This window comes from Cibotium barometz, chromosome 10 (assembly GCF_041138505.1).
Source record: "Cibotium barometz isolate CiBa-2024 chromosome 10, ASM4113850v1, whole genome shotgun sequence".
NCBI classification, from domain to species: Eukaryota; Viridiplantae; Streptophyta; class Polypodiopsida; order Cyatheales; family Cibotiaceae; genus Cibotium; species Cibotium barometz.
This window is the reverse complement of record NC_141055.1, coordinates 53,940,444-54,084,622: the sequence shown is the minus strand read 5'-3', so window position 1 is coordinate 54,084,622 and position 144,179 is coordinate 53,940,444. Positions and strand designations below refer to the sequence as shown.

The window sequence follows — 144,179 nt, the reverse complement described above, 5'->3', positions numbered from 1 at the left end:
CTATACATTTGCAGTTGTTGCCAACAGTGATGTGTGGTGCCATCATCAAAGGTGCAACTGCAGCAAGCTATGATCCCCCAAATGGTGAAAATCCTTTTACAAACAGTGCTCTTCTCAATCCATGCGGTGTGCAAGGAGGTAGCTCGATTTTTGGTGCTAAAATCAAGGGATAATTTCCTCCTTTCTTTCCTTGAGAAGAGGAAATCTAGTTTTAAATTCAAATCAAAGTTTTCTATTTTTTAACCTTAATGGTTTCAACTCTTAAAACCTAACCTTTGGCATATTTTCATTACCTTTGTGGGAGAGTGAAATTACACATGCATTCTTTGTAAAAGCATAATGTACATGCTCTAGAGATATAAAGAGCACATTGCATTCTTTGGATTTCTCAGTGAAAAGGGGGAAAAGGTTCATAGAGTGTGTCTTCCATCTTGAGTGTGCACACACATGATGTGTGATAATTACTAGATTCATTAAAACCAAAACCAAATCCCAAGTGTAGTAGTTAAAACAAAGCATTCAGTCCAAGCAAATGTCCAAGGTTAAATCAAAGACAAGTTACCTAGAGTGGTCAGAGTTCATGTACACACACCTTCATTTATTTGTTGTTTGAAGGAGTACTTGAGTAGAGTGCGTCTGTGTGAAAGACAAGCTCCTTTGTAAAGTACTAGAGCTATAAAGGACTTCTCTACTTGTGTAATTTGGGAACACTATGTGTGTGTGTAAGTTTGAGTACCATGTCAAATGTGGCAGGAAAAATGTTTGATAAAATAGACAAATTTGATGGATCCAAGTACCATACTTGGTGCATCAAAATGCACCTATATCTTATAGAGAAAGGCATGTTGTGGTCAATGGCATTGAAAAAAGGCCAAATAAAGATCTAGATCTTATTACCAAATGGACCAATGTAGACTCCAAGGCTTTATCCCTCATCATTTGTGGGCTAGGTGATAGCCAAATTCATCAGGTGAGCTCAGCAAATACTTCTAATGAAGCATGGCTTAGTCTCAAATCCATTTTTGGTCAAACCAATGTAGATGTGCTAGGTTCTTCTTAAGGAATAAACTTTACAGGATGGAAAAAGATGACAAAACTAGTGTTGCTTCTCATGTCAATGATATTAGATGTATGATTGTTCACCTGAGTGGTGTAGGTTTTACCATTGATGAAGAGAAGGTCATCTATGTGTTGGTCTATAGCATGCCTCCTTTGTTACAAGCAGTGTGTTTTAGTGATAGCAAATCAAACAAATCGTACTCTTACATCATGGACTTCTACCCTCATTCTAGAGGAAACCCACATGGAGGGTTCCAAGGATTCATCTTCTTCAACACAAGTTCCAGTGGAGCATGCCTATTTAGCCAACAGTCAAGGACAAAGAGAAGAAGACCAAGGCTCCTATTGCAAAAAGAAGGGACACATCATCAAACATTACCTCAAACAAAGAAGGATGAAGAGGAGAAAGGGGCAAGGCAAAGTAACCAGAAAAGGAGGTGGCAATCTTTTCTCACACATTATTCTAGTAGTATGACATTTTAGAGCCCGTGGGGCATTTTTATCTTAGTGATGTCTTAGTGGTTTTATCTTAGTATCAAGCTTCTTTTTTGGTGACTCTTTCCAACTCATGATTTTTATGGCTATGGATAGTGATTAGAAATTGTGGTGGCTTTAAAAGTTTGAGGTTCACATATACCCTACCTTTTTTGTTCTTTTTCAAACAATCACAATAGATTAGACACATTTTTATGCTTAATTTCCTAGAAAAATCCCATATTGATGAGCTTTGACCATTTAAAAATGTCAAGGAATCATGGGGTAAGATCTTTATCTTTATAGCCTTGCACCATCAACTATAGGGATTATATGCTTTACCACTTTTAACAGAATTCTATTCATGCTCATGCATTTCCATGTGAAGTAGATGTCAAATTCCTTAAGCAAGGTAGTTAGATCTGCTCCTAGTCTATAGCTGGACTTCTTGATCTTGATGGGGCCATAATAAGATGTGTGTGGCTCTTCACTAGCACTCCTTTTCACTTTTGTAAAGTGGATGAATCAATATCCAACATTATAAGATTTAAAGCACACTAAACTTATCAAAGGTCTTCCTTGGCATTCTCTCCATGTCTTAAAGTTTAACTTTCCTCTTAGATTTGGCTTTTGACTCTAGAGTAGCTAGTTGATTCAGCTCTCTGAGGGCAGAGCATGTGTTGATAGGATCCGTCAAGAGCAAGGGCAAAGCTCAACTGCAACCACCACCACCTCAACAATCACTAGCACTAGAGGCAATGCATAGACATGTCATCGATGAAGGAACTGCAAAACAAAGTACAAAAGATGCAGATGAGTGAGAAAAAGGATCTGGAAATCAAGTTGTCAATTAAAGTCACTACAGGGGAATGCTCAGCAGATCAGAAGGCTGTTGTTGAACCAACAAAAGAATATAGCCACACTCAAAAGGCTGCTAAAAAATGAGCAACAACAAACAAAGCTGGCATTAGCCAAAGGAAAAGAACCAGTACAATAGCTAGAGCCCATCAAGAAAATAACAGTTGGGATCACACATGTCATAATGGAGTACATGAGTACAAATAGCCCTAGCCTTAGGGCTGATGTGGCTAACACACAAGAGTGTGTACATGGGGAAAAATCCCTTGCCAACACAAGGTATTGTTCACACCAAAGACTTCTAGGCTAACTCATGTTTATCTGAAGTTTTACATGCATGTTCCAAGTTAGGCATGCACATTTTGAGTTGCACACATGTTCCTATCTATGCACACACATTCCCATGTTTATCTGAAGTTGTGCATGTACGTTCCAAGCTATGCATGTACATTTCGAGTTGCGTATACATATTCTCATGTCTATCTGAAGTTGTGCATGCACATTCACAAGTGTATCAAAGGATACATATGCACATTTCGAGTTGTGCATACATGTTCCTAGTTGTGCATGCACGTTTCTAGTTATGCATGCACATTCACAAGTCTATCAAAAGATACGTATACACATTTAGAGTTGTGCATGTATGTGCACCAATCTGCATATGCATGTTCCAAAGAATGGCATGTGTACCTATGTTCTGAGCTATGTACGTACATTCCCACTCAAAAACTATATAAGTTGGGCCCCTCCTTTCATTTTTTCACTATTCACTCTCCTACTAACCAAACTTGCCAATTTTTGCTAGAAATCACCCACACGCTTCATAAAGAGTAGATTGTCAGTATTAGTTCAAGAGCTCAGGTTACAAGGAAGCGACAATAGTTACATCATTGCCATAGGAACCTTAATTGAAGCATATTTCAAAAATTTCTGAAAATCTGGACCCTTAGGCTAAGGTCCTTTATACCTATTTTTAATTAATTCCAATTACACACTGAAAAGTTCTTTTTGAATTTCTATTTCAGGGGAAACCATTTTAGACACTGGGAGGATTTTTATATCTAAAAATATCTCAATTTTGAATTACCTCCCTCTAGATATTTTCTCTCTCTAGGCCAAAACAAGGTAAAATAGGATCTTTCTTTTATTTCAGAGAGGGGAATAATTATAAGATCAGAAGGGGAGGTTCTTACACCTGCACAACTCAAAAGCCGAAGGGAGGAATCTTATAATGATGGTCACATTCATGTGAAGGCGCATCGAATGGTTGGGCGAGCCACAACTTAACAAAGAGTCATAAATTATGTCCATGCAAGACACATAGAGTTGTATATTTGTTTCTCTCTCCTTAGTCCTAAAATAAGGGGAAAATATCAGCTTTACAAAAGTCATGTTGTTTTTTTAAAAACCACATTAGATGGGTGAATTTCCCTTGACTCCTTGATGCATAAAAAAGGATTATATTTTCTCACCCAAATTATGAGGGTCCCTTGCTCGAGATTGTGAATGCTCAAAACGGTTTTGTAATCTGGTGTGCATCGAGTTGTGCACGCATGGGCAATGCACTTTGTAGGTTGGTTCCTTTTCCCAAGCACATGGGTGTCTAAAAAGCACTTTGGTAGCTCCGTTGAAGATCAGCAAGATCAACCAATAGATCCATATAAAAGAGCCATAGACTCATCCATTGAGGACCAGCAAGGTCAATCAACTAGATCCATGCTCGAATTCAAAAAAAAAACTCTTACTCCTTGTTCCAATATCTTCCACGATGCACGTGTGTGGGTATCTTCGGCGACCCAGAGCCCGAGCACCGTATGGTCAGCACCCTCTAGGATTCTTCGCTAGTGACCTAGCGCTTCACTCATAGGGCGCTTCCTTGGTCCCTCATCCACCATACCGAAAGCTCACCATTTTAATCGAACCAAGGCTGGTCAAGATCTCGGCCGACCTTACTACGCGAGACGTCCTCCATTGACTCTCCGTCAGCTCTTGCAACTTTATCAGATTAGGTCTCCACGACCTCATTCACAAGACGGTCAAAATACTTCCCCAGCATTCTTGACATAAAACAGTCATTTTAAAAACAGGTCATAAATATAGTTTCTATAGCAAACTCTCATCTTTCCACATTGTTCCACATCAATCCACCTCATTTAAAATCACATCCATTTCATATGTATTCCCATTCTCATTGTTCCACCTCATTTAAAATCACATCCATTTCATATGTATTCCCATTCTCATCCAATCACATCATTTTCATCTCATCACATATTTCCTCATTTATCCTCATCAGATCTCATCCACTCGCATCTACCCATCTCCACATCTCATCACATCACCTTCATTCACATCTCATCCATTCATAACTACCCCGATCCACATCACATCACATCACATCCATTTTACCTCATATCTCAATCATATACATCTATCCCGATTCACATGACATCACATCTCATTTATTCACATCCTGACTCGCATCACATTCACTCATATCCATCACATTCATTCTCATCACCATCCCATCACATACATAACATCACATCACATCTATCCACATCATATCTCATTCATACACATCTCTTCTCATTCATCCACATCCATCCAATCGTTCACATTTACGATTACCCACATCTATTCATACATTCATATCTATCATTCACATCCACATCTCATCTCATTCATCCACATCCATCCAATCGTTCACATTTACGATTACCCACATCTATTCATACATTCATATCTATCATTCACATCCACATATATTTATGTCACATCACATCTCTTTACATCACATCACATTCTTTCACATACACATCCACATCACATTCTTTCACATACACATACACATCCATTCTTTCACATACATCCACATCCATTCTTTCACATACATCCACATTCTTTCACATACATCCACATCCATTCTTCACATACATAACCACATCCATTCTTTCACATACACATTTGCATCCATTCTTCACATATACATTCACATCCATTCTTCACATACATAACCACATCCATTCTTCACTTATACATTCACATCCATTTTCATCACATATCATCCACTCATATCCCATATCATTTATTTACATCTTGATTTACATGACATCACATCTCATCCATTCATTCATTCACATCTATCTAATTCACATCACATCTCGTCACATCTATTCACCTCACATCTCATCACCTCTATTCACATCACATCCATCCATCCATTCATTCACACCTATCTGATTCTCATCACATCTCATCATCTCTATTCACATCACATCCATCCATCCATTCATTCACACCTATTTGATTCTCATCACATCTCATTACATCTATTCACCTCACATCTCATTACCTCTATTCACATCACATCCATCCATCCATTTATTCACACCTATCTGATTCTCATCACATCTCATTACATCTAGTCACCTCACATCTCATTACCTCTATTCACATCACATCCATCCATCCATTCATTCACACTTATCTGATTCTCATCACATCTCATTACATCTATTCACCTCACATCTTATACCTCTATTCACATCACATCCATCCATCCATTCATTCACACCTATCTAATTCTCATCACATCTATCCATCCATTCATTCATGCCTATCTAATTCTCATCACATCCATTACATCTATTCACCTCACATCTCATCACCTCTATTCACATCACATCCATCCATCCATTCATTCACACCTATCTGATTCTCATCACATCTCATCACCTCTATTCACATCACATCCATCCATCCATTCAGACACACCTATCTAATTCTCATCACATCTCAATACATCTATTCGTAGAATTTAAACATAGAATTTAAGAGAATTCTAATTTTGATATAAAGATTCTTTACGCATCTATTTATGCGTAAAAATCAACTTCAGTGGGAATAACACTTTTATAAAAATCCTTTTATGCATCTATTTATGTATAAAAATCAACTTTAATGAGAATAACACTTTTGAGATAAAAATAAATCCTTTAGGCATCTTCCTATACATAAAAATCAATTTTAATGAGAATAACACTTTTGAAATAAAAATAAATCCTTTATGCATCTTCCTATGCATAAAATCAATTTTAATGAGAATAACACTTTTGAAATAAAAATAAATCCTTTATGCATCTTCCTATGCATAAAATCAATTTTAATGAGAATAACACTTTTGAAATAAAAATAAATCCTTTATGCATCTTCCTATGCATAAAATCAATTTTAATGAGAATAACACTTTTGAAATAAAAATAAATCCTTTATGCATCTTTCTATGCATAAAATTAAATTCAATGAAAACAACACTTTTATAATAAAAATTTTCATTATGCATCTTTCTATGCATAGAAATTAATTTTAATAATTAATATCAGTGATATCCATGCATATTCATAGGTGAATATGTACATGGAGTAAATTAGAATATTTCTTTTAGAATGCACAAACGGTGGGAATTACTTTTTTGGAATATTATAAAAATAAGTTTTTTTCCCACAAAATTCTAGAAAAATTTACCATAACCTCCTTTGTATGGCTGACCATTTCTCATTTTTAACATTCTATTTTCTATTTAAATTAACCCCAATTAGATGTAAAGGACTCTAATCTACACAATTTTCAATTTCCAAGAGAGTAAACAATAAGAAAAGTTTAATTAATCTTTTTGTTAAACATTTTAGGATAAAGAAAGGCTGAATTGTAAAGAAGAGAAGGGGGAGGCCTTTTCATAGGCATAGCATTAGAATTTGCTTTAATCAACTATAAAACAAGAAAATCAAGAAAACCATAGATTTGAATTTAAAAAGTAAGAAAAATTTAGCTTACGTGGAGTTGTAAGCTTTCCTTTGGCTTGAGGGATTGAGGGTTCTACTCTTGTTTGAAGCAAGAGTGGTCACCAAATACTTTGGAGAGGATTAAGCCAAAAACAATTGAATTATCAAGAAAATTCAATGTAAATGACTCTGGGTAGGAGTAGAGTAACAGTGCATAAACACCATTAACCTTTTACAAAGGGGAGGCTTCTATTTATAGGAAAAAGTGAGCCTCTAACCAAGCAAACTGATATTAGAATTTTCCAGATCAGTTTGGTCAAATTTTGACCATTTTTGGTCAGTTTAGCTTACTTTTTGGATCTAGTTGAAACAGGAGAGATGAGAGATGAAAATATCTCATTATTTTTTAGTTTAAAACTCCTCCACACATGTGAAATAGGTGCCTCCTTCATGAGGGGAGATCCCCACACTGAGGTGTCAAAAATGCATCATTTTCTCTAAATATCTCTTAATTTTTAACTAATAAACCTTGTACTTTGTCAATGTGAGATGCATGTTGTTAGTTAGCGAGACACTCAACCATTACATATGACACCCCCAAGTGGGACTCTCTACTTGATATATATAGACATCATTACCATACTTTGGGAAGATGTAATTTTATTATTTATAGGGGGTGTGGGTCCTTACAAGTGGTATTAGAGCCAAGTTGTTTTTCAAGAGATCAAAGTGTGAACTAGAGTATAGATTTGATTAGTATGATTGTTTAGGTAGCTAGATTAGAAATTGAAATGGAAACTTATATAGTTTCTCCTTTTTTCATATGGCTTAGTAGATCCTATTTAGATTACCAGAGTACCCCAGATCATCGAGAAGTTGGATCATATTGTCGACTCTTTTAAGTACCTATTACGCACCTACTCTCCCAAGATCTAGAGTTATGATGACCTACTTTGATCCACCTTTTTGTACTAAGACGCGGTTCTTCCCTACTTAGTAGGGCTTATACTACTTATGGTACCATGGCGAGTGAGGGCGAGTCTATGACTATTGCACTATGACTTCCATATTCAGGGAGAATGTTACAATGATAATGGCACTCATGCAACTTGGAGTTATACATGAGCTAGTTTTTTGTTCTATCCTTACTCCAAATCACATCCTTCAACACATATTGCTTAGGGAATTTATCATCCAAGAAAAGATAGTTATCCTCTACTGGGGAGGATGCAAACTTTTTGTGAGCGGATCGAGTCTATAGTTGACTCCACATTATACATAAATAATCTTTATACACACACACACACACACACACACACACACACACAATGTTTTTATGATTGTAAAAAATTATCTTCATTTTTCTATCTTATTTTCAAACTTCTTGTTAAGTTAAATAAGTAAATGATAATGGCACAACAAATGAATCGACCATACCTGTCTAGTATATCAAAATTATCCCAAGAAGATGATATGATAGTGTTTGCGTTTAAACATCTTTTATCTTTACATAATCGATCTGGAAGGATCATTCTAATGCATCATTTTGAAGACCTCTTCTTCTCAATATGGCATGAATAGAGGCAACAGTGGTGTGTCGTTCATGATTCTTGCTTTAGCACCATGTTTACGCTTATTGCCATCGAGGGTGGGTGCTCTCAGAAACAGTATCTGTGTAGCTATGATTTTCTTGCTGATTTATAATAATAAATAGGCTCTAGCTATATGCATTTGTGTCTAGATATCTTGTAACCCATAGATAAACTTTTAGAGCTATTAGCTTCTTTATCCTTAGAGCCTAGATCCTTACTTCTTCTAATCTTCATAACTATGGATGGCATCGTAGGACTCATTATCATGTAAGAAATGGAGTACTAAACCTAAGATATATATAAGATATATATCTGAGGAAGCAAAAGACAATGTCTTACAAAAATAAGATTGAAATATAAGTAGATATTTTTCTTTAGACAACCTTACCAAGAAGTCCTTATGTGGCCTCATTGGGTTCATGTGAAGGAAAAGTTCATCATCGAGATTAGCTTAGATTTTCTCCCATTTTATATTTTTAAGTTAAGTTTAGCCATGATCACCAATAAACTTGGTTTAGTTAAAGAATATAGGATTAGAGGATAAAGTCAGTACTCCCTAGATTAATATTTATCTATATTAAATCATTTAAGTGTGTCTCTTCCCTACCAAATTTTTATTCTTATGAGATAGAATTGAAATTTTTTCTTGTTTGGAAGCAAGGATTAGATTTCCCTATTACAATTATGTAATAAGAGCTTTTGAGTAAATAAAGAGATCTTTTCTTTTACCTTTACTAAAGTCACATGTCTCAAAGCCTTAAATGTTGGATTGTTTTTTTCAAAATGGTCACCATGTGGAAGAGCTTGACAACACATTCATGAAGCCTGGCATAAATCTCAACCAAGACCTTTGGTAAAGGAAATAATTTGACCAAAACTGTTCATAACTAGATTGATGCAATGGATGAGTGTTTTTATATTTTTTGTTAATGAACGAAGCAAGATGGCTTTAGCACATCTCAAAATCACTAGTCTGAATTGTTCAGGCTAGAAGAATGATGTTGAGTCTAACCACCTTAATAAAGACTAACTAAAGTGGGATGATTTGAAGATATATTTTCTCTGAAGATATTGCCCATGAGGGTATGAAGAAGATAAGATGAACGAGTTCTTGGAACTATTCTAGGATGGTAAATCTATGAATACATATCAATAGGCTTATGCTAATATGATGCAGTTCACTCCATCCATAGATGATACCATGTTGCTCAACAAATTTGCCAGAAATCTTGTTACGGGTAAGCTCATAAAAAATGCTAAGCCAGACCCTATAGAGCTGAAGTGGTGCATATGGTGGAAGACTTCGCTAAGATTTTACTAAAGGAGAACCCTCAATTTAAAAGGTTTCCCCAAGTTACTTCAAAGAGATATTGAGCCCCAATTGAGAACCAAAATCTACCTAGGTCAAAGGAGAACAAGACTCAAAATCTAAGCCAAGGTTTTCAAAATGTGGTGCCAAGAAGAGAAAGTTTCCAAGTGTCGATGACAAATCTCTATAACAACTTAGAAGGGAACAAAAACATTATCAGTGTCTAACTAGCCAGGGCACATTATAAGCGAATGTCCCAATGTGTTAGTCATAACTTATCCGATGGAAAGTGTTATGGGACCTCACTTTCAAAGGCTCAGCAACATCGTCTGTCCAAAGAAACCAAAGACCTCATTCTTTCATTTTTCCTACTTGCCTAAGAAAGTTAGAAATAGACTAGAAACAACGATAACCAATGCAAGTCAAATTAGCTAGTGGACACACACCATGAGATGGACAATGTCAAATTCTCTCTACATGGAAAGCTCCATTGAATTCAAATTCAAGGTCTTTCCTTAAAGAGCTTATGAAGGAATTCTGAGAATAAATTGGCTTACTCTAAGGTTTGAGGAATTAGAGTAACAAGGTCTCCAAAATTTTAGTTGGTAACGCCATCAAGAATGTTGAAAGGCCTTAGGAAGAAAGAAGTGATCTATCTTATTAAACTTAACTCTATTGGGAAGGATTTAGGCTCGTTTGAACCTAAATGGCTGAGTGAGTATACAGATGTATTTCTCGAGGAGTGGACAAGATTATTTGAATCTGAATGGCTGAGTGAATATACATGTTTGTCTCGAGGAGTTGACAGAAATTCCCCTAACTTGAGAAAATTATCATGAGATAGATCTTGTACTCTCATGAAAAATGGGCTTAATGAAGCTTAATTACTTCTGGGATAGCCATTTTATCAAACCTCGTGGGGCATGCCAGTTCTCTTTTAGAGAAAGAAGGATGGAAATCTAAGGTTGTGCATTGACTATAGGGGATTAAATTAGCTTACAGCAGTGAAGAATAAATACCCATGATACCCATGGTTAATGAACTTTTAGATTGATTGCATATAGTAAGAAAAAATTCACCAAGATTGAATTGAGACCTGGATATCACACCATATCTAGATCAAAGAACAAGACAAGCTAAAGACAACATTCAATACTAGATAAGGACACTATGAGTTCTCAATAATGCAGGTTTTTCTTCCTCTCTCCAAGGCCAGAGAATCTCAGTCCTTCTTCCATGGATTCCTCATTACTTGTTTTCATGGTGGTCAGAATTCTCCAAGCTGCAACACTCAATTGATTGCTTGCTGAGTGACCTGAACCAACACTTCATTGTTTGGTAGAAAGAACTTGGGTGATTTGATGCACTATCATCGGGGATAAGGTCGTCTCCAATGAGTTTCCTTGACCTCAAGTGCATGAGAATGTGTTTCAACAAGCTAAATAACTACTCTAAATGCTACGATTGGTTTTCTGTCGGGTTGACTCTTCTTGTTATGAAACAGTAGATTTCCGTGAAATAGCAGACTACCATTCATGTCTTGAAGTAGCAAACTGCGATTCACACTATGCACCACACGTGTTTCACACTTTGAAATCTCCACTTAGAACTGTAGTAATTTGAGTCAGGGTGACTTCTATATTGTACTAATGAATTTAACTTAACCCTGGTCTAACAATCCTTAATCCATGAACTAGCAAGATTCCGTGAACTAGCAATCCGTAAATGTTATTTCGTGAACTACTAATCCGTGAAGTAGCAGGTCTCTGTGAACTAGCAGAGTGTAGTTTATGTCGTGAACTAGTTTGTGCTTAATGTCATGAAGTAGAGTATATTTCACGTCGTGAACTATTTTGCTGCACTTTCATGAGATAAGATTTAGGCCTCTCTTTGTGTCAGACGTGTCAGGATAAGGTGCCCTAACTTTAGTAATGCAATCTCAAAATTTTTGGTGCTGATTATGGAGAGCATTTCACATCGTGAACTAGCAGACTACGGTTCACGTCGTGAATTGTTTCCTACACGTTTATGTGTTAACAGCCACATCAACAGAATGTTGGTTTTAGTGTGATTTCCCTATCCAAAAGATCCAAAAAGGTTTTGCCAAGTAGTTGGAGTGCAATGCAAGTCACCAACACAACTAATGGCTCTTTGTTTTTGTAATTTTTGTGATTTTTTAAAAAAGTAGAATAAGGCGTGTCACCAATTGCTAGCTCATGCTTTAGAAATTGGTGATGAAAATAGCAAAATTGAAAGAAAAACCAAGTGTAGCTTTCCTCTAGGCACTACCAAGTACTCACCCACACTTCCAAACACACAATTTTCCACAACTACTCTAATTTCATCTCTTCCACAATTTTCCACAACTACTCTAATTTCGTCTCTTCCACACAAACCTTATCTACACAGTTTTTCACGATGCACCTTCAAAATGAAAAGGTAATAGTGAATCTTTCATAATGGGAGCTGGATCTCTAAGAGGATGGATGAAACAATGGTGTTTCCGTGCTGGTAGCGGCACCAAAAATATTATGGCCTATCGCACCTCTCCCAAGAGAGATAACTCTACCCATTCACAATCAGAAGAAGCAATAGACTACAACTATTATTGGGTACTTACCAATGCTTTGAGCTCACGTCCCTTGAGGATCTCTAAGCTCACTTTGGGAAGCTCCACTCCTCCAAACTCCACCTCCACGCTGTCACCATGGAGTTGCTCACACCACAATGAAAGGAAACCTTCCTCTCACCCTCTCACTCTCCAATACACATGCATAGAAGAGGAACATGCACTAGAGTAAACTCTCTCTCTCACACACACAAGACAAAGCAAGAGCTCTCATAGCACAAAGGGGGATTGTGTTTTTTTATTATGAGAAATTGCCTTATATGCAACTAGCCCTTATTCGCACTTGGGCACCCAAAACTTACTAACTAAGGCCTTGGGTGGCCAATATCTCATAATGTACAACTTTTATAGTGCCTTTACATAACACTTATTAATGTCCTCAAATGGAGGAGCATCTTTGTTAATCCAAAGTGGGATTAATAACTTATAGCATATGTCCTCAAATGCATGACTTGTCAAAGGCAAAGCAATCTTATCTTTGGATGAATATGCAATACCATCCTATCAATCCAAGAATACTCAAAATTCTTTTACCATTTTTGGTTTTGGCCAATCTATAATAGCTTATACCTTAACAGGATGATATACCATCCTTGGAGACAATAAACCCTAAATATTCAATGTGATGAGTGAAGAGTGTACATTTACTCTTTTTGGTAAGAGTCGGTGCTTCCTTAGGATGTCTAAGACTTTACGAACATGTTTTTCATGAAAAGAAGAATCTTTGAAATAAACTAGGATATTATCAAAGAATACCAGAATAAAATCATCCACATACTCTCTAAAGATCTCTTGCGCCTACTACGAGATCCAATGAAATCTTTGATATGGCTAGGGGATTTTTCGGCCTCCAGCACGACACAAAAGATGAAGCACAATCTGCAAGCATGGGCCCATCAACAAGTGGAGGACATGGTCTAAGACCGGATTTACCAACCCAACCTTATGGCCCCAGGAATGCTAACACAGTGAGGATTAGTGGGATGACCCCTAGGGTTAGGAGAGATAAGGAAAATGCTACTAAGATAGGTCGAGTCTTCTTCCCCACATCGGAGGAAGTGGAAATGAACTTGAAGATGGCTAAATCTTAGTGACAATTGCGGCTACTGAGCTTAAGAAAACAAGAGCTTGATACACAAAGAATGAGGGAGGAATAGAGGGAAATGGAGAATTTGAATCCGTTTTGACCACGTGGTAAAGAACCAAAAACATCTAGAAATGCCACTGATAGCATGCGGATGGGAATGACAGAAGGAGGGATACCAACCCTAGAACCCATCAATGAGGAACCAAAGGCTAATGAAAGTCTTGAAACGCAAGATGAGGTGGACAATCTACCTAGGGCATCTGTAGGGGAAGAGGATCAGCTCTACACAAGGGAGGATATACAAGAAATGATCAATGATCAATGATCCCACATTCTTGAGCATGGAACTTTTAATCCAACAAAGACAGGCTGAGGCTGCTAAAAATGAGCCAAGTAATGAGGAATTACTCAGACCTAACCATAGACCCGAATTGAGTAGAAGAACCAATGCGAGAAGAGGACGAGGTCTAGCTAGGGTGGTAGCTCCTCGAAGGCCAATTATAAATCCTAACACAGATCTAATGCGGTCACAAGGGTAGATCTGTTGAATATGGCTACAAAAATAGGCAGAGGCATGGTTAGGGAACTAGGCACTGCCCTTGAATCAGCAAATGAAGCCACACATCATTTCAAAGTTGGTGCAAAAATTCTCAAGTGATGGGGACCCAATCGGTCTTTGAGTCAACCTGTGAAACATGTGGGCCCCAGTGAGCGATGTAACCATGATACATGCTTTCTCTTTGACCCTAGAAGGGAAAGCCCACCAATGGTGTCAAACACTAAAGCATGAGAATAAAGTCAATTTTACTCAGCTTAAGAATGTGTTCATATTGAGCTTTGCTTGAAGTGGTGATAGATGGAATCTTGTGGCACAGCTCTACAACATCAAACAAAAAGACAATGAGTCCATCCGAGATTATGTTTCTTGGCTCAAACACTTGAACTCAAGATGCAAAGTGAGGGAAAGGCTAATTGATGATCACTTATTTCTCTGTTTTCGGAGAGGAGTCCGAGATCATAAGATGCATGATTATTTGGTGTTAGCCTGACCAACCACTCTAGATACATGCTGTAAGATGGTGATTGAATATAAGGATAACATGCTTGAGTTGCCGAAAACTGAAAAACGCCAAGGAAGCTTTGGTAGTGATAGCATCACGAGTATCTAGTCATCAGGATGTAGGATCCAAGAACAAGCAAGTTGGTAACATGACAGTCAAGGAACTTAGTAATGCCATCTTGGAGAAGTTAAAAAGTCAAGGTCAGGGAATGCACATCTCTACCCTCGACGGAGAGAGTTGATTTGGTGCTCTATCTGTAGACAAAATCACACGAGCATTAAATGCCCTCACCTAAGACCAAGGAAATTACTTTTTTGTGCTCAATGTCAGAGACTAGGAAACCATGACGCTGCCATGTGCAGATATCTAAGAATCCAACCTCTAGCACAATTTCTAGCACACCCAGAGTGCCTCTAGCCTTACCAACCCCACCCATGCAAACCAATGTGGCTGTAGGACAGCCGAATACCTCCTACAAGAGAAATGTTCAAAATTTAGGACATGTCGTCATTTGCCACCACACCTGTCCTACCACCACAGCCTCCACATGCCAAGATCAACCAGGTGTTGATTGAGGAGCCCTTGGAAGAAGGAGAAGTCATACATGAGGTAGAAGTCAATAATGACTACTAACGAGGAACTAATGGAGGTCACACCGGAGTACTATGGCTTACAAAATAGCACGCCAATACCAGTGTTTCAAACCACGGTACAATGGAAAGGAAAATACATAAAGTCAACTATGATAAGGGGACCCATACAATGTTTCCATTGTAATTGACCTCATCGAGTAGCGGAGTTTCCTCTAAAGAATGTGGCTAGTGCTCGCCAACTAGCCAATCACAGTGCAGACTAATGCCATGCCAACACTTTCATGTGTTAAGTGTGGTGTTGATCATTTGATCAAGGAATGCTTGCATCAATGGCTTTGCTTCTACTTCTAACAATGCCACCATCAGGACTATAAGTGTGTAGCCTAGAAACATCATGCCATTGAATTTCCTGACACGTGCACAAGTGAAACAAGTGGACAAAGGGAAACACCCAAAAGGTGTTACATCCTCTAAGACTCGAAAGGAGAAGAGTGAAAAAGGTAGGCAAGGGTGATACCATGGTCATAATTCAGGATGGATCTGAGGGGTAAGTATCAAATCCTAGAAGCTAGTTCACTTTTTTTTTAAAGATTAAAGAAAATAAAAAAGATAAGGGTAGGGTACATACCTTGATATTTCCTTGCTTATGATGCTTGTGGAGGGAGGCTTTTCTTCCTTGTGAATGGAGAAAACGGTTGACTTGTGAAGGGAGATTATGCCTCTATGACCAGCATATGGAGGAGCATGGCACTCATCCAAAATCTTTTGCCTCATGTCAGACACCAATCAAAGGAAGGAGATGACCAAGTGTTAAAACCAGATGAGCAGCCAAAAGAGAGACCAACAACCCCCCCCCCACGGTGTTGGAGAATACCCTAATGGTAAAGAAGAAATAAGGAAGCTTAAGGAAGTTAAGGCCCTTGTTGAAGAATGTCAACATAGCCATGAAGCCAAATTGAAAGCTAACAAGGCGAAGGATACAATGTATCACGAAATGAGCTCTTTGAAGAAACGAAGTTGGATGTGCCTACTCCAATTCTAGAAGAGTCCGAAGAAGATACTCATCATGGCAAGAATGTTTGAGGAGGTAAATCAAGATTTGTTAATCCATTCATTCCCTAGGGTTAAATATGAGACAAACACGTGTGGAATGAGCCCTCACTTGCCAGAGAACCTAGAGACATAGGTAGTCTTGCAGCCATACTGTCCACAACTATAAAAATGCCATTAGGGCCATTGCTACACAACACGCTAGCATTGTGGGCAGATGTCAAGGTCTGGGTAGAAGGAAGAATGAACCCAATGTCCAATACAGAAGAGAGTCAGTCACCTCCAACAAAAAAGAACCTAGTGCCTAAGGAAGAGGGAGCACCCAAATTCATCAAAATACATGTTAACCAATTGGGCTAGTATTATGAGAGTGATGACACGAATGCCACAATCCCAATCCCAATCCCAATCCACCATAACGGTTACCAAGCACTTGCTATCTTGGATGGAGGTGCGGGTGTGAGCATCATCACCAAGAAATGTTGGGAAAATTGGGGAAAATCGGAATTAGAAAGGGCGGATCTAATCATCTCAAGATGGCAAATGGAACATCCTCAATACCTACGGGGCTATTGAAAGACGATTGCCTTAAAGTCTTTTCATTCCGTTACCATCATACATTTGTTGTGATGGACTTTCTGCACCAGATAGATTTTTACGATATTATCTTAGGCATACCCTTCATGAGGAAGCCAAGGTGGTGCACGATTGGTCGCATTAGACTAAGTGTATATTCGAAGGGATTTTGTAAGATTCCTCCCTCTAAATTTTGAGGTGTAAAGGTGTAAGAACCTCCCCTTCTGTTCTTGTAATTATTCCCCTCTCTGAAATAAAAGAAAGATCTTGTTTTACCCTATTTTGGCCTAGAGAGAGATAATCCAAAATTGAGATATCTTTGGATATAAAAATCCTCCTAGTGTCTAAAATGGTTTCCCTTGAAATAAAAGTTCAAAATGAACTTTCTAATGTGCATTAGGAATTAATTGAAAATAGTATAAGGGACCTTAGCGCGTAAGGGTCTACATTTTCAGAAATTTTTGGATTATGGTCCAATTAAGGTTCCAATGGGCCAATTGGATTAATCCAAGTGTTGGGATACGTTAAATCCAAAGAATAAAAGAAAATACCCAAAAATGAGTAAATGCTCACATAAGATGAAGAGTTGACTGAGTACAAGGTTTATTAGTTAAAGATTATGAGATATTACTAAAAAAATGAGATATTTTGGCATAATGATGCATTTTTGACACCTTGGTAAGGAAGGACTCTTGAGGTAGGTGCCTCTTTCACATGTGTGGAAGGGTTTTTAATTCAAAAAAATTGTGATATTTTTATCTCTCCTCGCTCCTGGATCAAACCAAATCAAAAAGGGAGCAAAAAACTAGTCCAAATCTTGTCCAAATTGAGTCAAACTGAACCTGGAAAATTCTAGAACCTAGTTGGACTTGGTTAGCGGCCTCCCTCACCTATAAATAGACCCTCAGTCTTTTGTAAAAAAATATTAGAGCTATACTATGCCAGTATTATATTAAAATAATCATATTTTCTATTATCCTTTAAATTTTTCTCTCTATTATCCCTCTGCCCCCTCCGCGCAAGGTAGGGTTTCTCACTCGGGGCCTCGCCCACGAATGTCCGAGCACGAGACTAGGCTGGTGGTCACTCCGAAAATCGAAATCGAGAAAATTTTCCATGCTCGAAAAGCGGGGACGATTCCACCTTTTTGAATTATCTTAACGAGTTTTTCTAACGAGATCAATTCTAAACTATCCTTCACCTGAATAAACCAGATAGAAGGAAACTATCACTGATAGAATTTGATCATCTGAGTAGTTTCAACTCTTTTTTCCTAATCAAGATCAGGCAGCACAGCCGTTGATCCACTCGATTGAGAAATTTATCAGGGAATTAACTAGCTACTCGAATCCTAGCGTAATCCGAAGATTTTTCAATTTGATTATTAAAACTCCACTGATTAGCCTAATCCCATCGGCCCATGGGTTAGACACCACCCTACCACTGGAATCGGTAGAACCAAACAAGTACTCACCCACCCATAATTGAAATGCCTTTCTTAACTTTAGCTTTAGAAAACAGATACGCACACACTCCTCTTTAAAACTTTAATATAAAAAAATAATCCATTAACAAAACAGATATGATCACAGATTTCCTAACTCAAAATTTCCATTCAACCCCTTGTTTCACAAAAACAGTACCACTCTGGACTCTCCGTTGGGACCAGCTGGTCAGCAATAACGAGATCCAGTTTAACAGATTACAATAATCATTTCGTCAACATACATATATATATCTTCCTCGACATACGTATGGGTGTCCTAAGCATCGCGAGCCCGTGCATCACCTGGTCAACCCTCCAAGATCCTCCTTAGGTGTCCTGGCACTTCACTCAGGGAGACCGCTTCATCGGCCCTCGCCCGTCGTACTGGAAGCACACCATTTTTCACCATACCCAGGCTGGTTAAGACCTGGGTAGGTTTTTGCCGCATGAGCTGTCCCTCGAACACTCCCCGCCAGCTGTTGCAACCGAACTTCCCTTAGTTAAACACATATGCCAAATGCTCCCTCCAGCATTCTGGCGTAAGATAGTCCTTTAAGAAAACAAGATTTCTATACAAGTTTTCAGTTTTGATTTTGTTTGAATACCATGAATAAATCTTAAATCCGTATCCCAATACTTCTAGATCCAGGTCTGAATTCCAGACAGAATTCCTCAATTTCTGTTAACTTGATCTCCTCAGCTCAAAATCAAAAGTCTTAACTTAGTTTCGGATTCGGTGGTGTTTTGAGTGCATTTTTCCTGAACTAGGCACATCGTCATTGATTGAAACTGACGAAGGAATTAGGTCTTGGTCAATAGTCTAAATCAGAGTTTTGGGTCTGGAAAGGTTCTTCCTAAACTATCTTTCTTAAAAGGTAATATTTCAATTTCTCTTTTTCTAAATTTCGTTCATTGAATATTTGCTTACAACAGATTTCTAAACTAAACATGAATTCCTAGGAGGAATAAAATAATCATTTATCTCGATCTTCGACTTCGATAGTTTATTTGAATTTTCTCATTCCCATCTTAGTGATGAATATGAAACGGTAGAACTTCCTCTCAAATATTATCTACTTATTCATTTTCTAATTTTTATGAAAATTAATAGAGGATTAAAGAGAACCCTTATTTAATTATAAAGATTCTATATGCATCTATTTATGCATAAAATCTAATTTTGATGAAAGTCACTTTTATCATCATAAAAATAATTTATGAAAATCACTCTTTTAATATGAAAGAATTTCTTTTATGCATAAAAATCATTTATGAAGAAAATCACACTTTTAATATATAAAAATATCTTGTATGCATATGTTTATGCATACAAATGATGTCGTTTGAAATCTGCATAGGCTGAGTATTTGCCTCATTAGGACTTACATTTGAATTCCCACCTGTAAATAGAGGGAACAACGTATCAAATACATCCCGTGAGCTCACACCTGTCTCTTTGGTACATGATAACAAAGGCTGCACAGCATCTTCCACAAAAACAACATCTCGACTAATCAAGATACGCTTTGACTGTGGATGATACAATCTGTAACCCTTGCTCTCAGTAGTACTGTAACCCTTGCTCTCAGCATTGTAACCAACAAAAATGCATTTGACAGCCTTATCATACATCCAATTTTCTACGTTGTTGCACAGGCACTAAAGCATAGGCCAAGCATGCAAGTGACCAATAGAAGACTTCCTGCCATGCCAAGCTTCGTATGGAGTAATAGACTGCAAGGCCTTAGTGGGACACCTGTTGAGTACATATGCAGCACACATGACAGCCTCAAGCCAAAACACATGTGGCAAAGCTTGGCTCTTGACCATACATCGTGCCATCTCCATAAGTGACCTATTTTTCCTCTCAGCAACACCATTTTGCTGAGGGGTATACGGCACTGTACATTGGTGTTTTATCCCACGACTAGCCAGAAATGCATCAAACTCTTTAGACATGTACTCCCCCCCTCGATCAGAATGGAGGGTGCCCACAGTACAATTGGATACATTTTCAACCATAAGTATAAATTGTTTGAAGCACAAAAACACTTCGGACTTTGCCTTCAGTGGATATACCCGTGCATGCCTTGAGTAATCATCAATGAAAGTCACGAAGTACAAGTGTTACCAAATGACAGAGTTTACATAGACCCACATACATCACTATGTACAAGTTGCAATTTGCGAGGGGCCCGCACAGAACCATCCTTTGGAAACGCAGAACGCTGCATTTTGCCCAAAATACAGCCTTCACAAACATGTTTTAATGGTGCCTCAAGAGGGGGCAATGATGCGACCATATCAAATTTCTGCAAACGCAGCAAACTAGCAAAGTTCAAATGACCAAAACGAGCATGCCATAGTTTTGCATCTGAAACTGCCTTTTCATCAGAAATTGCATTTGTTGAATCTTCCACACACTTGTCATAAGAATTGAGCCTATACAGTCCACGAAATAAGGTGCCAGATGCAATAATCGTATCACCATCATGAACAGTACATCTGTCATCCACAAATTTGACTACAAGTCCAAGTCTAGCAAGCGGCGCAGACACAGACAATAGATTCTTCTTTATCCCTGTCATATACAAAGCATCTGAAAGTGTGAAAGTGCTGCCATTTGCAGCAGTAAGCATAATTTTACCAACACCCTTCACTGGGTAAGAAGCATTATTGGCACATGTGTGACAGTATTCCCATTAGAGACAGCCTCAAGACAAGTGAACATATCATGATGCGAGGTAATGTGCTTTGTAGCACCACTGTCAAAATACCAAACATCAGAGTCAACAAAAACTGCCAAACATGCATCATGTACAGATGGGTCATATTGGCAATACACGCTAAACGCCCATTCTGTATCCTGCACAACATTTACAGAATTTGCATTTGTAGAAGCATCCGCTATTGTGGCTGCATATGACTCTTTCTTCTTTGCCTCTTTAGCCTTTAGCTTAGAGCGATTCTTAATGACATGATCAGTTGCCTTACAATAGTTGCACCTCATTTTTTTCTTACCTTTATCAAGAGCCTTCTCAGACCTATTGTTGCTACCTGTGGAAGGAGAAGAAGTTGCAGACCTACTAATAGGAGAAGAAACAGTGGAAGGGGCTGCCTTACCACTTCTTCTCTGCTGGGCAGCAACAAATACCTGATCAACTGCATGCTGCCTAGCCCTGTTTTGCCTGGACTGTGCTTCTTGCAAGAGCTTGTTGACTAAAGTATCATACTTGACAACATCAGGTCTGTCCTCAGTAACAAGTCTCCACGTGGAAGCAAAAGTCTGATATGACTCAGGTAAAGCATCAAGAACAGTCTACACAAGAGAATGATCAAGAATAATCTCACCTGCAAAAATCAACTATTCCTTGAGATCTTTAAGCAAAAGTCTGATATGACTCAGGTAAAGCATCAAGAACAGTCTACACAAGAGAATGATCAAGAATAATCTCACCTGCAAAAATCAACTATTCCTTGAGATCTTTAAGCTCAGCAAGAAAAACATTCATGTCATCATCTTCCTGCATAATCTTCGATTCTAGCTCTTTACGCAAGTAAGAGATTTTTGCCTCGTTACGACCTGCATACAAACCAGCTAGAATATCCCAAGCCTGTTTTGCTGTTTTAGCTGAACGAATATGTGGGGTGATGTTACGTTTGAGAGAAAGTGCAATCAAGGCGCATGAGCCTGCGCATCTTTACCATCCCAATGAGCTTGTTCAGCAGTGTTGGGTAAAACAACAGCAACAGTAGAGCTGCTAGAACGTGCAACATCCTCAACAGATCCTACATCCACAGAACCTGGACGTACATCCATACCTTGCACAATGTTCCACACTCCTTTTGCAACCAAAACATGCTGCATCATGTATGTCCAAAGTGGGTAGTTGCTGTCTCCATCCAATTTGTCATCAGCAAAGCAGACAACATGCGAAATACATCATTGCTGTTATCAACCATGGCCACTGACTGAAACTGATGCAAAAGCTACTTGTAATGAAGCAAAGACTGAACAGAGAACAACTCGTGCTATGTAGCACGGTCCACAATAGAATACGTATGCCTGTTTTGTAAAAAATTGCACTGTCAAAATTTTTGCAAAAAATGACGAAAACACCTTTGTAAAACTTGCAATGCAAAAACAGAGCCCGAAATGACCTCAGATGCGATTTCTGAGAACGCATAGTCCTACGGGATGTTTTGCAGAGTATAGGAACCTACAAGCGCTCGTGAAAGCTCACCTCAATCGGAGAACGTGAGTCAGAGGGTGCTGGCAGCGTAGCCCTGGGAGCCGATGCCTGCTCTGATACCAATTGTTGGAATTAGGGTTGCAGGAAAGCACACCAAGCTTGGAGAAGAAGAAGCAAGAATGCACACAATACTCAATGTAGGGTTGCAGAAAAGCACACCAAGCTTGGAGAAGAAGAAGCAAGAATGCACACAACACTCAATGTATTAGATTGTGTCAATGTACAAAAGATAATTTAGCCCTAGAATGATGGGCGTATATACAAGCCGGGGGGAAAAAACCTCCTAAAGAGGGACAAAGTACCCCGGCGGTCCTAAGTGTGTTCACACACATCACTGCCTATATATATGCCTATATATATGGCAACATGTGTGTGTGTGTGTGTGTGTGTGTACCATGGCACATATGGTAGGAAAAATGTTTGATAAACGAGAAAAATTTGATGGATCTAAGTACCATACTTGGTGCATCAAAATGAAAATGTGTCTTAATAGAGAAAGACATGTGGGGAGTGGTCAATGGTACTAAAAAAAGGCCAAATAGAGATCCATATCTTATTACCAGTATAGACTCCAAAGCTTTATCCTTGCATCATTTGTGGACTAGGTGATAGCCAAATTCATCAGGTGAGCTCAGAAAATACTTCTAATGAAGCATGGCCATTAGGAGAAATATGGACTCTCCATTTTACCCCTTAAGGAGTGAATAAAAAAAGATTGGCCTGACCAATGAGAGAGCTGGGATTCTAGATCGATATAACATGGATCTTTTTGTCATATCTTTGTCCAAATCTCTTAAGATAATAAAATAATAGAGCCCATATCTTTAAAAAATAGAGAAATGTCAGATTCCATATCTTTCATGTGTCAGATATAGCACATAGAAGTTTGAAAACCGAATTTCATTTTTTTTCATTTTTTATGTTTAACTTTTTACTTTCCCTCCTTTTGCATTTCACTACCTTTTCATTTTCCCGATAGAGATATCCACATCCCTCCACCATGCATCTTGTTGCATCGTTGGAGGGCATGCTGGCGACTCTATGTTCCCTTGACGACATAGAGTCTTTGAGAGCATGGCTAGAGACACAACAGGGCAGAGGAGTACGTCACGGCTTGTCTTATCGAGAGGTATCCTGACTGCCCGCTTAAGGCGGCTTATCAGAGAGAGGACATTCCAGTTGTTCGTTCGTGAGGATGGGGGAGTCGTGACTACAGGGCCGCTTAAGGCAGCTTGGTGCACCCATGTAGCTATGGAAGCCCACATTCTACTACGATATGTGGCGTATTATGGTGCCTTTTCCCATCATCATGAGATTCCGATCTATTTTGTAGAGCAGTTATACGCAGAGTTCATGTTGGGGCTCGAGGTAGATTATCTTGATCGTCGACTCGGCACTAGCCTTGGTGTGGGCCAGCTTTAGGACCACGACAGGAGGCCTGGTGACCAGGCTAGGCATCTCCCACACCTGCACTTTGGTGGACACCTTGTGGATTGGAGATGCTACCATTTGCCACAGTGCTTAAGTTAGTAGGTGTACAGATCGATCACCAGTTCCATCATGCTACATATAGTCTATTCAAAACGCCATGGCTCTCTTATCGAAGCTGACCACTAGCATGGTATTCTCCCAAACCCTTCTAGAGTAATTGATGTGTATTTCTACGTTGATAAGCTATCCACCTATATTTTATCTTGTTTGTGTAGGGCCCTGCACAGTTTCACACCCAGGATTCTACTTCAGGCCAGGCAGCACAGGAGAGAGTTGGGACATCATCACCTTTACTAGCACCCCCTAGCCATGAGTGAACATTGTTTAAATTATTTTCCCAATTCAAGTATGCTTTCTTTTGATCACTTTAACTTTTTAGGATAGCAAACTAGATGAGCTTTCTTTGGTTGGCGAGACCACATGCGAACACTGGTACTACTATTTGTTAATTTTACTTCGGTAAGTTTGACACTTGGGGGTGGTACACATTAGGGTGGTGCCACCACCAGTTTCATATTTACTACCTTGTCCGCTCATTGGCGATGACTACTAGGTGTCTGACTTGTCGATGCAATGTAGAGTTTGGCCTAGACGACTTATACCCAGGGTCAGCAGCAGACAGTGCGACTATGGATCTTGTCTCACAGAGGCCCATTGGTAGCATTGATCATCCGACAGGCTATCCTAGATATCATGGAAAATGATGGATATGTTTTTGAGGATATGCCTAGGGATTTTGAGATTCCTGTAGAGAGAGATTTATCACCAGAGGAGGAGGAGGAGGAATTTAATTTTGCCATATCTTCTGTAACTTTGGTTCTTTCTTTACGAGAAATTTATAGGCATGTTGTTCTCCACCATAGCTCTCTCCTCCTAAAATTTCATCTCATTTTTGGACAAAACATCTATGAGTTATGCCCGTTTTCTCACATGAACTTTCTCTTCTCTGCACCACAGATAGCTATCTTGATGTGAAGTGGCATCAAATTCTTGTGAGTAATTATCATATGTTTAGGATTTGTCTATGTTTTGTCTTGATGTGATTAATGATCATAGGTTTAGGATTTGTTTATGTTTTGTCTTAATGTGTTGCTATTTATTTTCTTAGGAGCAAGGTTGTGAGCAACAAGGTTGTGTAAATCAAAGCAGTAAGTTGCTGTTTATTTCTTGTTGTTTTAATCTTTATTTGCTGCTTTCAATCTTCTTTGCACAGTATTGATTTGAAGTGGCATAAAATACCATAGTAATGATCATAGGTTTAGAATTTGTTTATGTTTTCTCTTGATATGTTGCTATTTATTTTCACAGGAGCAACAAGGTTGTGAGCAATAAGTTGATGTTTATTTCTTGTTATTTTTATCTTTATTTGTTGATTACAATCTTCTTTGCAAACTAATGATTTTAAGTGGCATAAAATACAACAGTAATGATCATAGGTTTAGGGTTTGTCTATGTTTTGTCTTGATGTGATGTGTTTATGTTTATTTAAAATCTTCAACATAACAACCATCAGGGTTAAACCGAACCTGCAAACCCTGCTCAATCATCTGGCCAACTGAAACCACATTCTTTGTTATGTTCGGAACGTGAAGTACATCTGCAAGGTACTTCACTTTGCCATCCTGCATAGACAATGGCACATCTCCAACATGGGCAATTGGATGAGCAGTGTCATCCCCTGTTTACACAAAACCTGGTCTTTCAAGGTTTTTCATCTCCTTGAACCACTCCCCATGACTTGTCATGTGGTTCGAAGCACCTGAATCCACATACCATACATCATCTTTTTGTGCTCATTCATGACATGCTGCATAACAAACAACCTTTCATTATCCTCATTGTTTCTGCTTAAGGATGCATAGTTGTTCTGCTTAAGGATGCATAGTTGTTCTGCTGCACTTTCCCATTTTGCATGTCAGCTTGCTTCTTATAACATTCTGCCTGCACGTGTCCAGGCTTACCACAATAAAAGCATTCACGTGCATCATTATATTGTCTTTGCCAATTTCCATGTCCTCTTTGACTCCCCCTGCCTCTGAATTTGCCTCTTCCACCTGTGTGTTGTTGATGTTGTTGTTGTGTATTCTGGGACTGTTGTTGTTGCTGCTGCTGACCATAATTCTGATTACCTATTTGGCCACCTCCTTGACCGCGTCCACGGCCTCCTCTACCTCGTCCTCTTCCTGAACTTGTGTAGAAAGCCTGTTGCTCTAAACTATTTTTGTTTTGTGAAGACTGTTGGTCTTCACCCAGGCTCTTCTCTTCTATAATCAGCATAGACACCAAATCTGTAAAGTTGGGAATATTTTTTTGAGTTTGAATAGACATCTTGAACGCCTTGTATTGTGGTCCGAGACCACGTAGACAGACTTCCACCTTATCATCATCATCTACTGACACACCAATAGATGCAAGGGATTCCACAATACCCTTTATCTTCAATGCATAGTCATTCATAGACATGCTCTTTTTCTCCACAGTATGAAGTTCATTCTTCAACTGTATCTTACGTGCCTTGGTATTTGTTTCATAGAGTTTTACCAAGGTGTCCCATGCCTCCTTGGGGGACTTGGCATCCTGAATGTGCCCAATCATGGTGTCCTGTATACTAATGGAGAGCCAATACATAACTTTCCTGGCACCTTGGTTTCAATCTTTAAACTCTTTCACATCTGCAACATCAGCCAGATTTATGTCCGGTATCTCCGGTGCCTCTTCATGCTCACCTTCTATGTAGTCCTATTAGCCCTTTCCCATCAGGAAATTTGTCAACCTGAACCTCCAAGCATGGAAGTTGTTCTTATCAAGCTTCTCAGCCACAATCTGGGTTATGCCATCATTTGACATCTTGCCAGACACACAAATTTACCAGAAATAGCACTCTGGTTTGTCCTACACAAACTGTTGTATTTCCTGCAGTGGTACTGTAATACTCTGGTTTGTCCTACACAAACTGCTGTATTTTCTGCAGTGGTACTGTAATACTCTCAAATGTCACAACCAGTGACTTTAATATGCATACATACAAATGTAATGCCTTCTCTCACACAGGAATTTCTGCTCTTCTAATTCTTGTCCACACCCATAATGGTGTGTCCCACTAAGAGATGACCCCTCTCTCAATGATCGCTCACTAAGAGGAGACTAATAAACCATAATTCTTTCCCTCTCCAACTCCTAATGTATGCTACTTACATAAGCATAAAGGGGAATGCAATGTCACAAAGCAATGCTCACTAAGATGTTAACATTGTTGGCCTTCTTGATGCTTACAAAGTGCCAACTGTAAGAAGATGGAATCAACTATCAAATGCAACAAATGAAAACAATTAATCTCTCACAAAAAATGCCACTTAATTATAAGAGAGAATGCTTGTGAACAAATCACGTGCACACCCACAACCACTAAGATGTATCCTACATGAAGGACTACACTCCTTCATGTATCCTACATGAAGGACTACACTCCCATGGAAAGGAGCTCTGATACTATGTTAAAAGGCATGGTGTGAGCTTAAGCTTGGTAATGATTAAGTGAATCACGTAATGGAGATGATTATCACATAAGCTAACTCACACCAATAAATCAACACATGCAATCACTTAGATTAAGATGAGATATGACCAATAGGCAATGGAATGTGCTCAAGAGTCACCACTTAGGCATAGACATAAACACATGCTAATGAAATGCTAATGACGAGAGTACTTCTATAAAGGACCACTTAGTATATTAAGCACTAAGCAAGTACACAAAGGTATGCACTCTACCCTCTCCCCATAGCTAGTGAATGAGTAGAATACCTTGTTTATATAGGCTCATGAGGAGGAGGTGCCTAGAGGCCTAGAATCACTCCACCTCCCCTAAGATCTCTCGCTCGACTCACCTAAAAGGTGATAACTATAATCAGGGAGTCACCTAAAAGGTGATAACAATAACCAGGGAGTCACCTACTTGACCTACACACAATAATCAAGTAAAACAAAGGTCTGAATCCCTATCCAGCAATAAAGGTATAGGATGAATCCCAATTATGCCAAAAGAAGAGACAAAGAAGAACTAGATAAGCTCTAACACATTGGATTCATCTATCTGATTGATTGAGCAACATGGTTGTCCTCGATCATGATTATTCCAAAGAAAAACCAGAAGCTCAGGGTCTATGTAGATTACCAGAAGATGAATGTAGCAACCATCTCGGATCCTTTTCCCTTACCGTTCACGGGGTCTCTACTTTATGTTGGTGGGAAATGAAATGTATTCCTTCTTGGATGGATTCAGTGGCCACAACCAAGCACCCGAAGATCGGGAGAAGACACCCTTCATCCACTAAATGGGGAGCCTTTGCATCTAATGTCATGACCTTCGCGGGCTCAAAATGCCCCCACTGCATTTCAGCGAATGGTGCAAGAGATCTTTGCCAAATTGTTGACTTCCTTCATGCGGAGAGGGTGGAGTACTTTTCATCATGGAGGACAACAACATTGAAGTCAACAACAAGGCCTACTCCAACCTCAACCAAGCAAATCCTAACAATCATATTCATCCTAAGTCATTACAAAAATAATAAATTTTAGGATTGATTTATCACAAAAATAATAAATTTTAGGGTTGATTTATCACAATGTACATCCTTCATTTGACTATATGTGTATAAAATTGTAATGTCAAAAACTTAGCTTAAAGTGAAAAAGGAGGCTGTGTAAAATACAAGTATAGTTTTTAAATTATAATTGTAGTTGCAATTCATCTCAACATTTACAAAATGTAAACATATCACACATGTTGCAAAAGTACTAGAAAAGTTTAAGTTTGCATGTTAAAGCATAATAGGATACCACCCAACTACAATGCGTTTCTCATAGTAGTATTCTTTATTTTTCCTCATAAGCTTCCTTCAGCCTTATGCTTAGAAACTTAGGTCTTTTATACGTGAAGTATTTATAACATTAGTTATTATGAAGGTACTTTATCTTATCATCAGTCCTTCAAAATGTCAATTGTGTAAGAATTATACTGCACAAGGTAAAGTAAAACTTGGAGATCAATAAAAAGATGAAGTTACTGGCTAAAAAAAGGACTTATTATATTTCTATGGACCACATACCTATTAGAAATTATGTGATCTAGCATCCATCCTTAGTGCAAACCTTTGTGAGAAATACTTAGTGGTACCTTAGAATAAGTAGTCTAAGGTTAGAAGACCCTTGTTTTACTTGATTAGGTGAATCCTTGATTATAGTCATCACCTTTTAGGTGAGTCAGGTGAGAGATCTTAGGGGAGGTGGATTGATTCTAGGCCTCTAGGCACATCCTCCTCACATGAGCCTATATAAGCAGGGTATTCTACTCATTCACTAGAGAGCTATGTGGAGAGAGTAGAGTGCATACTTTTGTGTACTTGCTTAGTGCTTTATATACTAAGTGGTCCTTTGTGGAAGTACTCTCTTCATCAGCATTTCATTAGCAATAGTGTTTATATCTATGCATAATTGGTGACTCTTGAGCACATTCCATTGCTCATTGGTCATATCTCATATTAATCTAAGTGATTGCATGTGTTGCTTCATGGGTGTGACTTACCTTATGTGAAAATCATCTCCATTGTGTGATTCACTTAATCATTGCCAAGCTTAAGCTCACACCATGTCTTTTAACATGGTATCAGAGCTCCTTTCCATGGGAGTGTAGTCCTTCATGTAGGATACATCTTAGTGGTTTTATGGGTGTATGTGTGATTTGTTCACAAGCATTCTCTCTTATCATTAAGTGGCATTTTGGGTGAGAGATTCATTGTTTGCATTTGTTGCATTTGAGGGTTGATTCTTGCTTCTTAGAGTGGCACTTTGTAAGCATCAAGAAGGCCAACAACCTTAACATCTTAGTCAACATTGCTTTGTGACATTTCATTCCCCTTTATGCTTGTGTAAGTGGCATAAGTAGGAGTGCGGGAGGGAAGTCATTATGGTTCATTAGTCTCCTCTTAGTGAGTGGAACATTGAGAGAGGGATCATCACTTCATGGGACACACCATTGTGGGTGTGGACAAGAATTAGAAGAGGAGAAATTCCTATGTGAGAGAAGGCATTACATCATCAAGCTAAAAGAAGGTGAAGTACTAGAGGACAACAGCAAGGCCTCAACCAAGCAAAGCCTAACGATCATATTCATCAAAGGTATTCTTTGGTTTCTGTGTGAACAAAAGCAAAGAGATAGTTATGTTTTGGTGGATAAATTCCAGCTTGATCCAAGCATCTCTTAAGCTCTAAAGAGAACAAGTCCTTAAGCTGCCATATGCTCTCCATTTGCTCCCTCTCTCTCTCTCTCTCTCTCTCTCTCTCTCTCTCTCTCTCTCTCTCTCTCTCTCTCTCTCTCTCTCTCCATGCCCTCCCTCCTCTCCCCCTCTCTCCACTTGTCTAATGCTCATTTCTCACTTTCTCACACCACCTCCTCCCCCCTTCTCCCCATTGGCAACACACTACAACCAACTCTCTCTCTCTCTCTCTCTCTCTCTCTCTCTCTCTCTCTCTCTCTCTCTCTCTCTCTCTCTCTCTCTCTCTCTCTCTCTCAACACTCTCTCTGCCTCAACACTTTCTCCCCCCTTCTCCCCATTGGATAAATTCCAGCTTGATCCAAGCATCTCTTAAGCTCGAAAGAGAACAAGTCCTTAAGCTGCCATACGCTCTCCGTTTGCTCCTCTCTCTCTCTCTCTCTCTCTCTCTCTCTCTCTCTCTCTCTCTCTCTCTCTCTCTCTCTCTCTCCATGCCCTCCCTCCTCTTCCCCTCTCTCCACTTGTCTAATGCTCGTTTCTCACTTTCTCATCACCACCTCCTCCCCCCTTCTCCCCATTGGCAACACACTACAACCAACGCTCTCTCTCTCTCTCTCTCTCTCTCTCTCTCTCTCTCACCCTCTTCCTCAACACTCTCTCTGCCTCAACACTCTCTCTGCCTCAACACTTTCTCTCCCTCTCCCTCTTGTTGAGATATCAAGCTCAACTAGTGCTACAGTGGACATTGATGACCCGCTTGGGTGATAGCTTCCACATCTACACCACACGGGCATGGTGGCTGGTGAGATTATGGGTGATATGCAGCCAATGGGATGACAGGCTGTCTGACAGCTATTTTGGATTACTAGAGACTGGCATAGTTATAGCGCTAGCTCATTTAGTTGGGTTCACATTATGGATCGACCCTTGTATGTTGTAGTTGAGTAGTTGTAGTTGAGTAGTTGAGTACTAACCCATATAGTGTGTACTCTTATCTTTATGTTATGTTGGGTTCACATTATGGATCGACCCTTGTATGTTGTAGTTGAGTAGTTGTAGTTGAGTACTAACCCATATAGTGTGTACTCTTATCTTTATGTTATGTTGGTTGTGTAGAGAAGAAGAAGATAGAAGAAAATTCAGTTATCCATCTCTCTCTTGTGTCTTGCTCTCTCTTGTGTGTGTGTGTGTTTGCTTGTTGCTAAAGGTTTGAAGCTCTCCCTCTCCTCCACAATCTCTTTATGGTATCAGAGCCTAGTTTGTGTGAGAGCTAAGGAGGCAAAAAGCAAGAGAGAGGCAAGAACAAGCAAGGAAGGAAGTGGTACTACACGGGTAAGAGCACCATCATCTCTTTCCCCTTCTTGGTTTAGGTACAACACCCCCTCAGTAGCAGTGGGAGCTACACATCTCCGATTGAGGAGTTGTCTTCGCGGGAGCGGAGCTACAGGGCAGATAGATTATCCTATTCGACTGAGTTTTTTCAGCCATATTCACATTTTGGGCGCGTTACATGCCCCGTTTTGTCACTGCAGGGTATTTTCGGCAGTTTTCTTGAAGTTCTAGTAGAGAACTGTTTCTGCTCGAAATTTGGTTATTGTAGAAGTGTAGATAGGGTTTTCACATGTATTGTTGATATTGGGTGTATGTACATGTACTCTAGTCACATTTGGTGACACACAAGCTATGCTGAAGTACCGATGCTGCATCAATTTTTACAAGAGATACTGCTATATTATAGGTTACATACAAAGGTTATCTTTTGCAGGTTATTTGATTGCTGCAGGAAAACATGTCTGATGGAATTAATCAGATTCTTTAGTGAGAAGCTGATAAGAATACCTTCAATGCTTGGAAGTTCAAAATGACCAATTTCCTAATGAGTAAAGGATTTTGGGATTATGTAGAAGGAGACAATGAGGAGCCTCCAGAGTTATCTAAGGAGAATGCCACTCTTGTAGATATAAAGGCATTTAAGGATTGGAATCAGGGTGCAAGAAAAGTCATGTACTGGCTTTCAATTAGTGTTACAGACACACATATAGGATGTAGTTGCATGGCAGAATCTGGTTCAGATGTTTCAGACTAACACAAAGGTAACGAAGTTGGAGTTAAAGAAAGAGTTGCATACTATGGAAAAGAAAATCATGTCCATTAATGAATATTCCTTAAAGATCAAGGGAATTGTTGAATCCCTTAGGTCTATCAATGTATCTATGGAGGATGATGATTTGGTGAGTGTCTGTCTGAGTGGGCTTGGCAAAGAGTACAAGCCATTCAAGACCTCCATTGTAGTCAGGGAGAATATTTCCAACTTTAGAGACTTGATATCTATGCTGATCATAGAAGAAAAGGCTTTAGGTGAGGATTCTTCTTCACAAAGCAAGAAAACATCGGAACAGGCCTTCTACTCTAATTCAGGTAGAGGCAGAGGTAGAGGCCGTGGTCAAGGCCAAGGTGGTGGCCGATAAGGAAATCAGAATTCTGGACAACAACAGTCCAATGATTCATAGCAACAATCATATACAGGTGGAAGAGGCCAGTCTCTAGAGGCAGGGGGAGCCAAAGAGGCCGAGGTGGTTGGCAAAGAAATCAAAATGCAAATAGCATAGAGTGCTATTACTATGGCAAACCAGGACACATGGAAAAGGACTACTATAAAAAGCAGAATGACATTAAAAGTGGGAAGTTGCAGCAAGGCAACTATGCATCATCTAGCAAACATGAAGGTGATGACATAAGTGAGTAGCTGTTTGTGATGCAGCACATGCTTAGTTCCATAATAGGGAATGTGTCAGGATCTCAAGATATATGGTATGTGGATTCTGGCGCCTCTAACCACATGACTAGTCATGCTGAGTGGTTTAGAGATATGCAGGAAATGGAAAAACCAGGTTATGTAGAAATAGGTGATGATACTATGCATCCCATTGTGCATGTTCATAAAGTGCCATTGTCTATGCAGGATGGCAAAATGAAGTACTTGGCTGATGTACTTCATGTTTCGAATATTACAAAGAACTTGGTTTCTGTTGGACAGATGGTTGAGCAGGGTCTACAAGTGAGGTTTAATCCTCAAGGATGTTTTGTGGAAGACTTCAAAAATAAGTGTCGCTTGGTTGCAAAGGGTAACAGAAATGGTAGGATGTTTACTTTGGATGTGAACATGCTTGAGATAAAGGCAACCATGTTTGCCGTGCATGGAACATGTGTCATTGAGATATTAACATATGGCACAAGCGCATTGGTCATGTGAATGTGTAGCGACTGAAGTCTATGCAGGCCCAAAATATTGTTGCAGGTTTGCCAAAGTTTAAGGTTGATGGTATGCATAAGGTATGTGAAGCATGCCAAACATGCTTTCCCACATGAAAAGCATGTTAGTGTAAGGCCATTGGATGTCATACATTTAGATGTATGGGGACCGACCAAGACTACAACAACTGTAGGTGTACTATGTTACATTCATTAATGACCACACTAGGAAAGTGTGGGTTTATTTCATGAAGGAGAAAAGTGAGGTGTTTGGTCACTTTTAGAGATTTAAAGCCTTGGTCGAGAAGGAAAAATGGATGCAAATAAAATGCCTAAGATCAGATGGTGGGGGAGAATATTTATCCAATGAGTTCAGTGATTTCCTGAGAAAGCAGGGAATCAAGAGGCAGTTTACATGCAGGTACACTCCGCACAATAGAATGGCAGTTTACATCATGCAGGTACACTCCGCACAATAGAATGGTGTTGCAGAAAGGAAAAACATGAACATTTCAGAAGTGGCACGTGCCTTGATGGCCAAAAAGGATATGCCACATTACTTTTGGGCAGAAGCAGTAGAAACTGTTGTGTACATTATGAACAAGACACTCACTACAGCTGTTCATGGTATGACTCTTGGAACAGAAGTTTATAGGCATAAGACCGGATGTGTCTCACTTGAAAGTGTTTGGGTGTATTGCATATGTACATGTTTCTGATGAAGTGAGAACAAAGTTGGATCCAAAGGCAGAGAAATGCATCTTCATTGGTTATGCTATGGAACAAAAAGGTTATAGATACTACAACCCTACCACTAGTGAGATGCGAGTAAGCATAGATGTTGTCTTCGATGAGATGAGTAGCTAGTATGCACCAGTAGTTGAAGGCAACATAAGATGCAGATGTAAGAAGTACTGATGTTGCACCACATGTAGAGGAGCAATCACAGGTGCTGAGTGGACTTGGGGAGTCCTCGAGCAGTGGATCCAATGTTAGCCCATGGTTAGGCAAGTTGAGAAATCATGCAGGTACACATGTATCATAGAAAGGGAAGGAAAAGGTAGATCAACCTTTTGTGCTTGATCTATCAGTAGGTCACTCATATGTGGATGGTGACTCTACTAGTGGCTCTGAGTAGAGCCTTGATGAGGAGCTTGGCATTCTGTCTGTGGTTACTCCTGGTGTAAGGAGAACCAAGGCTGCTTTGAGGACACCTGGCAGTGATCCAAGTGTACGTAGGTCTCTACAAGGGTTAGATACCCTATTGACATGTTAAGATATGATGGATATACAGCTCATCATTATGCTTACATGGTAAAAGGAATACAAGGGGTTGATTCCACTTACTTTGAGAAGGCAATTGGAAATAAGAAATGGGAAGATGCCATGGATGAGGAGATGGCAACATTGGATGCAAATGCAACATGGGAGTTAGTGCCTTTGCCTAAGGAAAAGAAGGCAATTGGATGTAAGTGGGTGTATATAGTTAAGCATAGTGCTTATGGTTCAGTGAGCTACCTTACAAGGTAAAATTAGTTGCCAAGGGCTATGCGTAGACATATGGCATAGACTATGAGGAGACATTTAGCCCAGTTGCATGAATGGCACCGTGAGAGCTGTCATTGCTATGGCAGCGAAGGGTTAGTCTTTACATCAAATGGATGTAAAGAATGCTTTCTTGCATGGTGGTCTGCAAGAAGTGTACATGATGCAGCCACACAAGGTTATGAGAGTGATGCACATCCAGATTTTGTGTACAGGTTACGCAAAGCCTTATATGGCTTGAAGCAGGCACCCAGAGCATCGTCAAACAAGATCGAGGAAAATCTTGTTACCATTGGATTTCAGATATCCAATGCAGATTTTTCACTATATGTGAAAAAGACAGATAGAGGGATTATGCTATTAGTCATCTATGTGGATGACTTGATTATCACTGGTGATAGTGATGCAGACATACATAATGTTAGGATGCTTTTGAAGCAGAATTTTGAGATGAAGGATTTGGGTGAGCTGCGGTATTTCTTGGGCATAGAGGTGGTGAGATCACCTCATGGCATTTTGTTATTTGCAGAGGCAGTATGGCTTGGACATGTCCAAGTATGGTATGACAGGCTGTAGGCCTATTTCAGTGCCATTAGAGTAGAACACAAAGCTTTCTACAGATACATGTGAGCTTTTGGAGGACCCCGCTACATACAGGCACATAGTGGATCTACAGGTACATAAAGTCCACAGTTGATTATTTATGGACTTTTCTATGAGGCTGGTACAGAGATACAGTTGCATGGGTACACAAATGCTGATTGGGCTGGTAGTATTGCACAGACAGGAGATCTATCAGTGGTTTTATGTTCTCATTTGGGAGTGCTACTGTGAGTTGGAGCAATAAGAAGTAGCTAATAGTTGCCTTGTCGAGTACAAACGTAGAGTACAGGGGTGTTGCTATGGCAGCTTGTGAGATAACTTGGTTTCAGAAGCTACTTGGTGACATGGGAGAGCCCGTGGATAGGGCAATTGTGTCATATATTGTAACAACTTGAGGAGCATACAGTTGGCCAGTAACCTAGTATATCATGCAAGAACGAAGTACATTGAGGTGCATTATCACTTTGTGAGGGAGAAGGTTCTAGCAGGAGATGTAGATCTAGTATATGTCACACACAGAGGATCAAGTGGCTGACATCTTCATGAAGGCATTGGGCACAGAGAAGCTCCACAGGTTTAGGAGCTTACTTGGAGTGCAGTGTGTGGAGTTGAGCTTAAGGGGGGGTGTTGAGATATCGAGCTCAACTAGTACTACGACAGACATTGATGACCTGCTTGGGTGATAGCTTCCGCATCATCTACACCACTGGCATGGTTGGTGAGATTATGGGTGATATGCGGCCAGTGGGATGACACGCTGTGTGACAGCCATTTTGGATTACTAGAGACTGGCATAGTTAGCTCATTTAGTCGGGTTCACATTATGGACCGACCCTTGTATGTTGTAGTAGTTGAGTACTAACCCATATAGTGTGTACTCTTATCTTTATGTTTTTTTTTCGAGAAAAGATCCTTTCATTAGTTACATAAAAACGCCCGTAGGGCTACAAAAGATCTCTCCTGCTCATAAGAGAAACAGAGTAGTGAATACAGCAAGGCAGCCTGGGAGACTCTCCCTAGGTGCTGCAAAATACAAGCATCAGTACAAAGGAATGAGGGGCTAAATCATACAATAGGAGGGGGGAACAGCCAAACAGGTGGCCTGTAATGCCAACGGGGGGATCCCGTGTGTAAGGTATAGAAGGGGCCGCTGCGCCAGGTGGTGTGAAAGGCCTAGCGCCGCAAGATCGCCTCATCCGCCGGATGCAATCATACTGTCCTCGCAGGGTGTGGATCAACTCCTGCCAAATCCCCCGTACAGTCTCTGCTGGTGGCTCCAGTCTCCCCTCAAAGGCCGTGAAACACCGGGCCCTCCAGGTGAACCAGATGGTGAGACTGCTGAGAGGAGCTCCCATCGTAATTCCCTCTCCTGTGTCCAACTGGCGGGGACGAGAAATCCGGTGACAGAACCAGGTGAGGCTCGCCCCTAACGAACCTGATGGCCTGACTGTCTTGCTCCATCTCATAGCCCATAGCAGGCCCTGACGAAGTCGACCCAAGCAACGGCACCCCACGTAAACATACCCTCTGGAGAGAGGGGGCCAGAATACGTAGCATCCGCAGCCAAATCTGCTGGCGGATGAGGGCAATCCCATAGGCAATGTCTCTGTGTCTCCATAGGGTGGCCGCATCGAACGTAGGCCTCCGGAAGACCACTGTAAACAAGCCAGGAGCCAACTCCTGAGCCCCTCTGTGGGCGACCAGCCACCACTGGAAATTCGAGATCCTGCGGGCCTATCGACTAGCCCAAAGCCGAGCCCAAAAATCCTCCAGGAACTCCTGTGAGAGTCCCTGTAGAGCCGCCGCCCCAATGCCCCGCCAGTGCCCCGCTCTGCAGCTGGAGATACCATCCTCCTCGCCGTCAAAATATGCCGCCCCTTCCGAACAGTATACTGGAAAAAGGTGATCTCTGTGGCCTCAAGGGATGCATAAGGATCATGCCACTCGTACTCCCTAGGGTCCCACTGTAGCCGGGCCAAGGGGCGCGCTGCATATGCCCATATGCGCCAATCCGAGAGCACATCAGCAGGGTCGGGGTCAATATGCCACTTCCGAGAAGCGGCGGCCACTACCCGTATCCTCTGAAAGGTGCACTCTGCAACCAAAGGCGACTCCACCTCCACTCTTTGAAGTCTGCCCTCATCCTGAATCTCATAGTAGAGGCATCTGCCATCCTCAGTGCAAGCTCTGCCGAACCATATCTCTGGATCCTGCTCTCACCCAAGTGGTGCTCCTGCATCATCAAAATATCAATGCTGCCACCAACCAGGCATCTCTGAAGCTTCTGCCTCAAGCATCCACGATAGTGTATAAAATGTGCTCCGCCAAGGCCCTGTACATTCCATGAGATGATCCTCATGGATGGCTTGCTGAGGTAGATGTTGTCTCAGCCGTACGGCGGGCCTTCGCAAGCGGCTTGGATGGAGAGTAGTCCCCATTCGAGCGACTGCGAATCTGCCTACCCGGTGTACTGCAAGAATCACGGATCAGGCGCCAATGGCTATGGCCCATGGCGACTGCCTCCCACTCTGACAGAGCAACCTCGTGTATACATACATATCCAGGGTCGCGTGCTAAGTCTACCACTATGCGAACGACAAATTGACGAATCCCTGAGGCATCCACACTCCTGGGATCCAAGAAAAAATGAGCCAACTCCCATAGTCGGCCTATCACATCTGTCACCTCCAGATCGCTCACATGATGAGAAAACTCAACTGCCTGAGTCTTCAAAGTGCTAAGAGCGAGCTCTAGAGTCCACTCCCGGTCGCATGGGCCACATAGAGGGAACGAGAAGGCCACCGCTGAATCGAGTGCCTCCTCCCCTCACTACATGAACTCGGATGGGTGCTGGCTCATGGGGGCCCTCTGCTCCAAAAAGCCGTGTGAAGGCATAATCAAAAGCCTCCGAGCGCTGTCTAATGCTGCCAAGGCGACTCAACCGACTGTGGATAGATGATATCCGTGAAGCCCGAATCGACATGGTAGGTCTCCTCGGTGATGCTCGAGCGAGGTCGGTGCTCAGCGCCCTCCGGACTGCAGGTGAACGCCAGGGGACTGCCAGGGCCTCCCGGGAAGGTGAGGCCGGCGGGGGGGGAGGAGGGGGGGGCGAGGGGGGTGGAGAGGGAGCCGCTACCAAAACCGGAGCGGGGACGGGAGGAGGCGAAGGTGGAAGCGAGGTGGTGGGAGGGGAGGGGGGTGGGGTGGGGGGGTGAAGGAGGGGGTGCTGGCATCTCCTAGTCCTCAGTCGTCGCAGGGGTCTCCTCCTGGAGGGGAGCAAAGCTGTTCCTCACGGGAACCCAGTGATGCTGAGACTGTGGCTATTGCTGCAGCGATCTCTGGGCGTGCTGCTGTGGCTGTCTCCCTCGACGGCGCCCCTGTCCAGGCTGCCACTCCGAGGTCTCTGTGGCCTGAGTAGGTGTCCCGGAGTCAGCCTGTCGAGCCGCATCTGTGGGCAGGCCATCAGGGGCCTGCTGCTGTGGTGAGGATCGGGGTCTCCTGCGAGGGCAGGCCTTGGCCAGATGATCGACCTGCTTGCAAATGAAGCATTGGTTCGGGAGCCCCGAAAACTCCACTCTCTGATCAATCCATCCCCCCCTATCCTAGGTAGCTGAATGACCTTAGGAAGGGAGGAGATGTTAGACACCAAAACTCTGACCGCAGCTGCTCTGGCCACCATTGAAGCTGCTATGGGGCCAGTCTCTAGTACCAAGCCCACCAATGCTCCTAGCCTCGAGAGGAGCGGAAGATGCTCCCGGCGGAGTCCAGGGAAGCAAACTGTAACATGGAAAAGGCGCTGTCCCTGCTTAGCGCCGCTGCTGGGTCAAAGCCATGCTGCCAAGGTCTGAAGAAAGCCTGAGCACCCCTGATGTCAAGGGAACTCATGGCTAGGACCTTGGCCATGCTCTGGGCAGTCTCGAACTCGATCTGGTAATGTCCACGACCCAGTAGCTATACGTCCAGGATCTTGCCCACATCTGCAAGAAGGCGGGCCTGGAGAAGATCCCGGATCTCCCCTCTGCTGGGGCGAGTGCCAGATGGTGGAATGAGCCTGGAGGCGTTCCACCTCTGCGGTGAGGCTCGCTTCCTCTTCCGGCGAAAGAGAAAGCCTGATGGGGGTGTCGTCAGAGGGGGCTGTGGGGGAGTCCCTCTGCGGGAGGAGCCTCCATCAGAGTCTGAAGCTATGGTGAAGGCGAGGCGAAAGCGGAGATTCTGCAAGAACCAAGCTACACACCGAGAGGCGGAAGACGAAAGCCAGAGAAAAAGGAAAAACCCCCCTGGGGGCGAAAATCAGCAAGAAAAGGGAGGGGGGAGGGCGAAGCGACAAAGGAGTAGCCCTAGGGGGGGCGAGAGCTGCGCGCAAGAGGGGTGGGGGGGAGAAAGAGCTGGCGGAGGGGGGGTCGGGGCGCTGCAGAAGGGAGGTGCGCAAGAAGAGGGGGGGCGCGAAGGCGAGGAGGGGCGGCGGGCAGTGCAGCGAGGGAGGGGGGCGGCGGGCGGCGCAGTAGCGAAGGCAGGCGGGGGGGCAAGGGGAGGCGCGAAGGGTGAGGGGGGCGCGAGGGGGCGAGCAGGCAGGTAGGCGAGGGGCGCAGGTGTGCAGGTAGCGCGAGCAGGGAGGGGCGAGAGCTTCAGCGAGACGAGCACACGTGAATGAAACGCGTTTCTTCTCTTTCATCCGTTGTGCGCTTTCTTATCTTTATGTTATGTTGGTTGAGTAGAGAAGAAGAAGATAGAAGAAAATTCAGCTATCCATCTTTCTCTTATGTCTTGCTCTCTTGCTTGCTAGGGTTTGAAGCTCTCCCTCTCCCCAACATTCTCTTTACCTCTCCCTCTCCCTCTACACACACTCTCTCTCCCCCTCCCTCTACACTCACTCTCTCTCTCTCTCTCTCTCTCTCTCTCTCTCTCTACCTCTCTCTCTCTCTCTACCTCTCTCTCTCTACCTCTTTCAATCTGCACCCTCATGCATGCTCTCTCCACCTTTGTCTATCCTTCTCCCTTTCTCTTTCTCCACCTTTGTCTATCCTTCTCCCTCTCTCTTTCTCCACCTATCTTATGCTTATTTCTTTGTTGTCCTACTCTCACGTCTCTTCTCCTCTACAATGCATCTCTCACCTACTCTCATGTCTCTATCTTCCATATCCCTCTGTCTTTACACACACATACTCTCTCTCTCCCTCTCCCTCTCCCTCTCCCTCTCCCTCTACATTGTACACACACTCTCTCTCTACCTCCTTCTACATGCACTCTCATGTATGATCTCTCCACCTATGTCTATCGTTCTCCCTCTGTCTCCCTCATTTGCCACCATATACTCTCCCTTTGCCGTTTATCCCTCTTCCTGTCTCTGTCGATGCCCTCCCTCCCTCTATCCCTTCAACTCTATTCCCCCCCCTGCAACCTCTCTCTCTCTCTCTCTCTCTCTCTCTCTCTCTCTCTCTCTCTCTCTCTCTCTCTCCGTCTCTATCTTTTCAAATAGCAATGAGCATGTCTCAATGCTATGGAACATGTCATCCACCTTATATTTTTCAAATACATGAGATCAAAAGGAACACAAGATATACAAATTAATTTGTTATGATCTTTAAGAAGCTAATGTATATTGAACAATATTTATCTTAGCCTCATCAGGATTCAATACTAACAGTGTATAGAATTTAACACCAATATTACCTATGCAATCTCTAGGTGGCCCCTGATCAATCAATGTGGATATGCTTACACTTGTTTGGTCATGTGAACCTTGCTCGTTGTTACACAAAGGGATTCATGAGCTCCAAGAAAAACATTGCATAAATTAATTGAGTGTATTACACTTAAACAATCTAAGTTGTACGTAGTACCTTCAACTATATCTTCAATGGGTCTTTCCTCCACATCACCTATTTATCTCGGTTTGTTTACGAAATCACCTACACGATAAAGAATTATCACCCTTCAACACTCGGTTGGTTAAGTATTTAAACAAAGACGTCGATTGAAGTTAAACATATAACCTGGAAGCTTTAAGTTTAGAGGACCATATGTAGGACCTACTATTGTTCAGAGAGGAGCCAAGAGAGGCTTTCCTAGTATCACAAAAGTGATGTTTAGTGTTCTTCTAAACCCAAGAAAAATAAGGGCCAACAAACTGTTAAAACCAACATTAAAATAAAGGACAAGGGAAAGGACCTAACCCCAAAAGAGCCAAATGCTACACATGATGCAAATGCATCCACCTCAAAGGCTACCCTTGAAACCACAAAACCACCCACAGGTGTGACATATGACCTCTTTCATTTGATGAGGCACAAAAATCAGAAAATTGGTTGGCTGCAATGCAAAATGAATATGATGCTATAATGAAGAATGGTACATGGTCTTTGTGTGGTTTGCCTATTGGTAAAAAGGTCATTGGATGTAAGTGGGTTTTTAAGTTGAAATGAAAGCCAGATGGCAGTGTTGATCGCTATAAAGCTAGACTTGTTGCAAAGGGTTATGCTCAAGAAAAGGACATTGATTTTGATGAGACCTTTGCTCCCACTTGTCATATGACTATCATTTGTAGCATTTGTGCATTGGCAGCTCATAATGGTTGGAATGTACATCAGTTGGACATAAAGACTGCGTTCTTGAATGGAGATTTGCATGAGGAGGTGTATGTATCACAGCCTCGTGGTTTTGTTCAAAGAGGGCAGGAAAACAAAGTGTGTAGGTTGAAAAAGGCTTTATATGGTTTAAAGCAAGCTCCACGAGCTTGGTATGAAAAGATACATGCATATTTGACTGCACATGGTTTTTCAAAATAGTCCAACAGAAAGCACTTTGTATGCTAAACGTGTGGATGATGTACATCTAATCATTGCTCTCTATGTCGATGACATGCTACTCACAGGACCAAATGAGAGTCATATTGCTGATTCTAAGGCTGATTTGAATGCCTCTTTTGAGATGTCAGATTTGGGACATTTGCATCATTATTTGGGGATACAATTTAAGCAGTGTGATGGAGGTATTGCTTTGTGTCAGACAAAGTATATTGAGACATTGTTGCGGAGATTTGGCCTTGAAGACTGCAAGCCTATTGCTACTCCAATGGAGACAGGCTTGAAGTTGAGTCTTCATGATGCTAGAGATCACTTTGATGTCACACTCTATGGTTGCCTCATTTATGTATGCATTACGAGGCCGGACATTCAGTTTGCAGTCTCACAGGTGAGCAGGTTTATGCATACCCAGGGTCTCACCATTGGAAGGCAGTTAAACGTATCTTTCGCTACTTGAGTGGCACCTGTTTTATCCCAAGGGGAGATCGTTGCCGCTAGATTTACATGCTTTTTCAGACTCAGATTGGGCTGGTTACTATGACACAAGAGTGTCCACAAGTGGTTGTTGTTTCATGCTCGGTAGCTCATGCATATCTTGGTTGAGCAAGAAGAAACCTACTGTGGCCACTTCTAGTTGTGAAGCTGAGTACAAGGCAGCTTTCACAACTACGGTTGAATGTGTGTGGCTCAGGCGACTTATGGTGGTGGCTGACTTGGGTGTTGGACAGGAGTCTCCCACCTCTATCTACACTGACAGTCAAAGCGCTTTGGCAGTTGCGAGAAACCCAGTTTTTCATGCTCGCACAAAGCACATTGAGGTGCATTATCACTATGTTAGGGAGAGACTCTCAGCAGGAGAGATCAGCTTGGTCTATGTGCCAACACAGGACAACCTCGCCGATCTTTTCACAAAGGCGCTTTCTCGTGGTGAGAAGTGAGAAGCTTTCCGCAAAGCTTTGGGCTTGCTCCCCTTTGTGGACTAATCTACTTCGGGCATGGCACTTCCCTATCTCGTTCACACCATCACTCCCAGGGGGGATTTGTTGCCATATATATAGGTTGCAGTGATGTGTGTGAACACACTTAGGACCGCCGGGGTACTTTTTCCCTCTTTAGGAGGTTTTTTCCCCCGGCTTGTATATACGCCCATCATTCTAGGGCTAACTTATCTTTTGTACATTGACACAATCTAATACATTGAGTGTTGTGTGCATTCTTGCTTCTTCTTCTCCAAGCTTGGTATGCTTTCCTGCAACCCTAATTCCAACAATAGTGTTCCCAAATTACACAAGTAGAGAAGTCCTTTATAGCTCTAGGACTTTACAAAGGAGTTTGTCTTTCACACACACACACACACACTCTATGGAAGTACTCCACTAAATAAATGAAGGTGTGTGCACATGAACTCTGACCACTCCAAGTAACTTGTCTTTGATTTAACCTTAGAGATTTACTTGGATTGAATGCTTTGCTTTAACTTTTGCACTTGGGCTTTGGTTTTGGTTTTGATGAATCTAGGCATTATCACACATCATGTGTGTGCACACACAAGATGAGATACAAACACTATGAACCTTTTCCCCCTTTTCACTGAGAAATCCAAAGAATGCAATGTGTTCTTTATATCTCTAAAGCATTTACATTATGCTTTTCACAAAGAATGCTTTTGTAATTTAACTCTCCCGCAAAGGTATTAAAAATATGCCAAAGGTTTGATGAAACTTTTATTGAAACCACTGAGGTTAAAAATAAAAAACTTTGATTTGAATTTAAAACAAGTTTCCCTCTTCTCAAGGAGAAAAACCTCTTCTCAAGGAGAGAAAGGAGGAAATTATCCCTTGATTTTTGCACCAAAAATCAAGCCACCACACGAATTGAGAAGGATTTCACCGTTTTGGAGAGCGTAGCTTGCTACAGTTTACATTGCTCTCACAGCTATAGTGGCCCACGACAATGTGTTACATACTTTTGACTATAGCTAATGCACCTTTGATGGAACCTCACAGCACCACCCGACTATAGATGTACAACCCACCATCTAGAGTAGCACTCACCCCACAAACTCCACACAGTTGATAGTGCTTTGATCCTTCTTCTTTCACACAACAAGGAGAGATGAATCACACTGAGTATTTTAACTCTCTTGGTAGCCTTTTCAAGCTCACTTTCAAGCTTTCTTTAGCTCAAGTATTTGCTCTCTTTCTACAGCTCAAGGACTTGTTCTCTTTTGAGCTTTCTACAACTCTCTTTTAAGCTTGAGAGATGCTTGGATCAACCTAGAATTTATTCACCAAAATAGAACTATATCTTTGCTTTTGTTCACATAGAAACCAAAGAATACCTTTGATGAATATGATTGTTATAAGATTCCTCCTCAGGCTGAATAATGAATAAGTCTCTACTTCAATCCCCTGTAATCATTCCCTATTTCTGAATACAAGAAAATATTATTTTTCCTTGTTTTTACCTAGTGAGATGAAAATTTCTAGAGAGTGGTAATTCAATATTGAGATATTTTGGGATATATAAATTCTACAAATATCAAAAATATATTTTCCTAAAACAAAAAATCAAAATAAATTTAAAAGGGTGCATTAGGAATTTAAAAAAATGATTTAAAAGACCTTAGCCTAAAGGTCAAGATTTTTAGAAATTTTTGGATTATGGTCCAATTAAGGTTTCTATGGACCAATAAGATTAATCCAAGTGTTGGGATGAGATAAATCCAATGAATAAAAATAATACCAAAAATGAGTAAATGCCCACATAAGATGAAGAGTTGACTGAGTACAATATTTATTAGTTAAAAATTATGAAATATTACTAAAACAATGAGATATTTTGGAGTAATCATACCATTTTGACACCTTGGTAAGGAAAGGGGGAGCCTTCAAGGAGGCGTCTATTTCACATATGTGAAGGAGTTTTAAACTAAAAAATATTAAGATATTTTTATCTCTCTTGGATCAAACCAAATCAAAAAGGGAGCCAAACTGGTCCAAATCTTGTCCAAATTCAAACTGAAGCTGGAAAATTCTAGAACTTAGTTTGACTCAGTTAGTAGCCTCCCTCACCTATAAATATTCTTTTATATTCTCATCTGTGAACTAGACTGTGCCAGTATTACATTAAAATAAGCATATTTTCTATTATCCTCTAAAATCCTCTACAATTTGGAGAGATTGGAGCTTCTCTCTGTCTTCGACCTTCTTTGGAGATTTCCTCAACATACTAACCAATTGATTGGTTGGGGACCTCTCCTAAGACTAGAGAATCAAGCAAAACAAGAGGTAAAGTGTGACTTTATGGTTTTTTTCTTAATCTTCTAAATGTTTTTCACTTCTCAACCCCTCTCAATCTTGAGAAGTATTTAATTGAATGGTTTTTCAATGCAAATGAAGCTCTCTAATGAATTTTAATGATTAATCACATAAAGTTTATAATTATGCTTAATTTAGGATGTTTTTTATGTATATATCTCTCCCCCAAAGAATGATCATTCCTATGACCAATTCTATATTCAAATGATGCTTCTCATGGAGCAATTCTTAATTCTAAAAGTAAACTCTATGCTAGAGGCCAAAGAAATGGCTATTTAATGCTTTTATGTTACTTAAATTATGATAAGCTTAGGGATTAAGTTCATAAATTGGATATTAGTTCGAATGATAGTTATTCTATCATATTGTATTACAAAACCTTATGCTTTTCAAAATTATTGAAAATTATCAGTAATAGTAGCAGAGCTATGGTAAAATTTTTAAAAATTAACACAAATCATTTTTATGCATAATGTGAAAAGAGGACTTCCTACCATATTCTAGGATTGGTCACCCTAGGTTAAATGAATAATTTCCATCATATTCATGGAAAATTATTTTTTAATATTTATGCATAAATAGTTAATTAGAGAAAAAGAGGAATTTTCAATAATTTTATTTTTATGATAAAAGAGGAATTCCCATGATAATGGAGATCCATGTATTCCAATAGAGAAAGAGAAAAATTGGAATATCAAAATAATGGATATTTTATTTAAAATTAAAGAAAAATTTTAGTTAAATTTATTTTTATGTATAAATAAATTTAAATGATGAAAGAGGAATTCCCACCATATTTGAAATTCAATCATTTAAATGAGAAAAGTAGAATTTCTAGTATAATGGAATTAATGGATATTTTTATTTAATTTTTAAGAGAAAATTTAGTTAAATTTAATTTTATGCATGAATAAATTTAAATGATGAAAGAAGAATTCCAATCATATTTGGAATTCAATCATTTAAATGGAAAAAGAAGAATTCTTGGTATATTTGGAATATTGAATATTTTTATTTAATTTAAAGAGAAATTTTAGATAGATTTAATTTATGATAAAAGAGGAATTCCCATATATTTGGATTGCACTCATTAAATGAGAAAAAGAGGGATTTCAAGCTTATTCAAAAAAATAGATATTGGTATTTAGTTAAAAGAAGAATTTTTATGATATTTAAGAAAAGAAAGATTTGAATTAATTTTTAGTGTCAAAAGATGAATTTTCACCATAATTCTACCTAGGGAATTAAGGTTGAGAAATTAAATGGTAGAAAGAATATCTTTAGACATTTTATGTGGCTAAATCACTAAATTGGTATTCACCCAAAAGTAGATGTTTATCTGAAGGAAATCCTTGTTAGAACTAAACCGAATGATTTTGGTTAGACTACGAGAGGGATGGACAGTAAACCTACTTGTCCATCTCTCGATCTGAATCAAGCAAAAACTTCGTGTGACCGTTTCTAGTTTCTAAATACAAAGAATAGACTACCGTGAAACTAAACTAGTTTTCCTTTGACCGAAATCACCAAGAATCTAGTTGGACAATCAGTCAAATGATGGGTAGTAGATTACCCTGGTGAGAGATCAAGGATTCTCAATATGAAATTGGAAAATTAAGGAAAAAGGGGGTTTTTGTGGAACCAATCTTAAACTGGGAATTTTACTTGCACAGAACCTCTGTTCTCATTTAAAGGACTGTTTTATGCCAGAATGCTGGAGGAAGCATTTGGCATGTGTTTTACTAAGAGGAGTTTCGTTGCAACAGAGCTAGCGGGGAGTCGTCGAGGGAGGTCGCCCGCCCCGCGGCAAAGCCTACCGAGGTCTTGACCAGCCTCGGTACGATAAAAAAGGTGCGCTTCCGGTACGATGGGCGAGGATCGACGAAGCGGTCCCTGAGTGAAGTGCTAGGACACCTAAGGAGGATCCTAGAGGGTTTTGACCAGGTGATGCACGGGCTCGCGGTTGCTAGGACACCCATGCGTGGGTCGAGGAAGATTCGGATGGACTAAAAGGATAGATTTTTGTGAATCAAATTTTAATATTGGATCTCGTTGGTTGGCCAACTGGTCTTCAACGGAGAGTCCAGAGGACACATTTTGTAATACAATGGACTCAGAATTTTGGAGGATGATGATCAGTAATATTATGATTTCTATTGAAGGATTTTAAAGCCAGCCGAATCTGTTATAAATGGCAATTTCATATTGGGTGTGTACATGGTATGCCTACCTTTATTTTTGCATGAATCGCCAGCTAGGGGGCCTAGGAACTCTTTTCCTCGGTACTCGGGCAATCGGTACTCGGGCAAAACACAACCAAATCTTTATAAAGGAATCCCACCAATACAGTGGTCGGGTGGTTGGCTAACCCATGGGCCGGTTGGTAGGTTGGATCGAAGGATTCCTGCAAAACAATTAAGATGCCATTAGTTACGTTAGTTAGATTAAGTCTTGAGAAGACCTTGTTCTATGGGAGGGGATCAACGGTTGTGCCTCGTTAAAGGAGGAAAAAAGCGGTGATTCCATGGACCAAGTGCAAGTCTCTTCTTGATCTGACCATGTGACTTTAGGTTCGGTCAGATCAGTTTAACTAGTTAAGACTTTGACTCGTTAGAGTAATTCCCCCATTAGAAGATTTTCCCATGGCGGAATCGCCCGTGTCTTCCAGGCGAGGGGAGTTTTTTCGGGCACAGTTTTGGAGGAACCACCGGGCTAGTCTCTCGTCGAGGCATCCGTGAGCGAGGCCTTGAGTGTGGATCCCCGCCCCGTGCAGGAGGCCGACGCTACTTCTGCCGCCAGCACCCCTGGTGGGGGATCCCACAATTGTTAAGTGTTGCTTGGTTGAGGTTAGAGTAGAGCTCGGTGGATCGGTAACTTCCCACACGACATGTTAGGGTGACCTTAACATCTTTGGTGCCACCGTTCGGGGAGCGCCAACCTATTACTTGTTAAAGCCTTCTTTGATTCGAATCCGCCGACGGAGCCTCCATAGCCCAATGCAAGTAAGTAACTATGGCACATTAAGGTGACCTTAACATCTTTGGTGCTGCTGTCAAGGATCACTAATCCGCTACTTGTGTTAAAGCCTTCTTTGATTCAAATCTGACAGAGCCTCCATAGCCCGATGCCAAGTAAGTAACTATGGTATTCAATTTTTGGCTTGTTTGATTTGTTTTGTTGAATTTTTTTGTTGTTTTGGTTTTAATTTTGTGCATAACTTATGGTTGGGAGTTAGGATTAGCAAGTGTTTGAGCAAAAAAACTAGAGATTTGAGTGATTAGAGAGCTCAAAGAAGAGGGTTTTTGCACAAACATAGAGTTTTTTTAAGGTAATTTCTAGCTTTCAAACATGTTTTTTTAAGATTAGTGTACATAGGTAGCTTAGGAATGTAAGATTGAACCTTAATCAACAAAAAAACCCCAAACAATCATAAATAATCTCTTAATTTTTACTAATTATATCTAATCTACTTGTTAGTGTGATTCGTGAGCTTAAAGAGAGCTAAAATCAAGTCTAATTGCTTGTAATTGGACTAATTGGAGTGGCATTAGTCTTCTAAACACTTGCCTTGACCTAATTCCATGCCTAGACCACTTCCATTAGGTCACAATTAGTGATAATTAGCAGTCGCTTCTTTCAATGCCAACGAAGTCGACCACCACGACTAGATGAAAATCTTTGCTACAATTGATGCACTCCCCAATCGCAAACTTGGAACACAATTTGTGGTCCCAACCAGCCAGTACCTTCATGAACCCTACAAGGCTTTTGCCTCTCTTAACACCCTAAGTGTAAGCATCGCTCCCCAACACGAAACGGGGCAACCCTTCGGGTATGGTTAGATTTCCCCTTTGGTAGAAATATGCAAAGAAAGCTTGCCTTGTTGCTGTCTCCCATAGCTAGCCAGTTGCTATCTCCCATAGCTAGCCACAATCTTTTACCATGGGAAACATGGGTCTCCTTAGGCCAAACCATCTCTTCACAGTGCCCATGCCAAAATGCAACTACCTAGTGGACAACATATACAAAGCCTTAGGTCTTTTACACAAATGGTACATACTGTCTCTAACCCATTGGCTTGTAAGTTTTATGTGGTTTCCACAGGCGAGACCAAAGAAGAAGTCATCCTTGGAGGGAGCTAGGTCAAGAATGCCACATGTACATCTGTATATTCCTGACTCAAATCAGACTTTCACTAAACCTAATTCGGATACATGGAAGTAAGACTGAAATCAGAAATACACATGTGGATGACATAAATGAGTCCGAATGCCATTACAGAACGCAGACGGAACTCCTTAATTCATCATATCCAAAACACAATAGTGCGACTGATTAAAAGCCCGCATCAGTTATTACAAGTGGTTATAACCGCATTCCTTCATCGGAATGTCCCCAAAGCATAATGAAAGTCCGACTAAGGTATTTTGCAAAAAGACTTACAAAAAGGAATTGCTAAACTTAAAAACTAAAACAAAGTAAAGTAATCTATAGTACTGTAAGTAGAGCCCTAACACTGGCACAGCCCGGTGGCCTGAGCCTGACCAGGCGGACTCGTTTCCCATAATCCCTTGATCCGACAAAAGTCCTCTATTGATTTAGTTCAGGCCTCATGGCTACATCCAACCATGTGGATATGATCATCTGAACTGCTGGTGCTACAGGAGTAGATGGTACTGAACTCCCTAAAGCCTGTAGTGCCAATCCGCTAGCTCCCTTTCGTTTTGGCATCTTTAACTTATGTCCGACAATAGCCGATTTAGGCTTGCTACCCCCTGCTTTATCTCCATCAAACACCACTAAAGAAGGCTTCTTTTTAGCCACTGCCTCTAACACCTCCTGCTTTGAATATCCGGCAGCAAGCAGATCCGCTTCATCAGTTGCCTTCATGCTTGACCCTGCCATGTATTGCAGCTTTCTCTTGAGGTTTCCACCATCCACAGGCTCCTTCATCGACGCCTTTGGCTCTGCATGAGTAGGATCGGAACAAAGCCAATCCCTATATGTAAATAACCCGGCCATGTATGGGGCTAAACGGTCCACCGAAACTTGCCTTCTTTTATCCCGAAGCCCTGCATAGAACTGCAATTTCTCATGGAGAAGAGAACCCCAATCAATACTCAATCCTTTTTCTGCACTGTGCAGCACTGCATAAGATTCCTTACTCATATACAAACTTTTCACCAGGCACACCTTGGATAAAAACCAGGTACACTGCACTTGCCTCTGTGGAGATGCATTCCTAACCATGAAATACCCCTTTGTACCTTCAGGAGAACCAACCTCCACCCTCATCATTTGGTCGGTCACTTTTAGGACACTAGAATCCTTTGTATAAGGTAAATGAAATGCTACTACTACATAGTCTGGTGTTACCTGCATTTGTTGTGTGACAAACCCGCCTATAGTTCAAGTGGATATTCTATTCCCGCAACTTGAAAACCCCCAATCCTCATTTTGATGTAATTTAGACGTTTCACACAAATCAAAGCCATCATGTTGAAATTTAAAAATTTCGAATGCCACGTCAGCACAAAACACTCCGACGCCTTGGATCCTCCCTTCGAAATCACCCCTTCACACATTGCGGACATGATCTCCACTTCATTCCGCACAGTGTGTATCCATTGAGTCATCATCGGTCCTTCTATCCCGACTTGTTTCATGAATGCCCTTCTGGCCTGGGATAGCTCCATAAAATTTCTTGAGCCTGAATCCATTAACTGGTTTCAACACCTTCGTTCCAAAATAGTCTGTCAGTCGGAACGTGCCTTGCCCTAAATCCTCTGTAATTTTATAAGGACCCAAATACCTAAGTTTGAGCTTACCAGGATGTGGTCCCAGCTTTGAGTTATACATCATAACCCAATCGCCCTTCTGAAAAATTTTAAACTTGATGTCTTGCCATCCATGCTTGTCTCCTCTTTTGTATCACCTCAACTCTAAGAGCACTAAGTAATCTATCTTCATCCAACTGTAACAGCTGCTCCTGCCTGTGCTTTAATGACTCCTCTGGTGACAATCTATATTCTAAAGAAATCCTCAGTGTGTCGGAACCACAAACTCCATGGGAACAACCGCTTCTATCCCATACACCAATCGAAATGGCATCATGCTAGTGGACACTTTGAAGGCAGTCCAAAAGGACCACAGAGCTGAATCTAATTTATCATCCCAATCCTTATAGTGATCTGCTACTATTTTCTTCAAAATCCTAAGCAAAATCTTGTTTGAACTCTCCGCCTGTCCATTTGCCTGCGACGGATGATACGGGGATGATTTCTTGTGTACCATCATGTGAGTCCTGGTCAGCTCCTGAATTACTGAATTTAAAAAATGTGTCCCCTGATCAGAGACCAACTCCACAGGACATCCAAACCTAGTCATTATGTTCTTGTATGGGAACCTTGCTACACTAGCTCCTTGTTGTCTCTCAAAGCCACTGCCTCTACCCATTTTGTGGCATAATCAGTAGCCACTAGTATATAGCTGGCACCTGTTCTGCTAGCTCTTGGCTTAATTGGTCCTAGTCAAGGCCCCATTTCTGAAATGGTTCCAAAGGCATTATTGGATGATCTTGCATTCTATCCGATGATCCTGTCTGTCCCATTTTCTGACACTATAGACACTCTTTGGAGAACTTATGAGCATCTTTAAGTACAAGAGGCCACCATAAACCAGCCTGCAGGATTTTTCGGCCTGTAATCTCTCTTGAGAAATGTCCGCCAGCATTGCCACTGTGAGCCTCCTTCAATACAGCTTCCTGCTCTTCATCAGGCACACACCTGCATATAATCTGATCAATACCTCTTCTGTACAAACATCCTGCAATGACTAGAAAAGTTCTGCTCTTCAAAGCAAACTTCTTTTTTCTGATCCGTTGTCATCTGTGTTGGCAACATTCCATTGGCAACATTCCATCTAGCAAAAAATTCAGCATCTCATCATACTAGTTTTCAGCTTGAAAAGTCCTAACAGCATAGAGACTGGCATCTGGTAACTGATCTGAAACTCCAACTGCTGCTTCACCATGCTCAATTCGAAATAGTCTGCAATTGCATGTAACTTGCCTGGAGTATGAATAATAGTAAAATCAAATTCCTGCAACAAGAGCATCCAATGTGCCAGCCTTCTTGTCAACTGGGGCTTCTTCACCAAATACAGCAAAGCTTGGTGGTCAACATGGAAAACCACTTTGTTGCTCTCTCTCAGTCACACTGTGTAATTCTTCTCAGCTGGTGACAACATTTTACTTGCATAATAGATAGGCCGGTACCATCCTTTCTGCTTTTCGTGCATTAAAACAGCTCCGATTGCAACATCCGACGCATCTACAAACACATGAAAAGGTAAAAGCCAATCTGGTGGCTGCAATATTGGTGCTACCACCAATATTTTCTTTAGAATTTCAAATGCATTCTTCTGTGCCTCTCCCCAGACATATGGAATGTCTTTTTTTGTGAGATGAAACAATTGGGGCACAAATATCCGCCAGATAACGCAAGTATCTACAATGCCATTTAATCTGACCCAAAAACCTCATTAACTCTTTCAGATTCTTTGGAGGTTGAGCTTCTTGAACTGCTCGGATCTTGTCGCAACATTCCTTCTGCTGAAATAATATGTCCTAACAGCTTTCCTCTGCGGACTGCTATTGCGCATTTGAATGGATTCAGGGACATTCTCAACAGCCTGCATCTTTGCAAACATTTCCTCAAATGCTCCAAATGTAATGACTGTTCCCCAAACACTGAGAAATCATCCATGAAAATCCTCATGAAATCTGTAAGATATGGCTGAATGCTGCCTTTGAAAAAGACGGGGGGGGGCATTCTTTAACCCAAAACTCATCAATGTATACACAAATGCTCCCCACTCTGTTATGAATGCAGTTTTCTCCATGTCTTCTTCTGCCATGCTAATCTGATTATACCCTGAGAATCCGTCTAGAAAACTATACATTTCATGGCCAGCAACATCATCAAGCAATGTGTCTACAAATGGCAGGGGAATCGGATCAGTTATTGTAGCTGCATTCAGCTTCCTATAATCCACACAAACCCTCAGTTTTCCTGATTTTTTCGAAACTACTACAATGGGGGAAAGCCATGCTGCCTAATCCACTGGCTTAATAAACCCTGCTTTTAGGAGCTTATCCAATTCCTCCTTCACTTGTCGGGCATAATTCGGATTCATGCGGTAACGCTGTTGCACCACTGGTACAGAATCCTTTTTAAGATTAATCTGATGCTGATGAATCTGTGGATCCATCCCTTTCATATCAGTGTAGTCCCAAGCAAACACATCAATAAATTCCTGCAAAGCAACTTCTTCAACTGCTCCTTAAAATCGGGATCCAGGTGCACACTAACCTTGACAATCCTTGGATTGTCCACTGTACCCAGATCTAAATCTTGCAATTCATCTTCTTTTACTCTAGAACTCTTTCCCAGAGTATGTTCATACAATGCCTCTGCCTACTTGATAGCTTCTCCAGCATCCTTTTCGGAGTCCTTGCTTTGAACATCCAAAATCTAAGAAGTTGTTTCCTCCCTTGAGATTTCCTTCAGGTCGGACCCTTTTGGGCCGTCCAACTCCACTCGAGCACACTGAAGATTAGATTTCCTTGTGAACCAGTACCTATCCATAATGTCAATGACATCCACTTCAAAAATAGGCACTACTGTCGGATTTGCTTTAAGATAATCCTCTTTCTCATCTATGACTTCCGATGTCAAGTTGATTGCTTGAGCATATAGAGGCTTAATTTCCTTTGCTAAAACTGCTTTATCAGTCATGCTAACCTTCACTGTTTTGGAGCCTTTCTTAAGAGCAATTTCATCCTTCTCCCAGTCTTGCTTAAGTTTTGCTGTGCAGAACCAAGGTCTCCCCAATAACATTAGGTAAGCTCCTCTTGTGTCTTCCAATTTTAAGACCACAAAATTTACTTTGAATGACAAACCAGAAATCAGTACCTCTTGGTGTCGTAACATCCTGATAGGCTAGACCCTCCTCTGATTCGCCATCCGCACTTGGAAAGGAGCTAGTTGCAACTCCATCTGCTTCAATTTTAGAAACTCCCCTTCAGGTAAGATGTTCACTCCAGAGCCTCCATCTAATAAAACCTTAGTAAAGTCCTTCCCCTGAAACTTAAGATTTATGGTAGGAACTCTCCAATCCACATCTCCAGGTGACATGTTGCATACTTCTACCTCTAATGCTTCTGGCCTCTTCCTTGCAGTTATCACTTTGTCTTTAAATATTGGCACTATGTTGAGCAATTGATCCAAAGTGATATTTAAAGGAGTATGCATTAATTCTTCAAAGAGTGAAACTGAACCAACCTCATCCTTCTTCTTTTCATCTTCCCAAGCTACTTGTTTCTTCTTCTGCATCTTCTTCAACTGTTCCAATGACTGCTCTCGGACATCCTTTTGTTCCTCCCAATCCAATGGAGACTCCAGCTTCTGAGATCCGGTTACTGCCATCACCTCAACATTATCTTCTTTGGAACAGTCACATGCCATTTGCATTGCTGACACTGATTTCTCTTGTAAACACTTCCTTCCTTCACTCTCTGGGATATCCGATGGCGGACTCACCACCACAGGCTGAATTTCTGTTAACACAAGGTTAACCTGTGGAGCAGGATTCTCTTCCTGTCTAGGCTGTTGGTGTGGAGCCTGATTTTGATTATCATACTCATTCCAATTATTCCTCCATTCATTCCGCCAAGGAACTCTTCCTCTATTCCATTGTCTGTTTGGAGGTCTCCATTGATTTTTGTAATCCTGAGTTGGAGGATACCAATTTTGATTTCCTCTCTGTTGGACTTCTGGGGCAACTTGCACCACTGCTGCTTGAGTCTCCAATCTTTGCTTCTGAATCCGATCTGGAACTGGACCTCTATACCGTGGATTATACCAACAGTTTGATGTTAGATGACCATCCCTCTCACAAATATGACAGTGAGGTTTATTAGATGATGAAATCCCCATCTTTTTGGATACTAACTTATCCGATTCCTGAGTTCCTTTGTCTTGCTTCTTTCTCTTTGTCTTGCTCTTTTCCTCCTCTTTTTTCTTCTTCTTGTCTTTCTTCCTCTTTGTCTTTTTATTCTTCTTTTTAGATTTCTTTTTCTTTGATTTTCTCTTTTCATCATCAGAGCTATCTGAATCTGAATCAAAATCTTCAGAATCATCCGAATCAGAATCCGACTCGGACTCTGAATCACTGTCCGAATCACTGTCGGAGGCATCCTTCAATGTACCATATCTCTTCTCCACTCTAGCAGCTGTTTCTACTAGATCATCCATTCCTGCAGCCACATCCACACTGGCTACTGGAGACCTTATGGTTTTCCTCAAACCCTACAAAAAGTATCCAGTGTCTAACATTTCTGGGGTTGGTCTTTCTGCCGCCTCCAATCTATTAACTAATTGGGTAAATTTCTGAGCATAATCCTGCACCAACATCTTCTTCTGTTCAATTCTCTTTATCTTGCACAACACATCATTCGGTGTCTTTTCCTTTCTGAACCTAGCCAAAAATGCTCCCTTCAAATCATTGTATGTTGCAAAGTGATTTGGGGAAAAATGGCTAAACCATTCAATAGCTTTTCCTCCAAAAGTAGCCTCGAACTGATGCATCTTGTCAGCATCACCATATACTCCAGCCAATCCACTAGCCTGCCAAGCTGCTTCAAATTCAGCAACATGACAATCGGGGTCCTTCTTTTCCGGCCCCTTGAACTTTTCGAACTTGACTTTGAGATCAGCGAGCCCCTCGATGTGCCATTCCGAGTGCTGTTGGAACTACCTTAGGTTTAGGTTTTCCTTTTACCAGAAGAGGATCAAATTGTAACCGCTTTCTTGAAATCAATAGTCGTACCGCAGCGACACCCACCAATTGAGCAACACCCCTTTCCCAATCCTCCGGTGTTCTTGCGGACTGTCCTCCTAACTGACTTGAATCATTGTCCTCTGAATCATTTTCTTGCTGTCCACCTCTAGACCGTGATCTTGTGAAATAAACCCTAGAAGCCCTTCTGCTTTCTTCACTCATGCATTCCGTGCATCACCCCAAGCTTCAAGAATGCCTTGATAAAAACAAATACTCATAATGAGCATTCAGGACATACTGCAAACCCCTAGGCATGATTCTCCTTCTACCTATCAAATCCCTAGATATGATTCTCCTTCTGCCTATCAAATCCCTAGATATGATTCTCCTTCTGCCTATCAAATCCCGAACCTCATAAATCCAGACCTTCTTCCTGATGATGGAGATAATATCTCTAGGAAGGTCAGAGAAATTCTGGTTGAAGAATATTTCTGCATAAGCATTTACTTCCTCCTCATCTGTTACCCAGTTTCGGAAATCATATAGCAACCCATCCATATAGAAAAAATCCTCTTATCCCCGAAAAACGCTAGGTTTGTTCCTAATCTACCCTTTTTCAAAGTAGAAACCCGCAGGATCGCCAATGTATATTCCTGACTCAAATCAGACTTTCACTAAACCTAATTCGGATACATGGAAGTAAGACTGAAATCAGAAATACACATGTGGATGACAGAAATGAGTCCGAATGCCATTACAGAACGCAGAACGGAACTCCTTAATTCATCATATCCAAAACACAATAGTGCGGCTGATTAAAAGCCCGCATCAGTTACAAGTGGTTATAACCGCATTCCTTCATCCGGAATGTCCCCAAAACATAATGAGAGTCCGACTAAGGTATTTTGCAAAAATACTTACAAAAAGGAATTGCTAAACTTGAAAACTAAAACAAAGTAAAGTAATCTATGGTACTGTAAGTAGAGCCCTAACAACATCCAACTCATCTGACAACACAGCTACCCTCAAGCTTCCCATGGGCAAGGTAACAATGATCTTCTAGGACGAGGAGTGCACCGCATCATTGGATCCTCTGCAGTACCAACTACTTCCATAAAGTGTACTCTCTCACCCCTAACAATAACTGGTAAGTCTTCCACCACCCCCAAACTACTACCACCTACGAAGAATATGGATTGGACTTCCAACTGAGAATGGTCTACAATGGTTTTAGCAAAGCCCGCATATATCCTACGGTCCACAATGGTCTACAATGGTTTAGCAAGCCCACATATATCCTATGGTCCACACCAATCTCATATTCTTGGAGGTGTGGAAAACTCTTGGAAAACCCACACTTACACACAAAAACACTTACATTCAAATTTCACATGAAATGCATCTAATGAGTATTGGGTATTTCATTCCTAAAATCTTTATAGGGAATAAGTTGGAGTGTAGATTTCATGTCATAGATGTAGAAGCACTCCAAGGATGGATTATCATTGGAAAAGAGTGAATTGATGCCACTCACTGCCAAATCTATCGGCGAGAAGAAACGGCCACCATGTGGTAAACAAGCCACAATCCTCTTGTGTCCCCATGAGGAAATCACACACACAGCCTCACCCTCAACTACCTTCCCCATTCCAGTTCCATCCTCATCACATATAGTCTCCCCTCTTACCACACCTCATGCCTCACCAAAGCATACACACAGCCTCACGCTCAACTGCCCTTCCCATTCCAGTCCCATTCTCATCAACCAGTAGTATCCTCTCTTACCACATCTTGTGCCGCACCAAAGCCTGTCGAAAGGGCATTGTCGACACCATCCAACATCGACAATCACCCTTAATTCTACATCCTCGACCAACCTCCCTGTCGCACCACCCCGATCTCTTACCATTATCATGACAATCAATGGTGGGTGCCCAAGAATCTCCTTGCAACTTAAGGATTCTATGATGGCTACACAGAACTCTGGATCCCCAAACGGCCATCTCAAAAACACAATCATAAAAAGCAAACAAAGCCGGCAAAAACCAACCCTAAGCCAACACTTAAACTTTGGCTTGTCCTTGATGGCTTGCTCAGACCACAAGGCTACTATGAAGGCAACACTCGCCTCTGGCTACCCAAGAATGCAACCTGTGCTCATCAACCACAACTCCTCCCCCCAGGGAGCTATGACAAAAGGCCCAATGGCTGAAGGTTAGGCAACCCCAAGCACAGCGAAGCCAACAACAATGGATGTGTACCAACGTGCTCATAGCTTAAGGCTTCCATGACGGAAACACACACATGTGGCTCCTAGAGCCACAATCAACAGCTTGTCCTCAACATCGACAACCTACTCGTAACTAGAAGCCTTGTCAACCACACGGGCACTCATCACTTGGCAACGATGGGTGCCCAAACATCTCTTAGAAGCACAAGGCTTCAATGATGGCAACTCATTTGGATCCCACGGCATAACCCTCAACAAGTGGCCCAAACCACACCAACCAAGCTAGTACTTGCCCAATTGACGTAGATGGGTTGGTGACCAACGAAAATGCAAGTCCTCTCTTCATTAACTAAATCATACGGACTTGCCTACACAACCCATGGGCACTTAAAAGCTCAATTCTCCCAACTCTTTCAACCAAAGGAACCTCATCCATGAAGCTCCACCCCACCCCTCGACTTCGTCACCAAACCAAGGGGCAATGTCACAAATCTTAAAGCTTATCCAGCCACTCATAGACAACCTCAAGGATAAGCTCACAAATCTAGCCAAATGGGCTAATCAATATAAACCCTCTTTTGGGGTGTTGACCAATAAACACATGTAAGTCCTCACCCCACACGGGGACCCAAAAAAAAGAGAGAGTCTCTTAGGTGATTAGGAATATCTAGGTGATTAGGAATATCTAGGTGATTAGGACCATAAGCATACCTTTTTCCCTCGCCCATACACAACACCTACAGTTCTCACTAGCTCTGTCATTTGCACACACATTGCACAAAGCTTCATCATCGACAGCCATCCAGGTATATCTCTTGATAGGGGGACCATGGTGGATGCAGGCCTAGTCAATGTGGTATGACCCATCGCCTGGAACTTCTTAATCACCCCCGCTTCGCCCGAATAACTATGCTTCATACCTCATCACTATATTGTAAATCCCGTCATTTGATGAGGAAAATTCCCTAAAGATGCTCCCAAGTCTTGAGCTTTAAAGGGAAGACAAGAGGATCTTGGTCAGTTGGCCAAACCATAGAGAAAAGCCTTGTAACTATGTTTTGGGTGCCTCGGGTCGCTTACTCTTGGGCGGGGCCTAATGGGAAAAGGCTTGGAACTATAAAAGCCAATTTCTCTTGTTTGTAACTCATTCCCCCATTTGTGCAATAGAAGTGGAGTGCTCTCTCTCTCTCTCTCTCTCTCTCTCTCTCTCTCTCTCTCTCGCAACTCTAATCTAGCATGTGTGGTGTGCTTAGGGTTAGGGTTTGGGAGTGATTAATGCTAATCACTTGTTCTCTCTTGCTTCCCTCTTGCTTCTTCTCTCCCTCTTACTTAAGTGATTAGGCTATCATCACGATTGTCTTCCACGAAGATTCCACACGATCTTCGCGAGAGAGGTTGCACCACTCGTTGGATTAGTAATCGCCTCGGTGTCACAACGAGTGCGGGAGGATAGCGGTGATGAGCTACGGTGGAGCTCTTGAGCATAGCTCAAGCTCAGTGGATCGGTAACTTCCCACGACATGTTAGGGTGAGCTTAACAGAGATGATCCCTCTCTCAATATGCCACTCACTAAGAGGAGACTAATGAATCATAATGCTTTCCCTACCTGACTCCTATCTATGCCACTTACACAAGCATAAAGGGGAATGTAATGTCACGAAGCAATGCTCACTAAGATGTTAACATTGTTGGCCTTCTTGATGCTTCAAAGTGCGACTATAAGAAGCAATAATCAACCCTCAAATACAACAAATGCAAAAAATGAATCTCTCACCAAAAATGCCACTTAATGATAAGAGAGAATGCTTGTGAAAAAATCACACATACACCCACAACCACTAAGATGTATCCTACATGAAGGACTACACTCCCATGGAAAGAAGCTCTGTTACCATGTTAAAAGGCATGGTGTGAGCTTAAGGTTGGAAATGATTAAGTGAATCACATAATGGAGATAATTATCACATAAGCTAACTCACACCAATGAAGCAACACATGCAATCACTTAGATTAAGATGAGATATGACCAATGAGCAATGGAATGTGCTCAAGAGTCACCACTTAGGCATAACCATAAACACATGCTAATGAAATTTTAATGAAGAGATTACTTCCACAAAGGACCACTTAGTATATTAAGCACTAAGCAAGTACACAAAAGTATGCACTCTACTCTCTCCACATAGTAGAATACCCTGTTTATATAGGCTCCTGACCTGAGGAGGCACCTACAAGCCTAGAATCACTCCACCTCCCCTAAGGTCTCTCACCTGACTCACCTCCCCTAAGGTCTCTCACCTGACTCACCTGACTCACCTGACTCACCTAAAAGGTGATGATTATAGTCAGGGAGTCACCTACTTGACCTACACACAGTAATCAAGTAAACCAAGGGTCTTCTAACCTTAGACCACTTATTCTAAGGTACCACTAAGGATGGATAGATCACATAAATTCTAATAGGGTTATGCTCCAAAGAAATAGATAATTTTTTTTTGGCCAATAACTTCATCTTTTTATTGATCTCCAAGTTTTACTTTACCTTGTGTAGTATAAACCTTACACAATTGACATTTTCAAGCAATGATGATAAGATAAAATACCTTCATAGTATGTATATAAAACTATTCTTAACTAATATTATATGACCACGTATAAAAGACCTAAGTTTCTAAGGATAAGACGAAAGGAAGCTTATGAGGAAAAATAAAGAATACTACTATGAGAAATGCACTCTAGTTGGGTGATCAGGGACTAAAAGGTGATGACTATAATCAGGGAGTCACCTACTTGACCTACACACAGTAATCAAGCAAAACAAGGGTCTTCTAACCTTAGACCACTTATTCTAAGGTACCACTAAGGATGGATGCTAGATCACATAAATTCTAATAGATTTATGCTCCAAAGAAATAGATACTTTTTTTTTGGCCAATAACTTCATCTTTTTATTGATCTCCAAGTTTTACTTTACCTTGTGTAGTATAAACCTTACACAATTGACATTTTCAAGGAACATAATAAGATAAAATACCTTCATGATATGTATACAAAACTATTCTTAACTAATTTTATATGACTTCACGTATAAAAGACCTAAGTTTCTAAGCATAAGGCTTAAGGAAGCTTATGAGGAAAAATAAAAAATACTACTATGAGAAATGCACTCTAGTTGGGTGGTATCCTATTATGCTTTAACATACAAAATACAACTTTTCTAGTACTTTTGCAAACAAGGAAGGGTTTACATGTGTGATATGTTTACATTTTGTAAATGTTGAGATGAATTGTAACTATAATTATAATTTAAAAACTATACTTGTATTTTACACAGCCTCTTTAAGCGAAGTTTTTGACATTAGAATTTTATACACACATATAGTCAAGTGAAGGATGTACATTGTGATAAATTAACCCTAAAATTCATTGCTGTAATGAATTAGGATGATTAGAAACTCATTTTGAAACATAATTTTGTGATGTAAAAGAGGGGCAACATCAATTGTGTTAGGGCATACACTTACAATTGATGTGAATGGCTCTATTATGATTGCTTTCTTGTGAAAATAACAATTTTGGGTGGCAACAGAGATAGTTTGATGTCACCATCGGGTTGTTAAAGTCCACTTTTATTGATTGAAGGGTGCCAAGCCATTTCAGAAGGACATAACGAGGTTTTGCATGTGGAATTTTGATGCATTATGTTGGTTATCGTGATCTATTTACTAGTTTGTTAGCCATACTCGTGGTTTATGTGCTACTTACACATTTTGCAACACATTAATGATTTTGGAAAATACTCACTGCCTAATTACTTATTGCTGGTAGCACTGCACACCCATCACTCTCCATTTTGTGGAGTGTGGTCATGTAAAGGTGCGCCACCACATTGTTGGGAAGTAATGTTGCCTGTTGGACTCTAGAATTGTATTATGGAGGTCATCATTGGTGCAATTCTAGTTATAAAGCACATGTTAGTGCATCATCACTTGAAAATATGTTTATGTATTAAATGATGAGTCTATAACTTATTATTTTATTTAAGTAAGGTTTACAATAGTGCAAGCCTTAGTATCCCCCCTCTGATGCCTTGATGAATAAAGTAAAGTTTACAATAGTGCAAGTCTTAGTATTCCCCCTTCAATGTGTGGATTAATCACATGGCTCCCTCCCCTTGTGTGAAGTGTTCCATACCCCCTTTCATCACTTGCTACGTTGCCATTATGCACGTGCAAGACATATAGAGAGATATGTAACGTAGAGAGCACATCTCCTCCGTCTGAATGGCCTCTATCCCCTCATGTGAATTGCTCCACACCACCGCTCCATGGCTTGTTGGGACACTTCAACCAAGAGGGGAGGGAGAGGGGGAGAGAGGGGAGGGTTGAATTGCCAAGTGTACCGTGAGCTCTCCATACATCAAGAAAGGGCTCGATAAAAGCATTTTTAAAATTGATCAAAATAGGGATATGCTTATAAACTAACCGGTTGAATTGCCAAGTGTACCGTGAGCTCTCCAAGACATGGCTCGATAAAAGCATTTTTTTTAAACGGTTCAAAATAAGGACATGCTTATAAACTAACCGATTTTCTAGGCTAAATAGCATTTTTTTAAACGGGTCAAAATAAGGACATGCTTATAAACTAATCGATTTTCTAGGCTAAATTCTCATACTTTGCTATTTTGCGCGGATAATTTTAAGTAAAAACTAGTAAGTTTGAATCATTAGTTAATGCAACAAAAGAAAGGAGGTTTTGGTGCCTTGGGGCTCGTGCCTAGATAAACAACAGATAGGGATCGAGGGAAGAAAATGACAAAGAAGGGTAGTCCAATAGAAAGCTCGTTGACATCGGGGCTCTATGTCAGCCAACCATTTGAATACGGAAGGCCCAAGACAGGCATGTCCTTTGGATTCTGGTCAGGTGCCGCCAAATTTAGCAAGGCTAGCGGAGCCTAGCGCCTAGCTAGCCTGCACTTTTATCTCCTTCAGCCACCCATTTCCCTTACATTTTCTGCGATTTTCCTCATTTCTGCCAACTGAAAGCTAGGGGCATGTACAACCCCTGGAGTAAGCTGGAGGTTGATTTGATTGCAGAGATGTCGCCAGTGAAGACAATCTAGCTGATTTATGTACATGGAGCTGAAGACACAGGTCAGAGGCAATAAGCAACGCTTTTGTCTTGCTTAATTTTGTAAAAGCCTCAATTGGAAGTGGATGTTAAGCAGGAGTGTGCCAATAATTTGGTTTTTCTTACGTAATGCCTACAACCCAGACATTGGACCTTGCAGAGTTGCAAATCTGCTGAGAAAAACTGGCTTTTTGGAAGCAATGGAGCTGGGGTTCACATGGAAGTAGTGATCCATGGTGGGCTTATCAACCACAGATGCAGAACAGTAATGGGTGGGGATGTGCTTCTTCATGTGTAACCATAAGGTATAACTTGCATGGTGGTCAGTGAAAAAGGATGCCAAATCGCACTGGCCAACTGGCCGAATTCGATTCCACACAAAAATGTATGGCTCTTTGATCTACCACAGGATTAAGCATACCTAGAGATTGGCAAGGTCGAGAGAGAGAGAGAGAGAGAGAGAGAGAGAGAGAGAGAGAGAGAGATGTTAAGCACACCCCAAAGGGTGCCTCCCTCAAGGCGGGGCAGTACCCAGCAAGGTGGAGGACAGCTGTTAGATGAGCTTGAGGCATTGAGTCAGACGTTGTACCAGGCACAGGCACAGCAGAACGCCTTTCCTGATCAGCATGGCAATGCTCAGCCTCAAGGTCAAGAGATTGATTCCACTGCCCCACCTCCTAAGAAGCCCCTTTCTCGGATGGAGACTCTTCCTGCCCGCCGACGCTTCTCCTCCTATGAGCCCAGCAAGGACGCCTTTCCCATTCTCCTCCCTGGTTTGGCCTCCTCCCATGATCCCCCTGTTTCCTCAGGTCATCCATTCTCACGGCACTCCATGTCCACTGGTCAAATCTCTGCCACCTTTGATCAGAAACCTGCAGCCACAAACTCCCGTCCCCGTTTCACTTCCTCCACCCTTTCCTCCCAGCCTTTGCCCTCCTGGGGGGAGGAGAAGTCAGACATTCGTTCCCGTCTAGACCGGTGTGCCTCTCCTCAGCTGCAGCAAATCAAAAGCCCGGACACATTTGCCTCTGAAGAATTTGACTGGCCTGATGATCCTCCTGAACTTAGCTGCAAGATGGACTCTTCTTCTGGAGATAAGAAAAAAAGTTTCTGGAACTGGAAGCCCCTCCGTGCCCTATCTCACATTGGCAGGCAGCGATTTCATTGTGTATTTTCTGCATACATTCATGCAGTCAAGGGGCTGCCCCTGGCTATGAATGGCCTTCGTCTATGTGTGCATATGAGGAAGGAGGAGACTAAAGAAGGTGCAGTGCAGACCATGCCTAGCCGTGTGTTTCAAGGTGTTGCAGAGTTCGAAGAGACACTCTTCATGAAGTGCACTGTGTATGGCAGTAAGGGTCAGTCCAACACCATGAAGTTTATGTCCAAGGCCTTTATTGTATCTGTAGTGGCTCCAGATGTTGAAGAACTAGACCTTGGAAAGCACCAGCTTGATCTTAGCCGGCTGCTTCCTGAGAATATGGATGAGAAGAAGGGTGAGCTGGAGAAAGGGAACAGTTGGAACATCAGCTTGGACCTCTCAGGTAAGGCTAAAGGAGGAAAATTGGTTATCACCTTCAATTATGAGGTTCTTGACAAGGATTTGGCAAGATCTAAGTTCCAAGGTTCATCTCATCGTCGGTCATCAATGCAAACCTCTTACAGTCTTCCAAATTCAGCACACGGAACTCCAAGGACCAGGACGGCCAACACATATAGTAATCACTCTCCAAGTGTCTCAGAGCCAGGCAATGACTACGATGATGCAATGGAACATCTGAACTTGGATGAGCCTTCTATCTTAGAAGCCGCAGGAGATGTCAGAGGGCAGCAGCAAGCAGAGGTGCAACACTACCTAGTCATTGATTCACAGGCTGGGATGCGAACAGCTTCTTCTGAGGATGCATTCGATGCTGTTGACAACTCTGAACCCAGGTTGAGAACCTCATCTCAGACCAATGAGGACTTGGATCCTTCTACCCCAGGGCAATCTGCTGAAAATGATGATGTTGGAAGAAGAGATGTAGGAGATGCAGAACTGGAGGACGATGCTTCTGAAAACGAGCAGGACTTCATGGTTGTGGACCAAGGTATGGAGATTGATGAAGCAGTCAAAGGTTATAGAAACAAGGAAGAAGCAAGGGAGGAAGAACCTGAGGAGGATCACCCAGAAGTGACAGCAGAGGGTAAGAAGAGTTCGCAGCTAGAATCAGTGCAGGAAGGGAAAGGGGTGCATGATTGTGAGAAAGCTACCACAGATTCACAGGATGGTGAGAAGAAAGAGATTGTGACTTACCAGATGGTGATGAAAACTCTGGAGTCACTTTTGCAAGGAACCAGTGCCAAGGAACGGGCTCATCTGGAGATATTGGAGGGAATGCCAGAGATGGAAGAAAAGCTCGGGGAAAGTGATCATGCAGCTCATAAGCAAGAAAATGCTCGAGGCACAAGTAAAGATGTCAACACCACTGGTGCCAAAAGACATAAGAAGGGCACAGTGGAAGCAAGGCAGAAAGTGCTCGATGATAACCTAGATCAAGAAGTTGATCTTGTCGCAGGGGAGTTTCTATATATGCTAGAATCAGGGGACAATCATTTGGGTAGGAATTCCGACAATGAGCCTGAATCTCCACGTGCCCGGTTGTTGAAGCAGTTTGAACAAGAGGCTCTCTTGGAAGAAGGAGGTTTTGGTCTTGATTTAAGTCTTCCAAATGTTCCAGAGCTTTTGCTGGACAATGCTTCTGTTGATGCAGGTCCAGGAGCTGCACATATTCAGGCCTCCAGCTCCACTTACAAGAGATCAGGTGCTACTTCTGCAACGAACAAAATGTCTACTGCAAACAGTCACAAAGACAAGGAAACCACATCCATGATAGGAGCAGCAGAGTCGAAATCTTATAAAGCTGCTCAAAGCATGCAGAGCAAGACCAAGGGAATGAAAGAAAAAACCCTAGAAGATGCCGAGGCTGAAGCTTTGATGCAGGAATGGGGACTGAAAGAGAAGGCACTTCCAAAGAACACACCTAAGCAGCAGGAGCCTCAACCTCTTGGGAGGGGCTTAGGTGCTACTATTACTGTCAAAGATGGAGGCACTTTGAGATCCATGAATCCTGTGCATTTTCAGTCAGAAAAAGGCAGTGGAAAGCTAGTGATGCAAGTGTCTAAACCAATCGTCTTGCCTGCTGAAATGGGTTCAGGGACTGTCGATGTTCTACGTAACATGGCCTCTATGGGAATAGGGAACATGGCTCTTCAAACAATGACAGCCATGCCTTTGGAGGAGCTAATGGGCATGCCAGCGGAGCAGATTGCAATGGAAGGATTGGCTGCTGGAAAAGCCTCTAGGATTAGGTACACAGCTCTTGTGTTTGCTTATATTTAATGTTCTTGCTTCATGTTTTCAGTTTGTCTGGTTTCAGTAGTGCATAAAATAAGTTTTTGGTGTTAACACTTTTGCACACATAGAAAGTAAAGATGGCTGAATCGGTCTCCTGTGCGCTTGAGAAAAGCTTCAATGGGTTGAATGAGAACTTGCTGTAGATGGAAGTTTGATGCTGTTGGAGAGGAAGGGAAGGCTTCTTGCAATGCGTGCAGAGCTGGAGAATAGGTGAGGAAATGAGGAGGCAAGGGATGCTCTTCTCCTCCGACTGGCTGCCCTATGAGGAGAAGGCTCTCATACAAGGGGTGGGCGTGGGGGGAGGATAACCACATAGGTGGTCTATAGTGCCAACACCACTATTTGTGAGAGAGGGACTAGGTCGCCAGAGCCTCAGGAAGGCTTCACGACGCTTTTGCATACGGTCAGAACCACCATGAAGCTTCCCCCATTGGTAGTGGAGGTTATGAATGATATCGAGCCAGATGCTCGTGATGGACTCCGTAGCGGGGTAAGGAGCCTTCGATGGCTTTGTTGTGTCGAGCTCTCCCGATGTGCCATGCAGCAATGCTGCCACAAATCTCCCATCTCTGGCTCGAACCAGGAGTCCAGTGACCAGTAGATGGAGCTTGGACTAGCACTATCGAGATGCAAAGGTGAGAAACTTGAAGGGCTAGTCCCCCACCTTCCTCCTCGAAAGCCATTTCTGTCGACGTCTCTTGATGCCCTTGAGCAGATCTATAAGAGGTGCTAAAAGGTTGGAAACTTGTCCATATGCGAACTGTAAGCTTGCAGAGACCTACAAAAGAGTGGATCTCTTGAGAATTGTCTTGACCTTTTGAGGGTTGAGGCTAACCCCGTTTGCATTGATAACATATCCCAGATAATGAATTTCTTCTATCCCAAATTCGCTCTTTTTTGCATTGATGTAGAGCGCAACGCATTGTCTTGCAACGGTTGCAAGACCTTTTCAACATCGTGCTCGTGCTAGGCTGTAGTAGTAGAAAAGATAATTATATCATCTAAAAAGGTGAACACACACTTTCCTATGATCTCTACAGATATCCGAGACATCATCTTGTTAAACGTCGTCGTCGGTGCATTGGTGAGACCGAATGGTATCACTGCAAACTCGTAGTGGCCACGTTCAGTCTTGAAGGCTGTTTTTGGAATGTTAGCCATAAAGATCCGAACTTGAGGATAGCCACTATTGAGGTCTATCTTCAAAAAGAACTTTGCACTATTGAGTCGCTCAAGGATATACTCAATATTGGGCATTGGGAACTTGTTCTTCACAGTGAGCTTATTAAGAGCCTTGTAGTCCATGCATAATCGTGCGGACTAAATTTCTTCTGCATAAGATAGGTGCAGGAAAGGTCGAGGATCAGGGCCGGATAAATCCAGCTCGGAGTAACTGGGAAAGCTGTTGCTCTAGTTCATGTAGGAAAAATGGGGGAGAGACAACGCTGAAACTGAAACTGAAATGAGAGCAAACTAGAAGTGAAATAAGAACAAGATTGAAGGACAAAGAGTTACCTTGAGATGAGTGTAGACAAGACACAAGCTTTATTCTTTCATTGATGTGACGCCCACAATATATAGGTGAGAAGTACAAGATAGAGCAGACTCACTGACTTATGGGACAATTATAGAGGTGCCACATGGCAGACACACAAGACTCAAGACAAAAGTTTATACTAGACTAGGAAAAGAGTACACCTAGTGTGCACTTATTTCCAATACCCTCCTTAAGTGGACACTAGGAGGAAGACAGAAAGACAAGACTAGAAGACAGACATAAAGACCGATAGACCGAGAGACAAGACAGAAGACATGACAGACATGACAGACAAAGATCCTGAGACACCCCTCCTCAAGTGATATCCTCATATGGGTCCACAAGGGTAGGGACAAGAGTGGATCATAGACAGACAGAGAGAGGCAATCAGCCAGTAGAGTGGTCCCACAGAGAGAGAGACTATCAGATAGACATGAGAGAGTCTGACAGATAGAAGATAAATGGGGACATAGATAGAAAATGCCAAGAGAATGTGGGTAGCTAATCCACAAAAGAGAGGCATATAGACTGATAGACAGAGTGTCAGAGACATGTGACATTTAAGATCACACAAGATAGACACATAGACAGAGAGACTGACTGATTGTAGATAGACAGAGAGATGGAGGTTGATAGATAATCCCTCCTCAAGGGCAATCCTCCTGCTAGAGTGGGTAATGCAGGGGTGCCTCTTGGATAGGGACAAAGATAAGTCCATGTAGACAAATAGACATGACATTACCCCATGATCTACATCATTGGTGATCAATGGTGGTAGATAGCATGAAAGCATAGACAAATATGAGAGAGATGGGAAGGTCTTACCATATTTGGCAGTGTCTAATCCCATGAAAACTGAAAATTAAATTTTTATATTTTGAGTTTTTTCGAAAGTAGAAGACTGAAAATTACATCTAGATATCCTGATTTGATTACTCCAGCTTGAGCAGGTCTTCCCTCTTTCAAAACCATATCTTTGACAGTCTATCCAGAGGGGTAAACCATGAATGCTGAAAGTAATCATGAAGCATGAAGAACTTGCTAGTCGTGAAAGTAGTGGGCATTAGGGCCAGGCTGAGGATTGTTAAACGAAGAGCATCCATACCTCAAAATTTGCAGAACCAGGAGCAGCCTGATAAACTAAAGATGAAGGGGCTGTCCCATGTGAGAAAACAACAGCATAACATGATCCAATGAGGATTCAGAACCGTAGCAAAGTGTCAAGCTGATTCTGACCATAGGTGAGGTATATCCATGGAGTTGTGCAGCCATGAAGTGAGTGGACAAGTTGCTGGAATTGAGGCAACAAAAATCTGAATGTATGCGGGCTGCTTCATGAAGAAAGGGAGCAGCAAATGAAGGCGATGACAGGCTGACTGAAATCGCCCTGAGGATGCCATAAGATGAGGCCCAAAACTGACGGCAAGCTGGTGTAGAATGACGCGGAGCTGAAGCTTGAAAGCCACGAGCTAAAGATGAGCTGTCATGAGGAATTGCGCCACACTTTGAAGCTGAATATGAGCTGCCATGAACTGAAGATAGTTGTCGGGGTGAAGTAGAGTAACCACGAGCTAAGAAACGTTGAGGATGAGCTGAAGTAGAAGCAGAGAGCTGAGGCGAGTTGAAGGCGAGTTGAAGTGGGTTGAAGTGAACTGAAGCTTGAGGCAAGGATGAGGGGAGCCAGGATAAACTTGCTCTGATACCATGTAGGAAAAATTGGGGAGAGACAACGCTGAAACTGAAACTGAAATGATAGCAAACTAGAAGTGAAATAAGAACAAGATTGAAGGACAAAGAGTTACCTTGAGATGAGTGTAGACAAGACACAAGCTTTATTCTTTCATTGATGTGACGCACACAATATATAGGTGAGAAGTACAAGATAGAGTAGACTCACTGACTTATGGGACAATTATAGAGGTGCCACATGGCAGACACACAAGACTCAAGACAAAAGTTTATACTAGACTAGGAAAAGAGTACACCTAGTGTGCACTTATTTCCAACAGTTCACCCTCCAATGCCTTAGAAAGGCGATGTCACCATATGGCTGCCCAAGTGGTCTTCCTTAATAAAGCAATGAGAAAGAGTGTTTCTGCGTACTTAGTCTTTGTTTGTGATAAGGTTGAATATAATGATGTATGCGTAGATACTCTCACAAGTGAAAGGCTGAAATTTTTAAATGCATACAAGGATTGCTTTGCAGATGCATTACTAGGAGAGCTACCTCCTGAGAGACCCGAGGATCGTCGCATTGATTTGGTGCCGGGTAGCTCCCCACCGAATAGACTTGCATATAGGGTAAGCGGAACATAGCAAGAGGAGATTATGAAATAGGTGAGGGAGCTTTTGGACCGAGGTTTGGTTCCACCAAGCTCTTTGCCATATTGCTCACCGGTCTTGCTAGTGCAGAAGAAAGATGGTTCCTTTCGTATGTGTGTGGATTACCGGGCTTTAAATAAGAAGAAAGATGGTTCCTTTCGTATGTGTGTGGATTACCGGGCTTTAAATAAGCTTACTATCAAGAACCGGTTTCCAATCCTGCGCATAGATGATATCCTCGATAAACTTGATGGGTTTGCATGTTTCAGCCACATTGATCTTAAGAGTGGGTATCACTAGGTGCGCGTGGCACCATAGGATATACACAAAACGGCATTCAGGATGTCATCTGGACTATATGAGTTTTTGGTTATGCTGTTTGGTCTTATGAATGGCCCGACCACGTTCGATAGAATGATGTATCGCATTTTCCGTGAGCATTGGAAATTCACAGGTGTGTTTTTTGATGATATCTTGATATTTTCCAAGAATGAGCAAGAGCACCACCAACATTTGGCCGTTGTTTTTGAAGAGCTTTGTAACCACAAGCTCTTTATTAATGTGAAAAAGAGTGAATTTTTCCTTTTCGAGATTCACTATTTGGGATATATTGTATCAAAGAATGGTGTCAGGATGGATCCTGCAAAGATTGAATCCATTGGGAATTGGCCTAAGCTATCTTCCGTACATGAAGTACGAAGCTTTTTGGGTTTATGCTCATATTATAGGCGCTTTATTAGACACTTTGCATGGATTTCTTTGCCATTGCATGAGCTCACTAAGAAGAAGGCAGTCTTTAAATGGACAGTTGATGAGAAAGAGGCTTTCGTTTGTCTCAAAGATGCTATTATGAGTGGGTCCATGCTAGTTATTCCTGACTTGCAAAAACCTTTCTATGTGGAGTGTCATGCATCTGGTGTTAGAAGTCATCTCCTGTCTTAATCAGACACCAGGGCCTCTGTTGTGGGTGTGCCCGCCCTGTATAGGTGTTTTATCATTTTTCCTCACTCCCCGTATTTTTTCCCCACTTTTCCCCATTTTTCCATGGTGTGGATGGATGCCACATGTTGGCAGGAGCCCATGGTGCTGGCCGACTGCACCTCATGTGCTCCTGGTGGCTGGCCGACTGCCTATGATGCAGTCGTGGAGGCTTTTATGCTGGCTGACCTGTTCTTATACAGTCGTGGAGATATTCTGCTGGCCAACTGCTTTATGCAGTCGTAGAGAGCCATCAAGCGTTGGCCGATTGCATCCATGGGGCATATAAATAGGCCCCATGCTCCTCACCATTTATTCATTCAGTTTTGTACGGGATCTTGTGTATGGAGAAGAGTTTACACGCCTATCTCTCAGTGTCTCTTGTGCTGTCTATTTTCTGCACTCTACTTGCTCTTGTGGACCCAAGTTTGGTTATCATTTCCGCTGCAGATTTTGACATGGTATCAGAGCCCTAGGCTCTTGATAGATCTTGGGAGTTTTCTGAGCAAGAGGGGGACAGTTAAGTAGCTGATTGGTGGACTGTTTTGGACCGTTCGGGAAGAGAAATTGCAAGAGTAAGGCGGGCTAAGGTGCTGGACAGCCACTTGTAGGTTTAAAGTTTTTTTTTTCCCACCCACCCACCCTTTTTCAGTTTAATCCCCGCGATGGCAGATTTATGAGAAGCACGTGAAGATCCCGACTCTCCCCACGTTCCCTGTGGACCGTCAGTTGGACGGGAACAATTACGGCATCTGGAAGGTTGTGATGGAGTCTGTGCTGCTGGAGTCATATGACCTTGCTGATTTCATCGTCATCGGGGTTCCACGGCCGGAAGCAGAGGAAGGGGAGTTACTGTCGATGAAGAAGGACCGAGAGGCACAGGCACACATGTGGGATCGTGTCAACGCTAGGGTCCGGTCATTTATTTTCCTCAATTGCACACCACAAGTAATCAATCACATAAAGCACATGACGCTGGCCAGAAGCATATGGCATCACTTGGCTTCTCTTTATAACAGGGTATCACCCATGAAAAGGATCTCCTTGGAAGTGCAGATGCGGGTTATGAACCCTGCAAAGTCCTCGACGATGCGGGAACACATTAACAAGCTGCAGGCCCTTCAGCAGGAAGTCCTCCAGGCTGGGAAGGAGATATCATCTGAAGACATGGCCATCACTTTGCTGTCCCACTTGCCTGCTCAGTATTCTACTTTCTACTCGTCGTCGATTATGAGTGGCAGGCTCAGCACCATTACCTGGGAGGAGCTTGTGCCAATGGTCTTGGACCAGGAGGAACGTTTCACGAACCCTCCTCACAGCGGCGGTTCGGAGGCCTTAACTGGGCAATGGTCGAAAGGCCGGGATAACAACAAGGGCAAAGGGAAGGCTTCACCGGAGAAGTCTTCTGAGAAGAAGCCTGACTCAGAACTAGAGAAGCTGAAGGCCGAAAGATCCTGCAATGATTGTGGCGAGAAAGGCCACTATTGGAGGAAGTGTCCTAAGCGGACTGGGAAGAGTGCTGATTCCTCAGCCTCAGCTGCAAAGACTCCTGCATTTGTGCACTTAGAGATGATGGACTCCGACGCTTCATCGTCTTCGAGCGAGGAGACAGTTGGCTTCACCGCGAAGGATACCCGGGAATGGATTCTTGACAGTGGTGCTTCTAGGCATATGACTCCGTCCCGTGACTTCTTTTTGGATCTGAAACAGCACTCAGGTCGCATCTTTATTAGCGACAACTCCACTATTCCGATACATAGTGAGGGCCGAATGGAGATTATTCCCGACGGAAAGGGGAGCAAGCATGCTTCCCGTGTTCTTTATGTCCCTGCTCTGGGTTTTCATCTTCTGTCAGTGCATGAAGTATGCAAGACTGGCTTTCGGGTGGAATTTGAGGAGCATTCAGTTGCTCTACGGGACTGTGAGACTGGCCAGGTTGTTTGGGAAGGCGGTGTGGAGAATGGTATCTACAAGCTCTCTGCACTCTCCTTGTTGACACGTTCTCAGGTCGGAGATTTGTGGCACTTTCGTTTTGGCCACTTAAATGTGGATGCATTGCGGCGAGCTTTCCGAGACCAGATGGTGGTTGGCTTGCCAGATGTTGGCAGTAGGCAAGGGCGTTGCAGTTCTTGCATACGTGGTAAGCAGCACATGGAATCCTTTCCGAAGCAGGCTTCCAGGCGGGCTTCGAAACCATTGGATTTGATTCACACTGACTTGTGTGAACCTCAGCAGACACCATCTTTGGGAGGATCTCTCTACTTTATGCTGCTTGTTGATGATTGTACCAGATTCACGTGGGTCTACTTTCTTTCCCAAAAGGACCTAGCTTTTGCACGGTTCAAGGATTGGCACGTGATGGTGGAGAAAGAGTTTGGATTTTAGGTAAAAACACTTAGGGCTGACAAGGAGGTGAATTCTCCTCGACTGTATTTCTCAGATTTTGTGCAGATCATGGCATCAAAAGGGAACTGGCCAATACAGGATCGTCTTCGGAGAATGGAGTTGTAGAACGCAAGAACAGGACTGTGGTGGAGATGGCGAGGACCATGCTGGAGCATCGTGATCTTCCTCGTCCACTTTGGGGAGAGGCTGTGGCACTGGCTGTCCATACCCTCAACCGATCTCCGACGACTTCAGTACCCCATATGACTCCATTTGAGGCATACTTTGGCAGGAAACCTGATGTCTCGCACTTCCGTGTTTTTGGGAGTGATGCGTATGTACATATTCCGAAGAAGTAGAGGGGGAAGCTTGACTCCAAGTCCCGCAAGCTTGTATTTGTGGGGTATAATTCTCTTTCCAAGGGATACAGATTGTATGATCCAGACAGGAACGAGGTTGTTGTCAGTCGGGATGTGGTCTTTGACGAGCATGTTCCAGTATCCACTGTCGAGGAGTAGCCACTTCTTGAAGATCCAGAGGAGTCTGATGATGATTCCCAGACCATTATTCCAGTTGATCAACCTCAGTCAGTACAGGAGGTTGAGCCCGCAGCTAGAGTAGAGCCCCCGCAATCACAGGAGGCTCCACGATCTGTTCGAGTACCTAGGTGGTTGTTAGACACCCTTCGGGAGTCCGGTGTCACGGAGTTGCCCTCCGAGTGGACCACAGAGGACAGCCCTCGAAGATCACACAGAGTCCGAGACAAAAGCAATACAGCGTAGCTTCTTTAGGTAAACTATGCTCTGATGTCTCGCATTATGCGGGACAAGGAGCCCACTTCCGTCAAGGAAGCCCTCTCACAGGATACTTGGAGGAAAGCCATGGAGGTGGAACTTGATGCCATCGAGAAGAACAACACATAGGAGTTGGTACCGAGGCCGTCGAAAACGGTCAGTCATTGGTGTCAAATGGGTCTTTAAGACCAAATATGCGTTTGATGGGTCGGTGGACAAACACAAAGCCAGACTTGTGGCTAAAGGTTATGCTCAGCGGCCAGGCATCGACTACGAGGATACCTTTGCACCGACAGCACGGATGTCCACGATTCGGACCGTTCTTGCCCTTGCTTCTTCTCGGAGGTGGCCCGTGTATCAAATGGATGTAAAATCTGCGTTCCTTAATGGTGACCTGCAGGAGGAGGTGTATGTTGAGCAGCCTCCAGGCTTTATTGTTCCAGGATCAAAAATCAGAAGGGATGGTTTACAGGTTACGTAAGGCCTTGTATGGTCTTAAGCAGGCTCCCAGGGCTTGGAATTAGAAGATTGATTCCTTCTTTATTCGGACTGGATTTTAGAGATCGGTTGTAGATCCTAACCTGTATCTCTTTCGGGAACGCGGCATGGTCACGATTATCATCCTTTATGTGGATGATCTCATTCTCACCGGCGGTCATGTGGAGCACATTGGTGTGACGAAGGCTGCCTTGTCAAAGGAGTTTGAGATGACCGACTTAGGCTTACTCCACTTCTTTTTGGGATTGGAGATCTGTCAGACCCAGAGGGGGTTTTTCGTCTCTCAGCAGCGGTATGTTCATGAGTTGCTTGAGGCCTTTGGGATGGAGAAATGCAAGCCTATTACTTCGCCGATGGACCCAAACACAAAGTTAACCGTTACTAATCCTTGTGAGCCAGTTGATGCCTTGCAGTACCGGAAGTTGGTTGGTTCATTGATCTAGTTGCTGAACACCAGATTGGACTTGAGCTTCTCCGTGGGGCTGTTGAGCTCTTTTATGCAGACGCCATTGAAGTCTCATTGGGATGCAGGATTGCGGATCTTGCGGTATTTGCAGAGTACGAAGGATCTAGGACTCTTTTACATAGGAGGGGATGGAGTCAGACTCCAAGGTTGGAGTGACTTAGATTGGGGAGGAGATCCAGACACGAGGAGATCTACTTCAGGATACAGTTTTACCCTCGGCTCAGGAGCAGTTTCTTGGAGCAGCAAGAGGCAGCCAACTATTGCCCTCTCTTCGACAGAGGCAGAGTACCGGGCTGCTTGTGGTGCTGCTTGTGAGGTTGTGTGGCTGTGGAGGTTGCTAGGCGAGATTGGGTTTCCACAGAAGGAGCCCACAATCATCCAGTGCGATAACCAGAGTTGTATAGCTATTGCTTAGGACCCGGTCTTCCATGCCCGGACCAAGCACATAGAGATACAGTATCACTTTGTACGTGAGAAGATCTTGGCTGGTGACATCTTGCTACTTTATTGTTCGACGGAGGACAATGCGGCGGACCTCTTCACGAAGTCTCTACCTCAGGCTACGCTCAGGCGGCACTCCAGCTCCCTTGGGTTGATTGCACAGCCATTAGCTGAGAGGGGGTGTTAGAAGTCATCTCCTGTCTTAATCAGACACCAGGGCCTCTGTTGTGGTGTGCCCGCCCTGTATAGGTGTTTTTATCATTTTTCCTCACTCCCCGTATTTTTTTCCCATTTTTCCCATTTTTTCCCATTTTTCCATGGTGTGGATGGATGCCACATGTTGGCAGGAGCCCATGGTGCTGGCCGACTGCACCTCATGTGCTCCTGGTGGCTGGCCAACTGCCTATGTAGTCGTGGAGGCTTTTATGCTGGCCGACCTGTTACTGCATATTTTGACATCTGGAACTTGCATTGGGGCCATCCTAAATCAAGGAGGACATGTGTAACGCGCAGAAGCTCTGGGTAGTCTTCTTTCAGCCCTAAACACTCTTGAAGCCCTTCTGATGCAAAAACGCACCTTGATGCAAAAACGCAGGTAGAGAGAGAGTAGAGAGAGAGAGTGAGAAGTGCTGGAATTTCAGTATATACTATGTACAAAAAAGGTACAGATCTTTGCAGCCATGGGCTGCCTTCATAAAAAGGTTCCTAACCCTAAATTCTGTCCCCTATGGGACCTCTAGGTGACCCACACCCCTAGTGGGTGGAATGAATAAAACCTTGAGCATGTGGACCTTTTTATATGAGTCTTTGGACACTTTATGCTGGCCGACTGCTGGTCGGCCAGTCCCATGTCCATACAATTGTTTTAATTGCTCTGCCGACTGGTCCCTTTTGGTGCTGCCCGACTGCTGGTCATTGTCTTTGATGCGCCTGCTGCCCACCATTCCTGCTGACGTCAGCCGACAGCCAACCTCCTCTTTTCCTTACAGCCGACAGTCCTTTGGTCATGCTGATGTCAGCCTCCATTCAGCCGACAGCCTTCTGATCCATGCTATGCTCCAAATCTTGCTTCATGTCCAACTTCTACTGGTTCATAGTCTTTGTCTGCTTGCCTCTTCTGGATCTAGCCTTGGAAATGTCCATGGCATCTGTGATGCACATGACATCCCCCTCTGCTAAACTTGATGACGGGAATCCAACCTGCTCTTGGATGACTGTCATCATCCCAATCCTGTCCCGAAGTCCCTCTGTCATCATCCATCCCTGGCAAACCTTTTTTCTCTGAAAATCCGTTGTGTTCTCCAAACCACTCTGTCTCTGATGAAGATCTATGCATCTGGTCTTCCTCTAGTCCACAATCCATTCCTGCCCTGACTCTGAACACCGTCTTGGTCTTCGTTCCTGGAACTGAGTCTGGCACTCTCACATCACCCCTTGGAGGATCAACCTCCCTTGGGACCGTTCCCTTAGAACCCATTTGGCTCACGGAACTGCCATCCCTATCTGGCACTGTGGAACACCACCAACAAACCTCCTGGGAGTTCTTCCCGATCTGTGCTCCTCGCCTTGGGCTTTGAATCCGTGTACTTTCCTGTACCTTGGACCTGTACACCATCATCTGGGACTGAATCAGTGTTTAGCTTTGCTGAGCCTGATGCTCTGATACCAATGTAACGCGCAGAAGCTCTGGGTAGTCTTCTTTCAGCCCTAAACACTCTTGAAGCCCTTCTGATGCAAAAACGCACCTTGATGCAAAAACGCAGGTAGAGAGAGAGTAGAGAGAGAGAGTGAGAAGTGCTGGAATTTCAGTATATACTATGTACAAAAAAGGTACAGATCTTTGCAGCCATGGGCTGCCTTCATAAAAAGGTTCCTAACCCTAAATTCTGTCCCCTATGGGACCTCTAGGTGACCCACACCCCTAGTGGGTGGAATGAATAAAACCTTGAGCATGTGGACCTTTTTATATGAGTCTTTGGACACTTTATGCTGGCCGACTGCTGGTCGGCCAGTCCCATGTCCATACAATTGTTTTAATTGCTCTGCTGATCGACTGGTCCCTTTTGGTGCTGCCCGACTGCTGGTCATTGTCTTTGATGCGCCTGCTGCCCACCATTCCTGCTGACGTCAGCCGACAGCCAACCTCCTCTTTTCCTTACAGCCGACAGTCCTTTGGTCATGCTGATGTCAGCCTCCATTCAGCCGACAGCCTTCTGATCCATGCTATGCTCCAAATCTTGCTTCATGTCCAACTTCTACTGGTTCATAGTCTTTGTCTGCTTGCCTCTTCTGGATCTAGCCTTGGAAATGTCCATGGCATCTGTGATGCACATGACAACATGCCATAGCTTATGAAATCTGTCGTTTGCATGATGCATAACTTTCTTTGGGCATTTATGAGGAGTTGTTGGTTGTGATTCATGCCTTGACTATTTGGAAACACTACCTTCTTGGGGCTGATTTTATGGTCAAGAGAGGTCATCAAAGCCTAAGATACTTCTTGACACAAACAAAGCTTTTGGAAAAGCATATAAGGATGGCAAACTTCTTATCTATGTTTCATTTTCAGATTATGCACACTCCAAGAAAGAAAAATGTGGTGGCAGATGCATTGTCTAGAAAGCCATATGTGGCTGCAATGTCAATTGCCTCACATGGGGACTTGTTTGCCATGTGTGAATTGTACCTTAGAGATGTTTATTATGGGCCTATATGGACTGATTTAGTGGCTAGACATACACATGCCTCTTATGTGATCAAAGAGGGGTATCTCATGAAGGATAACTGCCTATGTGTTGTGTCAAACATGAGGCAAAAAGTCATTGATGAGTGCCATGCTCCTCTGTATGCAGGTCATAGAGGTATAATGCCTACTACGCGCATGATTGAGTGTTATTTCTTTTGGCCAAGAATGCGCAAAGATATAGAGGCATATGTATGTGCATGTATCACTTGCCAGAAAGTTAAGTTTGACAGGCAAAAGGCTCTTGGTTTTTTTTAGCCTTTGCCTATTCCTTTGTAGTCATGGGAAAGTATTGCAATGGATTTTATCATGGATTTGCCTCGTACGCAGCAAGGCAATGATGCTATTTGGACCATTGTTGACAGATTTAGCAAGCAAGCACACTTCTTGCTGGTCAGGAAAACCATTAAGCCTGAGCATATGGTCAAGATATTTGTGGCACAAGTGTTCAAACACCATGGTATGCTTAAATCCATTGTGGGGGAGAGAGATCATGACTACAAGCCTCTTTTGGAGAGCTCTGTTTGACAATATGGGCACTAAGCTGGACTTTTCGTCAACTTTTCACCCCCAAACAGATGGGCAAAGTGAGGCTGCAAATTTAGCTAGGTTGAATCTTCTCAAATGCTATGTTGTAGACCAAAAACAGCTTGGGAAAAGTACGTACCATTGGTAGAGTTTGCATACAACAACACAGTGCATGCCTCCACGGGAAAGGCCCTGTATGAAATTGTTTATGGCAAAGTGATATTACCGCCCATCCTACGCACTAAGGATGAGATCTTTGCAGCTGATGAGTATGTTAGAGATATTGATGTTGTCTTTACACAAGTGCGGACAGCCATTGCTCATTCACAAGATAAACATAAGAAGGCTGTTGACAAGCATAGAAGAGAGGCAAACATCAAAGAAAATGATTGGGTATTGTTGAAATTTGAGAAAGCAAGACTTTGTAAGAGGCCAAGAAAGGAGGGAGCATACTCTAAGGTCTCTACTAGGTATTACGGATCTTTTAGGTTGAGCAAGTAGATCAATGAGGTTGCTTTCCGGCTTGCATTGCTTGGTCATTGGAAGATTAACAATGCCTTTCATGTGAGTCTACTGCGCAAGTATGTTGGGCCAGACCCAGAAGAGCTTGTCTCACAGAAGAGCGCCTGAGATTGATGAGCTAGAGGAAGTTCTTCAACTTGAATAGATTGTGTTTCACAAGGATAGAAAGCTACTTGCTAGTAAACTTTCCAAGAGATACCTTGTGAAGTTCAAGAACTATTTGCCTATCGACGCAAAATGGGTTGTTGAAGACTACTTCAAAGATTACCCACAACTTCTTCAGGCATATTTGGAGGCTTTTCAGTTGAGGTCAACTGTTTAGAAGTTGGGGGGAATGTCACCATTTGGCCGCCCAAGTGGTCTTCCTCTCTTTTCATGCAAGGCAATACAGAACTCCTTGGGCGGTTTTGTCCCGTGGACCAACTCAATGCGATGATCCTCAACACGACTGGGTGGGAGTTGCGGCGGGAGATCATCCTTTATCATGAGGTCTTGAAACTGTGCTAGAAGACTATCCAACTTTTGCTTCAAGGCGGTTGTTGACTGAACATCAGACTACTGGCTACGGACATAAATCAAAGCGCACTCGGCTCCTTTTTTGATAGCTCGTTGGCCTTGGATGCGTGAGATGAGTGGAATACTTGGAATGCTTCTATCGCTGCGAATCATGACAGGCTCAGGAACACCATCAACAATAGGATTAAAGCATGTATTGGTGGTACCAAAAAGGAGTGTCTTGGACACTCCTCTTCACGTAGTGAATTTGGGGGGAAACAATGGAAATAAAGAAAAGAAAAAATTGTTGTCTGCAAATAATTGCAACTACGTGCCCATGACACACACACACACACACACACACAGAGGCAAGACAACTTCCATCGTTATGCGTATCTCTCTCTCTCTCTCTCTCTCTCTCTCTCTCTCTTTCCCTCTCCCTCTCCCTCTGTGATATGCAGCGGAAGTCTTTGTATTGGAAGATCCTGTCACACAAATGCTCACACCGTCTTCTGTATCCTGAGTTTCGTGAGTTTAGCAATCCACTTTAATACTTCAAACTTTAAAGAGATGAGAGAGAGATATATGAGAACTGTATACCAGATTGGGTCCCAAATTACCCACTGAAGGGCCCCCTATCCCGATAACGAGATAGTATTTGCTTTATTACTTTAGAGAGAATGACTGTGGACTGCAGATAAGCCAAACGCAAGATCTCGGAGGATCGGAAGCCTGGTTGAACTTTACACAGCTGTAGAAACACCTGGATGAACTGATCTCGAGCCTATGCACTCTTCCCAAGGGCATGAGGAAGGGCTGCACACCTGAGGTTGAGAAAAGAAGGCGGTGGACTGTTCTAAGCTATGTTAGAATGCTGTAAATGCTTATGAATGCAGTGTTACCTTCACTAGATGGCTGGTGTGTGCCTGGATGATGCACTGAATGCTGGATACTGATGTAGACTGATGAATCTAGGCTGAAACTGCTGGAAAACTGCTGATTACTGGAGTAGGGCTGATGCTGGACTGAAACGCAGACTGTAGGGGCTGCTGCTGGACAGAAACGTAGACTGTAGGGGCTGCTGATCTGTATGTCAAAATACGCAGCGGAGATGATAACAAAATCTGAGACCACAAGAGCGAGTAGAGTGCAGAAAATAGATAGCACAAGAGAAGGAGAGAGATAGGCGTGTAACTCTTCTCTATACACAAGATCCCGCAATGAAAAAATGATACAATGAGTGGGGAGTCATGGGGCCATTTTATATGGCCCCATATATGCAGTCGGCCTGCAGTAGGGACAGCCGACAGGACAAAAAATGCCCACGACCAGTGAATATCACCAGTCGGCCAGCTTCTCAGGGTTGGCCCTCACACGTGTGGAGTCGGCCAGCAGCAGAGAGAATTCGAGACTGCCTGTGAAGACAGTCGGCCAGCATCTGGTACAGCCGACAGGTCCAATACTGCCTCCCATACCCTGGAAAAATAGGGAAAAATGGGAAAAAAATACGGGGAGTGAGGAAAAATGATAAAACACCTACAAAGGGCGGGCACACCCACAACAGAGGCCTTGGTGTCTGATAAAGACAGGAGATGACTTCTAACACCCTCTCTCAGTTCTTGGCTGTGAAATCAACCCTAGGGAGCTGGAGTGCCGCCTGAGTGTAGCCTGAGGTAGAGACTTCGTGAAGAGGTCCGCTGCATTGTTCTCTGTCGAACAATAAAGTAGCAAGATGTCACCAGCCAAGATCTTCTCACGTACAAAGTGATACTGTATCTCTATGTGCTTGGTCTGGGCATGGAAGACCGGGTTCTGAGCAATAGGTATACAACTCTGGTTAGCACACTGGATGACTGTGGGTTCCTTCTGTGGAAACCCAATCTCGCCTAGTAGCCTCCGCAGCCACAACCTCGCAAGCAGCACCACAAGCAACCCGGTACTCTGCCTCTGTCGAAGATAGGGCAATAGTTGGCTGCCTCTTACTAGTCGGGCTTGGAGATGAGAAATCATAGGAACGCCAAGAATGCTCCTATCCCCCCGAATCATGACAGGCTCATGAAAACCTTTAGAGATAATAAAGGTGTCTTGCCCCCAATTGGGAATAGGTTCATACTGACGAAACCTCTGGATTCCTAAGATCATGTCACATCCCAAAAGAGGAGAGACAATGAAATCTCGTTGGAATGAGGCCTTTTGAACTTGAAAAGAAAACTGCTGTGCCTTCTGGGAAATGTGGGTGCGAAGACCAGGTGTAAACCCGTCTACCTCCAAATGATAGGGCACTAAGGTACAACCCATGTTGGTAGCGAACTGGGGAGAGATGGCGTCCTCAGAACTGCCCATGTCAAAAAGGATTATGAACTGTCGGCCCTTGGCAGAGCCATAAGCTTGGATCAGGCTTTTCTGTGTGGTTGCCTCACCCTCCTGCTGGATGGCATGGAATGCATAGAAGGCAAGATCTGAACCGCATTGGTGGTAGCAGGCGGGTCTGGAGGAGCGGGGGATACTGCGGCAATTGTGGCAGCAGAAGGCTCTTTGGAGGCTTGCTCCGCTTGTCTTTTTGGACAATCCTTCTTACCATGCCCAATGGTATGACAGAAAAAACATCTGTTTTTGACTAATACTGTCTTTGCTCCTCTGGAGGAAGATAACCTCCAGTGATGCCTGCTTGAGCCTTTTCCTCGGGGGTTTTCTTTAGGACTGGTGTCTGTCTTAGTGTCTTTAGAAGACGAATTACCCTTCCCCTGTTGGGGTTTGGTACTGGACTGTGATGACTGCTTGGGCTTGCCCCCGTTGAGCTTCATTTCTTCATTCTGAGCGAGAGTCAGAGCCCAGTCATATGTACTTTGTTCAAAGTTACGAACTGTGAACCGAATGTTAGAGTCCAATCCACGAATGAATTGCTCCATCTTAGCCTGCTCAGATAACCCTAACTGCTGTGCTAAAGTAATAACCTTACTGGAAAACTGAAGCACTGGGGATCCGTTCTGTCTGTCTGAGTCCATAGAACTCGTCTTTCAGACCGGTCATGTACTGGAGCGGGAGAAATCTGGTCTTCACGTCATGGACAAAGATGCCCCAGTCAAAGGCTGTGACACCTGTGGCCTGGTCTGTATGAATACTAGACCAATGTTGCCACCAAGTGACTGCCTCACCAGTGAGATGGGGAGCCGCTAAGTGGACTTTATCTTGTGGGTGTGTGATCCTAGCTAATGGAAAATGAGCATTAAACTGATGAATAAATTGATTAACTGAGGAATGATCACACTTACCATCATACTTACTGAAGTTTGGTTGACTGCGAATGACGGTGGTTGATGCTGCTGCAGATTGCTGGTGGCTGGTGACACCTATGACTGGGGAGACTGAGGAGAGTTGCTGATACCTCAAGTGTATGGCCTCCTTTTCCCATTGGTGCTCAAGTAACATACGTTCTTGATCAAGCTCACGTTGGTGTTCCCGAGCGGCGAGTTCAGCCTGACGCCGGTCTTCGTCGATCCTACGTTGGGCTTCCTCATAGTCCTGTCTTTCTGCTTTTTCTCTTTTCCTTTGGACCTCATCCTCTCTCCTTTGTTGTACCATCTGAAAGAAGAGGGAGGTGTAGTCGGGTGCTACTGGAGGTGGAGGACATGCTGCTGCTGCCTCCAAGAGTTGGAGACGCTCCATGAGCAGCTGGTTCTGAGCTCTAAGAAGAGCTATGGTGTCTACTGTAGGCGGAAGAACATGGTCTCCTTCGGGGGAGACGTCTTCCGGTTGATGAGTACTCTCTTCTGTAGACATGATGCTGAAGTCGGTGGTTGTGCCAGAACGCAATCTAACCATCCAAGGATGCTCCCACGCTAGGATACGGTGTGTGTGGACAATGTGAATCTGATACCAATGTGATATGCAGCGGAATTCTTTGTATTGGAAGATCCTGTCACACAAATGCTCACACCGTCTTCTGTATCCTGAGTTTCGTGAGTTTAGCAATCCACTTTAATACTTCAAACTTTAAAGAGATGAGAGAGAGATATATGAGAACTGTACACCAGATTGGGTCCCAAATTACCCACTGAAGGGCCCCCTATCCCGATAACGAGATAGTATTTGCTTTATTACTTTAGAGAGAATGACTGTGGACTGTAGATAAGCCAAACGCAAGATCTCAGAGGATCGGAAGCCTGGCTGAACTTTACACGGCTGTAGAAACACTTTGATGAACTGATCTCGAGCCTATGCACTCTTCCCAAGGGCATGAGGTAGGGCTGCACACCTGAGGTTGAGAAAAGAAGGCGGTGGACTGTTAAATGCTTATGAATGCGGTGTTACCTTCACCAGATGACTGGTGTGTGCCTGGATGATGCATTGAATGCTGGATACTGATGTAGACTGATGAATCTAGGCTGAAACTGTTGGAAAACTGCAAACGCAGAGCAAACGCAGGGCTGTAGCCCTGATTACTGGTGTAGGACTGATGCTGGACTGAAACATAGACTGTAGGGGCTGCTGCTGGACAGAAACGCAGACTGTAGGGGCTGCTGATCTGTAAACGCAGACTGTAGGGGACTGAACTGCAGGCGGCTGGTTTATATGCAGAAAACGCAGGTGTGTTTGTTGATTCAGGCTTGTAGATGTACTGTATGGCTGCGCTTATGGCTGTAGGGACTGCTGAACTGCATGCGTTGGAGAACAAGGGCTGGCTGAAGCAAACTCAAGCACTCCAAGGGCTGGATGAGACTAGTCTAGTGCTGAAGGCAAGGGAACTCCTAGGGCTGAGGAGGAAAGCTGTTAGCACACTGAAGACTGAATAAGAAACTAAGCCCTATGCAAGCCTATTTATACTAACTAGAGGCTGGTCAAGTTGGTAATAAAGTTTATATTTATAAATGACAATAAATGCAAATTAAATACCAGAAAATATGGAAAAAATACCAAATAAATCCTAGTAAGTTCCCTAAGGCTTTTGGGATGTTCTAAATGATGCAAAGGCATATGAACGCATATTATGCAGGATGCAGAGTGCTTTCTAATGCAAACCCTAAGGCTTCTACTGACTCTACATGCATGAATGATTCTCTCCAAGTGGGTTAAGGGACTTGACTGACTGACTGAGTGAGCCGCTAAGGCTGAGGAATGACCTATGTAGCTCGTGCGTGACTTATCTTGGACTGAGGATGTTTACGGCGTACGACAAATATCATCCTACTGGGTTCTAATACTGTACAACTGTTGCACTGCTGATGATAAGTCAGTTTGTCACCATGCATTGAGTGCAGAGTGCATGTGACACTCTCCCCCTCCCTCTCTTCCATGTAGAGTCAAGACAAACAGTTAGCTTCCTTCCCATGCATCTGTATCCCATGTAGAACAACCCGATGCCTAGATGCCATTCATTGTTGTCGGCCTGGCTTCTGAATGAGGCATCATCGTCTACCGTAGCCTAAGCATTTGGAAGATCTCTCCAAATATTCAGCTGGTTCCTAGTACTGAGAGTCTTTGAGCTACGGTTAGTGACATCCATTTGTTACACTGTACCAAGGACTTAGCTAAGTGCACGGAGTCACAAAGTCAAGAGGTTTCAACAGAATGGAGAGACGTTGGTTCTAGGATACTGAGGTGTAGATATGTAAACACATAGGAGCTATAGACTGAGCTGGGTACTTAGCTAATGAGATGTCAATAGCCTTAATTTTGCATTTGCGTCATGATTGCTTCATGTCATTAATGGATGGTTGTTTTTTGCAGGTTTCACCAATGCCACTATGGGTCCACGTATAAGCACCGCAACGCAAATTCCACAAGAACTCATACCAAGTATGAGAGATTATTGGGCTGTAAAGAAGAGAGAATAGAGAAGTAGGGCAAGGGATATGGAAAGGATGAGAGAAAATGACCAGATTGATGAAATCCAAAGAAAGAAGATTTGCAGAGCTGTGGCCAACTGCTGGCGCAAGGAAACACAAGGACTGACAAACGAAGTTACAACAGAGATTCTTGGGCAACTCCTATATCCAACATTCCGTGGGCTACGACCACCAGCAATGGAACTGGGGAGAGCAATTTTCTCCAACATTCGTAAAACCTTTTCTGAAGTGAAGGTGCCTCACTCAAGTAATGAGTTGTTTTTCAAAAGGGCAACTGTGATGGCATGTATCAATGCCAATGATGAAGAGGATGCAAAGCTCTTGAGTAGCATAACAGTTGCCAAGGCATTGGGTATACATAGGAGGAACATCATTTCTGCCAATTCACGCTTGCAGTGTGAGGATGACAATGGACTCTTCCCCCTGTTTACATGCCAACGACAGGTGCATCGTACTACCAGTATCACACCTGAGATTAAAGACCTTGTATTTGACTTTTGGGCAGTAGAGACCCGTGTCTTTCCAAACAAAAAAGATATATGTCGAAAGAGGATTGGTAGAAAGGCTTTTGTGGTGCATCTAGTGCATCTACTTGACTTGCCTCAGGTATGCAATCTATCCTTGAATGTGCTCTCAGTTACCTCTGAAATCCTCTCAAACACTTTGCTAAGGTGGCATTGTGTTTTACGTTTCACTTTACAAAGCTCGTACAGCTTTCTTATCCACTTTTTTCTCCCATTTAAGTACTTAAGTACTTTTGGAGTTCTTTTAAGTATGCCTGGAAAGTCTCAAGTACACTTAGTAGCTCTCAAGTACTTTTTGGAGTCTTTACAAGTACTCTCATGCTCTTCCAAGAACTTTCTAGAGTGCTCTTAGTCTAAAGGACTTCTATGTACTTCCTGAAGTCCTACCTAGTACCCCTAAGAACCCTTAATCAATGTCTATAGTCCTAAGTACTCTCAAGTACTCCCAACCACTATCTAGAGTACTCATAGGCACTTTTTGGACTACTTTGGAGTGGTCTTAGCCACTCCCAAGCACTTTTTGGAGTGCTGTCAAGTGCATCCTGAAATTCTTTCTAGCGGTACTCTTAGGTATTTTCTAAAGTAATCCCAACTACTCTTAGGTACTCACAAGTACTCTTAGATACTTTCTAAAGAACCTCCAAGTACTCTTAGGTACTTTCTAAACTATATTCATGTACTCTCAAGAACTCCCAATAAGCACTTTTTGGAGTACTCGTAGGGACTTTCTAAAGTACTTTCAAGTACTCTTAGATACTTTCTAAAGAACTTCCAAGTACTCTTAGGTACTTTCTAAACTATATTCATGTACTCTCAAGAACTCCCAATAAGCACTTTCTGGAGTACTCTTAGGGACTTTCTAAAGTACTTTCAAGTACTCTTAGGTTCTCTCTAGAGTACTTACAAATACTCTTAGGTACTTTCTAAAGTACTTCCAAGTACTCTCAGAAACTCCCAAGCATTTTTTGGAGTACTCTTAGGTACTTTCTGGAGGAGTACTTTCAAAAGGTCTAAGGCACTCCCAAGCACTTTCTGGAGCGCTTTCAAGTGGGCTCAGGCACTCCCAAGCACTTTCTGGAAGTACTCTTAGGCTCTTTCTAAAGTAGTTCCAAGTACTCCCAGGTACTCCCAAGCACACTTTGGGGTACTCTCAGGTAATATCCGGAGTGCTCTTAGATGTAAGTTGTAATTGCAATTGCAAACAACTCTTGTAGAGTGATCTCTTTGTTTTAACTATAAATTTACATGGTGTCTTGGCATAGGTGGAATTCTATAGAAGATTTCAAGACAAACATCCTGACGTGAAGATTTCCCTTAGTGCTTTGAGGGTCTCAAGCCTTATTTTGTGTGCAAATTGAAGGACCGAAATACTTGTTGCTGTGAGCATCATGTGCAGGTTGTGTATCCTAAAGATGCCTTCAATCAAATGCGGCAAGGGAGGTTTGGACATCATGGATTGGCTTGCAACTGCAATTGTAAAAGATGTGTTCCAGTAGCAAAATCCACATTTCACAGCCTGACAACTCTTTGGGAGTTCCTACTGTGTACAATACCAAAGAATTCGGCGTTCCACTCAAAGAGATGCTTGTTAGGAATGTGTGGTCAATGTGGTACAGGAAGGATGGCATTGTGTGCTTGTGAGGAGCATGATGACAAATACTTTGGTAATTGTCAAGCTTTTTGCTGATGTGCAGACACAAGAAGTGGATGAAGAGGGCCACACAAAAAAAAGAAAGGATCTTGTAGTTCGGCAAGTAGGGTGCAAAAGTTTCATTTCTTTGTTCAAGGACAAGCTAACCACTTTTATCAAACATAACTATATTTACAGATGGCAGGCTAACCAATTCACAGATTGTTTACAAAAGTTCCCTGATGATGTGGTGGTCTCAGTGGTGGACTTTGTAGAAAATTACTCTTTCAAAGTGCAGAATGAGATCCAATCAATGCATTGGTATTCAAACCAGGTGATCATCTTGGTTCACATCTCTTACGTGCGCTCGGCAATGGGCGATAACAGAAAGACCACCCATTTCTATATCTCTGATGACAAGGTCCATGACACCTTGTTTGTGCAGCATTGTTTTCTTTTGCATAACATGTGGTTAAAAGAACAGAGCAGCAATCTAAAGCGGCATTGGGTGTGGTCTGATGGTGCTGCATCGCAATTTAAAGCAAGGCGTCCGTTCTACTTTGTTGCGAGGTACTTCGAACTCACTGGTCTTGAGATCATGCATAACTATTTTGGATCAGGACATGGCAAGGGTGAGCATGATGGGGCTGGAGCAGCAATCAAGAGAGCGCTGACAAGTGAGTAGTGTTGGGTGTTGGACTCACACACTCACACACACAAACCTGCACATTAGGGTTAGGTGCAGGGTAGAGAAGCTCACACACAGAAATGAGAGAGAGAGAGAGAGAGAGCCAAAAGTGTGGTATCCACAAAATGCAAGTCAACTCTTGCATGTGTGCCACATCCATATAATATAGAAGTACAAAATATTATATGTTGAGTGTCCTTTCACACTTGATGTCCAAGGGGAAAAACCACATGGGAAAAAGTGCCCTTGGTTAAGCCCTGTTCACACATAGCACTACTATAAGTGAGCATAGCCTACAAATCCCCCCTGTAGTGGAAGTGTGAACCTGTACAAGGTAGCAGATCACTCTCTGTATGAGAGTAAGCCCAAAGCTTTGCGGAAAGCTTCAAACTTTTCTCGAGATAAAGCCTTTGTGAATAGATCTGCAACATTATCCTGTGTAGGGCAATAAGATAAACTGATTATCCTGTCCAGCTTATACAAGCCTTTGTATCGTGTTCCAGAAGTGACTATTTCATAACCCTTTGATGGGTCTTTTACCAAACACTTCCCATCTTCAAATTCAACCTTTAAACCTTGATCGTTTATGGCTGAGACGGAGAGCAGATTTTTCTTTATTCCTGGAACATACAATACATTTTTCATACATATATTGGCACCATTGGCTGCAATAAGTATGACATTACCAATTCCCTTTACTGGATATGTGGTATGATCTGCACATGATACAGTGCGGCCATTTGAAGCATAATCCAAGTGCTGAAATACATCTTTGCATGAAGTGATGTGGCTCGAAGCACCACTATCAAAATACCATGATGCATTCTGTCTGTCAGATGCAATGCAAGACATATCAATGTTCGAAGCACTTGGTGTGTCACTAGTGCATGTGACCAAAAAAGTGTACTCTTCCTGGATTACATTAGCTGATTGCTTTGCTTTGTCATCCGAAGAGTCTGCTACTGCATTGCCTGCTTCTTTCTTTTTCTCTTTTGCAATCCTTTTTCTACATTCACTGATGTAGTGTCCAGGCTTATGGCAGTAGTGACATTTGCCCTTCTTTTTGGGCTTGTTTGCATCCCCTTTGTCAGACTTTTCACCACTAGAAGAGGGCTGTCCATGACCAGCCTTGCTAGACTGTTGTCCCCCATGCTTAAAGCTCTTTGCTTTACTCTTATCCTTGGCTGTAAATGCCTTTTCTCCACCACGGTTGCTCGATATGTTTGCTCTTGTTTGCTCTTCCTGCAAGAGTAAACCCACGAGCTCTTCAAAAGTGACGGGATCACCACCTCCTCTCATCGAGAGGTTGAGAGAGGTATGAAAGCCCAAGTAGGAAGGCGGTAAAGAATGAAGAGTGTTGGTGACCATCTGTCTGTCTGGGATAACCTCATCAATGTTGAGCAATTGTTCCTGCAAATCTTTCACTTTGGTGAGATGATCTGCCATGGAGTCACCCTCATCCATAGAAAGAAGATCCAATTGCCTCTTCAAGTAGGCAACTCTTGCCTCGTTGCGTACCTGATACATTGCTTCCAATGTGTCCCATGCAAGCTTCGATGTCTTGCATGAACGAATGTGCGGAATAATAGTCCTTTTCACTGAAAGGGCTATCAATGACATGGCCTGTGCATCTCTAGAATCCCATCTCTTCTGCTCTTGTGTGGGAGCAGGATCTGCATCAGGAGCTCTTTGAGCACCTCCCCTTTGAGGCGTGGCTGGTTGAATGGTATGTGGGCGTGTGTCATCACCACACACGATGCCCCAAAGCCCTTTGGCTACCAGCAAATTACGGATCATAAAACTCCAGAGGGAGTAGTTAGATCCATCCAGCTTGTCCTCCTGGGTGAGCACACCAAATACATCTGTAGCATTTTGTGCCATGTCAACAAAGTATAACTGCAAGCAAACCAAGCACCAATGTGCACTGCCAGGCAACCAAATGTCCTGAGCAAATGTATGCCTGCAAATCAAAGCAAGTGTAAACCTGCACCAAATTGTCCAATTACACTCAATGTGTATACTTACGCGACAAATCGCAGCTGTAATGCCCAATTACATGCTCCAATCAGAAAATCCCCAATTTGTATGCACTCCAATCGCTTCAATGTGCATCTAATTGGCCAATTTTCACAAAAGCCCCAAATTTCTGCAAGTGAAAGAGGTTCAATTTGCCAATTTTGACCTCAATTTTGAAAACCCCCAAATTGCCATGCCCAATTTTATCAATTTGTCCTGAAATTGAGAAATTCCCCAAATTGGACCTGCAATTTTCCTGTGAATTTGACTTGCACAGAAGTGTCTGCTGAATCTGCATATGACCTGCACTGGAACTGCTGCAAATTTTGTATTTAGGTTTGATCTAAAATGTGTACAGAGAAATACCTTCCTGCAAGGGCAGCAGGCTTGGAGCAGACAATCAAATAGAGTTGACGGCGGGAGCCGGTGGAGCTGTGCAGGTGTCGAGGAGAGCAGACCTGTAGACGGTTGCAGTCGTTGCAGGTGGAGCCGTTAGAGGGAGTGTTGCAGGGCGGCGGTTGGCTGTGGGCAGCCGACGGGGAGAAAAGCAAATGGGCGCTGGCTAGGCGGCTGGTGCGAACAGCAGAGGCGACCTGGCAGGCGGAGTCGGGCGCTCAGAGCAAGGCGAGCACGGAGGGCTTAGGGAGCGCTGGGCGCTACTGGGCACGTTGGTGTCGGGCGAGCAGGTCCGAAGCGGAAACCGCTGTAGGCGCTGGCGGGAGCGTGCCGGAACGGAACGTCGAGCAGGGACGGGTCGATACGGAGCAGACTGAACAGTGAGCCGGCGAGTCACTTCGACGGGTCGGAGGCGTACCTGTGCGTAGACGTCGGCTGCTGTGACGGAGCGCAAGGCGCCGACCGGAACGGAGAGGCTTGGCCGGAAGCGTTCGGACGACGCTGGGCGAGGCGACGGCGACGGAGGCCGAACGGGACGGGAGTCGTGGCGCGTTGGGACGGGCAGTCGCAGTCGTCGACGGAACGGGACGGCGCTGCGTCCGTTGGAGTAGCACCGGCCGGAACGGGACGGCGGTAGAGCTGACGGAGCTGACGGAGCTGGTGTGGGTCGCCGGCTTCAGGGCGGTGCCGCCCGCGAGGCTGGGCGGAGGAGGTGGGCTCCCCACTAGTGCCGCCCGTCTCTGGCGGCCGGACGGTGGAGCTACTGGACGGAACCGGCGGACGGAAACAGAGCGACGACGGAACCTGACGGACGGAAAAACGCAGGCGACGGAATATGGCAGCCTGCGGACGGAATTTCACAGAAATTTTTCCAGCAGCAGTTCTCCAAGGCCAGCTCCCAGCTCTGATACCAAATGTTGGGTGTTGGACTCACACACTCACACACACAAACCTGCACATTAGGGTTAGGTGCAGGGTAGAGAAGCTCACACACAGAAATGAGAGAGAGAGAGAGAGAGAGCCAAAAGTGTGGTATCCACAAAATGCAAGTCAACTCTTGCATGTGTGCCACATCCATATAATATAGAAGTACAAAATATTATATGTTGAGTGTCCTTTCACACTTGATGTCCAAGGGGAAAAACCACATGGGAAAAAGTGCCCTTGGTTAAGCCCTGTTCACACATAGCACTACTATAAGTGAGCATATGCCTACAAGTAGTTGAAGCCAAATGGATGGACATTAGACAATGCAACAAGTGCGGTGGAATTTCTCAATGCAATGAGCAATAGTGGAAACCACATGTCGTCCACCAAAGGAGTGAACCGGGTATTTTGGAAAATCAAGGTTGGTGATGTGCAAAGAGATATACATTGGGATTGCACGCATGTGAGTGGATCATTCTCTTTGCATTGTGTGAATGGTTACTCAAGTATAGATAGGCATGCATTGAGATGTAGAAACTTGTCTTGTTTTTGTGATGCTTGTGTGCACGGTCAGTGAAGGAGATGCCAAAACAAAGCATATGTGAAAATGTGGGAGTACTTGAGGATACAACCCAAAGAGAGTTATGAAGATGCAGATGATGGTGGTGCTGATGTGCCTATGTATGCTGGTCACCACGATGATTTGAGCGGTGCCCTACGTATAGGGCATAACTTTGTAGTCAATGCCGAGGAAGAGGGCGAGGACTTTTATATTCTGAAGTGCTCTACACCAAAGCGGTTGACAACTACGACCGAGAAGGATGCATGGCACAATCGCATTAAAAAGGACTCCTTTTGGTTGAAGGACATTTCTATGATAGAGTGGAGGGTCATAGTGATCTATACATCCTACTTGACAATAAACCTCTTGCCATCCTTTACTCACACTTGATTAGATGCCTTAAGTTTCCCTTGTATCTTGTGGAGGGTGAGCCAAACGTATACAGATTAACTAGTGAGGTATACGAGGACATATACAACAGCATGCCTTTTGAAGATATGCCATAGATGTAATCTACCGTCTAGCTGTGTAAGGGAGCAGATAATTAATTGGATGTGCGTAATAAGTTTACTTGTCATCGATGCAGTGGAATCATTTGTATTGTGGGCAGTATGTTTACTTGTCATCAACGTAGTAAGTTTACATGTCATCAGCACATAAAGTTCACTACAAAATCAATTGTATTGCAATTCAAAGGGAGCTTAAGAAGCAAACAACAAGATTCACCCACTAAAGAGATCTTAACCACGTCTGGAAGTTAGTAAAGAAAATGAATGCGAGGACTAAGTGCAACATCCATGTACAAAGAATACTATAAAGGAGAATCATTTTTTGACTTGCACCGAGACTACAAAGGAAAACCAGCAATATGCTGCACAAACAATACTACATTCTTGTAAACAATTTACATATGTTCAGATGTAGTGACAAAGTGCTGTAGAGCACTACATCCATGACAACAAAAGTATTCAGTGACTAAGTGTTGTATAGCACTACATCCATGTAAACAATTTACATATGTTCAGTGACAAAGTGCTGTAGAGCACTACATCCATGACAACAAAAGTATTCAGTGACTAAGTGCTGTAGAGCACTACGTCCATGTACAACTAAAGTATAAGCCGATAGAGGGGAGCTAACTTTACATGGCACTTGGTCTATATGTACTGCATCGCTCGGACCTGATCAGGCTGTGATCTTGCATTGAAAACATCCTCTTCTGTAAGAGCCCTGTGCTCAGTTGACTCCACCCACCTGTCCACAAAATCCAAAACATCCCTTCCCAGAAAATTCATCCACTATGACTCTGTCTGCTTCTCAAGAGTAGGCAGGATAACGTATGTTCCATCCTAGTTTGTATAGCACTTGTAGTGGCTATCATCCAACAACAGTGTGTTCTTGTTGCTGTACTTTGGTAATAGAGCCCAGAATCTCCTCAAGGTCTTGAAAAAAATGGGTTTTTCCCTATACTCAAAGGAAGCAGCCCCACATATTTCTTGGTCCACCCACTCGGCCAACCTGTCCGTTACAGCTGGCAAACACAAATCAATCCTTCTTTGCAAGTTTGCCAGCTTGCACGTAGGTACTAACGAAGAACAAAAGGGTTTGCTAAATGGCGTATACAATGTCTGGCAAAAAGTTTCATATTCATGCATAAAGTGTTACAACACAAGGTTCATTCCAGCGAGGAGTACATTGTGCAACAGCTTCATTCCAGCCAGCTTCTTGCATGCATGGGGTTTAGTAGGGTCCACAGATGTACTTTTTTTGGTTTTCGTTGGCTGCGATCCTTTAATGTGTCCAGGTGGATCCTTATGCTTCTTCTTACGTTGCATAGCAATGTCAAACAAGGTCTCTTCCACTTGACCATCGTCTTGTCCTTCGTTGCGCTTGCAGTTTCCACATGTCCAGGGGCATTTTCTGACATGACAACACAACCAATTTTTCAGCATGTTATCATTCTACATCAATGCCGCTGAGGTGTTCAATATATACCTTCATACTGTTGTTCTGCATCCTTAGCGGCGTGACCCACTTCTGCAGTCTTGTCAACCTTTTCATCCACTTTGAGTATCTCAGCTCCACTTAGTAGTTCATGGATAAACTCAAATGTGGTTTTTGATTCGTCATGAGGATTTTCATTTGCATTCGTACCTGTAGCACAAGTCAAAGGACGTGTGCACATAAGTCACATGACATACCAATTCATTGTAACTTCGTAGAGGCAAAGACTAGCAATAAAAAACTCACCCTCAGCCTCCACATATGAGCACCTAGCAGCCCAACACTTCGCAACTTTAGGAATTTCCTCCGTACACTTGATGTGAGCGCACGTTGATTTTGTCATATTAGTACCGAAAAGCAAAAAGGGTGGTACTTGTGTCTACAGGCCAGAACGAAAAGTCCTACCATGTGGTCACTTGACAAGGGTTTCCCACACGCAGAACAGTCACCAGCAACGCAGACAGACTTGTAACCAGATGCGCTTCTCGCAGCGGGTGAGGGTACCAAGAGAGCCCTCCTCTCACGTTGTATGAACTGAATTGCCGTTCCAACAAATGCACTGTGGTTTGACAATTCGTCAACTTTAGATTCTACAAGATCATGTTTTTCCTGCCATACCAAACACCAACCGAAGTTACACGGATTAGGGAAGAGAGCAATGTAAGTGGGATATCATTTACGACATAACACAACTTATGACTTGAAGATTATTAAAAGACACTTGAAGAGTGCTTGAAAAGTGCATGTACAGTACCAAAATGCACTTGGAGCACTTGGAGTACTTGAAAAGTACTCAAAAGTTCTTGAGTAGTACTTAGAAAGTGCTCAAAAAGTACTAGAGATCACTTTTGAAAGTGCTTGCTAGGACCAGAAAGCACTTGGAGTGCCAAAAAGCACTTTTGAAAGTGCTTGCCATACCAAAAAACACTTGAAGGACTTTAAAGTACCAGAAAGTACTTGAGAGTAACATAAAGTACTTTAAAGGACTTTACTACTTCAAAGTACTTTAAAGGACTTTACCACTTTAAAGTGGTGAAGTACTTTGAAGTACTTTGAACTACTTTAAAGTAGTAAAGTCCTTAAAAGTACTTTAAAGAACTTCACTACTTTAAAGCACTTTAAAGTGCTTGCAATATAAACATTAGTCCTGAGAAACCACCAAGCACTCTGAAAAGTGCTCGTGAAGCACTAAAAAGCACTTCAGGCACTTGACAACATCTTCAGTGCTTGTCTGCAATGAGTGCATGTCCTTCTTTAACTACACCACATCTTCATTCACACCAACTTTGGAAAGCAGTCTGCGAACCGCACGTATTTCCACCTCCATCTTTAGCACCTCTGCTTCATTAGGGTTTGCCATTCGCTTTATTTCTACCAATTGTGCGCTCAGTTGCTCGAGCTCGCTGTGTAGTGCGCTGTACGCAAAAAACAATCCTTCAGTGTGTAGCCACATGTCCCTCTTCTTTTGCCATGTAGAGGGGGTTGTCAGTCCCATTGCAGGGCCTTGTCACTCATTGTTGTCGACATTGTATGTACAGATGTTACACCATCCAAGAGTGACGGTTCTCCACATGGCCCGTAGTCCGCTCGAAATTTGTTTAGCTTTCGTTGAAGCCCTCCTTTTTGCGTTTTGCAGTTTTCCAAGACGTTTCCGCCAAATTTTGCCCACGCAATGCGGTGCTTCGCTGGATCAGCTGAAGGTGCTGCACATTTCTCATAGGCAAAGCCACTTGCAAACTTTGTTGTCAGCTCACCATTAGAAGGGGCTGCTTGATAAACCTTTTGGTAGAGGAGTCGGCACTTATCAACTCGTTCTGACATGACCATGTTAACGTATATCTTCATCTTCTTTTGGTAGCGAGTCCTGAAAACTGACAACCATTGTTCTTCAAGGAGGTCATCATTGATCAAATCCTTGGGGAGCTTGCCCTCAAGACTAAGTCCGTACTCTGCGTGGAGATCCTCCCCCGAATGACAAAACTTTGTTAACTTTGGGTATGCATGATCACGAACATGAGCTAGCAAGACAAATGTATGTTAGAAGTCATCTCCTGTCTTTATCAGACACCAAGGCCTCTGTTGTGGGTGTGCCTGCCCTGTATAGGTGTTTTCTCATTTTTCTTCACTCCCCGTATTTTTTCCCCATTTTTCCCCATTTTTCCATGGTGTGGGTGGCTGCCCTATACTGGCAGGATCACACAGAAGCTGGCCGACTGCACTCATACGCATATGGAGCTGGCCGACTTGTTCTGTTGGGGTCGTGGAGGATTTTTTGGCTGGCCGACTGGAGGGACCCAGTCGTGAGGCTGGCGGCCTGCTTCTCCACTGGCCGACTGCATTTATGGGGCCATATATAATGGCCCCATGGCCCCCACATCATTGTATCATCTTTTCATTGCGAGATCTTGTGTATAGAGAAGAGTTACATGCCTATCTCTCTCCTTCTCTTGAGCTGTCTATTTTCTGCACTCTACTTGCTCTTGTGGTCTCAGATTTGGTTATCATCTCCGCTGCGTATTTTGACATGGTATCAGAGCCCTAGGCTCTTGAAAGATCTTGGGAGTTTTCTGAGCAAGAGGGGGATTGTTGCGTTGCTGATTGGTGGACTGTTAGGGACTGTTTTGGGAAGAGAAGTAGCAAGAGGAAGGCGGGCTAAGTTGCTGGACAGCCACTTGCAGGTTTAAAGTTTTTTTCCCCACCCACCCACCGTTTTTAGTTACATCCCCGAGATGGCAGATTTGTTAGAGCTGGCTGAGAAGCACGTGAAGATCCCAACTCTCTCCACGTTCCCAGCGGACCGTCAGTTGGACGGGAACAATTACATCTGGAAGGTTATGATGGAGTCTGTGTTGGAGTCATATGACCTTGCTGATTTCATCGTTGTCGGGGTTCCACGGCCGGAAGCAGAGGAAGGGGAGTTACTGTCAATGAAGGACCGCGAGACACAGGCGCAGATGTGGGATCGTGTCAACGCCAGGGTCCGGTCATTTATCTTCCTCAACTGCACACCACAAGTAATCAATCACGTAAAGCATATGACGCTAGCCAGAGGCATATGTCAGCACTTGGCTTCTCTTTATAACAGGGTATCGCCCATGAAGAGGATTTCCTTGGAAGTGCAGATGCGGGTTATGAACCCTGCAAAGTCGTGGACGATGCGGGAGCACATTAACAAGCTGCAGGCCCTTCAGCAGGAAGTCCTCCAAGCTGGAAAGGAGAGATCATCAGAAGATATGGCCATTACTTTGCTGTCCCACTTGCCTGCTCAGTATTCCGCTTTCTACTCCTCTTTGATTACTAGTGGCAGGCTCAGCACCATTACCTGGGAGTAGCTTGTGCCCATGGTCTTAGACCAGCAGGAACGTTTCACGAACCCTCCTCACAGAGCGGAGGTTTGAAGGCCTTAACTGGCCAACGGCCGAAAGGCCGGAATAACAACAAGGGCAAAGGGAAGGCTTCACCGGAGAAGTCTTCTGAGAAGAAGCCTGATACAGAACGAGAGAAACTGAAGGCCGAGCGGTCCTGCAATGATTGTGGCGAGAAAGGCCACTATTGGAGGAAGTGTCCTAAGCGGACTGGAAAGAGTGCTGATTCTTCAGCCTCAGCTGCAAAGACTCCTGCATTTGTGCAATTAGAGATGATGGACTCCGATGCTTCATCGTCTTCGAGCGAGGAGGCAGTTGGCTTCACCGCGAAGGATACCCGGGAATGGATTCTTGACAGTGGTGCTTCTAGGCACATGACTCTGTCCCGTGACTTCTTTTTGGATCTGAAACGGCAGTCAGGTCGCATTTTCATTGGCGACAACTCCACTATTCCGATACACAGTGAGGACCGGATGGAGATTATTCGCGACGGCAAGGGGGGCAAGCATGCCTCCCGTGTTCTTTACGTTCCTGCTCTTGGTTTTCATCTTCTGTCTGTCACCATTTGGCCACCCGAATGGTTCACTCTTGCTTTCACACTATGTACATATTGGATTGGTGTCCATGGCTTATGGAATGTGCCTATGCATGTGATTGACACGTGTCATGCTGTATAGTTGGATATGATATTCCGCTGGGACTTGACGTTATCATGCCCGGAATATCTAGAGGACTTGGCTTTCCGCTGGGACTTGTGCCTTTGTGTACATGCCCGGAAACACCTGGAGGATTGGCTTTCCATTGGGTCTGGTATCGCATATACTTGCCTTGAAACGCCTGGTCTTATATGGTTTCATGAACGGAAATTGCTCATGCCAATGCTGCATTGCATAGCATCTTTATGTGCTTGCCTGCTGTTTTCATGCCTGCATGACCTATGTGTAGTTCCGGGCTAGGGGACGCCCGCCCGTGAACCGTGCGTGTGAAACTGTCTGCTGACATGGTTGTGTGGCATGTGAACAGGTGGTAAGTATTACCCAATCTAGGCTCAAACAGCCCTTAGGACTTGGCCAATATTTATAAGTGAGTGCGTTCTCACTTCATTAAAGTTTGGGTGCCCAAAAGTCACTTATAAATTATGACCGCTTCCAAGTTCACACTCACTGAAGTCCCGAGGCGGATAAGTCTCAATGTCCAGGACCTGATCCTCCCTTTTTACTCATAAATGGGCATCTCCCCATGTCCCCTCACCTGATTGGACCCCAATTCAGTTACTTATTAAGAGAAAATTCGTGTTTTCTCTACATGAGGATTTTTCGAGGCTGAAAACTCTGTTTTTTCCACCATTTCTCTCCATTTCCAAGCTCTCCATAGCCATACAACAAAACAGCTCTCCTTTTTGCTGTAATTTCTGGTCTTTTTGCTGAAAACCCTAATTTCAGCCTTCCTTTCTCAAGTTGAACCATAGGGGAAGCTTTCCCAGGGTTCCCTTCATCCTCTTGAAGACTTTTGTCGCGAAGGATTGCGGCAAATCGAAGATATCAACACTTCTAAAGCTTCCAACGCGAAGGCTCCGCTTGCAACAACTTCTATGAAGACTGGTAAGCTAATTGGACAATGTGTTGTCATTATTATTCAGTAGAAGGGCAGGACTCCTTGTTTAGCCGCCCTGTGTAGTATTTCTCTTGTCCTATGTGCTCTTGAAGATGTTGCTACCTTGCTTGGTAGAACATAGAGCCAATGGTAGAGAATATGGACACTGAAGTCAGGCCGGGCATCAAGGCAGCTCCTTGGTGATCTACATCGACATACCATTGTTTTCTAAATGCTGAATTTCATATGCATTGGCATGGAGGATTTGGCAATGGATGCCCGTGAAGCTATGTATTGAATTTCTCCAATAGTAATACAATTTACTCACAGTAGCAATAAATGCTCTCCTGGCTGTCCAAATGAGTGAAAATCAGACTTTTACAGTCCCGTACACTGCATACAACAGTCCCGAACAGAAATTGGGCAAAAGCCCCTTGACTGCAGGCTGATTTCTGAGGATTCAAGGCATAAAAGTCTTGCCTGCTGCTTTGCCAAGCTCAACAAGCATACGAACTTGAAAAGCCCCTTGATTTAAGATCAATTTCTGATCATACATGGTACATTGACGCACATGAAGGCATCCAGAGTGTTCACGATGCTTCCCCCTGGCCACATATACATCAAATACATGAAAGCCCCTTGATTTACAGGCACATTGAGTGCTTGTAAGGCATCAACACATTATCCACAGCATCAAATGCGATTGCCTGCATGCAAATCAACCAAATCGGCACAAAAGCCCCTTGATTTGCACTGCAATTTGCTGCAATTTTGCTGCAATTTTGCCCAAATGTGCGATTTTTCACATCATACAGCATGTATGAGTGCTTAATTGCACAATTACATCAAAAGCCCCAAATTTCGACATCCAATTTCCTGCAAATTGATCCTGATTGTGACCAATTTCCTGCAAATTGATCCTGATTGTGACCAATGTCATCCAATTTTGCCAATTTCGCTCAAAATTGAGCAATTCGGCACCTGTACCTGCTCAATTGATAATTGTACCTGCTCAATTGCAAGTCCCAAAAAAAAATTGAAGCAAAATACCTTGTAATTTCTGATTTTTCTTCAATTTGCAGGCTGAATTTTGATTGCAGATGCTGTTGCAGGAGAGGGGGGCAATTCTTGCTGATGTTGCTGCAGAAAGAGTGCTGCACGATGATGCTGCTGCTGCTCGTCAGGCTTCTACAGTCGTATTGAAAACGTAGGAGGTGCTTATGCGCTAGGCGTAAAGCCTCTTCTCTCCCGGCAACCTGCGTGCGACGTTCGACAATCGTGTCGTCGCCCAGCACCAAGGCCAAGCTGAGGCTGCTGTTCGAGGTGGCGCCGCTTGGCCTGCTGGTGGAGAAGGCGGGCGGCTTTAGCAGTGACGGCAAGCATTGCTGGACAAGGTGGTAGTAGGGACCTTGGCGAGGCGCGAGGCGCCGTAAAGGGTCTCTTCGAACCGGTTTATCCTCTTCGCGTTGGGTTCGCGCAGGCCTCCTCTTTGCCACGTATTCGCCTTAGGCTGCGAATAATTCAACGCCCGCCTTCGCTCACGCTTTCGCTTCAGTGGCTCGTTGCTTTCGCTCAACGCTTTCGTTTCGCCTAGCGCCAGCTTTGCTGCCTTCGCTTGATTAGCTGCACCTGACTCCTTGTCTGCCTGGCTGCTGTGACCCTGATGCAGGCTGCTCACGCTGAAGGGCCTTTTGGTCGCTTCTGGCTTTTCACACACAGGCTAATGGAGAGTCGAGCTGCTGCCTGCCTGCGTCAGAGATTCGAAGGACACCTGCTCTGATACCAGTTGTGTGAGAGAAATAGGAATTAGGGTTTAGAGATTCATGTGGGAGACATACACAGAGAAACAAGGGAGAGAGAGAGAGAGAGAGAGTTGTGGGGATAAGTCAACTCATCAATGGCATGAGTGTGTGACTCCCCTATCACACATGTATATTGCACTAGTACACATAGTGCACTTAGTACATTAAAAGTACTAAGTGTACTATGTACTATAACTTATGGGCTTGTACACACTATAAGGGTGGGCATAACGCCTTTACCCCAACATTTGGGATGGAGAACTGCAAGCCTATTACTTCGCCGATGGACCCAAACACAAAGTTAACTGTTAATGATCCTTGTGAGCCAGTTGATGCCTCGCAGTATCGGAAGTTGGTTGGTTCATTGATCTGGTTGCTGAACACCAGATTGGACTTGAGCTTCTCCGTGGGGCTGTTGAGCTCTTTTATGCAGACGCCATTGAAGTCTCATGTAATATGCGGAATCTTCGGAGAAGAATCGGTAACTTCAATACTCAGAATTCAGCACTCTTTTCGCGACGGAAAATTAACGCACAAACTGAAAGGAGATGTGCAGAAAATAGAGAGAAAGAGGGAGAGATGAAGAGGACACAGTATTGGGTCCCAATTACCCTCTGTAGGGCCCCCACCACGGATGGTGTATTTGCTTTATTAGAATGATGAGAAATCTGAAAGAAAATACAGCAATCTTGGACCTTTTCTTGGCTGGGAATACCCTGCCCTTGACCTGAATCCTTCACCCCTTTGCTTAGCACCCTCTTGGCTTTGTCTAGCCTCTTATGCTTGAGCTCTTGGTGGAGAATGAGATGAATGAATGGGATTGTGGGCATCTCCTTTTATACTACCCAATCATGAGCAGTCGGCCAGCCCATAAATGTCCCACGACTGAGAAAATGCAGCAATAAATACCATTAAATGCTGCGCATCCCTTTGTTGCTTGGCTGGGCACTTAAACGCATGGGAAATAGGGCTGGGCACTTAGGCGCCTGCTGCCTAGGAGGCTGGGCACTGAATGCCCCCTGTTTTGGAGGCTGGGCAGCCTGTATGGGCTGCCCCATACTTGCCTTAAACCTCTCCAAGAGCTGGATAAGTAGTCGGCTACCCCTGGCCTGCCCCTGGGTCTGTCCTACAGCCCCCCCCATGGCCTACCCATGGCTGGTGGGTACAGCCAGGGCCTTCCTGGCCCTCATGGGGGTGGTTTCACACCATCCCCATGCCCACACTACGACTTGGGGTAGCCCTATGGGCTGGCCCCTTGTCCTAAACACTAACTACTCAGTGATCTGGCATCCGGTACCATACGAGATACACAGAGTCACTGACATCATTCCAAAGGGAGACTCACAGCGCGGACTGGCACTGTTTCATGTGCAGGACAGTGCACACCTGACCTCGGACAACTAAGATGGATCCCTGGCTGACTCGTCCTGGACTGGGCTCACATGGGACCAGTTCACCATCCCAGGTCCTGCACCTTCTGCACAAAAATGTCTACGTGGCATCCAAGTGCGGGATGCACGTGACATCCCCTTCTGCTTAACTTGACGGAAGCTGCATAGCCTCCAAATAATCCGTCAATAACGCCGGATAGTCTTCGAAAAACTCTTTGTCGAGCCATACCGCTTCATGAGTTCCTTGGTCCCGAAACTTCGTGAGGAACTGTCGTAGTCTTCGGCCTGAGGCATGCTTGAAACGGTGCAGAAGGATCTGTTCTGGAACCATAACTTCTGCTTCATCCACAATGTCTGGTTCCGCTTCGTCTTTGACCTCTGAAGGGGTTGGACCTGCATATGGCTTTAACCAACTGACCTGAAATACATCGTGCATAGTCCAACTCGGAGGTAGCTTTAACTGCATAGACACCTCATTAATCTTTTTCCGGATGGGAAAAGGTCTGAAGCTCTTGAAAGACTACTTTGGGCATCGCTTGCCCACCTGTTTCAGTCTTTTTTTTTTTTCCGAGAAAAGATCCTTTCATTAGTTATGTAAAAAAAACGCCCGTAGGGCTACAAAAGAGATCTCTCCTGCTCCTAACAGAGAGAAGAGCAGTGAATACATCATGGCAGCCCGGGAGACTCTCCCTAGGTGCTGCAAAATACAAGCATCAGTCTAAAGGACTGAGCGGCTAAATCATACAATGGGGGGGGGGGAAGAGCCAAACAGGTGGCCTGTAGTGCCAACGGGGGGATCCCGTGTGTAGGGTGTAGAACGGGCCGCAGCGCCAAGTGGTATGAAAGGCCTGGCGCCGTAAAATCGCCTCATCCGAGTCTCCCCGGATGCGGTCGTACTGTCCTCGCAGGGTGTGGATCAACTCCTGCCAAATCCCCCGAACAGTCTCTGCTGGTGGCTCTAATCTCCCCTCAAAGGCCGTGAAGCACCGGGCCCTCCAGGTGAACCAGATGGTGAGGCTGCTGAGGAGCTCCCATCGTAAATCCCTCTCCTGTGTCCAGCTGTCGGACGAGAAATCCGGTGCCGGAACCAGGCGAGGCTGGCCCCTAATAAATCTGATGGCCTGACTGCCCTGCTCCATCTCATAGCCCATAGCAGGCCCTGACGAAGTCGACCAAGCAGCGGCACCCCACGTAAACATACCCTCTGGAGAGAGGGGGGCTAGAATACGCAGCATCCGCAGCCAAATCTGCTGTGCCTGAGGGCAGTCCCAAAGGCAATGTCTCTGTGTCTCCATAGGGTGGCCGCATCGGACGCAGGCCGCCGGAAGACCGCTATAAACAAGCCAAGTGCCAACTGCTGAGCCCCTGTGGGCGACCAGCCACTGAAAAGCCGAGATCCTGCGGGCCTGTCGACTAGCCCAGAGTCGAGCCCAGAAATCCTCCAGGAACTCCTGTGATAGTCCCTGCAATCGCCAATGCCCCGCTGCCACTGGAGAAACCGTCCTCCTCGCCGTCAAAATATGCCGTCCCAGCCGAACAGTATACTGGAAAAATGTGATCTCTGTGGCCTCAAGGGATGCATAAGGATCATGCCACTCGTACTCTCCGGGGTCCCACTGTAGCCGGGCCAAGGGGCGCGCTGCATATGCCCATATACGCCAATCCGGGAGCACGTCAGCAGGGTCGGGGTCAATATGCCACTTCCGAGAAGCGGCAGCCACTACCCGAATCCTCTGAAAGGTGCACTCTGCAACCAAAGGCGACTCCACCTCCACTCTCTGGAGTCGGCCCTCATCCTGAATCTCATAATAGAGGCATCTGCCATCCTCAGTGCTAGCTCTGACAGCAATCAGGATCTCCAACTGTGTGAAGGCACCCATCCACCGTGGGGCCACTGGCTCGAGAGGTGTGAACCACTCCTCTGAAAGTGCCTCCTGAATATCATCCCTCATAATCAACCCCCCTCTGAAGTGACTCAGCCTCTCCACCTGGGTCTCCTCTGGTAGACTGCAGAAAGCCTGCCAGTCTCCAAAACTACGAGCTGGGCCTGCCGCTAAAGGTCCCCAGGCTAGACGAGGCCGAGAACCCAGCATATGACCCTGCTCTGTACGAACCGCTGGGCTCCAGATGAGCGGCTGCCTGGCCCGCTCCTCAACACAAGACGGAGGCCGCTGAGATAGCCCCGGTCTCAGTAGCTCCCAAGCTCTCAGGATACTCAAAGCAAATCTGTCCTCCCATCCTCTACTGAGGCCTGTCCTCCTCATCTCTATGAATATCCAGCGAATCTCTGGTGCCCAAGTACCCCCTGCAGGAGGCGCCCGGGCCTGCAATCGCTGCAAGAGGAGCTCTTTCCAAGGCTCAGCGCCTGGAAGCAACCCCCGAACAATAAGCTTCCCCAATAAGGCTCTACTCTGATCGACTGGATCTATAATGCCCAAACCGCCCTGAGCCAGCGGGAGTGTAATAACTGCCCATGCAACCTTTGCCCGAGCTGGCTGACCGTCCCGCCCAGACCACAGAAAGTTCCTGATCAGCCTCTGTACCTGGCTGATGCAAGAGCTCGAAAAAATCCAGCAAGACGTAATGTACCACATGGTCGCTAACAGCACCTGATTTGCCACCACCACCCTCCCAGCCAAGGATAGTCGAGCTGTACTCCAATACAATAGCTTCTTCCGAATGCTCAGAAGAAGCGGGGCAATCTGCTGCTCAGGTGACAAATCGAGGCCAATCTGGCATCCCAAATACCGCACTGCTGTGCCGGGAGGGATCCATCTAAAACCGGGGTCCGGACTCCATGCCGGAGTGGGAGCACTACTGATCCAAAAGGCCACTGTCTTGCGCCAATTGATCAATGCTCCCGAAGCTGCACTAAAAACCTGGAGCGACTGCTCTGCCCGAATAAGATTGGCCTCTTGGCCATGCAAAAATAAGCCCGTGTCGTCTGCAAACTCAGCATCAAGCAAATCCTCCCCCCGGACTGGGAGCTGAAGTCCTCTCAAACCAACCTCCTCTGCCGTCAAATACATACTCATAGCCTCCGCAAAGAAGAGAAAAAGGAAAGGGGCGAGAGGACACCCCTGACGGACTGATCTGGTCAGCTCAAAACTCGGCCCCCGACCTCCTGCAATCAGCACCTGGCTGCGAGCTGTGGAATACAAAGCTGCCACCCCTCTGATCCATCCTGGCTCAAAGCCCAGGCGTAGCATAGTGCCCTCTAAGAATCCCCAATCAACTCTATCGTATGCCTTCTCAAAATCGAGAAGCATCACGACCAAGTCCTCGCCAAGAAACCTAGCTCGGGCCGTCGCCTCCCAGAAAGTAAAGATGTTGTCAAGGATACTGCGCTCCTTGACAAATCCTGTCTGAGTAGCATGAATCAACTCCCCCAGGAAGGGCTGGATCCTCAAACTCAAGGCCTTTGCCAAGACCTTGTATACAGTATTGAGGATCGTAATAGGCCTCCAATGCCGAATGTCATCCGATACTCCCTCCCCCTTGGGGATAAGATAGATCAAGCCCTCTGAAAAGCTCTGCGGCATCACCCCAGTGTCCAAAACATGCTGAAAGCCCTTGCGGAGGCCTGGCCCCAAAAGGTCCCAATAGCGCATAAAAAAGGCCGGCGTCAGTCCGTCCTCCCCTGGGCAACTATGTCGCGGCAGGACCCTCAAGGCCTCGGCAAGCTCAATCTCTGACAGAGGCGCACCTAGAACTGTGCGCATATGGTCTGTGACCCTCCTCTGCACATGGGCCCACACAGTCTGTCTGCATACATCTCGATCCTCAGTGGCTGGCTCCGCTGAAAGCAAGTCACGATAAAAAGCAGTGGCAATGGCTCTGATCTCCCCGAGCTCAGTAGCTATCGATCCATCCGGTCTAGCAAGCTGGCGAACCCCTGCTCGCGCATGACGGGGTCCAGTGATCTCAAAAAACTCCCCAGTCACTCTATCACCAAGCTGCGTCCACTGAGAGGCCTGACGACGATAGTAAAACTCATGTCTCTGCTCCTCTGCCTCTCTAACCTCCTGGCGTGCCTGGCTCAGCTGGGACGCCACCCACTCACATGCAGGCTGCTGCTCCTGAAGGCGCTGTAGCGAAGCAAGGCTGCGTCTCAGCCGTTGCTCCCGCTCGCGAATCTCTCCCAGTCGTGTCAAAGCTGCAGCGTGTAGAAAAGAGCTAAGATCAATGAGTCCCTGGGCACACTGGCCCGCTGCATCCTGGTCTGAGCACTGACTATCATGCCAGATCCTCTCAATGTCCTCAGCGAGACTGGGGTCTGCAAGTACCCTCTCTGGGATCCTCAACTGCAAGCTGGGCTCCCGTGTCCCCTCCTCCAAAGTCAGTATAACTGGCGCATGATCTGAAAATGAGGTGCCAGCAAGAATGCCGACGGAGCCCCCTCGCTCCCCCAACCAATCGCCCACATAAAAGCGATCAATCCGAGATAGATTAGTCCCTCCCTGCCGGCGATCCGACCGAGAGAAACTAAGACTGTCCTGAGACCGGGAAAAAGCCCCATGCTGCCATGCATCAGTGATCCTCAGTGTCATACAAAACCGGTCCCAAGCTGCAAGCTCCGTGCCGTGCACTGTAACATGACTGCCTCCCACCCTATCTGCCGGGTCCTCAAGCATGTTGAAGTCTCCCCCAACACACCAATGTGCGGCCTCTGGCAATGCATCTGTAACCTGAGTCCAGAACTCTGCTCTGGCACTAGCATGATTGGGCGCATAGATGTTGAGCACACCCAATAGCTCATCATGCATCCTCAGAATGACATACTGTGCTCTACCAGGCACAATGATCCCTCGGTCCACAATGGCCTGCCGCCATGCATCTGCAATAACCATGCATACTCCTCCCTGTCCACCCAACGGACCAAACCCTGCAGACCAGAAAGTGTCCCATCTACCAGGCATCACCGAACCATATCTCCGGATCCTGCTCTCACCCAAGTGGTGCTCCTGCATCATCAGAATGTCAATGCTGCCACCAACCAGACATCTCTGTAGCTCCTGCCTCAAGCAGCCTCGATAGCGTATAAAGTGTGCTCCGCCAAGGCCCTGTACATTCCATGAGATGATCCTCATGGATGTCCTACTGAGGTGGATGCTGTCTCAGCCGTACGGCGGGCCTTCGCAAGCGGCTTGGATGGAGAGTAGTCCCCATCCGAACGGCTGCGAGTCTGCCCACCCGGTGTACTGCAAGAATCCCGGATCAGGCGCCAGTGGCTGTGACCCATGGCGACTGCCTCCTGCTCTGACATAGTAACCTCGTGAATGCTCACATATCCTGGGTCGCGCGCCAAATCTGCAACTATGCGCACGACCAAATGCCGAATCCCGGATGTATCCACACCCCCGGGATCCAAGACAAAATGAGCCAACTCCCAAAGTCGGCCTAGCACATCTGTAACCTCCAAATCGCTCATGTGATGTGAAAACTCAACTGCCTGAGTCTTCAACGTGCTGAGAGCGAGCTCTAGAGTCCACTCCCGGTCACAAGGTCCACATAGAGGGAACGAGAAGGCCACTGCTGAGTCTAGTGCCTCCTCCCCGCGGGCCGGAGGTATCACTACATGCACTCGGATGGGTGCTGGCTCATGGGGGCCCTCTGCTCCAAAAAGCCGTGTGAAGGTATAATCAAACGCCGCCGAGCGCTGTCGAATGCCGAGGCGACTCAGCCGACTACGAATAGATGAAATCCGTGAGGCCCTAATCGGCATAGGTCTCCTCTGTGATGCTCGAGCGAGGTCAGTGCTCAGCGCCCTCCGGACTGCAGGTGAGCGCCAGGGAGCTGCCAGGACCTCCCGGGAAGGCGAGGCGGGCGGAGGGGGAGGAGGGGGAGGCGAGGGAGGAGGAGAGGGAGCCGCTGCCGAGACCGGAGCGGGGGCGGGAGGAGGCGATGGTGGAAGCGAGGCGGTGGGAGGGGATGGGTGTGGGGGAGGTGAAGGAGGGGGAGCTGGCATCTCCTGGTCCTCGGTCGCTGCAGGGGTCTCCTCCTGAAGGGGAGCAAATCTGTTCCTCACGGGAACCCAGTGAGGCTGAGACTGTGGCTGCTGCTGCAGCGGTACCTGGGCGTGCTGCTGTGGCTGTCTCCCTCGACGGCGCCCCTGTCCAGGCTGCCACTCCGAGGTCTCTGTGGCCTGAGCAGGTGTCCCTGAGGCAGCCTGCCGAGCTGAATCTGTGGGCGGGCCATCCGTGGCCTGCTGCTGTGGTGAGGGCCGAGGTCTCCTGCGAGGGCAGGCCTTGGCCAAATGACCGACCTGCCTGCAAATGAAGCACTGGTTCGGGAGCCCCGAGAACTCCACTCTCTGATCAATCCACCCCCCCCCTATCCTAGGTAGCTGAATGACCTTAGGAAGGGAGGAGATGTCAGATACTAACACTCTGACCGAAGGTAGCCCAGCTGCTCTGGCCACCACTGAAGCTGCTGAGGGGCCCGTCTCAAGAACCGAGCCCACCAGTGCTCCGAGCCTGGAGAGGAGCGGAAGATACTCCCGGCGGAGACCAGGGAAGCAAACTGTAATATGGAAGAGGCGCTCTCCCTGCTCCGCCGCAGCTGGGTCAAATCCATGCTGCCAAGGCCTGAAGAAAGCCCGAGCACCCCTGATATCCAGAGGACTCATGGCAAGGACCTTGGCAACGCTCTGGGCGGCCTCGAACTCGATCTGATAATGTCCCCGGCCCAAGAGCTGTACATCAAGGATCTTGCCCACATCTGCAAGAAGGCGAGCCTGAAGTAGATCCCTGATCTCCCCTCTGCTGGGGCGAGTGCCGACTATACGGCAGATGGTGGAGTGAGCCTGAAGGCGTTCCACCTCTGCGGTGAGGCTCGCTTCCTCTTCCGGCGAAAGAGAAAGCCTGATGGGGAGGACCTCGGTGGCGGGCGAGGGGGCTGCGGAAGAGTCCCTCTGAGACGAGGCGGGAGGAGTCTCCATCAGAGTCTGAAGCTCAAGCGAAGGCGAGGCGAAAGCGGAAAACCTGCAAGAAGCGGGCTGCACACCAAGAGGCGGAAGGACGGAAGACGAAGAGGGAAAAAAAACAAAAACCCCCAAGGGGTGAAAAGCAGCACGACAAAGGAGGGAAGGGGGGGGCGGCGAAAAGAGGAGAGGCCCAGAGGGGGTGGGGCGGCGACAACGCGAGGAGGAGGGAGGCGGGGCGCTGCTGAATGGAGGCGGCGATAGCAGGCGAAGAGGCGGGGGGGCGACCAGGCGGCAGCGGGGGGGGGGGGGGGGGGGGTGACAACAGGCGGCAGCGGGGGGGGGGATGGCGAACAGGCGGCAGCGGGGGGGAACAGGCGGCAGCGGGGGGGTGATGGCGAACAGGCGGCAGCGGGGGGGGGGAGGCGAAATGGCGAAGAGGGGGGCGCAGCAGCGAGGAAGGAGGGGGGGGCGGCGCAGCAGCGAGGAAGGAGAGGGGGGGCGCAGCGGCGAGCAGAGGGAAGCAAGCGGGGGGCGGAAGGAAACAGGCGCGAGGAGGGGGGGGGAGCGAGGGTGCGCAGCGCAGGGTGAGGCGGGGAGCTTCAGCGAGCAGACATCCACTATTCTACCTCACCTGTTTCAGTCTTTGCTTCATAATCCGAAGATAAACCCAATCCCCTTCCGAAAACTTCATATCCCTTCGGTCTTTATTGGCCTGTCGAGTGTAGGCCTCTTGCGCTTTAGCCAATCTGTCTTTCATTGACTCTAAGATCTCCTGGTAAGACTCCGTCACTCTGTTCGCCTCCGGTACTGAAGACGAAGTCCTGGTTAACGACGACTGGAAAGGTCTTCCAAACGCTGCCTCATATGGAGTCCCGCCAATAGCTGAAGAAAAAGAATCATTCAAAACAGCTTGAACTAAATGCAAATATGATTCCCACTTACCTTGCTGATCGTTTACATAACACTTCAGTACATCAAAGGCCAGCTGGTTGTATATCTCTGTCTGGCCGTCCGTCTGTGGGTGGAATGCACTGGAAAAATTCAACTTAGTACCAAAATTATCAAACAATGCCCTCCAAAAATGACTGGTAAACTTGGCATCTCGGTCTGACACTATGGTCCTAGGAATCTCGCCAATCGGGTACCAATGCCGAATGAACAACTGGGCAACATCCTCGGCGGTCACATTGGCCCTGCAAGGAATAAGCATAACAAATTTGCTAAACCTATCAACAATAGTTAAGCACTGCGTATTACGCTTACTCGGGCTGGGAGGCAGATTCGTGACAAAGTCCATCGAAATGTCCTGGAAAGGACCCTCAGGAATTGGCAAGGGCTGTAACAACCCTATCTTCTTTCCACGAGGAGCTTTCACCTTCTGACAAATGTCACAGCGTTGTACATATGTAAACACATCACGCCTCATCTTTGGCCAATAGTATTGCCGTTCCAATTTCTCCAGAGTCGAATTCATGCCCCTATGACCACCTGTAATGGCGTCATGGGCATCATGGAGAAGAGCTGCCCGGAATGACTTCATGACACATAGTCGGCCTTTGTAGAAAAGCCAACTATCGCATATCAGAAAATGGCATGGTCATGTGGCATCCAATGCCTGTTCCCACTGTGTACCGAATTCCTCGGAATCCGCGTACGTGTGCTTCATGTCCTCTAGTCCTGTACCAACAAGATCAAGTCTAGTGGTCTGAATCGTAGACACCTGTCCCTTCCTGCTCAAAGCGTCGGCCACTGGATTGGCCTTTCTTGGAAAAGGTACTCAATCATACCACCGAATTGCTGGAATATCTGACTCCAGCGGTGTTGTCGATCACTCCACTGTGCACTTGGCATTGTCTGAATCCAGCGCAATGCCTGATGGTCAGTGGTGCGAACCTCGAAGTCACGGCCATACAGAAAATGTTTCCAATGTTTCAAGGCCTGTATAATTGCTAGGAGTTCACGATCATAGACTGAGTAGTTCTTCTCGGCGGGCAGTAACTTACGAGACATGTAAGCTACTGGATGGCCATTCTGTTGCAATACACCTCCAATTGCGATGTTACTAGCATCGGTGATCACTTGAAATGGTTCGTCCCACAAGGCAAGTGCTAAACAAGGTGCTTCTGATAAAGCCACCTTGAGGTTCTGGAATGCCTCCAACGCTCGTGGAGTCATTCGAATCTTTTGCCTTCTTGTTTTCACTCCCTTTAGCAGATCGGTGAGAACTGCCGAGAGGTCAGAAAACTTGTCGATGTGGGTGGAATATGCCTGGCATATACCCACAAATGATCTGATGTCATAGGCTGTCTGAGGTACTTCCCAGTTGACAATCTCGGCCACTTTAGCCGGATCAAGTCGAATGCCTTCAGCACTAATTATATACCCCAAGTAATGTACCTGGAACAGATAAAATTCCGACTTCTTTTCATTGACGTAGAGCTCGTTGCTTTCCAGCAACGTCCCGAAGAAAAATCTTCTGGAACTTTTCATGGAGAACCGAGTACTTCTCGGAAGCACTGGCCACCGTCTGGGCTGTTTGGATGTAAATCATCGCACAGTGTGCGCCTTTCCTGACTGCTCGCTTAGCTTGCAAGTGGCTTATGAGCGGAAAGTTCGGAATTCCTGGCTCACACTTAATGGCCACCGGGGCGTGTGACACATTCCGATTGATCTGGAACGTGTGCTTGTCCCACTTGACATCAGGAAGAAACTTGTGAAACCACTGAATACCCAAAATTATGTCTGCTCCTACAAGAGGGGCAACCATAAAGTCACGCACAAACTCTATGCCCTGAATCACTAACTTAGCACCTAGAGCTTCATATTTGACACTTGTTGTCATGCCTGTGCTAAAACCCTCAACCTGTTTGTCCACCGAAGTCAGCTCGAAATGGGCACGCCTAGCAGTCTGTTCCGTGACCACATCCTCCGTGCTACCGCTGTCAAACAAGACAACGACTCTCTGGCCACCTATGTAGCCAAAGGACTCGAGCAATTCGTTGCGCTCATACTCCTGGTCATGGGCGCCCTTCTGCTTATCTTCGAGCTCCCGGCTAATAATTGCTCCAACTGAAGCACCGGGGTTTGAAGAACTAGGGGTAGCCGCTGGGGTCTGTGTGGGAGCTGAGCTCACCACGGAAGCTGTGGAGGCGGCGGCGGCGGGCTTTGGAGGCTTCTTGGGACAATCCCGAGAAGTATGTTCCTATGTATGACAAAAGAAACATCTCCCCTCCTCCTTGTACTGAGAAAGCTCCTCAGCACTCAACTTGCCACCTGTCTTGCCTGCCTCCGCTTTTTGGTCTGGAGTAAGCTTAGACGCATTGTTCGAGTGCTTGGAGCCAAAGGCTCCCGGGCTCTGTCCTGGGGAAGACCCCGTCTGGTTCTGGCTTTTGCCCCCCGAGGCGGTAGCCCTGGGAGAAGCCGGCTCGGAAGTCTTGGGCTTGCCACCATTATGTTTCATTTTTGCACTCTGCGCAAGCGAGAGTGCGTCCTCAAAGGTGGCTGGCCTAAACATACGCACCTCCCATTGGATTTGCGTGTCCAGGCCATACAAAAACTGCCCTTTCTTGTCCGTATCAGATAAGCCTAATTGCAGACATAAAGTCGAAATTCTATTGGCAAACTGAAGGACTGGTTGCGCGTTCTGACGCGCTCCCTTGAACTCGTCTTCGAGTCGCTCAAGGTAGTGGGGCGGTAGAAACCGCTGCTTAAGGTCGCGAACAAACTCGTCCCACACATAAGTTGCCATACCTGCTCTGGTGTGGGCATGAGCCCACTAAGTCCACCAAGGAATGGCCTCACCTTCCAAATACCAACTGGCTAAGATCACTCTGTGAGTATCTGTTTTCCTAACTGCGGCAAAGTAAGCTTCAAATTGATGTAACCATGAATAAAGAGTTGTGGGATCGAGTTTACCATTATACTTACTAAAGTTCATTTTCTCGGAAAAATGATTCGAGGGCACCTGATTCGAGGGCACCGTCGGTGTCAATCTGGCGTCCAAGGCTCTGAGGTAACGCTCGTGTTCCACGCGTCGCATGGCTTCGTCTTCTCGTTGTCGGATCTCCAATGCACGCGTCTGCAACTCAAGCAAAGAGCTTAGCTGCGGCTGTGACCCCGCGAGAGGTCCCTGTGTCGAGGATCTGGTATCTGGGATACGGAAGTAGAGGGAGGAGGAGATGGATCTCCAATGCATGCATCTGCAACTCAAGCAAAGAGCTTGGCTGCGGCTGTGACCCCCGCGAGAGGTCCCTGTGTCGAGGATCTGGTATCCGGGATACGGAAGGAGAGGGAGGAGGAGATGGAAAACGCGACGCTCGAGAGCGGGTACGCTTCTCCAGAGCCAAGATCTGCGCCTTCTGCTCATCCAACTTGGCTGTCTGTTCTGCGATTGCTCGCATCATCTACTGGAACATGTCTGTGACACTGAAGCCTGGTGCCCTAGCTGGGCTGCCTGGTGCACTCTGGTCCCATGGTTCTTGGTCTCTCTCGTCGTTGAAGCTCGCCATAGTAGGAAAATGCAATTCCTTTCCGGAACGCAATCTGACCATCCACTATCTGTGTGGGAGACTTCCGGAGGCTTCCGGAGGCTAAAAACCAACCGTCCTTCGAGGGACAGGAGTCACTCGGAAAGGGGTAGTCCCTTTGATACCACTGTAATATGCGGAAGCTTCGGAGAAGAATCGGTAACTTCAATACTCAGAATTCAGCACTCTTTTCGCGACGGAAAATTAACGCACAAACTGAAAGGAGATGTGCAGAAAATAGAGAGAAAGAGGGAGAGATGAAGAGGACACAGTATTGGGTCCCAATTACCCTCTGTAGGGCCCCCACCACGGATGGTGTATTTGCTTTATTAGAATGATGAGAAATCTGAAAGAAAATACAGCAATCTTGGACCTTTTCTTGGCTGGGAATACCCTGCCCTTGACCTGAATCCTTCACCCCTTTGCTTAGCACCCTCTTGGCTTTGTCTAGCCTCTTATGCTTGAGCTCTTGGTGGAGAATGAGATGAATGAATGGGATTGTGGGCATCTCCTTTTATACTACCCAATCATGAGCAGTCGGCCAGCCCATAAATGTCCCACGACTGAGAAAATGCAGCAATAAATACCATTAAATGCTGCGCATCCCTTTGTTGCTTGGCTGGGCACTTAAACGCATGGGAAATAGGGCTGGGCACTTAGGCGCCTGCTGCCTAGGAGGCTGGGCACTGAATGCCCCCTGTTTTGGAGGCTGGGCAGCCTGTATGGGCTGCCCCATACTTGCCTTAAACCTCTCCAAGAGCTGGATAAGCAGTCGGCTACCCCTGGCCTGCCCCTGGGGCTGTCCTACAGCCCCCCCCATGGCCTACCCATGGCTGGTGGGTACAGCCAGGGCCTTCCTGGCCCTCATGGGGGTGGTTTCACACCATCCCCATGCCCACACTACGACTTGGGGTAGCCCTATGGGCTGGCCCCTTGTCCTAAACACTAACTACTCAGTGATCTAGCATCCGGTACCATACCAGATACACAGAGTCACTGACATCATTCCAGAGGGAGACTCACAGCGCGGACTGGCACTGTTTTATGTGCAGGACAGTGCACACCTGACCTCGGACAACTGAGATGGATCCCTAGCTGACTCGTCCTGGACTGGGCTCACATGGGACCAGTTCACCATCCCAGGTCCTGCACCTTCTGTACAGAAATGTCTACGTGGCATCCAAGTGCGGGATGCACGTGACATCTCATTGGGACGCAGGATTGCGGATCTTGCGGTATCTGCAGAGTACGAAGGATCTAGGACTCTTTTACACAGGAGGGGATGGAGTCAGACTCCAAGGTTGGAGTGGCTCAGATTGGGGAGGAGATCCAGACACGAGGAGATCTACTTCGGGTTACAGTTTTACCCTCGGTGCAGGAGCAGTTTCTTGGAGCAGTTTGAGGCAGCCAACTATTGCCCTATCTTCGACAGAGGCAGAGTACCGGGCTGCTTGTGGTGCTACTTGCGAGGTTGTGTGGTTGCGGAGGCTGCTAGGTGAGATTGGGTTTCCACTGAAGGAGCCCAGAGTCATCCAGTGTGATAACCAGAGTTGTATAGCTATTGCTCGGAACCCGGTCTTCCATATGCCCGGACCAAGCACAAAGAGATACAGTATCACTTTGTACGTGAGAAGATCTTGGCTGGTGACATCTTGCTACTTTATTGGTTGACGGAGGACAATGCGGCAGACCTCTTCACGAAGTCTCTACCTCATGCTACGCTTAGGCGGCACTCCAGCTCCCTAGGGTTGATTTCAGAGCAAGGAGCTGAGAGGGGGTGTTAGAAATCATCTCCTGTCTTTATCAGACACCAAGGCCTCTGTTGTGGGTGTGCCCGCCCTGTATAGGTGTTTTCTCATTTTTGCTCACTCCTTGTATATTTTCCCCATTTTTCCATGGTGTGGGTGGCTGCCCTATGCTGGGAAGATCACACAGAAGCTGGCCGACTGCACTCATACGCATATGGAGCTGGCTGACTTGTTCTGTTGGGGTCGTGGAAGATTTTTTGGCTGGCCGATTGGAGGGACCCAGTCGTGAGGCTGGCGGCCTGCTTCTCCACTGGCCGACTGCATTTATGGGGCCATATATAATGGCCCCATGGCCCCCACATCATTGTATCATCTTTTCATTGTGGGATCTTGTGTATAGAGAAGAGTTACACGCCTATCTCTCTCCTTCTCTTGTGCTGTCTATTTTCTGCACTCTACTTGCTCTTGTGGTCTCAGATTTGGTTATCATCTCCGCTGCGTATTTTGACAATGTAATTTGCCACTTTAGTGAACATCTAAATCCATATAGTAGGAGGGTGCGGTGGTTTTGTTTCCGGAGATGCACTTGGTTCTCTTGCCACGGACTTTAGAGGGGGAGTGTTCCCAGCTGAAGTTTGGTCTTCTCCAGTCTTGGCCATAGACTTACGCGAGGAGTCGTCTTCATCCTGTTGCGGGCTGTCTGTTGCAACCTGCAGGGAAGGCGGTGGTTTTGTTTTCGCAGATGCGCTCGGTTCTCCTCCCACGGACTTCCAAGGGGGAGTCTTCCCAGTTGCAGTGTCGTGCTCTCCAATCTTGGCCACAGACTTTCGAGGAGTCGTCTTCATCTTGCTGCGGGTTGTGTGTTGAGGGGAGGAAGGTGGTGAGAACCAACCAAAAGGATGCTTGCGCTTGGCTTGGAAGAGGGAATGTGGTGGGAAGGAATGTGAGGGAGCTTTCGGCTCGTTTTCCTCTCCGGCTACTCTAAACCATAGAATGGAGCAAGCCACGAATCGTTTCTGCTAGTCCGCACTCGTGAAGGCCCCCACTCCCAATCGTAACTGTCCCGACTCCGCGTCACACCATCATGCACACTTAAATGTGTCCTTATTATTGACATTTGAGAACCAAATCCACTTGAAATTTCCTCCAAAGTTGCACAAGTGGTACCACCGAAAAGGGGAAATAGTGGTACCACCAATACGTGCTTTGACCCAGTGAAAGTGTCCTGCCTCCAATTAGGAATCCCTAAACTATTGATCATATCACACCCCAAAAGAGGTGACACAATGAAGTCCCGCTAAAATGTGGCCTTTTGAACCATGAATGAGAACTATTGAGCCTTATGAGAAATGTGAGTGCGTAGGCCGGGTGTGAATCCATCCACATCCAGATGATGGGGTACAAGTGTACAACTCATCTTCTTAGCTAATTGAGGAGAAATGGCATCCTCAGAGTTGTCCATATCGAAGAGGACAATGGGTTGTTGTCTCTTCACGGTGCCATAGGCACGAATGAGAGCTTTCTTTTGCTCCTCAACCTCACCCTCCTGCTTATAATTAAATACCACTGTGGGTATTGCGTTTAAGGTGGGTAAGAGTTGGATGACATTGGTGCCCGATGCGGGAGGTGTAGATGTAGCTGTGGCGGTGGCTACTGTGGAGACAGAGGTCTTTGAGGCTTGTACAGCCTGCCACTTGGTACAGTCTTTCTTACCATGCCCCATGGTGTGGAAGAAGAAACTTCTGTTCTCTCCCTTATATCACGTTTGCTCTTTTGGCTGGAGATATCCACTAGTGATGCCCTCGGCCTTTTTCTCAGGTGTTTTCTTAGGCGTGAAGTTTTTATCCTTCTTGCATCCTGAGGTGCTCTGGGAATCTTTCTTATTGTCTTTGCTATTCTGAGCTCCCTTCCCCCCGTGAGATGAGGACTATTGGGTGGTGGATGACTGCTGTTGGGTGGTGTTTGGAGCTAGCCTGGATTTGCTTGGGCTTACCTCCCTTCAACATCATTTCTTGATTCTGAGCGAGAGTGAGAGCCCTGTCATAGAACTGTGGCTCAAAATTACGGATAGTAAATCTAATGTTAGTATCTAGACCTCTAATAAAGTGTTTCAACTTATCCTCCTCGGATATACCTAACTACTGTGCTGACATGATTACTTTATTAGAGTATGTCAGTATGGGTGACCCATTTTGGGAGAGTGTAAAACTCATCCTCAAGGTTGGTCATGTATTGTGGAGGTAGAAACTGTTTTTTGAGATCGGACACAAAGGTGTCCCATATATATTGCGGAGCCCCTATGATTGGGTCTACATGGAGACTCGACCAATGTTGCCACCAGGTGACTGCTTCCCCCGAAAGGTGAGGTGCTGCCAGGTGGACTCAATCTTGAGGATCTGAAAGCTTAGCCAATGGAAAATATGCTGTAATCTGATGAATGAATTGCATGATTGTATCATGATCACACTTACCATCATACTTACTAAAGTTCGGTTGAGCTCATACGACGGTGGTGGTTAAGGTGGTGGAGGAACTCGCTCCGGGGTGCACCAAGGTAGGGAGAAGAGATAGCACATTCTGCTACATAGTGGCTATCAACTACTGGTTTTGGATTTGCATAGCGTCACGTTCAAGCCTTTCTTGGGTAGCTTAGTTTGCCCGTCTTTGGTCTTCTTCAGCCTTGCGTTTAGCGTGCTCTTCCCTTCGTTCATCCTCATGTCAAGCTTCTTTGGCCCGTCGTTCTTCCGCTTTTTTGGCGTCTTCTTTTTGCAGTTGTTTCTCCATGATGAGGAAAAGTCTTTCCAATTCTGAGAGCTCTTTTGACTTTTCAGCTGCCCACTTTGAGAGAGAAGAGAAGAGTGAGAGAGAGAGAAGATAGATAGTTGACACAGTATTGGGCCCCAATTACCCCTTGAAAGGCACCCCCCTGCAAGCAGGAGTATTTGCCTATATTTCTTTGGAGAACTGTGTACAATGAGTATGAAACATGACTGAGGTTTGCAAGGATGAAGTAGACCGAACACAGGCTGAACTGTATGCTGTCCAAGCTCATTTGAATAGCTCTTCAATGACCACTATTACCCAAAACTGAGGGATGCACATATGCTGGCTGAATGCTGAAGAATACTCTTCGTGGAGGCCTTGGGAACCGTAGCACACTAAAGTGCTGCTTTGCTGAATGTATGCACAAGGCTAGAGGGCTCTAGGCACACATACTGCTCTTGTTTGCTTGTAGATGATTTTCTGAATGATGATTTTTGCTGAGAACTAGGCGACTGCTTATATATGATATTTTTCTGCTGGTCGGTTCACACAGTTGCTGTCGGCCTGTTTTTATGGACAAAAAAATTGCCTTTTTAACAGCATTGAATGCTGCACATCCTTCTATTGCTGTCCCTTATGTTTGGCTGACTGTGGCAGATGCTTCATGACTTGCTGCTGAAAGATGTTTATGTTGGCTGACTCATGGATGGAAGCTCCTGTAGGCTGCCACCTGCAATATGGAGGCTTCTGTAGGCTGGACACAGGTTGCCGACTAGTCCTATGGCCATGGGCTGGCCCATAGGCATGCTTATGGTGGCTAATGATGCTAAGCATCAACCCCAGGTATGCCCTATGAAGAGCTTCCTTATGGGCTGACATGCTTTTGATGCAAGATCTATTGCATAAGGCTGACTTCTACATGAACCTTTCTGATGAATTCTCCAAGCGGGCAAGAGGCCTGACACATGCAGACTCTCTATGGTTGTGGAGACTGACCTACGTAGCTTGTGCTTGACATGTCTCAGACTGGGGCTCACAATGGGGTCACGACATACGGCAAAGGTAATCCTACTGTATACATGTACTGATGTAGAGCCAGTGTGTCAGACAGTGTCACATAGCACTCCAGTGCAGGGTGCATGTGACAATAGGGGTATTTAAGGAGCCTATAAAAAGGCTAGTTAATTTCCTTTTGTAATAATATGTTCCCTAGGATTTTGGGGCAGGTCATAGGCATAGGAGATTTGTTTTGGGAGGCCACAAGGCTGGGATCTATGTAAATATCGAGGCAACATCTCTCTTCTCTCTATTCATCTCTGCGTTTTGCACAATTCTTAATATAGGTAGTTCTTTTGCATGCGACGACAAGGCAAAACATAAATTTGAAAAGTTGCTCAACAAATTGTTGTGCCAATTCAGTTGCTTTCACAGTCTTGCCATCTTTGTTAGCATGTCTACCACTAACTAGATACCATCATGCCCTCTGCTGGTCTGTGGTAATCTGACAATAAAATCCATGGAAATACTTTCCCATATGTTAAAAGGAATCTCTAGAAGATGTAACAACCCTCCAGTGCTAAAGCGTTCAGCCTAGTTTACCTAACATGTTCACTTTGATGACATTTCACCACATAGTTCTGGACATCCGTCTTCATCTTAGGCTAGTAAAACATTTGTTTTACCAAATCATAAGTTTTGTATGCTTGGATGTCTTGCTCTAGGAGCGTCATGACATTCGAATTAGATCTTTCATGTGATATGCAAACTCTATCATCTTGGAAGAACAACCCGTTTCAAATAAAGTACTGGCTACTAGGCACATTAATAGGTTACAGGAGGTATGACCCCTGAGTCCTAGTCTAAACCTATGGAGCTCCCTGCCTAGACCTACTGCCACCATCGACTGAAATGCTCATTGGTCTGACATAGCACTCTCAGGGAATCATACAAGCCGGCACTAATCTGGGTGAAATTCAAAAGATTCACCTCCCAAATCCTACTTAAGGCATCTGCAACCTGGTTTAAACTATCGTTGTTGCAACGTGGTTTAAACTATCGTTCACATACTTTATTTCCATGTCAAAGTCTTGCATAAGTGACTATTGTTGCTATAAATAACCGTCCAGTCCTAAATAGGTAGTATACATGGATTTCTTAATGATGAACGATGAACCTTAGCCAGCTGTATCAACTTGCTTCTCTAATCTAAGGGCTCCCCTAACCATGCTAGACTAGGCCATTAATCTTGAGGTTTAGCATCAGGTACCTAACAACTTATTAGAGAACTTGCTCAAAGCACCAGCAACAGAATTGATGTCACCTAAGAGATAGCTATTTCATAAGCTTAAGGTATGAAATAAAACTACCAACTACCTTTTTGTACAAGGTCTCATCTGCAAGGTTTGAAGTGTCTTTGATGGACAGCTTCAAATCAATCTCCATTTGGGATACCAACTGCTTTGCATTCGTTCATACCAAATGCCTTGAGTATCTCACCTGCATATTTCAGTTGAGAGATGAAAATGTTATTTGGCTTTTGCGAGATCTCAATCTTCAAACAAAAATGCATAAGCCCAAGATCAATCATCTAAAACTCTACACTAAGCATCCATTGTGTCATTGAGATCTTTTATGGTGATCCCTTGTCAAGGTGAGGTCATCTACGTAGAGAACAACAATCATATAAATTGCCCAAGATCAATCATCTAAAACTCTACACTACGCATCCATTGTGTCATTGAGATCTTTTATGGTGATCCCTTGTCAAGGTGAGGTCATCTACGTAGAGAACAACAATCATATAAATTGCCCGCTCACAAAAGGCATTCAAATTTACATCTGAAGGGTTGCATCAAAGACCAATACTCACAATGTAAGGTTTATCTAACCTAATTAAGCATAATTAGTTATTTAATACTCATACTAAATGGACAGTTTCAAATCAATCTCCATTTGGGATACCAACTGCTTTGCATTCGTTCATACCAAATGCCTTGAGTATCTCACCTGTGTATTTCAGTTGAGAGATGAATGTTATTTGGCTTTTGCGAGATCTCAATCTTCAAACAATAATGCATAAGCCCAAGATCAATCATCTAAAACTCTACACTAAGCATCCATTGTGTCATTTAGATCTTTTATGGTGATCCCTTGTCAAGGTGAGGTCATCTACGTAGAGAACAACAATCATATAAATTGCCCGCTCACAAAAGGCATTCAAATTTACATCTGAAGGGTCGGTCAAAGACCAATACTCACAATGTAAGGTTTATCTAACCTAATTAAGCATAATTAGTTATTTAATACTCATATTAAAGCTCATTAACATGAGATATAATCATATATGATGGAAAGCTGAGATTGTTTGCATTGAGACAAGGGCCTTTCTTAAATAGGGCCCAAAGAGGTACAACTGAAGAGGCACATCCCTTAGTGTAGGGGTGTGGTTCTTGAATGAATAGTCATGTCCTTTGGATGTGAGATGTGTATTTTGATCAATAGGTGGATCTCTTCACCCGAGATAGTTGGCTAAAAATGTCACGTGCATGCCCATGCCATGGCTAATCTTCAGCATGAACTAGCTTAATCCTTGATTAGTGCAGCAATAAAGATAAGCATATAGTGTATCATCAGTAGCAACATTAAAGTCATGATCATCACCATCACCATCACCATCACCATTATCTACAGCATCAGCACCATCATCTCATCATCATCGTCCGCAGCATACCATCATTAGCTTCAGCATCTACATTAGTGGGAAGGCATGAAGGGCTGTCGGCTGGCAACCAACACCCTGTCGGCTGGCAGCAGACCCTCATGCAGCAGGCGGCTAGGCTCCCCGACTGCATGCCAGTAGGTGTGGGCTAAGGAATAAGAAAACGCATCATTAAAGGGATTTAATCTTGAATTATGGTCCCACAAAACAGGCCGACTGCAGCCTCAGCATAGTATATAAGCATCAGATCATTTTCAGCAAAGTACAAGTCATTAATTCAGTCATTCAGTCATCATTCATTTCATAGGATCAGTAAAGCATCATGTAGAAGGGCTATGGGTCAACCCTTATGGACCACAAGCCTCAGCCATGTACAAGCATAAGCCACCTTTTTGTACCATATGAATAAAGAAAACCTGACACCTAATCTCTCTCTTCTTCTCTCTCCTCTGTGTCTTAATCTCAAGTTAATTAGCATCAATGTTCTTAAGTGTGCTTAGGGCTGTGGATCAGTACAGTAAGGCTTCTGTGCATGCAACAGAAAATTTGCAATGGAATCAGTGCATCATGATTAGGTGCATCATGATTAGGTACAGGCTTGAACAAATCGTTGCGAGGGAGAGGTCATTTTTCTTCTACAAGCTGATTTTTGCTGGTTGTTGTTGATTTTGCAGAGCAAGGGCTGATCGTTGGCTTCCTTTGTTGGAAATCGTCACGTTTTTTTTTTTGTGCATTAAGCGTGATGATGTGGCATTTTTATGAAAGGGGTATAAACCTTTAGCGTTTCAAATTTTAATGTAGTTTTTTTGTTGTAAAAAATTGTGGGTTTGGAGTGAAGAGGCGGCTTGAAGGAATGTGACGATTCAGCCCAAGGGGCATGCTAGGTGGTGAAATGATGCAAGAAGAGGCCTCAAGGGAGCAAATCAACCATCGTGCAGGAAATTCCAGCCATCATAGGTTGTTTTCATACTTCTTGTGTGCTTTTGGAACTTTCCATAAATAAATTTGGGCATCCCCAGCTTCCCTGCCCGCACTTTGTTGCCACTTTATACCTCTTTGTTGTAGAAACCTAAGAACTTATCAAACATGAGTTCTTCTCGGTTTGTCCTAAACTGCTTCGATCTGGTTCCTGCCTTAGTTTGAACCAATGCTAGCCATTTCTTAAATCTTCCAAAAGCGAGAGACTTCTTCTCAAGAAAATACACCCAAATCCTTATACTGTTATCATCAATCAATGTGAAAAATAGGAAGAACCTTCCAAGTGCAAATGGACTCATCTTTTCATAGAGATCAACGTGTACGAGGTGAATGTTGAGAAAGTGGTGCCAAAGTGTAGCACTATGAGATTTCCACAAAATTGATAGATCAGAGGTCCTTCATCGCCTTAAGGTTTTGGGGTTTGGATGGCTAGACCACTTTGTGGAAACCTCTGATCATCGGTGTGAACACAACTTGGATGGGTGACCTCCCGGGATTGGTCCCCCACCCAATTTCCAACATGTTATCAGAGCCATGCGTTGAAGTGTAACCTTTGAGCCACTAAAGAGTAGCCAAGTTGAGTCTTTGAGCCAAAAACATGGACAAGTTCAACCTTTGAGCTAAGGAAAAGTGGACAAGTTGGCACCAAGGGAGGGGGGGTGTTGAGAAAAGTGGTGCCAAAGCGTAGCACTAGGAGATTTCCACGAAATGGATAGAGCAGAGGTGCTTCATTACCTTAAGGTTTTGGGGTCTAGATGGTTAGACTAATTTGTGGAAACCTCCAGTTAAGTGCGCGTTGGCGTATTGGGTCTCGCTGAAGCTTTCGCCCCCCCCCCCCCCCCCCCGCTCGAGCTGCCTTCGCCCTTCCCCACCTGCTCGCACCCCCCCTCCCCGCCTTCGAGCCTTCGCCTCTCCCCGCCTGCTCGCACCCCCCCCTCCGCGCCCTTGTGCTCTTCGCGCCGCCCGCCCCCCCCCCCCCCCTTTCGCGCCCATCGCCCTTGCCCGCCTGCCCTCGTCTCCTTTGCGCCCCCCGCTCCCCCCTTCCTCCGCGTCCCGCCCCCTGCTTGCCCCCGCCCCCCTTTCGCGCTTTTCCCGCCCCCTTTTCACTCCCCGCTGCCCGTTTCTCGCCTCTGTCTTCCGCCCCTCCCCCTTTGTCTTCCGCCCTTCCCCCTCTTCCCCTCCCCGCTCCGCTTTTTCGTGCAGCTTGGTTCTTGCAGGACCCTCCGTCTTGCAGGACCCTCCGTCTTCGCTTCGCCCTCGACTCAGCTGATGGAGGTTCCTCCCGCCCCACCTCAGAGGGACTCTTCCGCAGTCCCCTCGCCCGCCCCTGAGGATACCCCCATCAGGCTTTCTCTTTCGCCAGAAGAGGAAGCGAGCCTCGCCGCAGAGGTGGAACGCCTCCAGGCACATTCCACCATTTGCCGTATAGTTGGCACTCGCCCCAGCAGAGGGGAGATCCGGGATCTTCTCCAGGCCCGCCTTCTTGCAGATGTGGGCAAGATCCTGGACGTTCAGTTACTGGGCCGCGGACACTACCAGATTGAGTTCGAGACAGCCCAGAGCGTGGCCCAGGTCCTAGCCATGAGTCCCCTTGACATCAGGGACGCTCAGGCCTTTTTCAGACATTGGCAGCATGGTTTCAACCCAGCAGCGGCCGAGCAGGGAGAGCGCCTATTCCATGTCCCAGTTTGCTTTCCTGGACTTCGCCGCGAGTATCTTCCGCTCAGCCCACAGAGACCTCTGATTGGCAGCTTGGACAAGGGCGCCGTAGAGGGAGACAGCCATAGTAGCATGCCCAGAGACCGACGTAGCAGCAGACACAGCCTCAGCATCATTGGGTTCCAGTGAGGAACAACTTTTCTCCCCTCCAGGAGGAGACCCCATGCGAAGGCCTGCCGTATGGCTGAAACAGTCTCCACCTCAGCAGGTCATCCATGAGGATCATCTCATGGAATGTACAGGGCCTTGGCGGCGCACACTATGTACGTTATCCTGGTTGTTTGAGGCAGGAGCTTCAGAGATGCCTGGTTGGGGGCAGTATTGATATTCTGATGATGCAGGAGCACCATTTGAGTGAGCAGGATTCGGAGATATGGTTCGGTGATGTCTGGTAGATGGGACACATTTTGGTCTGCAGGTTTTGGCCCCTTGGGTGGGCAGGGAGGAGTATGTATGGTCATTGCGGATGTATGGCGGCAGGCCATTGTGGATCGCGGGGTCATTGTGCCTTGTAGAGCGCAGTATGTTATTCTGAGGATGCATGATGAGCATTTTGGTGTGCTCAATGTCTATGCGCCCAATCATGCTAGTGCCAGAGCAGAGTTCTGGACCCTTGTTACAGATGCATTGCTCGAGGCCGCACATTGGTGTGTCGGGGGAGACCTTAACATGCTTGAGGACTCGGCCGATAGGGTGGGAGGCAGTCATGTTACAGTGCACGGCACGGAGCTTGCAGCTTGGGAGCGATTTTGTATGACACTGCGGATCACTGATGCATGGCAGCATGAGGCTTTCTCCCGTTCTCAGGACAGTCTTAGTTTTTCTCGGTCGGATCGCCGCAGGGAGGGACTAATCTATCACGGATTGATCGCTTCTATGTGGGCGACAGGTTCGGGGAGTGTGGTGGCTCCATTGGCATTCTCGCTGGCACCTCTTTTTCAGACCATGCGCTAGTTATTTTGACACTTGAGGAGAGGACACGGGAGACCAGCTTGCAGTTGAGGATCCCAGAGAGGATACTTACAGACCCCAGTCTTTTTGAGGACATTGAGAGGATATTGACAGCCAGAGCTCTGACCTGGATGCAGCAGGCCAGTGTGCCTAGGGACTCATCGAGCTCAGCTCTTTTTTGCAAGCTACAGCCTTGACACGGCTGGGAGAGACACGAGAGCGGGAGCGTCACTTGAGACGTAGCCTTGCTTCGCTCCAGCGTCGTCAGGAGTAGCAGCCTACATGTGAGTGGGTGGCGTCCCAGCTGAGCCAGGCACGCTAGGAGGTTAGAGAGGCAGAGGAGCAGAGACACAAGTTCTACTATCATCGCCAGGCCTCTCAGTGGACGCAGCTTGGTGATAGAGTGACTGGGGAGTTTTTTGAGATCACCGGACACCGCCATGCTCGAGCAGGAGTACGCCAGCTCAGGAGGCAGGACGGATCGTTAGCCACTGAGCCCGGGGAGATTAGAGCTATTGCCACTGAGTTCTATAGAGATTTGCTTTCTGCGGAGCCAGCCACCACGGAGGCACGTGATGCTTGCAGACAGACTGTGTGGGCCCATGTGCAAAGGAGGGTCACAGATCGTATGCACACAGTTTTGGGTGAGCCCCTTTCAGAGGATGAGCTTGTTGAGGCTTTGAGGGTTCTTCTGCGTCATAGTTGCCCTGGGGAGGACTGATTGACGCTTGCCTTTTTTATGCGCTATTGGGACCTTTTGGGGCCAGGCCTCCGCAGGGGTTTTCAGTATGTTTTTGACACTGGGGTGATGCCACAGAGTTTTTCAGAGGGCTTGATCTTTCTTATCCCCAAGGGGGAGGGAGTGTTAGATGATATTCGGCATTGGAGGCCTATTACGATCCTCAATACTGTCTACAAGGTCCTAGCAAAGGCCTTGAGTTTGAGGATCCAGCCCTTCCTTGGGGATTTGATTCATGCTACCCAGACAGGATTCGCCAAGGAGCGCAGTATCCTTGACAACATTTTCACCTTCTGGGAGGCGACGGCCCGAGCTAGATTTCTTGGTGGTGAGGACTTGGTCGTTATGCTTCTCGATTTTGAGAAGGCATACGATAGAGTCGATTGGGGTTTTCTAGAGGGCACTATGCTTCGCCTGGGTTTTGAGCCAGACTGGATTCGAGGAGTGGCGGCTCTATATTCCACAGCTTGTAGCCAGGTGTTGATGGCAAGAGGACGGGGGCCGAGTTTTGAGTTGACTAGATTAGTTCGTCAGGGATGCCCTCTCGCCCTGTTCCTTTTTCTTTTCTTTGCAGAGGCTATGAGCATGTATCTGATAGCAGAGGAGGTTGGTTTGAGAGGACTCCAGCTTCCAGTCCGGGGAGAGAACCTGCTCGATTCTGAGCTTGCTGATGACACGGGATTGTTTCTGCATGGCCAGGAGGCCAATCTACAGAGGGCAGAGCAGCCACAGGTTTTTGGTGTGGCTTCGGGAGCATTGATCAATTGGCGCAAGACAGTGGCTTTTTGGATCAGTAGCGTTCCCGCTCCAGCATGGAGCCCAGACCCGGGTTTTAGATGGATTCCTCCTGGCACAGCAGTGCGGTATCTGGGATGCTAGATTGGACTTGATTTGTCACCTGAGCAGCAGATCGCCCCACTTCTTCTGAGCATTCGGAAGAAGCTTTTATATTGGAGTACAGCTCAGCTATCCTTGGCTGGGAGGGTGGTGGTGACAAATCAGGTGCTTTTAGCGACTATGTGGTATATCACGTCTTGCTGGATTTTCTCGAGCTCTTGCATCAGCCAGGTACAGAGGCTGATCAGGAACTTTCTTTGGTCTGGGCGGGATGGTCAGCCGGCCCGGGCTAAGGTTGCTTGGGCAGTTATTACTCTTCCGCTGGCCCAGGGGGGCTTGGGCATTATAGATCCAGCTGATCAGAGTAGAGCCTTGTTGGGGAAGCTTATTGTTCGGGGGCTGCTTCCAGGCGATGAGCCTTGGAAGGAGCTTCTTTTTCAGCGGGCTGCAGGCTAGAGCTCTCCCAGCAGGGGGCACTTGGGCACTAGAGATTCGGTGGATCTTCACAGAGATGAGGAGGACAGGCCTCAGTAGAGGATGGGAGGACAGATTTGCCTTGAGTATCTTGCGAGCTTGGGAGTTGCTGAGACCGGGGCTTTCTCAGAGACCTCCCACTTGTGATGAGGAGCGGGCTAGACAGCCGCTCATCTGGATCCCCGCGGTACGCACAGAGCAGGGTCATATGTTGGGTTCTCGGCCTCGTCTAGCCTGGGGACCATTGGCGGCAGGCCCAGCGCGCAGTTTTGGAGATTGGCAGGCCTTTTGCAGTCTCCCGGAGGAGATCCAGGCGGAGAGGCTGTCACTTCAGAGGGGGGCTGATTATGAGGGATGACATTCAGGAGGCACTCATCACTGAGGAGTGGTTCACGCCTTTCGAGCCAGCGGCCCCACGGTGGATGGGAGCCTTTACACAATTGGAGATCCTGATTGCTGTCAGAGCTTGCACTGAGGATGGTAGATGCCTCTACTATGAGATACAGGATGAGGGTAGACTTCAGAGAGTGGAGGCAGAGTCGCCTTTGGTTGTAGAGTGCATCTTTCAGAGGATACGGGTAGTGGCCGCCGCTTCTCGGAAGTGGCATATTGATCCAGACCCTGCAGATGTGGACTCTGATTGGCGCATATGGGCATATGCTGCGCGCCCCTTTTGGCCCGGCTCCAGTGGGACCCTGGCGAGTACGAGTGGCATGATCCTTATGCGTCCCTTGAGGCCACAGAGATCACCTTTTTCCAGTACACTGTTCGTTTGGGGAGGCATATTTTGACTGCGAGGAGGACGGTCTTTCCAGCTGCATCGGAGCACTGGCGGCTACAGGGACTCTCACAGGAGTTCCTGGAGGATTTTTGGACCAGGCTCTGGGCTAGCAGGCAGGCACGCAGGATCTCGGCTCTCCAGTGGCTGGTTGCCCACAGGGGCTCTGCAGTTGGCACCTGGCTTGTCTACAGTGGCCTTCCGCCGGCTTGCGTCCGATGCGGCCACCCATTGGAGACACAGAGACATTGCCTATGGGACTGTCCACAGGCGCAACAGATTTGGCTGAGGATGCTGCGCATTTTGGCCCCCCTCTCTCTAGAGGGCATGTATACGTGGGGAGCCGCTGCTTGGTCGACTTCGTCAGGGCCAGCTCTGGGATACGAGACGGAGCAAGACAGCCACGCCATCAGATTCATTGGGGGCCAGCCTCGCCTTGTTCCTTCACCGGATTTCTCAACAGCAGCTGGACACAGGAGAGGGATATACGATGGGAGCTCCTCAGCAGCCTCACCATATGGTTCACCTGGAGAGCCTGTTGTTTCAGGGCCTTTGAGGGGAGACTGGAGCCACCAGCAAAGACTGTTCGGGCTCTTTGGCAAGAGTTGATTCACACCCTGCGAGGACAGTATGACCGCATCCGGGGTGACTCGGATCGAGCGATCTTGCGGCACCAGGCCTTCCACACCACTTGGCGCAGCGGCCTTTCTATACTCTACACGCGGGTACCCCCGCTGGCACTACAGGCCACCTGTTTGGATTTCCCCCCCTCCTATTGTATGATATAGCCTCTTAGCTATTTGTACTTTTATTTGTACTTTTCTGCACCTAGGGAAAGTCTCCCTAGCTGCCTTGATTGGATCTCTGCTCTACCTTCTTAAGAGCAGGAGAGGGGTTTTGTAGCCCAGTGGGCTTTTTTTATAACTAATGAAAGGATCTTTTCTCGGAAAAAAAAAAGTACGCATTGGCGTGAACACAATTGGGATGGGTGATCTCCTAGACTTGGCCCCCACTTGATTTCCAACAGTGAAGAGGAGCCTTGGCAAAAAAATTATAGATTTTCAGTGCTACTAATGTATCATGCAAGCTTCACATATATCCGGACTGTCAGAAACTGGTGGCAAATGCTCAACTAGCTTACCTTTTTGTATCTTTGAAAGAGTTTGCATATTGCAATGTCCATATCTCTCATGCCATAGTTTGTTGCCATCCAAAATGGCATGGACTGTAAATGCCAAGAGCTCGAACAAGTTGTTCCTCGGAATGGTCTTTCCAATGACCTTGTTCATCTCTGTCAAGATGACTATCCCATACTTATGTACGTGAACTCGCAAGTCACGGTTTGTGATGGTCGAGACAAAAAGAAGGTTCCTCTTCGTATCTCGAACTTCAAGAACATTTGAAAGACTTTCTGCACAGCCTTCTTTAGACATGAGTAAAATAGTACCTGACCCTTTGATTGGGCATTTTGCATTGTTGTCCACTGCCACCATGATTGTCATGTGCAAGACATGTGGAGGCTGATCCCATGGCTGACCCTTGAGGGCCAACAGATAAAAAGACATGCTCAGAACCAGATTTGGAGCATACATTGCTGGTGTGGGCAGGGAAAGTCTAGTGGAGGATTTATGAGGTATTGGCCAACGCATGAAAGGGACTAAGACCAGTCGGCTGTAGCAAGCTGGCATGAATTTGTCTAGGACTGGCCGACCTACTGTCGGCCAGTCTACAAGGTTTTCCAAAGCCTATTTAAGGCAATTGTTGCTCATCGTTTTGGGCATTCAGTCCTTCCATGGGCTGAAGGATTAGACTAGGTGAAGTCCACCTTTTGAAGGTAGCCTGGCTGCAAGACTTATACACCTTTTTGTACATGGAAGAAGTTTACAAGAGGTTAGTTGGTGGTGTTCCACAAGACCCAAGGGGAATGGCAGTCTTGTGAGTTGGGTGCCACTTGGGGCACACCAGGAAAGGCTTTCAAGCAACGGGTCCAAGGGAGGAGGATCCTCCAAGGGGGGAGTGAGAGTGCTAGACTCAATACTCACGAAAAGAAGACCAGAGAAAGTGTTCAGGGACAGGGCATGAAGGGAAAGGGGACAGGATGGAACATATGCACAGATCTTCATGAGGGTTGGAGTGGGTTTGGAGACTGGGCAGGGTTTCCAGTGAAAAGGTTGCCAAGAAGGGAAGGATGATAGGTTTGGGAATCCAAGGATGGACAATGGGATAATGACAGTCATCCAAGAATAGAATTTGGAATCCTGTCATCAAGTTTAGCAGAGGGGGGTGTCATGTGCAAGACATGTGCAGGCTGGTACCAGGGCTGACCCTTGAGGGGCAACAGATAAAAGGACATGCTTAGAACCATATTTTGGAGCATACATTGCTAGTGTGGGCAGGGAAAGTCTAGTGGAGGATGTATGAGGCTGTCGGCTAGTGCTTGAAAGGGGGTAAGACTAGTCGGCTGCAGCAAGTTGGCGTGAATTTGTTATGGACCTGGCCGACAGCAGGTCAGCTAGTCCAGTAGGTTTTTCAAAGCCTATTTAAGGCAATTGTTGCTCATCGTTTTGGGCATTTAGTCCTTCCATGGGCTGTCCTAGATGTAGGATTAGACTAGGTGAAGTCCACCTTTTGAAGGCAGCCATAGCAAGACTTGTACACCTTTCTGTACATTATGAATATACTGAATACTTAGCTCTCTCTCTCTCTCTTCTCTATCTTCTGTATGCGTTGTGCATCAAACATGTTCCGGGATGGTGTTTGGGGCTGAAAGAAGACTCCCAGAACTTTCGCATGTGACAATGATATCTAATCCTTACGATTAGTCATGCTCTAGGGAAGAATACTAATCCTTACGATTGGTCATGTGTCTAGAAGCCCCACTATTGATGATCCAAGAATCATCATGTGCTGCAACATTAGCTATCTCATTTTCTTCAATGACAACTAAGAACTCTTTTTTTGCAGCATGACTAGATTCTTCCTTGGTCTTGAGAGTGTCGTTTTTGGCAATTGCCCCCTCTTTCTTGCATTCTTTGGCTATGCGTTCTTTCTTGTTATAGAAAAAGCATTTAGCCTTTTTGTTCTGATTTGAGAGGTTAGAATCCTTACTCTTTTTCTGTGTTAGTGGAGAAAGTGTGGTCGCCACCATTGCAACTCTGCATCAGCATCTCCTCATCTTGAAGTAATGAGATAATCATCTCAAATGCGAGAGGAGTAGGTTTGACACTAACATTTAAAGATGTAATTAAACTATTATATTTAGGCTGCAATACCCTTAGACAATGACGAGCGGATCTGGGAGAGAAGATTGTAGGCATCTGGTCATGGAGATATTTGATTATGGTGAGGAACACCTCCACAGCTTCACCTTCATTCAGCTTTTCTTGTTGAATTGATTGAGATTTTGAATCCTTGAGGGATTCGAGGTCTCATACTAGCTCTGTAGTGTAGCTCATACTTCCATAGTTGTGGAAACATAGTGAACCATCGTCAACACACTATCTTCTACAGTAGTGACAGTGACACAGAGAGCATCTGCATCCCTTGTCAGTGAGGGGTGAACATCAATACCAATGACAGTGTCCCAAAGCTCATAGGAGGACAAGATAGCCTTGAGCTTAAACTTCGAAAGAGGATAATTAGTGTTGTTAAGCTTTCCATCAACACTGAATGGTGGTGGGTGTGGTCTTGTGGAAGATGCCATTTCTCCTAAGGAAATGTTAGACAGCAACTAGCAAATAAATTTTGTGCTGAGCGAGAGACTTGATACCATGTAAGAGGATACAACGTGCGGTGTATGCAAGAAAACACTCACAAAAGGTAGGATCTTTTCGGAGCACAAAACCAAATTGCACAGTAACAGACACAGAATAATACTATATTCCTGATGTTATACAATAGTGGCAACACTACCCATGTGTGCTCTTGTGAAGGGAGCTTTGATGGTGGCTGATTTGGAACTATTGAGGGGGAGGCACTATTTTAGTAGAAGCTAGGAAGTAATCTCGTAGTGATGACTGATGAACTGTGTAGAGAAGGGGTTGGCATGTATATGTGGGACGGCCATGACATGACCGTGTCCATGGTGTAGAATTGGACCATAAACATGTACTAGAAACTGCTACAAAGTTTTCCCATCTCCCACAGCCATCTGAACTCATCTTGGGCTCCATTTGGGTCCCTCAAGGTTAGGACAAGGTGTCCAAGAGTAAAGTCTACCTGCTTCAAGTGTGGATGGTTATGGGATAATGGTCTTTTGTAGTATGTAGCCATCTTTAAATCATCTGCCTCAGGTCACCATCCCCTTAAATACAGGAATGCTGGGTGACCGGCTGCTCAACCATGGCTGTTACTCATAATGGGGGCTGTACAAACATGAAGGAATCAGTGCGTGGACAATACAAGATGAGGGAGAAGCATTGATATCCAACTCATTGCAACAAAGACATTTTTTTGTACCTTTTTAAAACCCCTAGCTTCATTTCGATTAGCCTCTTAGCTACATTTTCATCCATCTTGCTGCAACAATGCAGTACTCAATTCTTCTCCCGCCCCAATCCACTATTTTTTACCTTGGTTATGCAGAAAATAACTCCTCCAATCTCTCTCTAGCTGCCTTCTACTTCTTGTTGTGAGATTTAACATTTATAGGTGGAGCAATAGCTATGCGAGAATGGGCAGCGTCAATCTGTAGTTGCTCTCACAGCATGTTGCTTGTGGCACATTTATAGCTGGAGCACTAGTCAGGTAGGCAACAGCAGAATGGGCACAACTGCGCTGGACTTGGCGGCCAAAGATGGGCAGCTATTTAGCCATTGAGACAGGGTGGGAAGACTTTGGTCAATCGTAGCTAGGGAATGGCCTTTTAAAGAGGCCCCCTCGCCCTCATTTTGAGGTCGGAGTGCAAGTGTTTTTCTCCTAGTCACAAAAAAACGCGTTTTGTTGTTTTGATTCTAAAAACCTTGAAACCCACCAAAAAAAAAAACTCTTTCTGTCCCCTTGAGTAGATCCTTATTTAGTAGAAACTTGATTGCCCATGGGCCCTCTCCTTCCCCTTCCTTCTCCTCCTCTCCTCTCCTTCCTTCTCATTCCCCTCTTCTTCTCCTTCCTCCCTTCTAAGGCTCTATGACTGTCATGGTGGTGGCAATATGGCGGTCCTTTGTGATCTGAGGAAGTGAGTTTGTTATGAGTCTGTATAAGTTAGGGTAGACTTTTGTGTGATTGATGCATCCATGCTGCAGTTCTTTATGTCTGAAAACCTATCTTCTTTCCCTTTTTGGATGTGTAGGGGTGCATTGGGGGCTTCCTTTAGGCTCAAGCCTGTCACAAAAGAATCTGCAAAGACCAGTCAACAGCTTGGTTCACTTACCAGTGATAACAAGGATGCATACATTTCTCTGGAAAATCTAGCTCCCATGGCAATGCAGCAAGTTGAAGCCTTAGCTATGGATGGCTTGAAGATTCAAGCAGGCATGACAGAAGAAGAAGCGCCATATGCTTTAAATGCCTTCTCAATGGAAGTTCAAGGTGGTGGGGAGGATGGGTGGAGGCAGGGTAACGCAGGAACATTGAAGGGTGTAACAGGGGTGCATTTGCTGAAGGGAGCCAAAGTCCCAGCTCAAACTGCTGGTGGTGGGAAGGGTCTGATGGACATGGCGATTACTTTAGATGAATGGATGCTTCTGGATGCAGGATTGTATAACGAAGCTGAAAACAGTAAGGACACATTGGCAATCATGGCTGCTCATCATGCAGTTCATGATGGTGAAAGGAAGAGGTCGGACCCCAATACCAAGGGCGCCCAATTTGGGTGCATGGGAAATACACTGACCATAGCAATGCTTGTTCAACTTCGTGATGCTTTCAGGAGTTACGAGGCTATTGGTGTCCCTATGATAGCATTCGTACAGGCAGAACGGGTCATGATACCGACAGTACCAAAGGCCAGTGGGGCAGGAGAAACAGATAGCCAAACTGAGTCACAGTTCAAGATAACAGGAGTACACATGGCTGGTGTGAAGGCATCTCAGGACAATAGAAGACCAGGATGGGGAAGCCAGAGGGAGTTACGGGCAGCTACTCGGTGGCTTATCACCAATGGGATGTCAAAGCCGAAGGTGACTACGGGATCAACTTTAGGCAAAAGTAAAGTCAAGCAAGGTGACTCTCTGTGGAGCATATCCGCCCAACTACTTGGCAGCGGGGAAAAATTGAAAGATTTGATGAAGCTGAACCCCCATATCAGAAATCCGGATGTTCTTTATCAGAACCAGAGTTCCAGGACAAAGTAGGTAGGGTACACAGTCATAAAACAATGTGTTTAGAAGCTTTGGGATCATGACTCCTACAATGCCATAAAGCCTACCATGGTTTTGGAGCTGAGGTGGCTTTAGAATAATTTGCTAGTTGACTCTATTCTACGTGTTTTTCTGTAACACTAAGAGACAAAAGCAGGTTTCCCCCATGCGTTTGTCTCAATTTGGGCCTATTTTGTGTGGGATATGTGAGAGGATTGTTTATATCGATGTACAAATTCACCATGGAAAGATTACTTGAACAAACTGTAGCTTGCTTTGGTTTTCAAAAGATTTATTAACTTTTTTACTCACAAATTATGCTCGATAGGAGCATTAAGTCAGTTACTCAAGCGTTTGTCATATGACACCATGATGATGCCTTGTTGCGGGGGGTGGCGGGTCTCATCGAAGCATCCTGGTTGCCTCCTCCTCTGCTTCCCCAAAGTGACTACGTAGGTTGGGGCAATGTCATGTGCCTATCCGGTTCTGCATGCTCGAGATGCAAGCACTCAACTAGTGATATAGCTTCATGTAGTTCCGAGCTTGCACCAGAGCTTATCCGTCGCGTTGTACCTATTTGTTTGATTTATATGAGCTAAGAGAATGCGGAGGTAGGTAGGCCCATAAAATGCTTATGGGCTTCCTAGGGGACCATCCCACTTTTAGCTATGTTCATGTGTGCTTATGGGTGTACGGGTGAAATGTGAATCAGAGCTGAGGAAGAGCAGCATTGAAGAGGCAGCTGGCTGCAAGCTTTATCCACATCTAGTGCACTGCTCCATGTGCAACCATAAAAGTGGCTTCTATGGATTTCTCCTAGGATGAAGAGACTTGGACACAAATATCCTACAAAGCACGGCATGCATTTGCACTCCGGTACAACAGGATGGATTAGCTCTGGTGCAAAGCTCAGAACTACATGCAGCTATACCACCAGTTTAGTCCTTACATCTTGAGCAAAGCAGAACTGGATAGCCGTGAGGATGATAGCCATAATGGATACAGTCTTCCACCTTCTTCAGAATATCTTATTAAAGAGGATGTACCTCCTTCAGAATTTCTTATTAAAGAGGATGAATGGCCGGCCTAGGCCCTCTCTCAAATTTTTAAACTGGATATTTCAAACCAAGTGATTCTAACTTGAAGGGACCATGGCAGTGAATCTTGGTATAAAATGTTGCTCTCTCTGAGGTAAAATGGCTTTTGATACTTTGCCCTGTAAGAGCTTTAGGAGGAGAATGGAGAAATTTGGGGTGCTGCATGTTGGAGAATAGCAGTGGCTCACCTCTATGAAAAGGATGGGGGAATGAGGAGAATGGAGAAATTTGGGGTGCTGCATGTTGCAGAATAGCAGTGGCTCACCTCTATGAAAAGGACAGGGGAATATCACAATCCATCTGAAGCAAGGCGGCTCCCTTCTCTCCTACATTGGCCAACATGGGAGGAAGGTATTGACGGATTTGGGACAAAATGTACCTATGTTACTCATTCATGGGCTTTGCAAGGCTGCCCACTCTCTCTTGAATAACTTAAGGAAGTGGGAGCAAATGCTGATTTGATAGCATGCTTGAAGCAACCATCGGGTTTAAAGGCACTGGGTTTGATGCAAGGTCTGACGGGTTTGAATGCGACGATGGCACAAGCTTATCTGCATTGGTTGCTGAGCTTTCTGTATCTTGGGCATTTTCCTCTCACTAAGTGGGGAGGAAAGGAAGGATGTGCTAGATGGGGTTCTCGATACCGTTACGAGAATGAAGGGCATTCAGTATTTTCTTTTCTCTATTTTCTTTCATCCTGGCGTCGAACTATTTTTTCGCAGAGTGCCCCCCTGCAGTATCGTTACCGCAGTAGAGTTTCACCACCAAGTTCGAGATGGATCGGTGTGGTTCCTCCACGCCTGAGACACCAGAATATCAACCCGTGAACGAGGAGTAGCATAGAATGGGGAAGAATTGATTAGTTCTTATGAGGCTACGACTCCAGTCCGGAAGGCAAACCAGAGGGAAAGGTGCACCTTCCAGGTAGAGAACAATCCCCTGACCCGCTTCTCTGTCTATCCAAGGGATGGACGGAGAAGCGGGACGGAACTCTTTCAATGATTCTTAGATCAGTTTCGAGGCTGATGCTGTCAGACAATCGAATAATAGGTGGCTTTACAGAAAGCTCAGCAACCAATGCAGATAAGCTTGTGCCATCGTCGCATTCAAACCCGTCAGACCTTGCATCAAACCCAGTGCCTTTAAACCCGATGGTTGCTTCAAGCATGCTATCAAATCAGCATTTGCTCCCACTTAAGTTATTCAAGAGAGAGTGGGCAGCCTTGCAAAGCCCATGAATGAGTAACATAGCTCAGCTGTTTCGGGTAACTCGAAAGATAAGTCCTCAACAGAGAACCCCACTGCTAAATTAAGGGGAGTGAATTCAAGGAAAGGATTCAAAAGGTGATTCAAATCTAAAGGGTGGCAAAACCCAAAAAGATATATTCTCAGTAAGGGTGATTGGAAGCAAGCCTATAGTGCTTGGCTGGGCAGACTGTAACAGACCTTCCGTGCTCAGTCAACAACTACCTTTTGGGTTCCGTTGAGCTTCTGTACGCAGTCCAACACCATAGGAAAGGATGCAGAAATGCAAGTGGAGCGAAGGGATTCCCCAAAGGGAAGCTTGAGCATAGCGATCAACTACATTGGCATGGAAAGTACCCATTTGGGACAAAATGTACCTTTGTGACTCGTGTATATGAATATGGTCATGTTTGCATTTAGCTTGGATGATCTTGATGTCTCTCCCCTGCGTCCCCAAAGTGTCATGTGGCTATCCAGTTTCGCATGCTTGTGATCCAAGTACTCAACTAGTGATAGAGCTTGACATAGTTCCGAGCTTATCATCTATCACGTTGTACCTATTTGTTTTATTTATATGAGCTAAAAGAATGAGTAGGCAGGGAGGCTTCATAGCGGACCATCCCTCTTTTAGCTATATGTTCATGTGTGCTTGTGGGTGTACGGGTGAAATGTGGATCAGAGCTGAGGAAGAGCAGCATCGAAGAGGCAGCTTGTGCCCTGCAAGCCTTATCCACATCTAGTGCACTGTTCTTTGTGCAACCATAAAAGTGGTTTCTATGGCTTTCCCCTAGGATCCAGAGACTTGGACACATGCATTTGCACTTTGGATCCACACAGGACTCTCCCAGGGGGGGGGAAGACTGTGTTCTACTTGCTCGAGATGTAAGGACTAAACTAGTGGTATAGCTGCATGTAGTTCGGAGCTTTGCACCAGAGCTAAGGCTGGGTACGCACAGAACGCCATCTGCCGAGTTCGCACCCCCAGCTGGTGCCCAAATAATGCATTGCTGAGTTGGACGCCAACTCAGATGCCCAAAAAATCAGTTTTGATGGGCAGCCAACATGGGCTGCCCAAGAATGGGCGCTCTGCATTTGGGCCAATAGGGTTGGGTTGCATGTCTTTCTAACTGTCAGCTTTTTTAAACTTTCAGCATTTTTAAAATTTCAAAAATCAGGTAAGATCCAAGCTGTCAGATTTTTTAAATATTAATTATGGCTGTGTAACAAGCCTACCCCGCTTGCCCAAGGGTCGGCCTACTGCTTGGGCACTCAATTTGGGTGCCGCGGCAGTGTGTATTAAAGAGGACTAGTATTGGACCTGTGCGTTGCTACGGTGACCAAGGTTCCAGAAAAGAACTGGTTCTCTCTGTATAGCCATCTTTCTCTCTCTCTCTCTCTCTCTCTCACACACACACACAACCCCATCTGTCTCTCTCTCTCTCTTCCCCCCTCCAAGCATGTCCCCATCTCTCTCTCTCACACACACACACGCTGTCGTGAAGTGTGCGGAGTAGCCAGGAAAGTACAAAACTTCTAGCTGTGAGAGTGAATGTCAAATCCAACAAGGAATTTCACGTACAAGATTTCCCAAGGAGTATTGAACACCATTATTTCCATTGACAAATACATGTGTCCTCTTCCCTCAATACATCCTTGAGTTCCTCCAGGTGAATGCACAGATTTGCATGAAATCCTTTGAACCATTCACATGTGGGCATAACAAAGATTTCCAATTATTCCAATATATACGTGTCCAGCTATTTCCATTACATCCAGTGCCCTCAAAACTGTTATTTCGAGATGTACTTTATCACCTGAAAACCTGCCTTAATGTCCTAACATCTCACAAGCAAAAAATAGCATTTGGCATAGCTTTGACATACTCATAATTTTCAAAATCCATATGAGAAGAAAGTAAGGCAAATTTTCCTCAGCTTCAATGCATTTTCCACCAATCACCGAGCTCCAAATTCCTTAGCTTCTTCCCCAAAAATCCTTCTATTCAATTCCAAACTTCTTTTGATATATATATATGGGTTAAACGATTCTCTCAATTCGTATAGAATGAGAGTAACATTTAAGAGAATATATATATATATATATTTATATATAAAAAACACTTAGCTGTCGAGTTGCATGCGTGGAACTCCACCAACCGTATGCTTCATATCAATTATGCGAGGGTGAAACAGCTGGAGAAGCATCGCTCAGTGTTGGTTTAGAAAATAGCTTTTCCCATAAATACATCATTATGTTGTGCTAGAATTACTCTCTAATTCTAGCACCTACAAAGCACATACAGTCTATATATTTTTGAAATAAAAAAGCCTGGTCTTTTCGACACTGTTATCAGACGCTGCATATCTTTTTTCCTCACTCTGCAATGGACGTCTCTTTCCGGTCGTTTTCTTCCTTTCCCCGCGGCGATCTCGGCGGCCAGCTATACATGCCATAGAAAGAAAACTGCCCGATTTCTAGAAATTCTCCAATATTTTGTTAACCTTAGTACTAAGGTTATAAAACATAACCTTAGCATTAAGGTTAAAGTCCTCAATGCCTTTTTATTTCCCCTTTTTCCATTGTTATGGAGTGTTGACCATATATATATATATATATAATCAACTCCTTTTTACCTTTACACCATAAAGGTTTTTCTCACGCCTTAGCTCCATTTAACATCCTTATTGTGCATATGATTTTGCCATTTAAAGCATACAATCAAGATCCCGACCAATATGCACCATTAAGTTCTCTGTTTCAGTGCTAATGTCACAAGCAAAATCCAGTCTTATCAAGGCACAAGATATCTGCTGGCTCCAAAATTCTCCATAAGCATAAAAAAAATCCTCCACAATTCACACCACACTGTCAAGGGCTTCAAAACCTGGCTCAGCCTCAGCTCATCTTATTGAACTTTATCTACAATATGAACATATATACTCAGACATCATATAATGATTCATCATGGCACATAACCTCATGCATCTGGATGTGTATTTGACGGCCTCACATGCACGGTTTCATATCATAGACGTGCCATGGCACGACATCCACCCCCTCTAAACCTGCACATCCTCTGGTATGTGCCAAATCTTCATCAAGGTCCACATATAACTGGATGTCGTCTTCATCTTCTGCAGTTCCAGGAAGATCATCCTCTTCCTCTTCAATCATATCCATACTTCCACTGTCAAGCCTCTCATCCTGAATCTCTTGTGAATCAAAAGGATCACCATCATGCCTTCTTTTAAATATCTTGACTCTTTTACCAGCCACAAGATTCTTTACTTCTGTTCCATCAAGTTCACACAGAGTATACGTAGCATTCCCATGCACATGCTTAACAATGTAAGGGCCAAACCATCTTTTTGCAAATTTTCTTTGAACAGTGAATTGGTTGTCAAGGCTACTATCATACATTAGAACCCAATCACCTTCTTCAATAGGTTTTGGCCGGAGTCTGTGTCTACTATCAAATCTTTCTTTATTTTTCAACCTTGCATCTTTCAGGCGAGCTTTAGCAAGCTCTACATCTTCAGGCCTCCTCTCCAACTGTCTTATTCGCAATGCAAGGAGGTCATCTCTGCTCAATCCTTCCACCCAGGGCAATACATTCCAAGTTAGAATTACTTCTTCAACTGGCATCACTGGTTTCTGACCATACATTAATTCTGCAGGCATGTATCCTGTCACTGAGCTATGAGTTGTACGGTCAGCCCACAAGGCATATGGTAGCAACTTTGGCCACTCTCTCATCCTTTCTCTGCATGCCTTAGCCAAAGCTTTAATGATTGGAGGATGTCCTCGCTCACTTTTCCCATTGCCTTCAGGATTGTAAGCACATGTTAGAGACAGTTTGATACCAATTCTAGAGAAGAATTCCCTTGCTTCTTCAACATCTAGCTCACCCCTATCAGCTGTTATTTTCCCAACACAACCATATCGGCAGATCACATCTTCCAAGAGAAATTTGCATACTGTTTCCGTACTCTTTGTTCTAAGAGCACGCCCTTCTACCTGATTTGTCAAATCTTCTCTTGCAAGTGCTATATACCGCATCTGCCAAATTCCCAAAGGCATTGTAACTAGATCCACTACCCATTTGTAGTGCATGGCAGGTGGGTAGGTTGGTTGCAAGCCATCACGATGCCTCACATTTGAGTACATTTGGCATACCATGCATGTTTCCACATATTGGGAAATATCCTTGTACATTCCTCTCCACCAATATTTTTCCTTTATTTTGGTAAAAGTGGCCCACACACTTCTATGCCCAGCCCAGAGACTCTCATGGAATTCTTTCACAAGCTTCCCTTGAGTCTCTTTATCACATATGACTCTCTGTGGCATAGCATTCCTCTGTTTAGGATGTTTCCAGAGATACCCATCCTTTAGAAAGTAACCATATGCTTTTCTGCGGATCCTCTTAAATTCTGAGTCAGACCAATTTTCTTGCCTTGTTAGAGTGCTCAAATATTGACCAATGAGCAACCAATCTCCTTCATATATTTCCTCAATAAAAGACTCAAGTGCATTTGATAAGCAAATATGATCCCCCTTTGCATATGCTGTAGTATAAAACTTTGTACCCACATCATCAATGTCACTAACCATCTCTTCCTCATCTTCATACCTGGCTCTTGATAGCATATCTGCAACTGGATTATCTTTTCCCGCAATATGCTCAAACTCAGGATTTAGTGACTTGATATAAGCAATCCACCTAAGCATAGCAATATCTGGAGTGGTACAACTTGCTATCATCCCAAGAAGTGGCAAGCAATCAGTCTCCACAAGTACAGATGCCCCAATAAGATATTCTTTTTCACATTTTAGAGCAGTGACTATCCCCCATAATTCTCTCTTGATCTGTGGATACTTTCGCTGCCGAAAGCTTAATACCTTTGCTCCAAATCTAATTACATACCTATGATCATCCTCATCATCTTGCCCTACTGCCCATCCAATCCCAGCAGGACTAGTATCAACTGTAACAATCACAGGCCTGCCACACTCATAATCTGCCTTTCTCAAAATAGGTGATGATTGGAGCAAATATTTCAGCTTCCGCATAGCTTTAATATGTACTGCACTCCACAAAAATTTTTGATTTTTCCTCAAAAGTTGATAAAGAGGATCTGCTACATGTGCATAATGTGGGATCCAAATAACATAAAAGACGCATGCTCCAAGAAATCTCCTCAGCTCTGTAACATTAATGCATATTTCCTTCAT

The 144,179-nt window shown here is 44.7% G+C and overlaps 1 protein-coding gene across 1 annotated transcript; it reads left to right on the top strand.

Annotated features, from left to right (window-relative positions):
• The first annotated feature begins 63,902 nt into the window (after positions 1–63,902).
• Positions 63,903–136,866, top strand: LOC147635053 (protein PLASTID MOVEMENT IMPAIRED 1-RELATED 1-like). The gene is made up of 3 exons (XM_086804303.1): positions 63,903–64,323; positions 64,461–67,651; positions 135,594–136,866. The coding sequence occupies exons 2-3, from the start codon at positions 64,785–64,787 to the stop codon at positions 136,594–136,596; spliced, it is 3,870 nt and encodes a 1,289-aa protein (XP_086660429.1). The 5' UTR covers positions 63,903–64,323; positions 64,461–64,784; the 3' UTR covers positions 136,597–136,866.
• The last annotated feature ends 7,313 nt before the right edge of the window (positions 136,867–144,179 follow it).

What these genes read in the sequence shown, in the direction of transcription:
- LOC147635053 (XM_086804303.1), top strand. Translation starts at nt 64,785, where the DNA reads ATGTTAAGCACACCCCAAAGGGTGCCTCCCTCAAGGCGGGGCAGTACC. An exon ending in GGAAAAGCCTCTAGGATTAG is followed by an intron (nt 67,652 to 135,593) that starts GTACACAGCTCT and finishes TTGGATGTGTAG; the next exon opens with GGGTGCATTGGGGGCTTCCT.